At 41.4% G+C, this 139,576-nt stretch overlaps 12 protein-coding genes across 26 annotated transcripts in view; 3 read left to right on the top strand and 9 right to left on the bottom strand.

The window, feature by feature from the left end:
• LOC147249725 (profilin-2-like) overlaps positions 1 to 3,648 on the bottom strand; it is a 7,129-nt gene extending 3,481 nt beyond the window's left edge. Inside the window, exons 1-2 of one of the 2 annotated variants that reach the window (XM_086223222.1) lie at positions 3,271 to 3,648; positions 559 to 751 (exon numbers count right to left, since the gene is read on the bottom strand). In XM_086223222.1, coding sequence (XP_086079348.1) covers positions 559 to 751; positions 3,271 to 3,399 — 322 coding nt within the window. In that variant the 5' untranslated portion in view covers positions 3,400 to 3,648. The remainder of the gene's footprint in view (positions 1 to 558; positions 752 to 3,270) is intronic. The other variant, XM_086223221.1, reaches the window with a different exon arrangement.
• Positions 3,649 to 24,672: 21,024 nt separating this feature from the next.
• Positions 24,673 to 55,760, top strand: tsc22d2 (TSC22 domain family 2). The gene is made up of 3 exons (XM_086224266.1): positions 24,673 to 26,978; positions 52,925 to 52,976; positions 53,411 to 55,760. Exons 1-3 carry the CDS (start codon positions 25,372 to 25,374, stop codon positions 53,699 to 53,701), a joined length of 1,950 nt encoding a protein of 649 aa, XP_086080392.1. The 5' UTR covers positions 24,673 to 25,371; the 3' UTR covers positions 53,702 to 55,760.
• A 267-nt stretch (positions 55,761 to 56,027) lies between these two features.
• On the bottom strand, positions 56,028 to 59,210 carry LOC147249723 (serine/threonine-protein kinase pim-3-like). 2 transcript variants are annotated; one of them, XM_086223847.1, is made up of 7 exons: positions 59,145 to 59,210; positions 58,633 to 58,727; positions 58,507 to 58,554; positions 58,187 to 58,393; positions 56,941 to 57,118; positions 56,678 to 56,848; positions 56,028 to 56,321 (listed from the first exon to the last, which is right to left on the bottom strand). In XM_086223847.1, exons 1-7 carry the CDS (start codon positions 59,170 to 59,172, stop codon positions 56,221 to 56,223), a joined length of 828 nt encoding a protein of 275 aa, XP_086079973.1. In that variant the 5' UTR covers positions 59,173 to 59,210; the 3' UTR covers positions 56,028 to 56,220. The 2 variants fall into 2 exon arrangements, with proteins under 2 accessions (XP_086079973.1, XP_086079972.1); XM_086223846.1 differs by lacking the exon at positions 59,145 to 59,210 and adding an exon at positions 58,878 to 59,101.
• A 4,068-nt stretch (positions 59,211 to 63,278) lies between these two features.
• rubcn (rubicon autophagy regulator) lies at positions 63,279 to 84,562 on the top strand. Of its 4 annotated transcripts, XM_086224042.1 has the most exons (23): positions 63,279 to 63,485; positions 63,687 to 63,797; positions 66,119 to 66,272; positions 66,794 to 66,877; positions 68,250 to 68,409; positions 68,574 to 68,680; positions 68,993 to 69,215; positions 70,075 to 70,497; positions 71,071 to 71,118; positions 71,771 to 71,866; positions 72,671 to 72,786; positions 72,925 to 73,120; positions 73,492 to 73,599; positions 74,472 to 74,546; positions 76,460 to 76,520; positions 76,675 to 76,807; positions 76,939 to 77,084; positions 77,262 to 77,326; positions 77,488 to 77,726; positions 77,941 to 78,002; positions 78,242 to 78,395; positions 78,512 to 78,605; positions 81,289 to 84,562. In XM_086224042.1, exons 2-23 carry the CDS (start codon positions 63,760 to 63,762, stop codon positions 81,423 to 81,425), a joined length of 2,919 nt encoding a protein of 972 aa, XP_086080168.1. In that variant the 5' UTR covers positions 63,279 to 63,485; positions 63,687 to 63,759; the 3' UTR covers positions 81,426 to 84,562. The 4 variants fall into 4 exon arrangements, with proteins under 4 accessions (XP_086080168.1, XP_086080167.1, XP_086080170.1 ...); XM_086224041.1 differs by lacking the exon at positions 63,279 to 63,485 and having other exon boundaries at positions 63,499 to 63,797; XM_086224044.1 differs by lacking the exons at positions 63,279 to 63,485; positions 74,472 to 74,546 and having other exon boundaries at positions 63,499 to 63,797.
• A 148-nt stretch (positions 84,563 to 84,710) lies between these two features.
• On the bottom strand, positions 84,711 to 95,159 carry LOC147249721 (uncharacterized). Its single transcript, XM_086225140.1, has 19 exons — positions 95,105 to 95,159; positions 94,515 to 94,678; positions 94,297 to 94,341; positions 94,002 to 94,111; positions 93,364 to 93,533; positions 93,098 to 93,258; positions 92,802 to 93,012; positions 92,003 to 92,278; positions 91,067 to 91,266; positions 89,936 to 90,031; positions 89,096 to 89,315; positions 88,832 to 88,992; positions 88,700 to 88,744; positions 87,973 to 88,079; positions 87,648 to 87,817; positions 86,897 to 87,057; positions 86,289 to 86,499; positions 85,637 to 85,837; positions 84,711 to 85,107 (listed from the first exon to the last, which is right to left on the bottom strand). The coding sequence occupies exons 1-19, from the start codon at positions 95,157 to 95,159 to the stop codon at positions 84,806 to 84,808; spliced, it is 3,066 nt and encodes a 1,021-aa protein (XP_086081266.1). The 3' UTR covers positions 84,711 to 84,805.
• Positions 95,160 to 96,569: 1,410 nt separating this feature from the next.
• On the bottom strand, positions 96,570 to 99,888 carry LOC147249720 (5-hydroxytryptamine receptor 3A-like). Its single transcript, XM_086224096.1, has 9 exons — positions 99,829 to 99,888; positions 99,223 to 99,386; positions 99,110 to 99,154; positions 98,889 to 98,995; positions 98,604 to 98,773; positions 98,327 to 98,490; positions 98,045 to 98,255; positions 97,268 to 97,474; positions 96,570 to 97,187 (listed from the first exon to the last, which is right to left on the bottom strand). The coding sequence occupies exons 2-9, from the start codon at positions 99,367 to 99,369 to the stop codon at positions 96,904 to 96,906; spliced, it is 1,335 nt and encodes a 444-aa protein (XP_086080222.1). The 5' UTR covers positions 99,370 to 99,386; positions 99,829 to 99,888; the 3' UTR covers positions 96,570 to 96,903.
• A 999-nt stretch (positions 99,889 to 100,887) lies between these two features.
• LOC147249719 (5-hydroxytryptamine receptor 3A-like) lies at positions 100,888 to 106,636 on the bottom strand. Of its 5 annotated transcripts, none has more exons than XM_086224087.1 (13): positions 105,537 to 106,636; positions 105,268 to 105,322; positions 105,071 to 105,169; positions 104,910 to 105,003; positions 104,749 to 104,806; positions 103,917 to 104,080; positions 103,439 to 103,483; positions 103,251 to 103,357; positions 102,830 to 102,999; positions 102,519 to 102,682; positions 102,164 to 102,374; positions 101,562 to 101,747; positions 100,888 to 101,429 (listed from the first exon to the last, which is right to left on the bottom strand). In XM_086224087.1, exons 2-13 carry the CDS (start codon positions 105,309 to 105,311, stop codon positions 101,128 to 101,130), a joined length of 1,644 nt encoding a protein of 547 aa, XP_086080213.1. In that variant the 5' UTR covers positions 105,312 to 105,322; positions 105,537 to 106,636; the 3' UTR covers positions 100,888 to 101,127. The 5 variants fall into 5 exon arrangements, with proteins under 5 accessions (XP_086080213.1, XP_086080214.1, XP_086080211.1 ...); XM_086224088.1 differs by having other exon boundaries at positions 104,910 to 104,982; positions 105,537 to 106,634; XM_086224085.1 differs by having other exon boundaries at positions 104,910 to 104,993; positions 105,072 to 105,322; positions 105,537 to 106,630.
• On the top strand, positions 105,640 to 115,313 carry LOC147249717 (uncharacterized). Of its 6 annotated transcripts, none has more exons than XM_086224091.1 (7): positions 105,640 to 106,942; positions 109,560 to 109,687; positions 110,301 to 110,429; positions 110,639 to 110,785; positions 111,144 to 111,615; positions 114,292 to 114,414; positions 115,080 to 115,313. In XM_086224091.1, the coding sequence occupies exons 1-7, from the start codon at positions 106,312 to 106,314 to the stop codon at positions 115,121 to 115,123; spliced, it is 1,674 nt and encodes a 557-aa protein (XP_086080217.1). In that variant the 5' UTR covers positions 105,640 to 106,311; the 3' UTR covers positions 115,124 to 115,313. The 6 variants fall into 6 exon arrangements, with proteins under 6 accessions (XP_086080217.1, XP_086080219.1, XP_086080218.1 ...); XM_086224093.1 differs by having other exon boundaries at positions 115,011 to 115,313; XM_086224092.1 differs by having other exon boundaries at positions 114,988 to 115,313.
• LOC147249718 (receptor-transporting protein 3-like) lies at positions 108,278 to 109,516 on the bottom strand. The gene is made up of 3 exons (XM_086225062.1): positions 109,506 to 109,516; positions 109,214 to 109,396; positions 108,278 to 108,608 (listed from the first exon to the last, which is right to left on the bottom strand). The coding sequence occupies exons 1-3, from the start codon at positions 109,514 to 109,516 to the stop codon at positions 108,278 to 108,280; spliced, it is 525 nt and encodes a 174-aa protein (XP_086081188.1).
• A 310-nt stretch (positions 115,314 to 115,623) lies between the features above and the next one.
• dynlt2b (dynein light chain Tctex-type 2B) lies at positions 115,624 to 117,336 on the bottom strand. The gene is made up of 5 exons (XM_086224097.1): positions 117,178 to 117,336; positions 116,532 to 116,665; positions 116,321 to 116,390; positions 115,980 to 116,043; positions 115,624 to 115,882 (listed from the first exon to the last, which is right to left on the bottom strand). Exons 1-5 carry the CDS (start codon positions 117,222 to 117,224, stop codon positions 115,835 to 115,837), a joined length of 363 nt encoding a protein of 120 aa, XP_086080223.1. The 5' UTR covers positions 117,225 to 117,336; the 3' UTR covers positions 115,624 to 115,834.
• Positions 117,337 to 117,681: 345 nt separating this feature from the next.
• ftsj3 (FtsJ RNA 2'-O-methyltransferase 3) lies at positions 117,682 to 125,070 on the bottom strand. The gene is made up of 21 exons (XM_086223582.1): positions 124,785 to 125,070; positions 124,537 to 124,642; positions 123,604 to 123,650; positions 123,355 to 123,434; positions 123,169 to 123,268; positions 122,817 to 123,011; positions 122,595 to 122,710; positions 122,262 to 122,366; positions 121,836 to 121,936; positions 121,598 to 121,684; positions 121,366 to 121,503; positions 120,918 to 121,053; positions 120,613 to 120,806; positions 120,337 to 120,451; positions 120,089 to 120,170; positions 119,834 to 119,963; positions 119,625 to 119,722; positions 119,267 to 119,369; positions 118,687 to 118,870; positions 118,492 to 118,586; positions 117,682 to 118,368 (listed from the first exon to the last, which is right to left on the bottom strand). Exons 1-21 carry the CDS (start codon positions 124,849 to 124,851, stop codon positions 118,050 to 118,052), a joined length of 2,598 nt encoding a protein of 865 aa, XP_086079708.1. The 5' UTR covers positions 124,852 to 125,070; the 3' UTR covers positions 117,682 to 118,049.
• Positions 125,071 to 135,202: 10,132 nt separating this feature from the next.
• The window catches only part of nmur1a (neuromedin U receptor 1a), a 6,779-nt gene continuing 2,405 nt past the window's right edge, over positions 135,203 to 139,576 (bottom strand). Inside the window, exon 2 of the mRNA XM_086223759.1 lies at positions 135,203 to 138,556. Coding sequence (XP_086079885.1) covers positions 138,171 to 138,556 — 386 coding nt within the window. The 3' untranslated portion in view covers positions 135,203 to 138,170. The remainder of the gene's footprint in view (positions 138,557 to 139,576) is intronic.

Below are 139,576 nucleotides of genomic sequence, written 5' to 3'. Positions count from 1 at the left end.
GGATAATAACACATTGAGACTGAAAAATTCAGGAGTGAATATTTATATTGAATGCTCTCCGTGTCTGAGCAGCCAGTACATGAAAATGCTTTAGAGATGAGCAATACAGAACGTAAGAACTGCTGGATACACTGACTCCATTTTCTTAAGATGACTTGATCTGCTAAACATTCATTTCCCCTCCCAAGGCTAATGTTACATTGATACATACTCCAACCAATGGCATTGAAGTGACCCTGGATTTGGTTTTAAGAGGACATTTCCATAACAAAAGGACTTCCTGACATGAACTTGCCGCTAAACTTTAAGATTGTATTCATGCACTTGTTCTCCTTAACTAACATTCAATGTAATCTAATTTGATGGACAAACATTTGAACACCTTTGAGTATCATATATTGAGGAAAGGCGCATTCAAGATCTATCCCACATGCATGGACAACACAGATGTTCATCAAGTAATTCAATACTAATGGCACTATATCAAAGCAGACTACGGTGTAACTGTAACGCTACTAAATGTATAGGGTGAACACCTAGACAGAGCAGGACACTTACCTTTGCTGGCTCTGCCTACAGAAACGTTGTATGTTGGCTCTCCTCCTTGACTCTTTGTCCGTATGTCCATTGTCCAGTCACCGTCAACATGGAGGCTGTCTCTGATTACGGAGCACTTTTTATTGCCTAAGGTCAGCCCACTGGTGAAGAATCCCTCGCGGTCCTTTTCTATTAACACGTCAATTTCTTCAGCCTAACAGGAAACAGCGACAACGAGTTAAGACATGCAAATCTCTGCTGGCCCCCTCTTGATGTAAGGCGCATGGTGAAATACAGACTCTAGGTTTCAGTGAATGTGAAATACGGATCAATGAGAAATCATAAACAGAATTTCAGCTCCGATATAAATCTGTGACACTGGAGATGAAATCCAGCATGTGAATATCTATTCGGTCTTCACTCCTCCCATGAACTTTTGTCCTGCATCTGACCTGTTTGGATGGGCTCACAACGACTGACTAAAGTGAAATATTAGTCAAAACTTACTGATTCAGCATGTGTGGTTAAGACCGATAAGATGTAGCAAATAGCTTAGGTGAACTTGACTGATTAAAACAAAAGAGGTGGCATAAAAAAGCTGATTAAAAACTGAGGGATGGTGTGAAAAACGACTTGAGTTTTCTTAACAGGTACAGTCGGTTCCTTAAAACTGGAAGAAGACAGCAGCACTTCACTCCTACATAACATGAACAAAATCATCTGCAGCATTCCAGTGGGGCTTTTAAAGATTTCAATCTTTGATGGTATCAGCTAAATACAGATGCTACTGACTTGCATGTATGCTACCACTGGAAACTCACTTAAAGGGAAATCAGACTACTGAAAAGCTGACCAAATTGTAGTGATACCCGTTTAGATGGATGAAAGGATAGACCATCATTTTAACAAAATTAGCTAAACCTACCCAGATGCATGTATTAAATCAATGCAATTTACCTTAATAGTATGACGTTTTAAAGTCTGCCAAAAAAAAGTTGGAGAGCCTATTCGTAACCAATTAGGTTTCAACTACAGCAGGTGAAAACCTGTCGAGGCCTAGCTAGTGAATAATGTGCATCAACTGTTGAGCAGCTGTCTCCATTCTACCATCACTGGCAGTCCCTAAATCTCAGAGGCCCACTGCAGCTAATTCAAACCTAACGCTGAGTCTGGCTGCTGCTAATATACCACATAGTCAAAGCTACTGCTTTTTATTGGTAGCGTGTCCAAAAATGCATATTACTGCACTTTCGGAAATATACATCCACAGAAACAAAACAAAAAAACCCGCTATGTGACCCAGTCTGCAGAACAAAGGGCGTCGTCCCTCAACTCCAGAAGTGCACAGTCATAGCAAGCACCAAACCCTTCGGGTAAAGGAAACTACTAAGGATCTCTACTAACGGTAGCATAGCGACGGGCTTTATATAGGGCCCTTAGATCTACTTACATTAATATCTGTGACACGTTGGGCCTTAAATTCGCAATTCTCGCGTGAAATGCATGTCAAAATTTCCCACATGTTCAACTTGAGCTAGCCACCGATATCATTCGGCGTAACTTCACCCTGGCTAAAGCTGATAGCAAGCTAAAGGACAGATAGACGTGGCTTCACGTTGTCCTTTTCACGTGAGAAATGATTTCGCTTAATTATTGATTCAATTTGCGTCTTTAAATAACTTAAACCAGCACATGCCCGAGTGGACACTCCTATTCCCTTGAACAGGAGACAGTCGTTCATAATTCATCCGCCTGTAGCTCCATCGTAGCAAACAAGCCCGTTAACACGCGTATAAAAGCGAATATTAACACTTCATCCGCACACAACTATTCTTATACGAGTAAAATATGACAAAATGGAGGCTCGTGGAAGCGAAGGAAATGTCCAGCTACTGCTACAAATTAGTTGCACACGTGCCATTCGATAATAATTATCACGTCAACTGCAGATAAATAGAGTCGCGTACGTTATTTTTGTACCGTTATTTGTGACCAAACATCTCGATCAGCCTCCGTGAAGCACATGAATAAAACTGGGTGTATCCGCCATCTTGGAAGATAAGGGCCTAGACGCATGCCGGCACGCCGAAAGCGCGTGTAAGTACCATTAACTTTGCGCTAATAGCGTTAGCTCGCGATGATTCTCCGCTGAGAATGACCGGCCTGATTTCAGCTAACGCGAGCTGGACATTGCTAATCAACGCTGCCCGCTTAACACTACCGCAAAATCTCATGGACTCTATTGTCTCCTTATATAAGACAATGGGAGTTTCGAATCAAAATCCACATATTACACTCAATCGGATGCCGATTTCTGTTACATAAAGTCAGTGCAGATTTTTTTCCCCCGACTTCCTCTTCACATACAGACAAGGCTAGTTTACGCCTGCTAACTTAGCAACCCCTACCTCGGCTTCGCGGCAAGTTACCCTGTCCATATTGGGTGGGCTCCGACTTTCCTTGCGGCTGTTTCTCAAAAACCAGAAAATGCTCTAAGCCGTAAACGGTCAACGTTACGGGACGAAAACGTACAAGACCTAGGGCGGATGCAAAAGGAAGGTTTCATACGTTCAATGCATCAGTGTGTGTCAGACGACCAAATACCATGTGTACCACACAGCTCGCCTTATCCTCATTCAACAAGGCCTGGCTATGCAGACAAGCGCACCGACATACATAATACAGAAATGGCTCACAGATTAGCCATGATAGCGTTGTACAAATCATACTAACCGTAATGTTGGCAAAGGTACCGCCGACAAACGATGCCCAGACGTATTTGGCGTTCGTGTACCCAACAATGGCCGCGTCCTGGCAGCTGCCATCAGCCATCAGGTTGTCCACGTAGCTTTGCCAGGACATATTTGTGGAATTAGTTCTACGATGAAAAGTACGCTGGTCAAGTTAAGTCACAGACGTCTCTCGAGCGACGAAGAAAGTGTGCGGAAGCTGTAATTGTCGGTGTTTTAACGGGCCTCTAGCAAGCAAAACCCCCCCCGGCTCCGTCACGTCCCGGCTTTCTTCTAGTCTAGGCAACGAAGAAAAGCCACTGCAATCACACAAGCGCTTGGGTGTAGTCCCCACAAAATCACTCCGCAAGGGTTGTTGTTCGTCCAGCTGCTTCATTGCATAATATAGTACTCGGCGGAGGAATATATTCGCTGTGGAAAGAGGGGGCAACAAGCTAACAGCCTATTTTTTTTCCAGTAATTTGTTTCAGTTGGTATTCTTATCCATGAGTTTTATTTGGAGGTCAAACCAGTCAAAATAATCATTTGAATGCCCTTAAAATCATAAACCAAGCCATTGTTTCGGAGTCATGTAAATATCAGTCAGTCAGTGCACGTGTAAAAAGGTTTGGCATGCACTGCAATCTTTAACGATTATTTAATTAATGCCGACGAGTTTAACTCATCAACATTCTCAATATATTACCATACTAAACCCAACTTGAATTGGGAGATTCCGAAATGATGAAGATGTCCTGAAATGACAGCTATAATAGCAAAGGAGCCTCTTAAAGCCTGCTATCTTAGAATTAAATTTGCAGGAGAAGCTGCATTACCATTTAAGTGTACATTTTAGGAATAGTTTAAATTTCATCATGTCTAACAGTGAGCCAACTGCATGGAGGTTGTGAAGTGTATTCATAAGTACTTGTTTTGAATAAATTACCCACATTATTAGCCTGGGGGGCATCTTCATGATGTCAGATTTTCCAAATTAAAATTCCAAATTCAAATTTGTCGATTGGCATTTGACTAAACCTGAGCTGACAGAACAGATACTCCTTGATGTCACATGGGGTAACACCTACAACCAGAGATAAAAATATAAAGTAACCTAATTCAAACAATAAAATAATGCATAAAATACAAAAAGAGTAGCATTATGAATTTAAGAAATTGATGCCATTGGCTCCATGAACTAACTTTAAGCACAAACTATTGACTTGTGACTCTTTATAGGCCTCATTTGAATTTCACAGGAGTTGTTTGTGTATCCGCAAGTTTTGTGATTGATTAAAACTGTAGGACTAAAAGATTATCAAACTATGTTTGTGTCTGCTCCAGGTACAACATTAATAACACATGAAAATATATGATCTTAATATCATCCCTCCTACTTTATTGTACCGTCTATGAAATAAAAAAGACAAATGACAGTTTATGAATGTTAAAAAAGAACTGTCATGTTAGTCACTTAAAAAGCAGCGCCGCTTTACTCACTGGGATTTCATGATGGTGACGTTCATCCAAGGAACGCCCTCCCACCCGATGGGCACTTTTTGAGTTTAATGCAGCTGAATCACATTCATGTAGCACCCAGAGTTCTCACCAGGGAGTTTCTATTGAGCTGACAATAAAACGAAAATCAGACAAAATATCAAAGAGGTGGTGTGTTTGAGAGAAATAACGGTCAAGTGTTTCAAAAATATGAAAAGTAAATTTACATCAAAATGGCTACAACCCAGAAAGAATAAATCCCTCCCAGACCAATGAAAAAAAAATCAATATAGTCTAAGTGAGAGACTAGATATTAAAACATTTACAAGTGAAATTGTCCTTTAAAAACTTCTTTGTGCTCCTTCAGAAATGGTCATCAATCTCTTCTTTTTAAAAGAGCCACATTCACAGCTTCCCTCATTTGAGCCTTTAGGAAGTCCCACAACACGTGACAGATTTATTTTTGTCTAGAAACTTCCAGAGAAATATTTGTCTCTCTCCATCTCTTCGGCAGCTGTAGTGCAGAAAAAAAAGTTAATAATTGACAAGACTAAAGGAAGTGTGCGGCACCAAAAAAAAAAAAAGAAGAAGAAAATCCCTTTCAATCAGCCAACCACACCCATATCCTATTCTCTCATTGGATACTGTTAGTTTCCATGGTCACCTCTGTTTTGCACTTGTGCTCTGTCAAAATAGTACATAGCCACACCACTCTGACTGTGAATGAGTCATGGAGATACAGAAAAGAGCAAACTGTTTGCTTTAGAAAAGGCTTGGACGGGCTGTGAGAACCCTGCAGTGTCTTCATAACGACTGGAGACCAGTGAAATATATGAGTGTTTCCAGAATTTCTGGCAAGCTCAGCATTTTTGGCAGACACGTGGTTTTCTTTCTCCTCTACGTGCAGCAGTGATCTGAATGTGTGACTTCAAGGTAGAGTGCTTAGTAATCAATGTGTGTTGAGAGGTTTTACAAGCTGAGAAGGAAAGCAAGTGCAGGTGGAGCACGAGCGGCTGCAGTTTTCAAATTTTAACATCTGCTAGATCTGAACAATGGATTCAAACAACTCTTGTAGTTTTTATTTTGAACAGTCGTTGTAATGATTTCCATGTTGCTTTGAAACACATTGTCCTTTCTCCCAGTCCCATAAATCTAGAATTAGAAAACCCTGTGACCAAAATGTGTAAAGTCAAAGCAATAGCAGTCCTTTTTGCAATGAGGCTGCTGACAGCCAGCATTGTGAGCCTTTATGGCCCGTGACAACATATAACAAGGCCACGCATACTCGAGATCCCCGGGCTGCATAGGCAGGTTGACAGACAGTTAAGCAAACAAATACTTCCCCCTTCTCACGCTGGTTCATTTGAGAAATGATTGAGGAACAACTACCTTCTGAGAACTTTTCAACAAATCCCTGAATATTAAAATCTAACCTAAGTGGTTTGCAGAAGGCACAAAAATCATCACCTATTTTCTTTTGGGTTCATGAAGTCCCCTGTGCTTTGGTTATCTACATCCATTCATCCTTAACCTCTCATCTGCAGTCAGAGCAGCGATGGCAGTTTCAGCAGGGGACCCAGAACTTCCCCAGTCCCTCTGCAGGCTCACACCGAGGGACCCTGAGACCAGAGTGGAGATATAATTCCTCCAGCTGGTCCTGGGTCTGCCCAATGGTCCCCTCCCATTCTGAACATGCCTGGAAACTGATGACATAAAACATTCACAATATAATACTAACAATATACTGCATAAAGAGCAGGGGTTCTCAAAATAAGAAAAAAAAACTTCATTTCTCATTTTTTTTGGATGCTTAGCTGCATTCAGAAGGCTTATTGAGAACTTGTGCATTATTCAGTCACAAAACTTCTTTGTTTTTCTTTTAATTTTTTTCGGGGCTAATTTCCTGACAGGCTTCTTGTAATTTTTTAACATAATTTCAGGTAATTTCTTGCAAACTCTGATCCTGCATTTTGTTCATTTTGCTTTATGTAAAGAAATCAAGTTAATTTGCTGAAAGAAAAAGGCGTGTTGAAAAAAAAGTGAACGGGTACTGAATGTAGGAAAAAAGCTCTCTCTTTCCTTGTATTCCGTGATTGTAAAAGAAAACTTTGCAAAACAAGTATACACTTATGAACGAATAATCAGATTTATTGTGTTTAAGTGCTTGTGAAAGGCGTCTTTCATACGGTTCAAAAAGATTTGATTCTTAGATTAACACTATAATGAGTGACTAGCAGGAAAGAGGTCAAGGGTCAAATCTTGTCTCGATCAAAGGTGAGCTGCTCCTCATCTTATCTGAGTTTTAATGTAACTTCAACTCTGCAAGAAGATTCTACTTTCAGGCCCCTTTTTTTTTTTTTTTCCTTAACCCCAGCTGGACTAAGTCACTTATTTATGAGCCCAGTTCACTCTTTATCTTGCAAGAGTATAAGTATTTCTATTTTTAACTCACACACGAAGGCTGTCAAAGGGTTATAATACTAATATGAGTATCACTAAATAGATCATGTTTCCAGTCCATGGCACATGATAATCTATACTCGTTCATTCATCACTCATCAGATCATTTCTGCACTTATATTTTCCATTCTTATCAATTATTAAATCAATTCAGTTGATCTGATTTTATTAAAGCGAGGTGAGTTGAAGATAAGCTGATAAACAGGAATTCTGTGTATTTCTCCATAAAAGTTTCATGAGTTTGATTGGGTTTAACGACACAAATCTCAATGTATTGACCATATATAATATATATGTATTGTGTGTGTGTGTGTGTGTGTGTGTGTATATATATATATATATATATATATATATATATATATAAAAATTTATTTAGTTATTTTTTTAAGCCGAAGCTGTCTTTTGTCATTCCTTCCCATTCCTTCCAGTTCAGATGTAGTGCATTAAATATTTAGCCGCTGGCGGGGAAGATGGAGTGCTCTGTTTCTAGAAAATGTCTCCTGTCTGCTCACCAGGTCCAGGTCTGTCACACAAAGAGGAAGTCAATAGTGGTCGAGGTGGCGGGTGTGAGTGAGGATTGTGGGATGTGCATGACTTCTTCATTTTAGAGAAGCAGTGGAGGGCATGAACTTTGACAAATGGTTTGTGAGAAAACAGCTCCGGTTGTTCTTTGTAAAAGTGTCCCTGCATGAGAAAACTTGTACTCACCATTATCACTGATAACCTATCTGTTGTTCAGCTTGGGATATAACATGTTATAATCAGCTTCTGCTAACCTTTGCACGGAGGCCTCAACACTGATTTATAGTTAAAAAGCCAACCTCACTTTGGTATTTATTTCTTTGAACTTGACTCAAGAAGGAGGGCTTTTTTTTTTTTTTTTTTAATATTTGCATTTTGCTAAATACTTCCATTTCCTCATTCAAAAATCATAGGCAGATCTCAGCACAAAACCACCACAACATTCAACTTCCTCCCTCACTCCAAAATGCTCAAGGTATAATCTGTCTTTATAGTTTCCTCATTTGCTGTTGGAACGTTATCTAGAAAGCTAATGTTACATTACAAGTAAGTATTTTTAGAATTGGCATTCACTCAATTATAAATTTGATCAAAATGATACTTAACTGAAAAAGTGTATTTTGCTTTTCAGGTTCTTTAATAATTGTCTTGAGTTCAGTTTTTTTTTTCCCTCTGCATGTCTTTTTTTTGTGACTCCAGAATAAAGGAGGAGTTAGCCACATTTAGCTTGAAGCTAATGGCGACTGATGGCTAACAACAAGTAAAACTTTCCAATAAGTGTTTGGAGATCACTGAGCAGTATGGCTTGACCAAGAAGACGTGGATCACATCAGATAATGCGCTTAAAAATTTGTAAAGGCACATTTTTGGATAGTTTTGCTGTTGTTAGCCACCAGTCAGGATTAGCGTCAAGCCAAATATGCAGTATGTGGTTGGATCTTTCTGAATCATGGGGTCACAAAGGAGTAATGCAGGGGAAAAACAGCATTGTAAGCTCAAGACACCTTTTTGTGAGTACTTGAAAGGTATAAAACTTTAACTGCTTTAAAAATATGTGATGTGGTATGACTTCACTTGCTTGACCTGAGCAATGACTTCACTTGCTTGACTCTTACCACAGTAACTTGGGAGTTGCTTGCGACTTAGGCTTGAGACTTGCTGATGACTTGTTGATGACTTGCACATGTGTGATTTACTCCCAGTTCAGCCTTTGCCCTCTGAGAAAGGTCAGCCTGGGAGATCAAAGGTGGTCCGTCTGCACGGCCATCAGAATTAGTCTGCATGTGTGCGATGCAGTGGGTCATACAATGAGGCAGTCTTTTCAGAGGCCTGCATCCCCCCCATCTGTGAAATGGATCAACACCACCATTGATCACAACAGCAACGCATGGATGTCACACTCACGCATGCAAATTTTTCCCCGAATAGCACGTAATATTAGGGTATGTAAATGTATCTGACGCATACTCAAACTCACACACGAGTTGAGCTGGATCCCAGAGGTAAGTTTAGCGTAGTGTGGATTTGAATAGTGATGATGTAAGAGAAGGCCACATCCGTAATGGGCAAGAGAGGAAGAGCTCGGCCCTGGACTGAAACCCTTCCCGCCATGTTGTTCCCTGCTCCTCCTCTGGTTTGTAAACCTTCTACTTCTGTCATTTTCTCTCTCTCTAATGAATAAAACTCACAAAAATTGTATTGGTATTTATGCTTGAGAGACCTGTAGGGATTTTAAATAACACCAAAGCGAAAAGCGCATTTTTTTTTTCGAGCCAGTCAGGAAAGACATCGCTGTAGTCCTGCAGGGCAACAACCCACTTTACATCCAGTCCTTCTCTGGCAGCGTGGTATGATAATGTACAGGCTGGAAATAAAGCCCCACTGTTCTGCTCAGATGAATAGTCATGATTCATCGAGAAGGATGAAGTGAGTTTTCCTGGTCTGGTATTTTCAGTATAGTATCACTGTTCCACTTCATTTTTCTTCCTGTAGGGTGACTTCATGATGTTGTTGTTTTTTTAAATTTAAACTTAATCCTTTTCATGGCTGTTTTGGTAAAAGACTAATATGAATTACATATTGTATCTCTCCCTGACAACAAATGAGGTGAGCAGCTATATTTGTCTTGGTTTGTCTCCATCTTTTGTGCTCTGGTGCATCTGCGCTACACAAGCCAGATCTCACCTGTCTGGTTGCCAGACTCTGAGAGGTATTCTGTGTTCCTGTGTTTGAAATTCAGTTTTGAGTCTGTAGATGGTGGTATTTCTCCTTAATTCTTGGTTACTGTGTCCTATTTCCATTTTTTCACTCCTGGGTGTCATGAAGATCGGATGTGAAACCCATGTGTCAATCATATTGTTTCTGTCACTGGATTTAAAGGCAAGTCAACGCCATATGACAACTCAGGAGTTTTGCACCATTTTATACTGCTGTGTTTGCGTGCACATGGAAACCTCAAGTTTCCTTTTTAACAGACGAAGAAAAAATGGCATTTAAAAAAAATGCATTTTATTTGTATTTATTTGTTATTATTATTGACATTTTTGCTACATCCCAACTCAACCACTGTCATTTTCTTTCACCTGCCTCAGCATTTGATTCCTGAACCGGTGGCCCAGAATGCTGCTGCTGGACTGCTAACATGGTCCAGCTGGTGGTCTCACATTACTCTTTTCACATGTAGAGCCATGCACGATCCTGCAGGTGACCTCCATCCCCACATACCTAGTAGGTCACCGAGGTCTTCAAAAACAAAAGATGATTGTGTCTTTACAGCTATTTCTTCAAAACTATGGAACTGTCTTCCTTTACGGTCTGCAGTCCCTGTAGAAATGTTTGCACTGTTTAAAGGATGCATTCCTTTCCTTGTTCTCTTACCTTTTTACAGTCTTTTAAGTCTTAAAGTAGCTTGGTTCTATTGTACTTATTGCCATTGCAGTATTACTTGTATGGTTTTTTTATTGCTTCTGTTTTATTGTTTTTTAATGGTCCTTTATGTTTTATTATCGTGCAGCAATTTGTGAAGTTTATTTCCGTGAAAGGTGATATACTAAATAAACTTATTGTTATCTTTTGATGCAGGTACTTTTAGTGAAAATTTCTCTGCAGAAAAATGTCTTATTTATTTATTTATTTATTGGCGTCATTAATAAGCACCAAATACAAGCAAACAAACATCACTTGCTTGTCTTGTGAATTCAGATGACTACCCAAATCAGAATTTTGGTGTATTCCAATTGTATCCAAATTGATGTACATGGCCGTCCAAGACGTGGCTGTTTTTTTGTATTGCAGATAGTTTAGTATAGTAGTAGTATTGTATCCAATCGTCTTGTATCCAATCGTATTGTATCCTATTGTATCCAATCGTATTGTATCCAATCGTATTGTATCCTATTGTATCCAATCGTATTGTATCCAATCGTATTGTATCCTATTGTATCCAATCGTATTGTATCCAATCGTATTGTATCCTATCGTATCCAATCGTATTGTATCCTATCGTGTCCAATCGTATCATATCCAATCGTATTGTATCCTATCGTATTATATCATATTGTATCCTATATTATCCTTTTGTATCCAATCGTATCCAATCGTATCGTATCCTATCGTATTGTATCCAATCGTATCGTATCCAATTGTATTGTATCCTATATTATCCTTTTGTATCCAATCGTATTGTATCCAATCGTATCGTATCCAATCGTATTGTATCCTATCGTATCCAATTGTATTGTATCCTATATTATCCTTTTGTATCCAATCGTATTGTATCCAATCGTATCGTATCCAATCGTTTTGTATCCTATCGTATCCAATCATATTTTATCCTATATTATCCTTTTGTATCCAATCGTATCCAATTGTATTGTATCCTATATTATCCTTTTGTATCCAATCGTATTGTATCCTATCGTATCCAATTGTATTGTAACCTATATTATCCTTTTGTATCCAATCGTATTGTATCCTATCGTATCCAATCATATTTTATCCTATATTATCCTTTTGTATCCAATCGTATTGTATCCTATCGTATCCTATCGTATCCAATCATATTTTATCCTATATTATCCTTTTGTATCCTATCGTATCCAATCGTATTGTAACCTATATTATCCTTTTGTATCCAATCGTATTGTATCCTATCGTATCCAATCATATTTTATCCTATATTATCCTTTTGTATCCAATCGTATTGTATCCTATCGTATCCAATTGTATTGTATCCTATATTATCCTTTTGTATCCAATCGTATTGTAACCTATATTATCCTTTTGTATCCAATCGTATTGTAACCTATATTATCCTTTTGTATCCAATCGTATTGTATCCTATCGTATCCAATTGTATTGTATCCTATATTATCCTTTTGTATCCAATCGTATTGTAACCTATATTATCCTTTTGTATCCAATCGTATCCAATTGTATTGTATCCTATATTATCCTTTTGTATCCAATCGTATTGTATCCTATCGTATCCAATCGTATTGTATCCTATATTATCCTTTTGTATCCAATCGTATTGTATCCTATCGTATCCAATCATATTTTATCCTATATTATCCTTTTGTATCCAATCGTATTGTATCCTATCGTATCCAATTGTATTGTAACCTATATTATCCTTTTGTATCCAATCGTATTGTAACCTATATTATCCTTTTGTATCCAATCGTATTGTAACCTATATTATCCTTTTGTATCCAATCGTATTGTATCCAATCGTATTGTATCCTATATTATCCTTTTGTATCCAATCGTATCGTATCCAATCGTATTGTATCCTATCGTATCCAATTGTATTGTATCCTATATTATCCTTTTGTATCCAATCGTATCGTATCCAATCGTATTGTATCCTATCGTATCCAATTGTATTGTATCCTATATTATCCTTTTGTATCCAATTGTATTGTAACCTATATTATCCTTTTGTATCCATTCGTATTGTAACCTATATTATCCTTTTGTATCCAATCGTATTGTAACCTATATTATCCTTTTGTATCCAATCGTATTGTAACCTATATTATCCTTTTGTATCCAATCGTATTGTATCCTATCGTATCCAATCATATTTTATCCTATATTATCCTTTTGTATCCAATCGTATCCAATTGTATTGTATCCTATATTATCCTTTTGTATCCAATCGTATTGTATCCTATCGTATCCAATCGTATTGTATCCTATATTATCCTTTCGTATCCTTTCGTATCCAATCCTATTGTATCCTATCCTATCCTATCCTATCCTATCCTATCATAGTATCATATCCTATCGTATCATAATGGGTCAATTCCATTAAATTCTATTCAAGCTTATTCCAGACTCACAGGATGATTGATGATGTTTGTTACACTCTTTCCTTCAGTAAAGTGAAATTCCTTGTCACAGTCGTGCATTCGGGGGGAAAAAAAATAACATGAACGTGAAATGGTCTTGAAGTGTCCCTCTCTTACTCTCCAGCACCTAAATTCAAAGGTGCTTTGACAGTAAACTTTCATCTCAGACAAACACACATCAACAGCTAAACGGATTTTCCAAACGATGAATCAGGTAAATTCATTGAAAAACCAAAGCTGAGAGGCACTGCTGTGGTGTATGTTTATTTTGTTTATACTTTAACTTATGTAACACCCCCCCCCCCGCCCCATGATGGCTACTGTTTGTTGCTCCTCACAAAACCACACTTATTTTCCTTCACGTGCTACATTAGTCGCGAACTTTCTTTTGTAGGTGTGCACCAATATTTCGACACCTGGTTAGTCCTTGATACAGACACATACTCACAAGCCTATACACACCCACGTGTTGCTAACCACCAGCATCAACACACTCCCAAACACTTCTCAGTCACAACGTAAGACTCCTTAAAAGTTTGTGTGACATTTGCAAGTCAAATAAATAATACACAGGAAGTGCCACTGAAATATACAGTGTGTTATTTGTCCCACAAACAATCTGAAACTTGAGGAGGCTCAAATAATATAAATGTCATGTCTCTGTTGAAATTTGTTTCATAAAGCCAATTCTCATACCGAAGAGGGAAAAAAAAGCACAAAATTTCTTCTTATACCAACACATGTTTCACAGTTTATCTTGTGACACAGACTGAAAAGAGGTTTCAAATGTGGGACTGAAACTGCAAGACAAAGAGTGTACTATGAAGAAGTTTGTTGAACTGAGGTGAATCAATGGCTTGGAGAACTGTTTTCCTGCTCAGTAATGACACCTTGTGGTCATCAGTTTTTACTACATCTATAGTGATGTGCCAGAGATGAACTGAGTGGAGTCATGAGCTCAGTGAGGACCAGATGGCACAGTAGAGCCCCTGGTAAGAAAGACCATGGCAGGTCAACACAAGAAAACCTCAGGCAAGACATAAGTAGAATTATCACCTTGTGGTTGTGTGTTTCCACCAATCAGCCCAGTTGCATTTATAGCTGTGTTCCTCCAGTGTGTATTGCAGTTTTTTGAGTGTCTTTTTGCTGAACGGAACTCATTATTTTGACATTACATGATTCCAGTAAATTCTTTAGAATGAGAAACATTCTGTTTCCTCCCTTTTTATGCAGCACGCAGTAGAATGATGGAGAGCTTTGTCACACACAGCAACGTGAATCGCTCAATAAAACCAGCCAGCCTGTGGTGGACGAGAAGAGAAACACGAAACGGCCTGACTGTGGTTGTTTAGGGAAAGGAAGTGAAAATGGTGAACTCCTTCAAGTCTAGTTAATAAAACAAATAAATAAACTGGACTCAATGCTGAATGCCTCTTCAAGAAACTGGCAGCCGTCGACGGGCTCCCACACATCTTCTACTAGTCACAACTAACTGTTGGCATTCTTTTAATCTATAAAATAATTTAAAAGAAAGATTCTTTTCAATGATTACAGCAACAACAAGGGAAAAAAAACTACAATTGTTTGGTGAGGTCACAGTGATTTGACAGCCAAATCGGTTCATCATTGTGTCTCAGTGAATATGAAGAGGTAAATACAGGAAATACCTTTTTGGCATCACTGAGGTATAATGCTCATGAGAGTGAGACAGATGACGGGGCAGACGCCGTGAAAACATGCCGCCTGTCGCCACAAAGCTACTGATCCTGACACATGAAAGTTTCCTTGAGAAGTCGGTACACCTGGCAGGCAGGGTGGGAAGGTTTGGGAAAGATGTCAAAACTGTGTAGTTCCCAACACACATGCCACCGCACGCCTGTCAGAGCGTGCACAAAGACACGAACCACGACTTGAGCTCTACGTGTGATTTATAGTCTTGAATGGGTTTGAATGTACAATGATTAAAGCTTTGATATACAAGAAATATCCTGCAGGAAAGTTAATGATAATAAAACTGTGTGTCACCATGGTTTTGTTTGTTTTGTGTGTTTCCGCTGATGCACCTGTCTCTTACTACCGATGCGCGTGGTGGTCCTTTGTTGTACTGTTAACACGAACATCCAGATGCCATCATTACGGTGCTTTTTCACATTTCTCTGTTTTCTCTCTGTGTGTCTTTGTATTTTTCTTCATAAAACCATAACTCTTTGTGATGCAACATTCTGTGAATACATTATCTCCTTCACTCTTGGCCTGTTTAAAGACAGTGCCAGAGTTTTAATGATCTTCCTCTTTCCGTGAGTCCATCTCACGCTACACGCCAGCCATATGGACCGGCAGGATTTGTCACCCACCTCTCACCCGAGCTTCCGATGAATCACTAAACATCCCAATGGCTCTGCTGGCCTCTTAGACTCCTTTAAGACAGCATAATCCCTCCTGAGCCTGGCAATTAAGAAAATAAATCGCTGAGGATTTGGAATACGATGAGAAGATTAAACAATGGAAGCACACCTGCTATTGTAAACAGTGCAGGATATGATGGTTTGTCAGGTCAAAGGTCATGATGAGCAGTTAAGCTTGTAACACTGAAAGGAAGGGGAAGAGGAAAAGAGATCGATGATACACTGAGGATATCCGACTGTATTTAGGGCATTTATTTCATTGCACTTAGTCTCCCGTGTGTGTGACCTTACACACTCAGAAAACAGAGGTATTTGCTTAAAAAGGCAACAAATGTTTGTTGCTGTAGCTCTGCTATTCATCAAAACATACCTTTCTGCTCTCTTTAAGACCAATACTGCACATTTGAAGTAGCAAATGTACCTTTGTACACAGATATCAGTCACTTTTACTACAGTGTCTATTTCAATAAATCATCTTGATGGCACTTAGCAGTATATTTTCCTTTTTTCACACAGCAGGCTATTTGAAAGCAGACGCAGAGCTCTACTTGGAATTCAAGTTTGAAACAATATCATGTACCTTTCACTCTAGGCACAACTTGTCATTGTCACATCATGTTTTGACACTTTCATTAGCTGCTTAACGAGCTGACATGAGCATGGATACTGCTTTGGCTTGACTTTTATTTGCATCAACATTGTTTCTAAGGCTGCCGATGAGCATAAAAAAAATAACGACACAAAAAAACCCTCATTAAACTCAGACAGCAACGAGACTCCAGCGTTCCACGACACAAATGAAAGAAACTTACCTGCTTTTTAAAAATTTCCTCTTAAAGTGTAATATCAATTCTGATCTTTACAAAGAAATTTTTGTTCATAATCTCGCTGCATGTTTTATTTGAAAGCTTGCTTCTTTAAACCGATTAATGTTTTTTGGTGAATGTATACACTCAGTTTATCTTTAATCATTTTATAAAATACATTTATATTTTTTTTGTCGGTCTTTATTCTAAATACCCATTCGACTTGTTGGAGGAGCCAAGGATCATTCAACAAATTGTCATGAAAAAAAAAAAAATCTCTGCAAGAGTGAACACACACCTCCAGCAGGTTGCATGCGAGCACGACAGCGCTTTTGCATGAAGGCTAAGATTGCATTTACTTTGTTAACAGGCTGGTGTTAAATGTATAATGTTGACTATGTTCATCTTAGCCTGGAGCGTCAGGATGCTAACATTTGCTAAAAATACCTGAGACTGTATCACAGTCCTAGACTGTATAAAACAGTGGATGTGGCCTCAGTGGGATCACCAGACTGACCGTAAATTCACCGAGAAAGTTAATTCTCTGTGTGAATCAGCAAAAGTTTGATGGCTCCTGTATTTCAGTATAGATTAGCCAAGGCTAAAGCTTGTCAAGTCTCAGCAGGGGGGGCTAGATGAGCCCTAAAAATCTGGAAAAATTTGCATTGATGAATGTTTTAAAACAAGCCAGCGAGAACTGCCGGGTTATAGCAGTCAACAAGGCTGATTCCTCACTGACCAGTTGCTCACCTCTTGAAACAAGCCACTGCGATGTTTTCAGCATCAGTGAGATTTTGCGCACAAAATGCTGTAACCTCACGATGTACTGGCACTGACATACTTGTCACAGCTGCTTCCGGATCTTTGAGTTGATAATGAATAAATGACAATCTAATGCACATTTCCCACGCAGACTTGCATGTCAAGTCAGCATCCATTAAGCTATTATGGATTTTCAAAAGCAGGCTGTACAGAGGATTCTGTTGATAAAGAACTGAGGTAATTAGTGGTGATGCATGAAAGTCATGTAATTTTTCTGCAGGTAGAGTGAATTATAGTCTTGACACTATTAGATTAGTGGCAGAGGAGTGTGTGAGTCATACAGGTGAATCCCATGAACCACAGCGAGAGTTTGTGGGTGCAGTGGTGTGTCATTTTGTGTTTTGATTGTTACACGGAGCTACATGGATGTAAGAACAGGACTTTCCTCCCCCCGTTGCAGCTCTTAGACTGATCCCACGTCTTGAGTCCATAAACTGTGGCATTCTGGGAAAAATAAGGTCAAAATTTAACCTGCGATTATAATGCTTTGTTTGTTCTGACAGAATCAAACAAGTATGGTGGAACTTAAAGTGTTAATCTTTAGGCTGCAGCATTTTAGTTTCCACGCAACAGTTTTGTGACACATAAATTCAGCAGCCGTCTTTTGTTTGAATGTGCCGTTCTGCTCCATGACATGAAAAGGCTGTGTACACAAGGCTTATGTCCCTGACGATGAATATCATAAAACTGACTAACTCGTTTCGAATTATGACGTTGTGTCATTTTGCGGTGCACCTTTATTCACTTTTTGTTCTTTTTACAGGTCAAACTCTGATGATGAGCTCTGCTTAAGTAACGAACGAACATCACAGCGTATCCAAGAAGAATTGAAATATTTTTTTTAGATATAAACTCTTTTGTAAAATGGTTCCTCGTGCAAAAACTCAAATGGGAGGTGAACGTCATTTTCTCCTCTCAACCGGAAGAGTCTCCCCTTGCTGGCCATGAAAGAGACTCCGCATAAAACCTCTCCTTACAGGGGCACCATTCTTCAAATCTGGAGGATGTGTTCATGTTTTTAACTGTTTCGTCTGCTATTTATTGAATTCAGTAAGAATTTGACTGTCACCACAACTCTAAGAATTGACTGGGCTGCCACATCTTTCATTATTTCCTGAAATTTTATTTATCAGTATTGTTGAACAAAACAACAACAACAAAAATTGATGGCGCAGCATTGACTTTGGTGAGTTCAGCTGTGGGTTAGAGGCAGATAAAAGCTGGCATGTAAGGTTTGTGCTAATCATGAACTGATGCTACGCTGAGCTGCAGCAGTTAGTTACTGAGTTCTTTGGTACCTGGGGAGGTGAGATGATTAGTTTGTGTTTCTACTGTCGTGAGTTGACCTGGGCGACTTAAACCTACCTGTTTAACTAGAGAGAAAGAAATGCTGAAATGTTGGGTACAAACACACGCTGACAGGTGATCACACACACATTAACCTACGCAGGTGCAGTCTTTCTCCATTTTTTTTCAACAACTACTGCTGCTATTTCAGTGAATTTCCCAGGAGAGATAAAAAAAACCCAACAACCACATATTGGCAACATTTCTCTCATTTTATGATGAACTTTAACATTTTAAGATGAGTTCAGCCGATATATTCTGGTGAACAATCGAGGGTCATCTGATAAACAGCACGGAAATTGAATTGATACGTACAAATTTTCCACTTAAAACATTTCTCCTCTTCCTCTCTAAAGCTCCTCTCTTCTGGCATCGTGACCTCCGGAGTTCCATCATCATGCAGCAGCTTCAATCAAAAACAAAGAGGAAACGGATCAAAAAGATTTCTGATTTACTCAATTATTATTTCACTCTGAACTTTTCACATTCCACCCAGTTAGGGTGTGGGAGATTTCTGTAGGCCTATTGTTTCCATGCTTAGTTAAACAAATCCATCTCTCTCTCTCTCTCTCTCTCTCTCTTTCTCTCTCTCTCACACACACACACACACACACACACACACACACACACACACACACACACACACACACACACACATGATGTAGCCCCGAACTGTTTGAAGAAAAATAATCCTGTGAGCCAATTTTTTTTTAAATAGCATCCCTATCTGTCATTTTCTTTAATTTTTTTTCATTTTTGAGCCACACTCCACTGTTAGTAATACTCACCTGCTCGATGTGTCCCCTTGACATCTTTTCACCTTTTTCAATTTTCTTAATGAAACTCTGAGCAAATGAGAAGATCAGATGCTTGATTTTTTATGACCATAAAAATGATTTGAACCTTTCATGCTATAATATATTCTAATAACACATCTCCATGATAATTTCTGTATTTAGCTTTTTTTTTAATGACAATTTACCTATGAAAAGTGTCTTTAAATGTGCTTTATTAAAGCAGTAAAGCTTTTGAAGATGCTAGTAATAGACAGACATGTAACTAAATTTCTCTAAATTTTTCACGTTTTTTTTTTTTCTGGGGGGGGGGGGTTCCATTCCATCAAGTTTTTTTGTTTATAATTCTGGTGAAATTAAGGAGATATGAACAAAAAGGTATACATGTACATGTGTTATATAATAGATCATTTGTTCTGAGATTGTTAGTAAAAGGTGTCTCATATTTGCATCATACAGGCAGAAAAGCTGCATATTACATCAGTTATCATAGCTCACACCCAGTTTTACATAATCTCTGGATATTGTTGCAAAAGCCCCTCAAAAGACCAATTCTTAAAGAAGTCATGAAGTAGCTGAAAAATATCAGAGGGAATGTGCAAGCCTCAGCGCTAAACAGAAAAATACACCCACTGATCTCCCAAAATACGCCAGACTTTCACTGAGCCTGTTCTGGGAAGGGAGTATATTTGGAGTTTAATGGGCAGCTTATACGGAAAAAAGTGGGACAGCGATGCACCTTGAACACACACATGTGATGGTGATTTGTTCGTATTAATAGTCAGACATGGACAAATAAACAGACGAGCAGAGGTATGTTTCTCTGTAAAGGAACCTAATAAATTCACATCAACTTTTCATTATTTCAGTTTCAGGCTGGCCTCATTGCCTGGAACCAACACCCTTGTATCCTTCTCTCTGGGGAAACTCTTTTTATAGCAAGTGCCGAATGGTGTTTAGTCAGCCTGTTTGTTGAATGTTCACTCGCACTCAAAGTGCTTTGGACAAGGCCAAAGGTCTCTCAGGTTGGACTGCTGAAAGTGACCACTGGCCAGGGCCCCAGGCCCCAAAATACAGACAGTACAAGGCTTGTCTTGTTCCTGCGGTGGCACACTGAAAGTGGCCGGCGTGCCGGGCTGTGACGTACTGCAACATAGCCTGGTAGTCTTCGGCTTTGGACCAGTGTAAATAAACACAACCAGCTACACAAACACTTCAACCAGTGCTGGGAAGGTCTGGACTCAGATCACCAATAAGGGTGTGTAAAGGTGTCGTTTCCATTCGGAGAGGAGGTGTATTTGAGTAATATAAAAATATCTAATCTTTAAACTGGGCTAACTGACCTATTTATACCGATTAAACCCTCCATAAATACAACTTCGTAATCATAAAGTCATTTCGGACCTTCAAAGTGACCAAGCAGTCTTATGGTGTCTCGTATAACGTTCAAAGTCATCATCGTCACATGTATGACGTTTTATCAGCTTCCCCAGCCCTTTCTGAAATACAGCAGAAATAAGAGTCCACTTTTAATTACTGACTTTTAACCCATATATTAGGTTGTTTTCCATCTCCAGTGTCTCATCTGAGGACTGCATGAAATTGTTTTTGTCAGACAGACCTTGTGAGCTGGCACCCGGACATTATGTAACCATGTAATTCAGTGATTAGTCAGTCATGTCAGGGGAATAATACAGCATAGCTATTTCCATCCTCAGTTTTTATCACCCGTGTCAAAGATCTAATGAAAACACAACGGTTGTTTGTATCATACCAACAACAAAAGTGCAGTAGAAGAGGAAAAGTTACTTTGTGGGTTAAAGACTTGAGGTTGAAAATTCTCGTTTGATCGCTGGAGTGCCAGACAAAGTGTGATTGAGCAACACAGTGACGCTACGCCACCTCCTCCTAAGCAAAGGGTTCACAGGTTTTACTCACAACGTCTGTATGTAATCTGTGACAAGATTACCAGATCATATTTCTAACAATATTGACTTTGCAAAAAAACAAAACAAAACAAAAAAAACTTCGATTGTGTGTACAGCCCTCTCAATCATCATTTTAATCATTTGAAAACCTAGGGAGACCCTCGATGGCGGATGTGAAAAATTTCTTGCACGATACAGAAATTAGGTCATATCTGCTATTGAGATGGAGGTCATGATAAAAGAATTTCACCAAATTGACAGATTTCAAAGTATCCAACCATCATTCACAAATATAAACGTGTGACCAAAAAAAAAAAAAAAAAAAGTGGATTCTTATTTGTAGGTCAACAGTATGACCTGCTTCCTTGTGTTTTTATCATGTGTTTTTCTCGAGAAAAAATGTCTGGTTGTCAGGTGTCTTGACTGACACGATGACCAATAACAATTAGGTCGCTGCTGAAGAGTCAGTATCAGAGTAAATTCAACGCCGGACGTGACAAAAACCGTCAGATCCGGGATTGTGGTTCAACACTTCTCTTATTCAAAAGGACTCTGTCTTTTCCATGAGGAGGGTCATTCCCTCCTTGATGTTACATGAGAATTGCTGAGGTCACGTATGAGTCACATGGTCATGTGAATTAAGACGTGAATTGTGAAATCACCTGAGCAGCGTGCTGAAGTGATGTTTTGGTCTCTTGATACAAATTGCATCACAGATCCATGTCCAAACCTTCTCACTTCTCTCCATGTCCCAATTGTTAACATTTCTGCCCTCACAAGAGGAACCGGGGTCCTCTCCATGTAGCTGCACAGCTCAGACTAAGAAGGATCACGCTTTTAGTTAGTGTGGATCCTGTGATACAGCAATTACCATTCATTGGAAATCCTATTGAACAATACAATCTTAATGAGTTCTAATCTGGCAATGTGAGGTTTTGTTCATTAGGATTTGTGTGTCACATTATCACATTCAGTTGAACAAAGAGGTAGTGATCATACAGTCTCAGTCTTTGGACCTGTGATGTGAGAGGACGCCAGCTAGATCTGTGTGGCTGTATGCAGGGGAACGTGTAAGGGTGTGCCTGTTTCTCAATGTGTTTGTTTGGGACATATTTCATATTTGCGTCATGAACACTGGCTTCATAAAGTCAAAACACATGCAATATTAAATATTAAAGCTGGAGGAGAACGCAGTCCAAATACCAAAACATAGCAAGAGTGTATTTCTCTTAATGGATGAATGTGTTTTGTTTTGAGCTGTACCCTTAGGGGTCACCATAGTCATGGGCCATATGTATGAAGAATTTCCTGCTTCCTGGGCTGGACGTGAACGCTGGCCATCAGCCAAATACCACTGCTGCAAATTCTGTCTATATTATCATGTGGTTTGGCAGATGGCAAAGCCTGTGTTGTTAAACTTGACAGCAAAAGTTGGGATTTTAGGGATTTTGGCCAATGAATCTTGAATTAACCCTCCTTAGGGATCAAAAACTTCTGTGTCTCTCTGCCCCACAGTGAAGGTGCTGGTGATATAATCTACAGACAATTTAATTTCACGCACAAGAAGTAAGTTGAGTGATTTATCATTGCGAACTTATGTAATACATCAGGAAAAGTAATTTGTGGTAGCTTTAGTGTGCACGCATTTTCAATGACTCTTACTTGCAAAGACAACATAAAACCTGGCAACGCGCACGTAAAGACATAACAGTCACACATAAAGCTGTAAATACACAGAAGTGGAATTCATAACAGTCTGAGTCATGGCTGCACTCTTAAAAAATAAAGATTTCCAGATTAAAATCTGATTCAAACATGATTTATTGTACAAAAGTCAACGCTGAACACTCAAGTGCTACCTATCAATAATAAAGTGGACAAGATAAACAAAACAAGAAGCAAAGGGATGGGATTCAGTCTTAAGATTTCATTGAAAGGAGCTTTGATGATAGGATTTCTATCTTTTGATTGAGAGTATAGAGTTTATGAAATGTTAGGTTGAGAGTTATTAAATATTGATTTGTGGATGTGACATTTTGCGCAAAGAACTGACATCACACTGACTAAAACCAAACATTCTCCAGGCCTTAAGAAAGTCAGTCACGACCCGAGAATAGGTGGAGAGCACATACTTCCACCGAATGACATCATCAATAGAGTTGCGACAAGTTATCAAATAGTCATCATCAAAGAATCAGCAGACTATTGATGATGAAAAGAATTCTCAGTTACAGCCATAATCATCGGCTTTTGATCCAGTTCTTGTTCAGTTTCAAAGTCTGAAGGATTATCCCTCAAAATATGATTTATACAAAATTGAATCAAAATCCATTGGCAAGTTCTACTTATCCTGACAGGCAGACAAGCCAGCGTTGATGGTCACATGATCTCCTTCTGGGAGATAAGTATAAATATCAAATGTACTACTTATTTATAGTGCCAAAACAAGTGAAGAAGTGTTTCAAGGATTATGGAATGAATAGTTTACACTGATGTCCCTTTTTAACTTGGCAAGATAATGGCTGGCTGAAAAAGACCTGTGTATGAATTTAAAGGACATGTCTGCACATTCCAAGAAGTTTTTCAATCAAGGTCTTTTGAAAAATTGGTCCCAGATACTACTGATGTTATTTTTGGTGCACAAGACAGATGTCTTGATCATAAACTGGACTTCTTGTACTTGGGTATCTTTAAAGCTAATTATAATCCCCTGAAGGAAACCCAGGTATACCAAGGCCCCCATCATGAAGAAATAACTGCCTGTGAGGCATTTTTCAATCATTGGTTTAGGTTTATAAAAGCGGGAGCAAGTGATCAGCATTTGTCCATACGCTCCCAACAATTTTGGAAGGATATTTCCAATCTTTAAAAAATAAAATAAGGTCAGATTAATTTAGGGGTACCAAATTTGGGACATGTACAATGTTGTATGTAGTTCCAAAATGGTGAGTGGTTAGTCATAAATTTTTTTTCACACATTTTTAAAGTAAAAGAGATGAAGTTGTAAAACTTCGTCTTCTTTGTGCATCATTTTACTAATTTGGTTAATGTGGTAGATTTGGTTACACTGGAAATACTGTCTGCATTTGTCAAAGGATCCATGGTAGAAAAGAAAATAAACCCTTCAATAAACAGATCTCCTGTTTCCACAGGTTTCTTATGGAGTTTGGAGCATGAGCCTACAGATTTGTCATATTATTTCTAATTTCACACTAAGAGAGAGAGAGAAGGGCAACTGTTCATTCGTCGCAACTCTGATGTGTTACGTCTTATTCCATCAAGTGGGAGCTTACCGGACGTGACGTATAGGTTTGTAACGCGGTATTAATTTTGATATAAAAATATATACATTTATATGCACCTTCGACAATTCAGTAGAGCCGGGATAAGAAATAGAATTTAGGTTCTGCTTGCATTCTAGAAATAAAAGAAAATTATTTCGACCTCCTTTCCCAGAATGCACCTGGCTCTTGCCATCTTGTCGAGTGGTAGAGAGGAAGGCAGCAGCTAGCTGCCCGTTAGCTTCCTACCCCTGAGTTATATAGTGGCGGATGTCTGTCAGCTAGCTGCTAGTAGCAGCTGCCAGAAGTGAGCTGTCCACACCGCAAGAGGCTAAACTTCAACGACTTAGAGACGTTTTCTCTGAGTACTGCTGGATTATATATTCTTTTTGAAGCGCTGATGGAACTGTTTACATCATGATATTGCACTTGCTGTTACTAAGACAGGGAAAACTAGCTAACAGTGGCTAACTCGGCTAGTCGGCGAATAATACAAGGAGAGACAGGATAGTGGGCTCAGCGACCGGGCCCGCCTCAGACTAAAGTACTAGTGGCAGCTGCTGAACAAGAACTTTGACAAGGGCCTGTTTTCCACTCCGCTGCCGGGACATAAGGAAGGCCGACCGGGTATCAGTGAGGACGGAGGGGGAACGCAGCGTTTGCCGGAGAGCTGTGACCGGACACAGCGCAAAGTCTCAGGAGTTTCTGATTGTCTGGCTTCGGCTTGTGACACTTTTATTGAGCAAGAGAGAGGACCAGGAACGGCATTGAAATGTCCTGTGATGGTACGTGCCTGTGTCATATCATTCAGCTGTGAATTTCCTATTAAGACATTAGTTCAACACTTCGTTTCATCTGGAAATAGACAGGCTTGACGTAGACAGTCAACATGTCGAAAATGCCAGCGAAAAAGAAAAGTTGTTTCCAGATCACGAGTGTTACACAGGCTCAGGTGGCGGCCAGTAGCATCACCGACGACACCGAGAGCCTGGACGATCCAGACGAGTCCCGGACAGAGGACGTGTCGTCGGAAATATTTGACGTTTCACGGGCGGACCTCGGGGTGTGTGACAGGAGTTCATCCGAGGAAACTTTAAACAACGTTGGAGAGTCACAGGAGGGCCAGCCGTCTCTGACAGCTCCTGTCAATGGGGGACTCTCCTATAAAAGTATAGGCACTGGTCGTGTCACCCCACATAATGTAGGAGGAAGTGTGCCAGCTGTAACTCAACCCTTTGTTCCAAGCTCAGCCACCCATCCGTTAACAGGCATCAATACGGCCCCTGCTGCCACTGTCCCTACTAGTGTGGCTCATGCAGCCCCTGTGAGCACCAGCTGTAGTTCCCGTTTCAGGGTCATTAAACTTGACCATGGTACTGGAGAGCCCTTCAGACGGGGCAGATGGACTTGCACTGAGTTCTATGAGAAAGACTCTGATTCAAATGTTAATCGGACTGTTGACAGCATAAAGCCTACTGTAACCCTTGACAGTATAGACAGGGACAGTGGGTTAGGGGCCACAAGCAACTCTGTGGTCACCACTAGTACTTTTTCCTCACAGGCTTTGGAGAATTCTGCAGATAGTGGCTATTCAGTTGCACATCCTGCCCACCCCACTGAGCAAGGCTATAGCTTGGTCCCCCAGATTGGGAGTGGATCAAGTGCCTTTCAGCCCACAGGGTATACGACTACAGCATCACATCAACCACAGCCAGCTCAGGCCAATGCACAGCCTGTTGCTCCCCAAACCTTCCAACCTAACAGCCTAAATGGTATGCACCAAGTTGCCATGCAGCAGAAGTCCCCCATTATGCCTCCTGCCACACCGGCTCAGCAGATGGCCTATTCTAACCATCCCGCTGGTGCCTTGGCTGGCCAGCTGGACTATCATCATCAGCGTTTTGGCTCAAACATCCAGAACCTTCCCATGGCGTCCCTCTCAATGGGCGTGTCAGCCAGCCAAGGCTCCTCACCTGTAATCAAGCCTGCAGGTTCAGTAGCCCAGGGACTAGGTGGTGAGGCATCCTCAGCCCAGGGCCCCATACTTCACATGGGCAATACACCAGCCATGGCTCCCATCCTTCCAGGAAGTGGCCAACAGCAGCCTGTCAACCAGACTCAGCCTTCAGGAGGGTTAGGCCTTGCACCCACCCCTTCCGTCACCACCACCTCCCACGGTGGTGTCCAGAATGTGCCTGCCGCAGTGCCCAGTACCACCAGCACTCCTCCTGGTGTGCCAAGTCAGGTACCTGGCACTGTAGGAAATCTCCAGCCCCAAGGAGCCCATGGAGGTGTCACCGCAATCCTTCCTTCTGGCTTCAGTAACCAGGCAGAAGATAGTAGGCAGAAGTCTGATGCCCTACCTCAGCCCAGCGTCAGCATGGTGCCAGGGAAAGATGGTGTGAAGCCTTTCATCACTGAGGGCCTCAGCCTGCAGAGTCCTGCTGTCAACACCCTCTTTGGCATCCATATTACCATGGATGGGGATGAGGACAGGTAAGAGAGAATTTATTGTGAAGAAACCTGTGAAAATAGTTCATCTATACATACATAATTACTTTTCTGTTCAGCTGTGGGCAGGTGGTAGAGCCATAATACATCATAGACGTCTGTTTGCATATGTCTTTGAGGAAATTAAATCAGAAGTGTTGAAATGGATCGGAGGAGGTAATAAATGTGTATCTAGAACTTTACCCTCATATTAAACATTCTTGTTGCATTCTGCAGCAGTGTGGTCATGCTTCACACACACCATAAGAATGCCTCTCCTTTCACCACTGCCAAAATTAGGTACACTATAACTGGAAGTATTTGTTCATACTTAAAGACCAATAAAACAAAACATATTTCTCTTTGTGCTGTTGAAAAGTGGTACATTGCGAGTTCTGTTGAGCCAGTTTTAGCTGGCAGAGACTGAAGGAATTTTTTTTGTCTTTATCATTAACAGGCACTAAACCCTGGATAGTAACTTGCCTCTGTAGAGCCACTGAGCCCCCTCCCTTAAGCTTCTATTCAGCCTTCCAGGGTGTTTGGGTTTAGGGGAGCATTAACAAGCTCTTGGATAAGTTACAACACACTCAGTAGCTGTGTTTTGTAGCTGAGAAGGGACTCCCCACATGTAAGGGGCTGGTTTCTTATTCTCCTGCCTGTCTAGGAGAGACAGTTATTACACTCGCCTTGGGCAGTGGTCCCAGCCCATCCTCCCACATGTAAAACCTTGTAAAGACTGACTCTTACTTGCCTACAGTACTCTTCTAATATATACACACCAGCTATTTTTAGGGTCGCACAGCTTGAGCTGAAGCGTTGCCATTCCAAGCAAGTAGAAGAGAGTTGAAGAGGTGATGTCTGAGCCAAGAATGACCTAGTTGAGAGTTTTAGTCGACTCACACGTGCATACGGTCCTGTATTTATGAAGGCCTCAGTGTTTGTCAGCGTGCTCTGCTCGTCAGTGCTTATTAATGGTACATCCTGAGGAGGAGGAGGGGTGTGTGTGTTTTAGGAGGTAGATGCCTGATTTATATAGCTCGTAGTCCTGATATCTAGGAAGCAAATCATTGTTTACTAAGTGACGTTCTCCCAGCAGCATCTCAAACAGTTTGATAATGTGCGGAAGGCAGACGGCGTGTGTGTTCTCCCTGCATTCATGAGAGGAACAGCCGGTGCCTGTTTCCTAATTAGAGAGAGGGAATGAGAGACGGAAAGTGGACTGACAACACTGGATGTCTGTGTAGCTATGGTAATACTGGCAACAAGACAGGACATGTCAGGAAGGTGGAGAGGACAGACGGGCACACAGACGCATGTCTACATTACACACACACACACACACCTGTGGCATTGATGGCAGGTGAGCTGCTGTGTGTGTGTGTGGCATCGATGTCATTGCCAGACTGAATCAGCAGGACTATATCTGCTTCATTTGCTGGCACTCATACTCAAGTTCTCATTAAGCCCATTCATGTCCATGGGGACAAGGCAGCTTAACTAACTTGTTACTGAGATGTGAGGGTTTTTTAGATGCCGCTGCTTGTTCTCTACATATTCAAATATTAGTTATTTGTTAATTAACATGACATGTTAATTAACAAAGAAGACACAGCTTGAGTTAAAAGCATCTCACTGTGACTTGATGAATCTGCTGCACTTGTACAGTGTGTTCTTTTGTCAGATTTGACTGGCAGATGATTGATTGATTGATACAAATGTTTTAAAATCAGGATTGGTGCACAGGAGTATGTACTTTTGTCTCCCTAAGCCCCATCTGCCTCACAAATTTCTCATGTGAAATATTATTATCACCTAAGCAGAAATTCATATATGACACAGTAGCTCATTTTAAAAAGCAGACTGGGGAGGACTTTTCAGAGCTGTTCAGATTGTTGACACTCAAAACTTTGCACTTGACTGTTACTGTTTATGTGCAGTGTCAAATTTGCTACAAAATAGCCACTTGGCTTGTGTTTCTTCGAGTATATTTCACAAGGTACCTGATATTAACACAGAACTGACCTGAATCCAAATAAACCACAGCTCTTCAGACTGTTCAGGACAGATTGGCTTGCTGTGATTATATGTATTGTTTTGCCACAATGTACAGTATTACTTGCTGATTAGCCACTTGACAAGCTGAAGCTTTGGGCTGGCGGAACATTTTGTGCTCACTATGCTAAGTAAACAGGTGTTATGTACAAGTGGGTTTTCATTCAGTTCAGTTCAGTTGTATTTATTTAAAGCTCAACAGTGTGGTTCTGGAAGTGAAAATCCCATTCATACTGTCCATAGACAAGTTGATTATTAGCTATAATGTTGTAACACACTACACTCACCACAAGCAAGCAGGTTAGGAATCGAGAGTATCTGCTCCTGTAGAAGCCTAAGTTCCTATGATATCAGCCTTGTTTAAGGAAAACTGGTTCCTACTTGTAATCTCAGGGAGAAATAGTACATTAACCATAACGCTAAAATGTATCAGCAAGTCTCTTAATGGTGGAGCCCACTGTCACTATTGAAATGTTTAAAGGACTCGTCACTGTTGGCCATATTTAGATTCATTAGCTACAACGGAACATGGCTGCACAAACATGGTCTTCCTTCCTGAGAAGACATGCTAAATATCGTCATCATTTATAAGTTAATTACCAGAACTGAAATGGTTACAGATTTTCATTTTCCACAGTAGCAATACGACTTATACCAACTGCACTCATTTGCTTGTTTTTTTCCTTTGAGGCATCAGGTTAAAAAACCAAACTATTGCATGCCATACTGATTCTTGATGGCTATAGTGCTATATTCTGTAATGCTCAACGGACACACAGACAGCTGTGGAACCCCCCCCCCCCCCCAAACTACTAATGTTTTCTTTCTGGAGTCCGCTTGGAGTCTGTGTTCCACATGCGTGTTGGAAGTAGATCTGCTTCTAAAGGGAACGGCTGTTGTTTGAAAACGCATGCAATGCATTGCATTTGAAAAGTGTTTGCAAATAGCCTCTTCAGTTTCAGCCTCCAAATTCAACTCAACAGAGGATCTTTTTAATGACGGAGCAAAATTGGTTGGATACAACAACACAGGCCCTATGACAGATCCATTGTGATCAACTGTGATGACATATGTTTGAATAGTGTCAAACAGCTGCTGGCACAAATCCCTCAGTAGGCAGCTTCTCTGGTGACTGACATGCTTGTCCGGTTTCATTGTGATAGTAGTTTAGTTGGACTTTGTGAATACCCGTATTAGTGGGTAGTTATTTACTTTGGCAGGCTTGTTGGACTTGAGTTTGCCATTTGACTCTTTGAGGATATGTGTCTTGCACTAAAAGCTTTTAAGGACAATATTCATCATTTTGCCTTGGTCATTGATTTAATATTGCTTATTTCCATACAGCAATCATTTGTCAATTTCCACGTTAAACACTTGAAAAATGTGCCCTTGAGGTAAATTTTTAAAAGATGAATACAAATGTGTGCAATTGATTTGTAAATTGAAGTTAATTATGGACAATCATGGAATTAACTTCACAAAATGTTTTTTGAATTGAATTGAATTCAATATTTCATGGAGCATTTTTCTTCTTGCCATTGATAAGTCACCAGTATTCATCACCCAGGTTTGAACTGCTTTATTTGCCGTTTCATATGATTGTTGCTTTTTACATAAAGATCTATGTGGACTGTGTCAGATCCAAGTCGACAGACACACACACACACACACATACACACACACGCACTTGTATGATGGCACACACACCTTTCATCACCTGTTATAACAAAGTCTTGTTTTATTTGGCTCTTCCTCTGTTATTTTTTTAAATTGTACACACTCTGTTGCAACAGCTCGACTCAGTTGGTTGCAATTTTTTCTGGAGGCAGTTCAACAAAAAAAGGACTTTAAGAGATAAATTACACTTTTTTGTGTCTCTTGACATTGTCACTTGTGTAACAAAGAAGAATCTTGGTGAAGTGATACACCCATTGTTTGCACAGAGATTGGATGCACTTTCAAAGTGACCCTCCTGCACCTTTTGTGAAAGAGTATGAAATGCAACAACCTTTGTATAGGTTGTATAGATTTAACAACCCCCCCCCCCCCCCCCCCCATTCAGTCCCCTGCACGATTTTACAAACCACTGGTCTCGGCTAGGTTCAAAGACTGCCGCTGATATAAAGCAAATAAGGCAATGAACTTGGGCCATTAACCCCCTCGGCTTGTGTGATAGCTGACAGTTGATGTCACTGTGTAATCATGCGGCCCCCCCCCACTTCCCCCATCACACACGCTGGCTGAATGTCACGAAAATGTGTAATCTGATCAGTAGCTTTTTGAATGGTCAGAATTGGTGGACATTGTCCACTTGTACAGCCACCCGAAGCAGTTGTGAAAACAGTGATGCAGCAAGAGATGAGGTCTAGTGTGGGTCATATTATATAAAATTGAAATCCTTCCTGTCTGCTGTCTTTAAAGAGACTGTTATTAAATAACCCTGGATTAATTTGATGTAAGTAGGAGTTTGGTAAGTGTTGTTATGTAGTAGATACTTCAAGAGTATAAAAAAAATCTTGTTTTGCTTTGATTAGTGTTTGCATTCTGAGTACAGTGAAGAAGTGCAGGGATAAACTATTGTAACAGTATCAATCACTTAAGCATTGCTGTCCAGTTTTAAATGTGAAGTCAATCTTGGCACATAGTATTTTGTCCTGATCCCTTGAGGGTGCGTTATTTTCCTCATAGGGTCTACAAATAAATATTCCACCTTATTTTATTGTTCAAAAGCTTGCCACCATTGTTCCTTCTCTGAATGTGCGCGTGCTCAGTGTTTGTAGTGTTGCGCCTCCCACTCTCCATTTTACCTTTTGGCAGTTGGACAAGTCTGAGGGGGAGGGAGTGAGGACAGTGTGGGATGGAGAGTCAAGTTTGGGACAGGGCGTTTGTGTGTGTTAGGGGTTTTGGTTGGGTTGCCGCAGTGCCTGGAAACAAGGGGGCAACTTATTTTCCGCAGATAACTGACCTACCTGAATATCTAAGGGAGAAATTTCTGGATGCCTGTGTGGCCGTGACATTTGGACGCCCCGGGGGTTCAGCCAGGAGAATACAGTGTCTTCACCTGCTCTGTTTTTAGGCTGGACTGCTGGCCTGTCTATAGCTACTCTTAGTTTTCTCCCTACCTTACCTGTTAACATACAGCTGCTTGACAGTAGCAGATGCACTCTGTCATTTTTCAGTCATATCATTGTGTTTGTAGGTTTAATCAATAAGAACTTCTTTGTTTTCATCAGAACCTTTTACTATATTCAGACTTCTCTTGTTTCCCCTTTTTAAATGAGGTGAAAGATTTGGTGTTGAGCAATCAGCAGCATTGGTGTACAAGCAAAATACCCCCCACTGACAGAGACTATCACGCCTGACTACCACAGTCCTACACATAGTCACAACAAAAGTAATTACCTTTTTTGTGGTGGCAGAGTGAATTTTGTTGGACTGATTTCAAAATTAATTTACTTTTAACATGATTTTGCATGAATTTATGTTTTCATTTTCAAAGCTCTGAAGAGGCAAAGTGGTTGAATAAGTTACCAGAGCAGGACCCACCCTGTTATCACAGCGAGATGTGGTCAGGGGATCACTTCCAATTAGAGTGGACCTGCCAAAGCAAGTAAACAACTACGCTTCTGGCGGCCGACCACAACTAACTTGGTTTGTGCTGAAGCAAGGCCATTGAATCAGCCACAGAGTATGTTGCATGCTGTTCCAGGAATGAGCACAGTGTGTAAACTGCTGGTGTTTATTGGCTTTTCCAAAATGGTCTGAAAACAGAACAGGTTCGACCCCTCTTTTAAGTGGTTACAGTATGTTAAGTATGCACCAACTCATTTGAAAGGAAGCCCTCTGACTAAAGGGAAAACCTGTTGACAGGTCCTTGTTACCAGTTCGTGCTTGCAACAGTGGGGATGGGGGTGGGGGTGGGGGTGGGTGGTCAGAGATGATAAGAGATGTGTGATGTTCCAGCCTACACATCCCACCTTATGCCAGGAATGTTGGTGATATTAGTGGTCAGTTGATCACTGATGAAAAACATTTATCAAGGTTGAAATGTCATTTGTGGGTAAGTGTACTCCAAAGCACAATAGGGAAGGAAGAAGAATGAAAATGCAAATCAGTTGGGGTTCAGTGCTGCAATCCTGCCATTCTCGGACTGCATTTCTGTTGAGGAAGGCTTTTAGGCTGGACCACAGATCAGAACTTCGTCACTGACGCACAGGAAGAGATGTGACTGTTGGGGACTAAAGGTCTTGAGCTCTAAATTAATTTATCAGTTGCTTAAAAAATGTGGAGCTGTGTGTCACCCACCATACATCCTCCCAGAATGGGGAAACAAGGGTTCAACAAGAAGGTTTCAGTGCCTCAGCCCCCCTCTGGAGCAAGAGATGTCTGTATGGTTAGTAATGAGGATGTGTGGAAAGCATGGCAGCCAGCTGCATTTGAGTCATCATTCTTCATTCTGTGTTCTTTTGCTTTCAGTGGGTTTAGAGGACTGATCTGGCTCACTGGTGCCTGTGACGGTTCATCTGTTCTCTAGTTCTGATGGAGTTTCTTTATGCGACCATGTGGGATCAGCTACATCCACAATAGAGTACTTTTTCATTTCAAGTGTCCACACTTAAGTGTTTCATCATCATTGCAGAATTATGTGTCCTTTTCATGTCAGTGGCATTTTTCAGTTTAAGGTATTTTAAAACAATGCAGAAGTGTGAGCATTACGAGATGAAAACTATATCCAGGTTAAAAGATAAAAGAGTACAGCTGTAACCAAAGAGAGGCTCCACAGTGACGATAGGAAGAATTTGAGATTATAGTGGGTGCTTATGTTTGGCTTCAACTCTGCATCTCTGTGGTGAAGCAGCTTTTTTCAGCCTCTTTCAAAACTTCTTGTAACCGCCAAATCCCTTAGTCCCCTTCCCAAAGGGGTGTTAACTCTGTTTTGTGGACATGAGTCCACACACAATGAAACTAGAATAAACCAATAAATCTTTTATGGACTCATATTGACAAATATATTAGACCACATGATGGAATCTAGTTAAGCTCGTAAGCTAAGACACAAAAACAACCTGCTGTGAAAGCCAACGGAGGTCATATGTATCTACGATGAAAATTCTTTAGGATGCATTTTTGTTTCTCTCTTTACCCCAGAAAGTCTCAACTTATTGTAAGAACCTCAGTTTCCTGCTTTGCTTTGATGTCTGTTTTTGTATTCAGGCAAATGCTTCCTCCAGTGACTTCTTCCTCTTTGGTTCTTAAGTCAACTTGGTCACAAGTGTCTGCACTCATCAACATTTACAGATTTCTTAAAACAAGCAGGCATTGGCACGGAAGCGGACATGAGTCATTGTGGTTGGGGAGACTGGTAACGGTTTATTCACTCATTTGAAAACTCAACCATTAAACAGACGGTGCCCTCTGCTTCTTTACTGGATTTGCCCCAACATGTCTGTTCAGATGATATCATTTACTTTCGCGTCATATCGCAGATATCTTCCTTCAATTATCTTTTTAAGTTTACGTTTGTGCTTGTAATTATTACCCAATAATGCATCAGCACCTCTTTGAACCTATTGTAGTTCAGAAGGAACCTCAGTTGTGAATCCGACTGCCACTCGATTTCCATTGTGAAAGTGCTGAAACAGATAAAAGTGCTGTTGATGAGTACACTTCTGCTGACAGTCAACATCTGCAACCAGCGAGAGCACTGGGTGTGTCATCAATGACGTCTATTTTCACTGAACGTTGTTGTCAGTATCACAGTTCCAGAAAATAGTAATTTCATAGTCACAGTTGCGGTCAAATACACTAAAAAATGAGATGTAATGGATAAAATGTGATATTTGTAAATCAAGTAACTTTCTCCATAAATGAGTGTCACATTACTGTCCACATGCTGCCAGCATGCTGTGACCTTTAGAGGTGGATGATCACAGTGTGTTTCTTGTAAAAGAGAAAGCTTAAGCTCAGGAAAAGTTAACCTTCAGGCATTCAATGTAATGTTTAAAAGACACACCCAGTGTACGGTATGTAAAAGGAGTTGGTTGTGATTTGTCACAGGAATCTGCTAGACTTTGTCTGACCCAGCAATATGGATGCCCAGGCAACCAGTAATGCAAATGCCAGGAAGATCCTGGCTCAAAACCAGAGGAGTCTTTTGTACATACACATTTGCTGTGTTAAAAAAACGTACTTCTGAAATCTGAATATTTCAAAGTACAATATCCAAATTGCAGGAGGTTTAACTTGTTGCCACAGGTCAGATTAAGGCCATTCCCCCAGCCATTCTCTGGCTATATAAATATATACATATATGTAGGCTGTGACTGCAACTAAAATACGTCTTCCATTATTAATTGACCTGCAGTTTTATTTTCTTATTTATTCTAAAGAATGATAGAAGTTGTGCCTGTACACGGCATCAATAGGACGTTTCATATCGGGTTGCTAGGCCTCCTATCCTCATGCATGTCCTTCTGCTTCTTGTCAGTTGCATTGCCTCAACTGTGGGCAAAGTGTCTGGTGAATGATGAGCCACTGTTATTACATTGCACCTGACAAGCTGAGACAGAAACAGACCCCTGGCCTGATATTGCAGAGTTCACTTGGCTGACAGCACACTTCTGGAACCAGTTCTACATTTTATTTAACAAAGTGAGCCAATGAACTTGAGCCCTGCTAAGTGAAATTGAGCAGATAGTGTGGCTTTGTCGCTTTGGGCTGATGCTATCAGGCGCCATCTACCTGAATGAGACATCCCAGATTCTGAATCTTACCCACTCATCATTACTCACGGTAACAATTATGTGAAAGCAAGCAAGCTGAGATGACAAGCCTCTTCTTATGAGAATGCTCAGATTAGTGCGACATATTTTCACTCATCTTCCACTGAGTTCATGTTAAGTACTTGCTGAGCTGTTGCCTGCCTTTAACTTTACTGAGATATGAACTCTTGACTGATATTTTTTCAATGCCTTGTTCCGACTGCATGGCCACAGCCCAAGGCAGTTATTGACAAAAGCCCCAGATGATCTAATCTGTGTTTAATCACTATCTTTGACTGAAAAATGCTCGTCATGATGTCGTGCTGACATCTCAGATATCTTGATTGATAAATGTCTGGATCTCAGGACAATGATGAGAGTGCAACACAGGGCATGGGGGGGGGGGGGGGGGGGAGCAATTTTGCAGATAAAAGGCACCAGCCGTTAATAGGATCACCTTTAATACAAGCCAAACGCTATGAACACATAGATGGTTGTGTCCCCATTGATTTATTTTCCGAGGCTTATTATTATACGTCGCTTTGGACAAAAGCGTCTGCTAAATGAAATTGTAGAATTGTAAATTGTAGAATTATTTTTTTCTGTTTTGGTGACTGAGTGGAAATTAGCACAGACACATTTTGAATCTAGAAGTCTTTAATTATAGATTCAATGAAATTTGTCCTCTGCATTTAACCCGTCTTCTTCAGAGGCCCACTCAAGATCTTTCTGCCAGTACCTTGGTCAGGAGCACTGACGGGACTATGGAGGGAAAAGTGGAACACCCGAATGAAACCCACATAACCACAGGGCGGGTGAACAAGCAAGCTACACATAGAAATGACCTGACGGCCAGAGCTCGAACCTGGGACACTCTCGCTTAGTCCTTTACGCCTGTAATCTCTTGTTTCTCCCGGAAATCCATTTTTGGAACAAATGATCCTGTCTTATGCATGAGATCACGTCATTTTCTGCATCTGTTCTTGCATTTGTTTTCATGACATGAAACATGATGAGACCATTCCACACAGTCTCATCTGGGACCCCACTTGGTGAATGATCTTGTTATGCGTCATCTCCTGTAGCGGCTCAGTCACATAGGATGTTAACCACAACAAATTAAAGATTTATAATTCAAGATGGCAAGCTGTGTTGTGTGAACACTACAGCAATTTGATGACTTTTGGAAGAAGTCTTGTGTGATTTGGCAGACATTGAGTCATAAATGTCCCAAACAAAGCTCTTTTTGCTTTTCTACATGCTGTAGCCTCCCATAGGAAAATGGGCGGGTGTTGTTGTCAGCGGTAATTGGCTGCATAGCAGGGACTTTCTACACGGGTATGGCTTGAGGCTTGGCCCCATGCAGAGGGTCAGGTCCCTTTTAGCTATTGAGCCTTTTCTCTCTGTCCCACGGCATCTCTTAATCACTGTATTATGAGAAGATCTCCCACTGAAGGGTCACATCTCATTCCTCCATCAAGATGATTGGCCTTTCCCTCATGTCAAGCTCCTGATATAAACTGCTTCTCAAATTAAACAGGTTTTGTCCAGCATATGCAGTAATTGTGTTGTCGTAAGTATTTGGTCTGCTTAATTCTGCCTGTTTGCAAGAGCTGGCTGTTGGTAAAACAACTTGGAGACTGTAAGGGTTCTGCAGTCGTTCACATTTATCTGGCTATAACTCTCTTTACAGCAGCATGTTAGACAAAATGTTTTTCAAACTCACTCTCTACTGAAACATGTTTCTATCCGCAGTTTTCCATTGTGCTGTTCACAACATAATTATTACGATATTACTGTGGACTGAAATTAAACAATTTCAGCCACATAACTCAGCCCCTATCTTTTGCCACTTGCTTATGCTTATGCCTGCTTCTTGGTCTCAAGACTCTGTTTTTAATTTCAAGAGAGAAAGTTTTTGTGCGTTCATTAGCAACTGCAGATTTCCTCAAGTGACCCGAGGGAGCATGTGTTCATTCACGCCCAGTCATTCCTTTAGCAGCCTTATTCTGAGGGAGGGTTTGGAGGAAAAATCCCACTTGATTCTCTATTCTTAACCCTGTTTGCCATGATCTTTAACCTATCAGCGCATGGGGACTTCAGAAGACATGCTTGTTTTTATAAGTTCCTGTTGCCTGTCAGGGATTTGGAACGTCACAATGGTTATATCACAGTACTTATATCACCTGTAAATTTTTTGTTTTTAACTTGACATTTTTATTTTCCAGGTGTATTGTCATTACTAACCAAACTATGTAATATCCTAACTCTTGGATACCAGCGGCAATAGTTGCTCATGTTACAGTTGACAGGCTCTGTCTGTGTGACAGAGGCTTTTGACACTAATATAGCTTCTTTATTGACAGAGGTTTTCATCTCTAAATCCCTTGTCAAGCACACATCATGAGACCAGGGAACAGCCTTTCAGATCTGACAGAATGGTGTGACTTTGCTTCTGGCATCTTTCCTAACATTAGACCCTTTTTTTTTTTTTGGCACTCAGTTTAAGCATTGATGCAGAGTTTTCTTAGTTAGCATATTGTTTGCTGGTGCTTTTGTCAAAAATATCTCTCAGCACAATGACTACATTCATGATCTGTGTGGGTTTAGTTAAACAGTTAACACCTTCTAATACGCAGTGATCTGCTGTAAGCTTGCAAGGTCTACAGCAAGTAAAATCATGTTAGTAAATTTCCCAAGTCTAAAGATAATGTGTGAAACTAACTGAATTGTCTATATGAACTTGCACATTTACCAGCTACATTTTTACAGCATGTATTTGTTCAATATTTGGATTTCTTCGACCCCCAAACTTTATCAAGATCTAACAAATATTTTAGCCCAACCATTTAAAATTGCACTTAAAGTTATTGAAGTACGTCTTCAGGTGAACAGTCCCAGGCAACTTATAATTCTATGATTAGGATCAGAAATGAGTGCTGTGCTGAACTGGAGGTACTGTCGGGTCTTTTTAGACAGCTAATGCTTAAAAAAATAGTAAATCCTTAATATGATCCTCAGAAACTCACCTTAAAGTGAAGTTCAGTCATGTGCACATCGGTCAAATTGAAGAAAATAACCTTCTCAATGAATGCCTCAGGGTTGCTCAAGACTTCACGTCACGTTTTTAGCATGTCTCTCCTGGGGCTGTAGGTCGACCAGATGAGAAGCCGTGTTAATGAACTTGCAACCTGACCTAACAACATTCTGCCATTTACCTTTTAACACTATAAGGTGATAATTTGAGTGTAGTAGTTCAAGCATTTGCCCCGAGCAACAATTCTAGTTCCAACTCATTGGACTTAATGACTGCCCTGTGTATCAGCCTATGTCTTAACTTGCACTAGAGTAATCAGATTACTGATTTAAAAATTCTGGATTACACCAGTAATTGAAAAGAGTTTGGTACTGTAGATGCACATGTTTGTGCACTAGGTCAGGAATCATCCCGACCCTCAGCCTCACTTGGGAAGTGTGGTTTGCTTAAATTGAATTACTTCTACTTATGTGTGTGGCATCGGACTGTTGGGTTACAGCTTTTCTTTATGTCACTGTTGTTTTTGCTCTGACTTAAATTAGTCTGAATAAACTTTCTCTCCATTTTATCATTGCCGTTCTTCCACCAGCACTACTCTCACCAACACTGCAGGGTTTGTCATACACATTATCAAGATGCAGGTGGTCATGGAAAACCAGGAAAAAGTATTGTAAAAACTAGTTTTCCGTACCTGGTTGGGTGGCAGCGCCGACCTTGTAGTCTGGCTGCAGGCCTCACTCTCACTTGCCTCCATTGGGACAACGGACTGTTCAAGTTTAGTGTACATACACAACAAATGTATATGTGCTGTTGTTAATTCTGAAGTGTACCATTATTATGATCAACCTGTAATAGTTGTGACTATTTGTGTTAGCTGTATCTGGCATTTGAGTGTGGAATGGAATTTCCCCTTTGGGATTAATAAAGTATCTATCTATCTGGTAAGTTTATGAAAGTAGATAAAATAAGTTTCTTAAAAGCTGTGGAATTCAATTTTGTGATCTGTCTTGAAATAAATGAGGCTACATGACAGTTAGGATGGACAATTCTATTGCAGTTTTTATTGAAATCGCAACATGGGCTAGTTGTGGTGCAACTTTCACCAAAGGCAAAATATGTGTCAAAATACCCTTTTAAATAAAGTATTGTGGTGGTGTAAAGATATTCTAGCCTGCAAATTGTATTTTACAGCTACAGATCCCTGCAAAAATCACACCATGATTATATAAACTTTTGCAAGTGCTTAGCGCTGTGTTAGGTGGAGACTTGGCCACCAGTGCACCTGACTGCACCTCATTTTGCATGCTAGGTATACGTTTGCTATTTAAACAGATGCTGGCAGAAAAAAATGCAACTGCATTGTTTGAAAATTAAGAATGAAACCTGAGCTCGGCTTTAGCTGTATTTCTGTATTAAAATGATGGCTTCACAATTAGACACCTCTGCATGCCTTTTCTTAAGACGGTGATCCCATCATGCATTCAGAATTCTCCCTTTGTCCTCATAAAACAGGGTAGTTTGGCTTTTTTGGGGAAGTGAGCTCACAGCTGCTGATTGGAAGTATGTTGTTTGGGAGCGCTTAAAAAAATCTAGCATCTACATACCTCACCAGTGCATGAGGACACTCAGAGGTCCTGAGCTAGTCTTTGAGGGGTGTGGCAAAGATAAATCTATCATGGGCTCAGATATGGAAACTGCTGTAAATCTTTCCTGACAGCCACCAATACAGTAGTGCATAGTTAATGCTGCTTTTCTATCTTCATAAAGGAATTCCTTTCTTTAGCCTGCTTTTGTATTTTGTTCCCCTAGGCTCTCGGCTGTAGTGAATTCTCAAGTTTACGATTTTGTAGACCACCCTTGCTCTTATTGTAGGGCAAGCCTCCCCTTTTTACGTTTTGTATAAAGACAGCAAAGTGATTGACACGAACTTGAACCCAGTTGAGCTGAGAACCGTACAAAGAGCATCCATTCCATTGGAATTGTAAGCCTCCAGGCTTATCAGGTCCCTTTGACGAAGAGTGTTCGTCATTTTTGAGATTACAGCTAATCGTATCCTCTACATTTAACACCATAAGATTCTTGCACTGATGCTGCAAGACATGGGCTTAAATCTGGACTTTATGACATTCAAGTTTGATTGCCTCCCAGCCAAGGCTTTTCAGCTACATTAAAGGATAAGGAAGAGATGTCTTCCCTCTATTTGTTTTCTAAGACGGTATTCACACACAGGTATCAAAAATACAGTTGTGTTGACACCTTCTTTTGTCCACAGAGAAAATTAATCTGGAATTGGTATCAATAAAATGTTAACAATTCCTGTCACTAAATGATACAAATCATGCATTTAACTATTACAGTATCCCACACCATTTAGGGAAACATTTCACATATCATTCAAGCAACTTCATTCAAATACAGTCTGAGATGAAACTTGGTTGGTTTCGTGAACATGGTCCATGATTCATCGAGAGCAATTAGGGACTCAGAATCTTGCTCAAGGATTCTTCGACATCGAACCAGCGACCCTCCAGTTGCTAGACGGCCACTCTACTTCTGAGCCATGCTGCCCTTCCAGTTATCCAAATCCTGATCAATATTTGATGTGTAATTTAATCAGTGCTTTAACCACAGTGAAAGAAAAACTTCCTCTGCACTTTCTATTTTACTGACCTTGGTATTGACACAGGAACAGTTACTAAGAAATTGTAGTAGTTTGAAAGATGTAGCCTACATGTATTAATACTTGGTAAATGTGCCCGTAATGGCTTTGGTCTCTCTACATGATGTCATCTCTGAGTAGAGCTGGCCAACCTGGATTGTGTCACAATTTCCTCTGACCTCTTTGTGAGGTTCAATTTCTTTCTCCACCCTCTAATTCACATTCTCTTCCTTCCCAAAGCATCTCTCTCTATTCCTCTCTGTCCCTCTCTCTACTAGCTTAGATGTTTCTCTTCTTTTACAAACGTTTCTCCTGTCTGTTTCCGCTCCCATTAAAATGCAGGAACCCATACTCTTCTTTCTTACAAGGCTTTCCAGCCTAGCAGATTACGAGGGTCAAAGCCTGTCAGTGACAGGTATAAGTATGAAGTGTGTTAACATGTCAGAGCGTGTGTGTGTGTGTGTGTGTGTGTGTGTGTGTGTGTGTTAGAGAGAGACGTGCTGAAAAAGCATGGCAGTGTCAGAAACGTCAGGTACAATTTTGGACACTGAACTGGCCAGTGTTTGAGGACTCCGTTACGTACAGTATGTTGTCAGTCACAAGGCGCAGGTGTTCAGGTTTCTCTCCCTTATAATGTGTGCAGTGTAGTGCCAGGAAGTTTTTTTTTTTTGGCTCTGCAAACAGCATATCACATTGCAATAACACCACAGCAGTTGAATTATATGACATCATATCCTCTTAAGTTTATCTTTTGTGTGCTCAGATGAGAAGGTGATGATTACTGACACCTTGATTCCATCGTGTTTGTCCTCCAGCTTTTATAGCCTTGCTGATATAGTCAACTTGATTTATTAGTGTCTCCAGGTGTTGATGGACTCTTTTTTTCTTTTTGTTTTGTTCTCTTATTGTTCTTACATACTTGTTGCTCTGTGGCCAACAGACAAAATGTATACGGTAAAATCCAGTCGTGAATGATATTAAATATTTGTGGCTATTTTTTTGTACATCCCGTGGTTGTTAACTTTTGGCCTATATTTTTTTTATAGTCGGGCAGAGTCATGAAATTGCAGTCACTTCTCTGGATTGGCTGGCGGCTGTGATCAGCGCCACCAAAACAGCTGGAAAGCTGTAAAGTTAAGGGTGTCACTCTTTAGGAACTCTTTGGAGAAATCATTGAAATTGGGAATTTCATTTTAAAACTTTAAAGCTGTTTATCATATAGTTCCTTGCACTAATAACTAACCTTGAGATGTTGGCTTTTTGTCTGAAATGCATCTTGCAAAATCGTGTTCCTTCTATTCATGGTGTTCAGAAAAAGAATCCATTGTTGCAATAGAAGGAAGAGCAGGCGTGAATCAAATCATGATTTATTTGCAGTTTGCCTTGGTTCCTCTTTCGCTATTTAATCTGCCCTTTTAAATGTCATCATGGCTTTTGACATTTTAACTGCAGGTATGAACACTAACCTTCTAATTAAGCTGCTAAGTTCTATCAGTGAACTTGACTCAGCTAAACTGAATACAGCCATTACAGATGTTGTCAATTCTATCTGTGCTGTTTGGGGTTTGACCAGTCAAAATGTTGCTCATTAGATGTCAGCAGGTATCGATAGATAAAGAGGTGGCACATATTTCATTCATGGGCTCGCTCATTGCTCCTTCCAACCTTGATTAGGGCCCGAGCATTACTGTACCAGGGGCTTGAAGTTCTCTTTGGTGGAGGTATGTGCTCCCTGAGTGCTTTTTGGTTATACCTAAAAGCAACAGCAGCAGCGGTTGATTTAGGGGCGTTGTGGCTGGCAAAGGATTTCTAGCTTCTGTTTGTTCCCCATCCAGCTCATGTTTGCCTGTAGGCTCTGTGACTAACAGTGCTGCTCCATTCAAAACGTTTCAACTAACCGCAGGTAAAAGAAGCTGCCAAATTCCCCCTCCCTTTGTCCTGAGATAACTTACCAGCAAGGTTGGACTTGTATGGGGGTAAAGCGGGAGTAGTCACCAACTGTTCTAGGGCAAACAGGGAGCATTTGTTTGCGCAACCTGAGGTGGTATTTCTGCGCACGTCTGCTATGTTATGCACATCAAAATTTTCCTGGCTGCTGCTTATCTTTATAGTGCCATCTCTGTTGCAGCTCAGCTGACTTTTACTTGTAGACAGCGTGACTTTCAACAGCAACAAGTTAGAGAATAATTTGTTGTATCTAAATTGCAAGTTACACTCTTCATTTATCAACATAGCAGAAAAATGAATGAAATACTTGTGAGGCTATAATTTGTAGAAAAGCAGCGGCCCTCATTTCACAGTAATCAACCTCACAATTGTGAGCGATGAATAAAAGTCAGATTTACATTAAGACTAGCCATTGAGACTAGGCTCAGGCATAGAGAGTTATTTGACAAAGACTCTGACTGTTTAATAACATAAAAAAACTATTGGAATGAGGGTAAATAATGGAAAGTAACAGTTTAACTGATGACGTTCGGATATGTAAGAGCCATTCCTCTGAATGATATTCTTTTTTTGAATGGCATTCTTTTATTGAATTGTTTCTTTTTATAATATCATTGGTTTACGCAACATCTGATAAAACTTGGAATATTTTCAACTACTCCTCTTGGCTTCACCTTCGTTGGTATCACATTGTTTCCATGTAACAATCCAAAAAAACCCAATCAAAACAAGTTGTAGCATGCTGATAGACATAGTTTTGAAACGCAGCCCTTTTCCATTGCAGGGTCCTGTAAGGCCCACATGACAGTAGGTACATAATATAGAGTGGATTATGCAGCGTTTTTGGAGGAGTTGAGCTAAACCCCCCCCATGGAAATCATAGAAGGCTATGACATGACATTGTATAGAGCTTTGATGTTCAACTTAAAAAGACTTCTCACATCCAGGGAGGATTTGATGGATGGAGATCATAAGCATCCACCATTAAAACTGCTTATATAACAGACCCCATGTTTCAAAGACGCTACTGTAGGGAGGCGACATTTTTGCCCTGTCAACTTTATCTTTGGAAACTTTGCCGACATTTGACCTTTATTTATCCAGTAAAGGTTTGCTTAGAACACATGTTCCTTTTCAGTATCGTGTTGCTTCACACTTGGCCATTCACACTTGGGAGATACCAAATATAACCATTGATGTTTCACCATTTAAAAAAAATCCCTCTGGACTAGCAGAAGGTCAGACACTTTGCTTGTAAACAGATGAAGAATTGTTGAAGAGGAAGGGTTGAAAGTTATTAATTCCATACTAAGGTCCATGGATTCACGTATTTGCACATCTGGTCATAATGGTTTTCCCGATGCTTACTACTTTGGTGTAATGCCACATCAGGAAGCCAGAGCTAAGAACAGTGGCTGAGACGAGTGGGAAAGCCTTTTTGTTTTTGTAGAGTAAGGCTTAATGATACTAGTCCAACCCAAACCCTTTTCAAAGAGGAAGCCCAAATTAGGAGAAGTCCTTGATCCTGTGATAAATGCACTGTGAAATATGGAGGCTTGTTAACACTGATGTGCCTGGGTTTTCTGTAGAACTTCAGGAATAACATAAACACATTCTAGTGGGGTCCTAATCCACATGAAGATAAGCCAGTGGGACAGGCACAAATCATTTGTTGAGGCCGAGGAAACACGACACAGAGGTGCATGAATTATGCTTAAGATCTTGTTTTACTTGAAAGCCGTTTGACAGTGATAAGTTAAGGCTCCTCTGGACCACTGCTGTGGTTACCTGTGGAGTTTGACGGTCACACAACACCGTTGCTCTTCATCATCTCAAGTCATAAAAATCCCAAGTGGTGGGTCTGTAACCATTAAACATAGATTCTTGGCAGCAGTTAATTTATCCCCCAGACAGACTAAAAATAACAAGACCTTCCATAGTCCATTTAACCGCAATGGCTGAAGCTCATCCGCTGTCTCCAGAATTCAGATTTTATCATGTTATAACTTCTTCAGGGTTTTGACTCCTTCTCATGCTCCCCGTCGTCCGGTTCATCCACCAAGCTGTCTACTAGGGTCCTATAAGAAGTTTGCTGGTGGGGTTTTTGAGCATGTCACATAGGGACAAATGTAGTACGGGGGATTGTTTGTGCAGTAGTCTGGCGATTATGTAACAGGCCAGGGTGTGAGTGGGACAGTTCCTTCGCTCTGTTTTCGAGGAAGCAAGGGGGCAGCAGACACACCCATTTACGACTCCCAATTTAGTTCTGGAAAAATAAAACCTCTGTGTCCAGATAAAGTGTCCCTGAAGTCTCTCTTATTTTGTTTTGTCTCCATTGTGTCAACTTGGACCACCCCATATGTTGACAACACGTCCTCCTTGTTCAGATCATTGACATACTTCCAGCATCCTGCAATTGTCAGCATTACTTAACTTTATGGTTCAATAAGGACAGATAATTCTTTGTTTTGTAACTGTTTTAGGTCAAAATGAAAATTTAAGTTATTATGGGGAATTTTACACGTGCATCAACAAACACCAAGTGTACCTTTTGGTATTGCGCAACCAATTTCCTCTTGCTATCAACATGTTGAAGGCTTGAAGGTATCAGCATCAATTCTCAGTATTCTCAGATTACACAACACAAATTTGATGTGGTAAAAATCTCACCAATGTTTCCTCTGCTAATCTTTATGAAAATGCTCGTGGACACAACATTCTGAATAAAATGTTCAGTCTGAACCATCTGTTATTAATGAATTTATCCTCTGATTTGATGTAATTAGACTTGCAGCTGAAATGATGACTTGATTAGTCCGTAGCAATTTTAATAATAAAAAAAAGACAAATTATGTATGTAATTTCTTAATTCAAAATGGTGAGTTTCAGCTTATTTGATATGTTCTGTGTCCTTTTGTCTTCAATGATTGTACACTTTTAACAAAATATTAGAAATTGTCATTGTCAGGAGCAACTTCATCAAGGAGATTTTTCAACTTTTTCTGACATTTCATTGAATTCCTAACTAATAAATTAATATTATGGATATAAATTGATGACAAAGATTATAATTGTTTGCGAGGTTCAATTTACTGGTGTTTCACAGTAAAAAAATAATCTTCCGTTTCTTGCTGATATCCAAACTTTATGTCACAGAAACTGATTGAAAACTGGCTGCAGCCTCTGCCACCATCCAATTTATCTAATGAGATGGGTAAACATGAAGGCTCATAGGTCCCCTGTTGAGAACGCCCCTTTGCAAAAATACTGGTCCCTTTGTATTCGGAGAGGGTGATTAGAGGAGCAGCATGCGGAGTAGCCCGTTTGCAGGGTCATACGGTTATCTTGACCTTTCCAGAAAACAAGATAGAAAAGCCGCTTTCAGTTCTCTAAATACCATGTTCCAGTTTGTATTCCCGTCAGTTTTTCATTTTTCTGTCTACGTGGTTTATTTTGTATCAATTACAATCCTTCTTCTATTTTTTGTATAGACTTAAAGTTATTTTTAAGGTAGTTAACACACTTAGCGAACTAAGGTAATGTAAGGTAAATGTAATAGCGCTGACACCAACATCTCAGCTCATTTGTTAAAAGGGTTGTTGCACAAGTGTCAGCTGTAGTGGTTATTCTTGAGACGTTGTGATGTCATGTTTTTGCGTGCATTAACAAAAATAATGAAGTTTTTTTTTTTTTTTACTGACATGCTCATTTTCCATCCATTTAAATAAAAAAGGTCATAAAGTGGATTCCTCTGGATTTAATTCAGGTCTTGACAATGAACTCTTTGTGATGTTACGGGAAGACGTACTTCATGCTCTTCCCTGAGGCTCTTTTTCTTAAGTTTTGTGTTAACCAATTGGACTCATAAGTGACCTCATCTGGTGTGGCAGCTGAACTGCATGTTTCCGGACAAACGACAGACTCAGCCAGTGTGTGCATATGAAAGAGTTGACAGTGAGTGTTCTCCTCTGTTGTTGCAGCCCCCACCCTCCAGCTATTGTTTTGACAATTGCGGGGGAGTCATCACTGAACAACTGAGGTCTAATTTATTCAGCTGCCTCCCCCCTTGGCGAGTGTTTGTATGCTTTGGGACAGGGACGTGTGCCGGTACATCTGTGCCCTAATGGGGATCTCATTGGATTTTTTTTTTTCTCTGACACCGTAAAGTATCATGTGATGGAGACGGTGGAGAACACACTTAAGTCCTGCACGTGTCGCCGTTTGTCATGTAAATCTCCTATGAAGTTTTTTGACAGCACTGTCAGGGCATCCGGCCGAACCCGTTCTGTCCTACAGTGGGTAAGAAGGTTGGAGCTAAAAACATGTTGAGGGTTGGTAAACTAGCTATAGTTTGCACTGAAGCTAAAATCTTAGTGGTTACAGGACTGTTTTGATTATCAGTCCTCGATAAAGGACTTGACTGTGTGGCGTCACAGCAGGATGGTGGCTCTGACACAGATGTCTGAGTTGAGAAGTGCTGGCCTTGGGGCCGGAGGTGTCCACAGCTGGAATGTGCTGCCTTGTGGTGCTGGAGAATTGTTTTTGTTTGGGGGGGTGTATGAGTGTGCTGCTGCAGTCTGCAGGGAAGGCCCATGTTGAGGTTGACCCAGCAAGTGGTCCTTATATAAACCACCACATGCCTTCCTCCTTGAATAAAATGTACAATTTGGTTTGTTTGTCTTGGACACTGAATGGCAACAGATTACTCGAGGGAGATTTTGTCTCCTTCAAATGTCCTGTAACTCCTTCAGGATGAATCTGGCATTTGATAAAATATTTAAATCCAACCCTCCTTTCTCTCGCTTTTGTTATGGAAGAAAAACCCATTTTGCCTTAAGCCCTTGGACATTCTTTTCCCCTTGTGTCAGATGTGTAAAAGCTCAGAAAAAGGAGGAATGTCTTTCCCTCACGTTGTTTATCCACCATCAGATCACACAACCAAGCCAGTCGCTCATCGTGGAATTCAACGCATTTACCCTGTGGTCATCGCATCAGTGTGGACCTGCCATGCTGAGCTTATCTCCAAACTGCTGTGTAAAAACTATTTTATCTGTTTGGTAAGACAACAGCCAGTCAAATGAGTAGGAAAATGAGCAGACATTGGTCAGATATTACTTGTGTCACATGTGTCGCAGAGAGAGACAGGAGAAAGACTATAACTAATCAGATTTGTAAAGCAATGTTCCACATTTTTACAAAACACAGGAATTCAGCCGGCCGATCTGGCATGCTATTTCATTAACTGATACCAGTGTGACCAATAAAAACCTATTTTCATCTGGAGATGGCTTTGATCAAGATTTATTAGCACACTTAACGTTATCAAATTGGTTGAAAAAATAAAGACATTAGATTAAAATGTTACATCATCTCTTATTGTTATATGCTAGAAGCTAACATGAATAAGTTGCTAAAGATGTATTTAAATAACAACAACAAAACAAATACAAATAGATGGATATGTAAAGAGGAACACAAAGAGGGGGGATTTTGGCATAAGTCCCGTATTAATTGGCCCACCCAGAACTCCATCTATGGAAGTCCTGTGGTCTGACACCCAATGACGAGCTGTGGCTGCTGCTGCTGGGCTGTAGGATCATTGAGGAAATTGGTGCCGTTGATGAACACATCCTTTCATTTACGACATGAATGTGAATTCTATTCTAAGGAGATCCACCCCTGTTTCAGATGATCCAGCTCTGTAGCTGCAGACAGACAGAGAAATCAGCTGCTGGGTGAGCTGCATTCCGTCTTTTCAGGTCTTTTATGAGTTTGCTGGTGTGTCCCTCTTTGCATGCATTAATAATAACTTTTGGCAGCTTCACTAGGGGACAATTGATTATTAGAGAACAGATTAAAGCCTGTTCATGTCTCCTACATGTTTACAGTCAGTATGTGGAGATGTATTCATTAAGTTCCTGGTGCTTGGAAAATATTGTGAACTTGACAGATGAATAACTTTATTTAATAGAGAAACCTTAAGAATGTAATTGATGTAATTAACCCTTGAAGTCGTCCTATGTCCCTGGAGTGTCCGAGTGTCCTATATTTAACGGGAGGTGGCAGCCAGAGAACAATCCAACATGTTCAAGAGTCTTTCCGAGCCCGGCAGTAAATTAGGTGAAGGAGGGACATGCTGAACTCCGCCCCTTTGTCTCTCTCCATGTGACGGAGCGGTGTTTTAAGACACACACCCACAAACTGCTCCCAGTTAAAGAACAGTCATTGATGTTTTAACGCACGGCGGACTAGTTTATTGTGAAACTTTGAGCAAACTTTTTGAGGAAGCATGCGCTGCAAAATGAGCTACAGTCTTCCTTGCTCGCCAGGAACCTCACCGACGCACTCGGGACGCTTGATGACCTACAGGGCCAGATGCGTCAGGTAAAGCTGATGTTAAACACACTCGGGTTTGCTCCCGTACTACCACTTTATTAAATCGTATTGTATAATTTGAAGAAACCTATTATTTGATGGTGTAGTTGCGCGTCATTCATGTGCTGATTGAAAACTTTGTGGCGCAGTCTCACTTGAAACTCTAGCTGCTCCATGACCATTTGCGCTTTTGAAGTATTTTGCCATCATTTTTAAGGTATGCAGGCCACCGACTCCTGTTGCTGCTATGGCACCCCAGCGTGTCTCACACGAGTGTGTGGTGGTGGTGGTGGTGGTGTGTGTGTGCGCGCGCGCGCGCTCCTGCACGTAGTTGGACGCTCATGGCAACAGGTCCTCCGAAAGATGCTGGACAGAGCTCATACTTAGAAAGTTGATCTGGAGTTGTTGAGGTGCTTCTCTACACTTCCCAATAACACAGTTTTAACCTCATATATATGGAGTACGCGTTTAAATATTTTGTTGTGTTTTTATTTGCACTTAAAGAGTGTATTTCTGCACACGTCGGAGCTGTGGGCTGGTTTCTCTCTCCTTTTGTGGCAGGTCTCTGCAGTCCGCGGTCATATGGGTATAAAGTCATTAAGTCTAATTGCGGCGTCTGGACATTATGTTCCCTCATGCCAGAGCACCTTCTAGCGGTCTGCACACGCCTCGGTCTTTTGTTAGTGTTTGCATCCACAGCGGAGCTGCAGGGCGGTGGACTGAACAAAGAGACTCTTTCAGCAGAAGACCAATGCGCTTATTTTTTGGAACCTCCGACTTAAAACTTCCTAACTTTGTCTGTTGTTCGAGGAGTAAAAGCGAGGTGAAGTAAGTCTGTCAGTCTTTGTGTTGTTCCTTTTATCCGGACGGGAGTGTTTTCAATTGCTTTTTTCTTGTAAAGCGTGACGCACCAGTTAGATGCATGTTTCGCCAGAACATGATCATATGTGTTGGAACCGAGAAATGCAGGCGAGTCAGATGGACTAAATAATGCTATCTGATCGCTGAGGGCGACATCAGCCGCGCCCGGACCGCGACTCATCGGTGCTGCGAAGATAACAGCTGACATTATCGCTATTAAAGCAACACCAGAAGCAGCAGGAGGACGGATTTTAGTTAAACGTGATGCTAAAAAAAAACAAAACAACTTTTAAGGGACTTAAAATGTATTGAGCTCCCTCAGTAGTTCATACGCGTGTGTGATCAGCGCTTCATCATCACCATCCCATGAAAGACGGCAGGAGGCTGCTGCTGATGTTGAGTATTTCCAGTCAGCCAGGCTCCAAATATCCTTCTGGAGCCATAAAAGTTCCCTGAAAGCAAAACAAACCATGTAGCTGCAGTTCGCCCGGGACTGTCGGTGACAGCAAGATCAGGGCTGATGATGTTGGTGGGTCCTCAGTGCCTCAGCATATGGAAAGTAGATTTTGTTTCCTCATGTTGAAATTTAAAGACTTAAGACTTAGGCAGGCAACATATGAGCTGTGAGACAGCTTTATTTGTATTTTTTTCCTACACACACACACACACACACATATATAAGTTTAAACTTGTTCCCACTAAAATGAAATCGCAGATCTCTCACAAAAACAATCTGTAAGTTTCCGTTTGAAGTTCACCTGAATGATTTCAAAGACTTTCCATTTGGTTTTTGGTACGTTTTTGCCACAGCGGCCACTGACTCAGACGCTGGGGGGCGCTAAAACAAGTGTAGGTCACATTGATTGTAATTAGATTACATCTTGTGTTCAGAGTAAGTGAGAATTCTGATGTCATCCACTCAGATCATGTCTTTGTCTGTGAGCCAGGATTCTGGATCTCTGGGCTGACAATGAAAGTCAGTATGTTCACTTGAAAAAGAGGAATTATTGTGCTTGTCTGACTAAAATTTGATTGCAACTTAATCTGTACTTTTCATAGTCACTCTATCATCCGTTTAGAATCATTTATTCTGTCAGCCTGGCATTCTGTCCAAGTTGTGGTACTTCACCCAGAAGTGGAACAGCTAACAGTCAAAAGGGTGGCATCATCACGGCAGGGAAAACTACAGCCAGTACAACATGTTTCTGGACAAAGACATAGACTTTACACCAGAAGGAGTTGTTGGGTTTTCCTCAACAGTCTGAATTTAGAAAAGTTCCCTGCTGGTTAACTTGTTTTCCTGTGGGGAACTGAAAGAAAGTCTTACCAGCTGTAAGGGGGGAGACATGCTTGGATTCTTCCTCATTCACGTGTACTGGAACAATGATTAATATTCCAACTTTAATGACTAATAGTGCTGTAACAATAGCTGGACTGCACCTAAGCCTGTAAACCCACTGACTAAGGATGCTGCCCGGATTGCTCTGATGCTATGTGACATCAGAGATGATACAAAGATTAAAGTCACATCTCTGAGAAAAAAAAGTCAGTGGTTTTGTGATATCATTACAAGCAACAGCTCATCAAATTCCAATGAACCTGGAATAAACTGCCATCAGCTGGTGGCCTTGGTCTGTTTTTCTAGCATCGGCCATTGTGTGCAGGAGCCTGCGATTGTCACTAGGGTTTGATTTTTTTGTTTTTTTTTCTGCGACTGAAAACAAAGTCAGACTTTTGACATCAGTGACGATGACAGCCATCCAGTTGATGTCTCAGTCGGACAGCCAGGATTCTGAGTCTGGTTTGTTGGACTGCTGGAGACTATCGGAAAAATGTCAAGATCTTTTCTATTTGCTTGAATAAACCCACTCTCCTCTTGTCTGCTCACTCTGGTACATTGTTGAAATGGTTCTTAACATCGCCTGCAGCAGTTGACAACAGCACTTGACTGTAACATTCCATTAATATCATACAGCAGAATCTGGGGATCGTGTGCCACACTGCAGAGTCAATGTCACTGCAAGTTCACTTAAAATAGATTGTCGTTTATCAACCCGTGTGTCGGAAAATGTTTCCTGCCATCTCATTGTGGGGAAACTGATAGGACTGTGAACCTACTCCTTCAGGAAAGTTGTTCCTGTGTGTAAGACCTTTAAGGGACAGCTGTAGTGAATAAGGAAACCTTGATATCCATCTACAGCACGTGGTAGGCAGATGGTTCTCGTGTTGTAACCCTGGTTCTCTCTCTATCTCTCCACAGTGCATCCGGTGTCAGTGTCGTGGCCATTGATAACAAGATTGAGCAGGCCATGGTGAGTTTTCCACGCTCCAAGTGGTTACAACAGATGTGGGTCTGGTGATGCACATGGCTTGCAGTGTACAATGATTTGTCTCATAATGAGGCCAGCTGATAAGGTGACGTAATCGTCTCAGATGCTGAAGTGAGCATAAATTAGTCTTTGAGGAACATTTGACATGATAATTCAGAATAAAGAACCCAGTTTATAAAACCTCTGACTAACCAGTGCTGTACTAAAGCACAGGTTAAACGTTCATTGTTTGCCAATGCATTTTGATTGACAGGTGATTTCTTGAAAAGTCAGGCTCAAAACCCTTCAAGACATAGCATGTCAGCACTCATGGTGTTTCCTAAAAACAATCACAAGCTTCCACTTTAAGCTCTTTTGAAGGGCTACTTTGTATTCGAACAGGTGCTAACTTCCCTGTCATTTCTCTCCCTCCTCAGGACTTGGTGAAGAGCCACCTTATGTACGCTGTCCGTGAAGAGGTGGAAGTGTTGAAGGAGCAGATTAAGGAGTTGTACGAGAGGAACTCGGTGTTGGAGCGTGAGAACGCCGTGCTGAAGTCGCTGGCCAACTCTGAACAGCTCAACCAGCTGTCCAGCCAGCTCAGCCAGGGCAGCAGCACATCGCCGCCACTGCAGCAACACCCGGCGGTCACAAACAGCATCACGCCTTCAGCTCACAACGAGGGGGGGCAGAGTGTCCCTCATCAGCCCAACATCACCTCGGCGTGATCCCCTTCCCCCCTGATACACACGCTCTAATACACACCTCCCATTGAGGGGGGGGAGTTCCTGTTAGTAAAGACTACCACCGCCCCCTCAGATCCATAAAGCGGCTCTGCGCTCAGTATGCTCCATTTGAGTAAATCCAACATCAGTGACTTGTTTGTTAGCCGCAGAGAGCCATGCTTCAATGTGTGCATGCTGCTGTCACCGGGCCTTTGCATTTTTAAGACATTTTCCACCCCTGAGAAGTCTTACTCTGGCCGTGGTTGGCTGCAGGAAAGCAGTTGGAGGACAGAGAGGAGCTGGAGCACACCACATCACTGCATGCAGTTCTTGTGCCGCAGATGGGGGTCAAAGGGTTTGTTGGGTGGTCAAAGAAGGCAATGTAACTATGTGGGGGGTAGGGGGTGGGGGGTGGGGGCAGTGTGGCGACAAAAGGTCCCATAACATCCAGCATGGATGTCACACTGTCCTCCCAGTACCCCCATGACACATCACTCCAGGGCTGGAAGTGACCAGAGGGCCGAGGGGGACGTCGGGGAGAGGATCGATGCTCCCTGGGCAGGCGAGGAGCCGAGGGGGCGCCTCCAGCTGAGCAAGTCGAGTGCCTCGGTTTGTTATATGCTGCAACGAAAGCTTTTGTTGTTTTCTCAGAGCCACCATATTTTGACATGTATCATAATACTTTTCATTAGTTCAGTTTTAGTATTTGCATTTATTTATTTCAGGGCTGCTATTTTCATAATGTAAATGAACAATGTCATGGAGATACCTATTAAAAACAACAAAAAGAAAACTCTCTTTGGTCTTTTGGTATTTTAGAATCTGTCAGGTATTAAATTTGGTAGTTTTTGCAACATGTAACTCAATAATTAGGCAATAATAGAAATGTTTCTTCTCATGAACTTGTGCTAACACTAAAGCCGAGCTTACATTAGGTGAAATCCAGGATGAATGTATATTTTGTAAAGTGTAAAGTATTAAGAGTGAGGAAGGTATGCACAGGAGAAAATCTGTTAAGATATGAATTATGTGCTGGGATGTTTCAATAAAGAAAACTTAATTCACTTTCTCTAGACTTTGTCTAAATGAGGAAAAACAGATTTGGGGTTTAGACGGCGGGATGAAAAGCTGTGAAAAAATTGTTGGACCTACTTTATAACCAAAGAAGCAAAGCTGTGCAAGTCTGTTTTTTTTCTTTTTCCATTTTTAAATGCACACTATATTTTCTCCTAGTCTCCTCCCTATATTTGTTTTGTTGCTGTTTTGCATGTTCTGCATGATCTATAATCCAACCACTTTCTTACCTCATGTTTTTAAATTCGCACTCTTATCTTTCTTGCCTATGAATGATTGTGAAGGGGTTTCTGAAGAGAAAGGGAACAAGGGGTGGAGGGCGGAGTTAAGTGGTTGAAGGTGGGGAAAAAAGAAAAGTGTGTCATTTGAGGGGAAGAGCCTTGTGCACAAAGTATAAGTCGGAGGAGTCATGTTTGTTTTTCTCGTTAATACGTAAATGCTGCATCAAATTTAAGGTTTCGTTACATTGGTTTTTAATGTATTAAATGAAAGCAGCATTTAGATTCCGAATGTAAACACACTTGCTCACAGAGAAAAAAGTAATGCAAAAGGATGAAAATATGAAACCGTTCAAAACGCAAAGCTGGCACCCGGTCGTGTGTGAGAATATTATGGGGATGTCTTGTTCGTGTCGCGTCTTTTTGTGCCTCCTGTGCCATCGCCTGCTGTCGTCAGGCGATCCTGTCTCTGTCTTTGTGGCTTAAACCAAACCAAAATGCTTGGTAATTGTACAATCAGTCACCTCTCTGGAGGATGGACTTTCATTTCCTTCCTGTCTTTTTTCTTTTTCTTTTTCTAAATGGGCTTATTTCTCTCTTTAGAGTTTTTTTTTTCTGTTTATCTTTCATTTGAAGGAGGTGCCGTGTACATGCCAAGTGTAATGTATGGAAGTGATCACTGAGCCTTGGAGAAAATATCTTAACAATGCCCTTGTAATGTGCTGTTCAGACGATTTTAGTTTTCAGTCAAAAATAAATTACTGTTTTATTAAGAATGTCCTTGTGTGTTTTTCTTGGGACTGGAAACTGGTAAAATTACACAACTGCTGAACAATTGTACGTATGCATCTGTGCTGCTGATATGCTGACACCATAAACATATAAATAGAGGGTGTAACAAGCAGTATCATGCTGGTAAAACATGAGTGACCAAAACAAAAGCCATGTAACCAGTTAGTTAAAGATTTGGTTTGGTCTAGTACTTGGAGGGTCAATATTCAAGCATTTACAGGGTTGATTAACAATGCAGCATTTTTAATTTCAAATATAACATTTATTTTTGTCAGGTCCTTGCACCACATTTTAAGTCCAGTTTGGTCACGCAGCTTCGGCGGAGTGGCCAGCCGCTCTCCGTCTTTAGCTGGACTGCAGAGACGATAAGAAAAAAATCCCCAAAAAAGGAGGAGGGTCTGATACTGGATGAGAACGTCCATATTGAATCACTCGGTGTCACAGGGATTTTTTGAGCCAGGGATGGTTCTTCAGCTGTGGTAAGGTAGCACGCTCTTCAGGGTCCTTTGCTAGACTGTGCTGCAAAAACTTTCGGCAGTCTGCAATGGAAAAATGTTAATTAAAACCTCTGAAATCTGGGTTTCATGATATGTTTCTAACAATAAGTATGAATTATTACATTTTTGGTGTTTTTCCCCCGCAGGCCACAAAGCCACACAAAAACAAACTCAGACAAGTTGCACAAAGACAAGTGGATTATGACGAACATTTCCTCAACCCTCATATGAAAGGGCTGCGCCCCTTGCCACTGCAACGAGGGTGTGGTCTAATCTGCAATGATAACTTTCTCATGCATTTCCTCCATTTGAATTATTCATGAAAACCCCCTCCATTTAGTAAAGGGATTTTTAATGAGTGCTCATCAAACGAACAGAGCGTAACTGCTTTTTAATACCTCGGGAGAGTTTCCTGCTGAGGCCAATCCTGCCTTTCATGAAGAGAATGGTGTTAAAACTGCAGCCATGCAGCATCTGGAAAAGCACCGCGCCCAGCTGCCACACTGTTGTGGGACCGCCTCTGTATTTCCTCTGTGTGAACCACTCAGGGGGGGTGTATTCCAGGGTGCCTGGAACACGCAGACAGAAAGAAGAGGAAGTTTCATTTCAGCATTCAATGTATTATGGAACTTATTAAAGAAATGAGAACAAGAGATCATACCAGAGAGGTGGTGATAAGGTTCCGTCTGCAAGAAACTGCCACAGCCAAAATCAATCACCCTGACACGTAGGACACCAGAACCTTTGTCCATAAGGATGTTGGAACATTTGATGTCCTGGTGAAACACTCCTTTATGATACATGTCAATGGCCGCGTCCACCAGCTGGCTCATGATTAACTGAGATGAAGAGAAACAGATGAGCTGCCTCATATCTTTCTCCATGACACAATCCATAAAACATCCCATTTCACAACCATATATTGTGTAAATAGGATTTTAATTTGCTGTCCATGGGTCTGCTTTGATTCTTGGTTCTACTGTGCTGCACGTAGTGGAACAAATATTGTATGCTTATACTTGGCGAATAAAAGATTGAGATTGAGAGTGTATAGTTTATAATTGCAAGAAATCAGTGTGTCTGTCTGTGACTCAGTTGTATCAACTTGCATTATGCATTGCTGGGACCACAAGGAAGTGTAGTGCCAAATTACGAGTCTGGGGTTGAAAGGAGGCTGGAATCCAGGAGTCCAGATCTGAGATAACCGTCGAATGACCAAGAATACAGAGTGCACTTGTGGCACTAAGTCAGTACCGTGGAATTTAAACTGCTGTGAAACCTTTTGGTAGACAAACTGAGATGAAGGACAGAGATGGCCGACTAGATTCCAGAGATGTTTGATGCTGTCTGTGAGTATGTATGTTGCGGTAAAAAAAGGTCAGAGGTCAAAGAACAGGATAAAAGACAGATTTTGAGCACTGGAATAATTGAGATGATAGGCAGAATGACTGAGATCAAAGTCAGAGATCTAAGTCAGAGATTGTCAGGGAGGCTTTGTGACTCATAGAACCCTTAAACAACTCATTGCCCCTCAAACAACAAGCACAGCAAAGGATAAAGGGGCGGGGCATGAACTTATAATGTACTTAGTAAGTCAGAGATCAAAAGTTGAGATTAAAGTCAGAGCCCTGAGATCAAAGTGAGAACTTTGAGGCTCAAGTCAGGTATTTTGTCTGAGAGGTTTATTACTGCCAAAAAACCCATGGTCCTCAAACAACAAGCACTGCACTGGAGTGTTAAAATGTCAACACACAGCTAATTGTGAGCCCCGATGAAAGGGAGGGCTTTAAAAAGGCATTGAAACCTTGATGCGGGATGAAATTGACAGAAAATATACTTCAGCAGTTACATCTATTTAATACTGTGGAAACACTGAAACACATGAAACCATGTCCCAGCCTCAGTACCTTCGCCTCGTCCTCCTTCAAGTAGTCTCCTCTGGACTGAAGGTACTCAGACAGATCGTCACTGAGGACTGGTCTTTCCATGACAAGAATAAGATCTGGGTCAATGTAATACCAGTCCAGTAAGGTCACAGCAGCTGACTTCCCTACTGATTCTGGTCCGCCTGCAGCCCTCCGCATGAGAGCCACTTCCAGAGGAAATTTATACGTCTATAATAAAAAACAGTAAAAACAAAGGTTGAATTGTAGTCCTCATCCACATTAGATTAATCTTAACATTCAGGTTATGGTGCTGATGAGGGGACAGACGTCATTGTACTCACCTGTATTTCATTTAAAACATTGTCCCCTCGAATGTATTTGATTGCTACCTGTTTGACAAAAACACAAGTTGATAAAAGCTGAAACGTGAGAGTATGTGTGAAAGAGGGAAAGTGTGTCATCCTTACCGGTAAAAGATCGGATTTGCGGTAGCCAGCATAGACTGACCCAAACCCTCCTTCTCCAAGGATACCAAACTGGAGATATTTCTTCTTAAAGTCATCTACGCAAACACACACCAGAACTGATTTTAATTTAGCCGTTAGAAACGTCACACTCCTACTTCAATAACTGGATTTGCAGACACACACGTACACACAGGCTACATGGACAAGACAAGCAGAATCTGGCCTATTTTCCGTGTCCGCTCTACCTTTATGACAGAGGGGATTACATCTTTTTTCTGTGTCCTCCCCTGGAGTTTGTCCAAGGGCCAGATTATTGTGGCTCTGCATAAATTGAAGTCTTTACAGTGTCAACAAGTGAAAATATGTTGAGGGATTCACTATCGCTTTGATGTTGAGGTGTTGGTAGAATAAAATGGTCACAGTTTGAGGTGGATGTGGAAAAAATAAGGTTAACGTCAATCAAAATCCTTTTGTCGTGTTTTATCGTCTTCTGGCCACCCAGATGACATCACCTGCAGTGCCAGCCATCATCGGTGACATCAGAAATCTTGCTTTGTTCTCAAGCGGAATCCCATACCCTTGACCACAGCCACCTAAACTTCTTCCCTTTATGTACTGTCGATAAGAGAAAACCTCATACTGCATATTTCAGTGGATTAGCATCAAGTTGTTGTATCATGTAACCATGAAACAACCAGAACCAAGAGAACACAAATATGCTGGAACATAAAAATGTGCTTAACCTCTGCTATTCAAGACTATTTTTTTATGACTCCAACAGCATAACAAATAGTTTTACAGTATGAGCTCTTAAAAATGTTAAAAATATCTTTTTACGTGGTTTAATATTCTTAGCCATGTCTTCATTCATTTCAAATCACCTGAAACCTAAAATAGGGTGCTGGTCAGCATAGAATGTGGCATCAACTTAGGGAGCGGGTCCCCTTTTATGGAGCCTGCCACACCTACAGCAGCCCAGGGAGGTCAAAATAAGATTTTTTTTTTGTGTTTTAGGAGCTTTTACTGTTCATTCTGGACCGAGCAAGTATAACATCGAGGCACTTTTTTTTTCTAATTTCTTTATTATAGAAATTAAAATAAGAAAAACTACAATAACATAAACATAGACTTCTGTGTCAATGAAAAAGAGAGAACAGGAATAAATGAGAGCTGAATAGCACCGATTTACACATGGGTGTAACATGTATGGGCTAATGGGGGCTATCCAACTACACAGGGTAACACACTGGCAACCTGGTTGATTTTTAGCAAAATCTGACACTTTCATCAAAGTTTGATAGTCATTCATGTGAGTCCTGTGGCTGTGTTATGTTCTTAAAAAACACAGGAGGTCATCAATCCCATCGCTTGGAGGGTCATAAGCAAAATATTGCAGAATATTAGTGTTGTTTTTTGCGTGTATTTGATCTACTTTTCCAAGTGGACTTAAGAAGCACCTGTAGATCCACTCAGCAGAAAAAAAACTTTTTTTTCTTCCTGAAGCAGGAAGGAAGGATGAAACCTGCATGCGAGGCATGTGTGAAATCCTAAATGATGACATCCTTAGTCACTCAACACCTGTCCGTCACTTCAGACATCGCTGGAGCCACCATTATTTCTCATACAGGAACTTATACACAAAATAGCGTTATGAAACATAGCGTCAGCCAGGTCGAGGTAAAATATTTCATTCAGTGGGTTCTTGACTGGTTATATTTCCCATTTTTAACGGACGACTTGCTACTCACAACTCTTGAGGTCAACTACCCCTTTTCTCTCTTATCAGATGTGACTCTGTTGCTGTTTTTCTTCTTTGCCTGCATAATAAATGAATCTCTGACTGAAGCCGAAGGTGTGTGACGTCATATGTGAATGAACGAGTAAATTAAGTTTGAAGCACTTTAGCTATTTGCTCTTTGGTCTTCGGGAAACACCTTCCTGCTGCTCGAATCAATGACACTGTTTCCTTGTTAGAACTTGTTTTTCCCTCTCTGTGTAGCTTCTTTTCTGCTCCCTCGCCAGTGATTCTCACTCGTGTTTGGTAAAGTCTCTGACATATTTGTCATGTCCTAAATCAAACTTAGAGAGTCCTGCTTGTTCAACTATAGACGCTCTCCTAGGTCTGCAATGAAAGCAGAGATTCATGTCACCATGAATGTTCTTCTTTTCTTCTTTAAGATCTGGTATCTCTGTGTGATGGCTAACTCATAATAATCATATCCCTTTTGCGCACGCAAAAACTGACACACCGTGTCTTTAAAATAAGCCATCTTTCTATCTAAAAGCTCATGTGGTTGTACCTCACTATATCTAAACGGTCTTCATTCATATGGTGGTGTCTCATTCATACACTGATGGCGAAAGCTGCCACGCAAGCTGCAAACCAGCTCATCAGGAGCGTTTTAGTGGTTCATTGTCTTGCTCAAGGACATGACATCAGCAACCACGCTACTTCCTGAGCATTGTCATCACATGTTTAGGCTGTCTGTCCCGTTCTCGTGAACGCCATTTCTCAGGAACCCCTGGAATGAATTTCTCAACGCTTCCTACAAGGATGACTTGAAAACACTTTGGTGGTCAAAGGTTAAGGTCACTGTAGAGGGCGCATACAACTCTGATGGGGTATTTCTAGTCACGCTAAACTTGAACGCATGAGTTGCTGGTCAATACAACATAAGCCGTTTCCTTTCCTTGGAATGTTTCAGACATTTGTTCGGCAGGGTGTTGTACTTATTTGCACTTCGCTGGAGTAAACATGGGTGGCCACCATGAGCTGGACACTGTTTTTGGTGGTGCCACCATGTGAATTTGATTTCCCTTTTAGAATTGTACAAAATAAATGTAATTTGATCAACTATCATTTAGATCCAAACAAACCAAGGCTGACTTTTGGACAGCCTTGATCTAATTTGTATTTTCAAGCTGTCCAAAATTATGTAAGCAGGGCTTGTTTTCCCCCGTCCTTTGAATATTCCTACTCATCTGGGCATGATGACACACTTTCTTTTACATAACATGAACAATTCAGACATTGTGGCTCCAGTTGATGGATTTTGCATGACATGAATTCCTTCAAAATGAACTCAACTTTCATAATGTGGAAGCTTTCCTGTTGTTGTTAGTGCTGAAAATTAAATGAAAAAGTCTCCTTTGACTGCCAGACTCCTCTGTGAATCTACAACCATATAACCACGCTCTTCAAAAGAACAAACTGATGTAAAAAAAAAAAAAAAAGGCTGAACCGAGTTTTGCGTCACTCTGATAGCACGTCATGGTCACCTCACCGCTCGTCATATCTGTCCTCATTGCAGCTCTGACTCACTGTGGCTTAGTCAGCTCAGGAAATGCAACACTGAAAGCTGAAATGAACATTTACTTTCCTTGTAATTTTATTGTCAACTTGTCCAGACATGTCCCGAATCCTGACATATCTGGGCCTTGACACGTAGTACTTTTAAGGAGTTAGGAGGACACACAGTGTTCATGTTTCACAGATTTTATTGGGTGTATTTTGCCGCTGGAATCAGTTAAAGCATCAAAATAAAAACTGAAAATGCTCCGTAGACTATTTTCACTGAATGATTTTAAGTGAACATTAATGATTATAATCTGATAGAATACAGCAAAAATAGCTCAGCGCAACTGACAAGAGAAATACAACTACTAATATACCCCTGCAAATTCAGCTGAACTTATTTTGTTTTCCCTTTAAACAAAAAGTGTTTTATTGAAAACATTTCGAGAGAGTAAAGAAATATGCGCAGATTTCCTGCTTACAGCGTAACATTCCATGAAATGATCGCCAACATCGTAGTATTAGTGGATCTCAAATATCATCAGTGTCACAAAGCAAAGGGGAAGGAAGTGTAATGCAATCCCTTGTGCAGTAACTGCCTGTGTTTGTGCGTTATGAAAGGACAATTGCTCACCATTCAGTCATCCACAACCACGCCTAACAATTACGGGGGTTGATTTTTGCTGTTCCTCTCGTTGCATTCTACTGACTCACCAAAGTGTACAGCATTCACTTTTTCACATTAAACATCTTTTCGAGGGCGCCGGCGCCATCATGTGGGTAATATATAAAAGTACCTTCTAAAAAGCAAAGGATGAGCAGACTGGTGGTTTCTCTGTGGATTGCCTCAGAGTTGCCTCTACTAATGTGAGAGTTTCTCTGATCCGTATCTTCAGGACAGTCTTTACAATCAAACCATACAACAGAGCACCAAAGGTCATCAGTCATTACAAGTCTTAAATTAGAGAACATGGAGCCTAGCCTTATGTTGATGTTTCACATCACTTCGGAGTACTTCAAATTCAAGTCAAAATAGAGCCTTTACCAAGGCTTCTGTCCAAAGATTCTCTGGCAGACAGCCTTCAAGGCAGACTTCTTCCTGTGCGGTTGAACCCTTGCTGCGTAAAGTTTTGTGTTGTAATTTTTCAAATTCTAACCCCATATTTATCCTTTAGTTACTTTAAAAATTGGCAAATTATTAAACGTGCAGTCTCATATTCCTCCATAGTTCTTCATGGTTATAACAGGATTTAAAATGGTTGAAGGTAGGGTCTGAATTATAAATTGAGTAGATAATATAATATCATGATCCAACCATAATCCAACTGTAATATTTGAATGAAGGTACACTAATATGAGTTCATACTGCGGTCAGCGGCAATATCACATCTGGACACCAGGGGGCATAATTCATCGAAGTTCAAAGAACAGTCGAAAATCTAGAAAGATCTCAAGCAACCACTGTATGTCAGACGTACGGATCTGCAAAACTGGCCGCAGCTGCTTAGACACGGCCAAACTACAACAACAGAGGGAGCAGACATATTTTTACTCCAAGGTAAAGCGGTATTATGATAGCTGAAAGGTGGGCTGAGCAGAGCGCAAGACCTCCGCCCACTTGCTGATGCTAGCGGTCATGCGGCCTCCGCTAGTGTTTTGATTTACGGCTCGAACAGGCGGGGCAGAGATGGCGGAGAGGTGGAAGTCCGGATAACACTTTAGAAACCTTTCTTTTCTTTTTTTTTTTTTACTTAAGTAGAACTACCCATCTTCAAGAGGACGTACTGGCGAAGCCGGTAGCTTTGCACGGTGCTCCACTCCGCTGGGAAGATATGGAAATAACGGTGGAGGGAGAGGCGGAAGAGCGCAGGTGAGTGACAGCCAGGGATGGGCTGACTATGTCCCGAACCGGCTGGCTGCAATAAGACTAAAAATGCAACTAAAGTAGAAACACAGTCATTGATAACCCACCGGCCAGTTTATTTGGGGCAACCAGTGTAGATTTCCAAGCAACGCCTCCGTAGCGGCGACAGCTATCTGAAATGCAAGCGCATCAGTGACAGTAGCATTTGAAGCTAACCTAGCTGTTTGGATAGGCTAAGTTTGACTTATTAGGGTTAGCTTCACCGCTGTACAACGCCTCACAATCGTATCTTTTCTGCTACATCCCGTAAACGACAACGGAATGTTGTGGAAACAGCCAGTATTTCTAAAAGCTTGGTTAGGTCAAAGGTAGCTGTGATGTTAATCTCTATTAATCGCTAACGTCATGGCTAATAGCTAGCTGTTTCTGTCTAGCTAGGTTGTGCAAACAGCTAGCGTTAGCTGTCAAGTAGAGTTGGTCGTTGCCTGGTTGACAGGCGCTGCTGCCAGATTACTACAATTAAATGATATTTTGAAACAAATTAATATTGAATGAAGTATAATTAATAGGTCGGCGTTGCAGGTTGGCGTCCCATAGACATGATTATATCATGACATTAGCATGACTTTTTGGGGAACAGTGCGTGCTCAAATGTTTGATGATATAAAGCAGTTTTATAGCTTAATATATAGCTGCAGCCAGACTACTTGAAGACAGTTCAATACAATACAATCTCCTATCAGTTTGGGGAGTTTTCTGTGGAAGTGTGTCTAATGGGCAGCTTGAACACGTATGATTAGAAAGTGAATTGCTCTTTGTGAAAGATCAAAGGTTTGGTCAGACTCTCCCAATAGTAAATCGTTTTTTTTAGGCTTCTTTTCGGAGATCAATTACTCAGACACGCAAGCAGTGAAACAGAGAGTTGTCATGTTAATGTTTTACCACAACGGTCACTCCAGTCCTTGAGGAATTTTGCGCATACACATAAACACAACACACTCGTGGGTTACATCAATGCTAAATCATGTAATTTGATTAGTTAGCTCCGAGGTTAACTTGTGATACCACTGCTCTGCCGTTTTCCATAAATCCAGTGCTGTTTTGTTCATACATTTGTAGCTTTTACCTTTTTAAGCAGCCTTTCACCTCTCTGCATTAGCAAACTATGCACCATTGGGTGCTTAGATCCCACTGACAACAGATTTTATTGTTCTTTTACTGTTGTTTAACGAACACTTCTCAACCATGTTCAGTGTGACTGCTGACTTAAAGTGAAAGAGAGGAAGTCCTGGATATGAGCCAGCCCTTAATGCCTGTGAGAGAATTTGACCCAATACTGTTTTGTCGTGTCCTACACTTTCGGGATGACAGCTTTCCACTGCTGTGTCCTCAAGATAACATGGCACATTTTGTGCACACAGGCCTTTTTAGTATTTCCTGAGAGCAAGTGGGTCACCCATTGTTTATAATTTTGGAATTCATGATATTTGGCTCTTCATTTTCCAAAACTGAAAACGATGAAAGGTTAAATTAACCCACATGAAGATGTTCTGCTTTTGTTTTACTGCAAATGACAAAAAGGCATGAATTATTTATAACTGTTATAAAATGTGATCAGGAACCATCCACTGATAAGGCAGTATATGAGGATGACCTGCTGTTGGCCAGTTGCTGATGATGAGACAGGAGAGGAAAATCCTGATCTAAAGGTCGACCAACAAATCTACTGGTTTAAGCCTCAAGTGTATCAACACACATAAATCATGGTTGAAGAGGTTAATAGTGCACCATAATGTGACAACACTGGACAGTGTGTCTAGGGATTCTGCTCTAGTGGCTGCTAGCCCTGGTGTGTCAACTGGTGCCATACCCAAGTAGACGAATGCTCTGCAGCCAAGAACTGTGTCAGCTGATTTAGACATCGGTGGAGAATCAGCAGCTGTTAATCTCGCCTGAAATTAATGTGCCAGTTTCGCAGAGTTCACATCCTTTAGAAGCGCCACAATTCATACACAAACTGACACACAATTCATTACAGGACTGGAGTGGAACAGTGCCTTTTTATGGAACTGTCTATTATTCATGTTCATGTAATGTGACAAGGCTAACATTTACAGTCTAAGCTGTCAGGCCTTCCAGTTAAAAATTGATTTCTAGTTCAAGTAAAGTTACAGTAACTAAGTTGTTAAAATTTCCAGTACTCAGGAAAGTTCCCCCCCCCCCAAGTTAATAATGATTTCAAACCGCAACACTGCTAATGCCAGCACTTTTTCCACTTCCTTTTTTGTCTCCCTCCAAACTTCCTCACTGCCTTGTTTTCATTCCAGGCGAGAGCAGTGGAAGCTGTTGTCCAGTTTGAAAACTACAGTGGAGGGCCTATTGTCCACAAATAACCCCAATGTGTGGTCACGCTATGGTGGCCTGCAGCGGCTACACAAGGACATGAATAACATCCTCAGCCATGGACTGAAGAATGAGCAGGTCAGCTCTGACCCTCATCTCTCTCTCTCTCTCTCTCTCTCTCTCTCTCTCTCTCTCTCTCTCTCTCTCTCTCTCTCTCACTCTCACTCTCTCTGTTGTACTTATGTTGTTCAAATAGAAAGGATGATAAATCAGTTCAGCTCCAGCATTGGCAGGTTTGCTGGTAAATCTTGTTAAACTTTGGCCTGTGACTTTAACTCAGTCCACCAGTAGGTATGTTTTCTTGATGAGTCGTATGTTTGAACATGGAGATTATTGATTCTTGTGGAATATCTTGATGTCTCCAGCAAACTGCAAGTATCAGTCAGCTCAATATCCTGTGTCTTTGACCTGTGACATTTCAGTGGGCTCTTACGTGTAGTGAGCTTGAACACGTAAATGCCACACACAAAAAAAGTACACCCTAAAAGCTTGAAAACACGGAAATATCGACTATTTACTACTGTGTATTCATGTTTGCTACAAGGTTGAACAGCTTATTGCCTGTTTTGCTTTCTGAATTCTCTGTTTTTGACATGTAGGTGTTCTACAAGCAGAGAGACTACTGGCCGTTTGTCTGGTGTGTTCGTTTCATCAGCCCGCACCTTGCCTCGCATGTTGAACAGGTATGGACACTGACCCCTGTAGAAATATTTTGATCCTTATTTACTATGTAAATCCAAATTGTACTCCTAAATTACTGTTAACTACAATAACCATATTTATAGATTAACATCAATTATTGTTCAAATACATAAGAGGTAGGAAAATAGTGAAGCATTCCTGGTGTTACTGCCTAAATGGTAAGTTTGTTATAAGCTATTGCGTTTGTAAAAAAATAAAAGGAGAGCAGTTCTTATCAAAGGCTTGGCCATGATGTAATCATCATGTGACAACTGGTTGGTATTCATCTTGTTTGCCCTCCTCTAATTGTGTGCTGACCAGTTTTTTTTATTTTACATTCCACTCATTACTCACCACTCTGTCAAAATTATCACCTTCATCAAGCCCTGTAGGTCTGCATGTGAACCTCTCCCGTCGCTTTTTTAGGCACAAGTACGCCAGCTATGAAGCTAATTGCTATGCCAAATTCATATTTAGGACAATAGGTCAATAACAGAATTAAAGCCAATTATGCATTAATGTGTCACATAAAGAAATACTGTTGTTGTCTAATCAGCCTGTACTTTGATGATGCCAGGTTTGCATTGTCGTCATGGTGTTTTTTGTTTTTTTCCTTTTAATTTAAACAATGCAAAGAAAGATCCTCTTTCACATGCCAAGTGATGTGTTCAAAGGAAATTTTGCTCTGGTAGCAGATTTGCAGTTTTCACCAGACTGTTGCACGCTTGTTTCAACTACAGATTTACTTCTACAGGGTTTCCCGCTGCACTTTACAGCTTAGGCATATAGTGTTGATTAAATAATTGTTCAATGTAGTGCAGAGTCTGTAGTCTACATTGCACAACATCACCCCTGCACAACAACCCCCCCTCGTGGGAAACCCTGGACTTATCTGTACGTACCAATGCTTTACTCTTATGTGTCCAAGTCTATAGATATAATGAGAGTTGTTCATTTACGTTCATTTTCATTTAATTTACAAGTGCTCCATCAGTGGCCTCGGAAGGCAACAAGCCTCATTCATTCTTGTTTTTTTACAGTTTCTGCCTTTTGAGCTAAAGAGAATACCCCTGCCCATTTTCTCTGGTCTTCCAGCACTAAGCTCAGCCCAGTTTTACAAACAAACCATCTTTACTGAGGTGAAATACCTCTTTATTTTTGTAGAAACCGCAATGTGTTTGGAATAAATTGATGAGTTGTATGTAGCACTTACAGTTGCATCCCTGGTATCAAGATCACATGTTGCACTTTTGAAGCTTTTTTTATTTTATTTTTTTTAAATTCTTACTTTTAGTACCTTTTTAAACTATTTTTTTCCTCTTCCAGTTACAAAATGTCAGTTTGACATCTCTCATGATCTCTCTTCATCCTCAGTTCAGCCACCTGGAGCCGGTACTGAGCAGTGGGATGCAGAGTTCTGGTGAAAGCTACAAGGCCGAACGCTGGTTGCTTCACAGCTTACAGGTTCACATGCTGTCAGCTCAGCTCAGACCTCTGCTCAGGCATCAGGGACACACCAAAAAATTCTACAACGGTAAGTCTGACATTTAAATACAGGGATTTTTTTGATATATCTCTTTCTGTTCCTCAAATCCTTCCTGTGCATCTGTATGATGTTCTTTCCTCTCACTTTTATTTGTTTTTTTCGCTTTAGCCTCACTCTCTACGTACTTATGTCTGTCTGTCTCTGCCTTCTAGATGATGCCTTTCTGCTCAGCGAGCCCCATGTCACAGCCATGTTCCAGTGTCTGGAGGCTGTAGAGCAGAATAATCCCAAACTGCTGGCCCAAATAGACACTGTCGCGGTGGGTGTCTCCGAAACAATCACGTACATGTTAGAATAGGCTTGTCAAGTAGGTGGCAGATTTCCTTGAGGATTGTGTTGAAATATTGTGTTTCACACAACAAAAATATGTTTTAACTTCTGATTTGTGTTTCTTTCATGTTTCATTATTGTGATACTTTGGATCTGAAAAATCATTTTGAGTCAAGAGATATAAAATCGGTGTTCTCTTCAATGATGTCATTTTAAAACAAGGGGAGATTAATTAAGCATTTAGGAAGACCACTTGGAAAAGGCCTGAACATCTTTAACTCTTGACCTTTCACTCCTCCAGTTGTCCCCACTGAAGGGCTCACCATTGCTGGGCCTGTTGAAGAGCCAGAGCCTGTGTGTGTTGCCGGGGGCTGGTGGAGCCTGGAGGCGCGCTGACTCAGCTCCCAGAGGAAAATCTCTAAACCACAGGCTCACTATCTCCAACTGCTCCCTCCAAGATGTCGCCACCAGCCACAGCAATGAGAACACAACAAGAGTCGGATCTCAAAACAGCGACAGTACAAGTAAGGAGAGGGTGACTCTCTCTCTCAGGCAGCTAATATAACCCTTGTAACCATTATGTTTTCAATTAAGTTTTCAGGAATATGTTGATATCTTTGATTCTCAATGTAAATCTTAAGTTTCACAATCATGAACAAAAACCAAACATCTTTGTCATGTCATTCCTACTGACCCCAACATGAGAAATGAGGAAATTCTAACTTCCTTCCCATGAGACAGAATATGAAGCTCTCAATTTATTAGTCGATTCACATTCCAGTACTCACTTGTGGCCAAAACCGAGAATGAGTCTTTATTCTGTAATCAGTTTATACATCATTGGGGAATGACACCATGAATACACTCCAGTCTGTATGTGAAAGGACTTCAGGACCTAAATACACAGAGGCCTGATTGTTACAGGACAAGGTCAGTGAGTGAAGAATGTGTGGATGTATCCTCCAAAATTTGATGTCCTGAACGGAATGTGCCCAGTCAAATTGACAAAATTGATATGATGTTTAAAGTCACTGAAAAATCTTCTGCTTCTTTTTTGGAACAAAATCTTTATTACCTACCTTAGGAGAGAACTTTATTAAATTTAAGTAGTCAGGGTTAAATACATCACTTAAAAAAAAAACACACACAAAACAGTACAATAAAGAGCAGATCAAGTGGTAGCAGCAGATGGGTCATAGAGATCTTTATGGAGGGCAAATCTCATAAACTCACAAGGATCCAGGATGCAATCATTCTGTTTTCAATGCCTTTATGGCACAGTGACAAAAAGTCTAAGACTTGGGACTCCTGCTCATATACACCAGCTGAAGACATGACCTTGGTATTATTTCTTCACCTTATACCTACTCTCTTGTGTTACAGACACTACCTCACCAGCCAGCAGCCTGGGAGCTCCCTGGGTGTGTTTGTCCAGGCAGGGGGAAAGTGAGCGGGGTGTGACACCACCCCCTGGACCCTTGTTAGTCCCTTCCATTGCTATTACAGATTCGCCGTCACCCTCCTCCCTTCAGCCTGAGACAGGGGATTCTGGTGACACTGAATATGATGATGGTCCAGAGTACCTGGCTATTGGTAACCTGGGGCAACGCAGTCGCTGTGACTCCCAAAGCTCAAACAGCAGCGAGCAGGGTGAGAATAAGGACCAGACCATGCAGCGAAGTTCCCTGGCTCCACCCCCGCCCAGGCGTTCATCTTTTTCAGAGGGGCAGAGAGGGCAGAGCCGGGGGTCCCGAGGGCACACTCGCTCATTTTCTGACACAGGGATTAACCAGAAACTCAGGAATGGTAAGTAAGCAGGAGGCACCTGACACAGCTGCTGACACCTGAGCTCCCATCCTGCTATTTTTATATTACTTTTCTATTTTCATTGGGAGAGCTAAACCAGACTCAAACCTTCAGCTGTTTGTTTATTTATGCACTTTTAGGAAGATTATAATTTTTGAAATATTTCTCATTAATTGGGTTTCCAATGTAGTTAAATAATATATATTATGGCTACTGACAATGGAAAAATGATTACTTCCCTTTACTTTTACATGGTTAATTTACAGTTGAAGATATAGAGAGTCTGTTTTCCATTTATAGTATTTAAAGGATGTTTTTGTGTGGAGTGGATTTGAGGTAGTATAATGTCTATACATTGCTCCCTAAGCTTTCTGCAGGTGATATAAAGGCTGGAGTAGGTTGTGGTATATGATATTTAAAATGCGGGCTAACCTTTCTGTTAATGTTTAAAATCTTGCCTAATTAAGATCTATTCTTTTTGCACACACTGTTTTTCCCTACTGGGTTGAGGTAACTTTCTCTCTTTCTGCTCTATCTCTTTCTTCTTTCTCTTTTTCTACCATTTGTGCAAAGGAGGGGGCCACCGGAAAATCACCATAATTATTGAAGATCCGGTAGCAGGTTGGCAGTGCAGTTGTACTGTGCTCCATCACTTGACCCCTCCCACCCGCTTATCTTTTTTTCTTCTGCATGTGGAAGACCTCTCACAGTCCCTCTCATTTCAAGTCTTCCATCTTTTTTATTCCATTTGGCTTCGTGATGTGGCAAGACTAGGACAAAATATTTGGTCATTTTCAAATTGTATCCTTGTGTTTACTGTGTTTGTGTCCATTTTTCATGATCTGAGGCTTATTTCATTGAGGGCATCATGTGGGGTATTAATGAGTTCCTGTCATTACAGCTGTGTTACTGTTTTCCTGACAGCAGTAGTATCGTCATTGAAGATAGAGATTAGTGAAAATGTCAAAAGCTTTTTTCCCCTCTTTATTTGTTGTAATAGATGGATTTTTTTAAAAGATATACTGTGTAATGTGTAAACTAAAAGTGGTGAAAGAACGTTTGTCATGTTTGTTCTTGCATGTGATCTAATGAACAGTTTCCATAGATGTTTTTTTTATTTGTGTCACGTTAAAAAAAAATGACAAAACCAAAGTCAGTTAATGTCTTACTTCTTCTTCTATGATGGAAGATATGTAGTCACATCAGTATCAACGATTCAGTACTGATACTATTGATAGGTGATAACACACCATTGATTGTTTGTTATTTCCAGAATCAGTTGGTGATGACTGTTGTATGAAGGACTACAGCCCTTTCTCACATCAGCACAGTGACATCAGAACCCCCAGTTCCCTCTACATGGAGTCTCGTGAGTTTTCTATTCGTGATGCTCCTGAATTGCCTGGTCGTCACCTTGTAGCCATCATTCCAGAATGTTAGACAAAACCCGAACAAATCCTCTTTTTCACATTAAAAAAGGTCTGCTGTGAGGTCCAAAGCTGTGGAAAGAGCTGCAAAAAGAAAAAGAAATACATCCTGAAAAATAGTTTTCAGTTCTTGAATGTAAATGTCGGAAGTGAGTCAGCCACACCAAAAATGTGACACTCTGGACAGGGGGAGAGTGTTCATGGGGCAAGTTCAACATATTTTTAAGACCAAACAACTGCAATAGTGCACAAGCAGTGTTACAGTGATTGCAAACAACCCAGAGTTTTCCAATATGCAATTATGGTGAGGTCTAGAGCCGCATACTTAAGAATATTTAATCCCTAATCCCTTAATAACATCATAAGGGACCTATAAACAAACCTTAAATGAATCCAGGTAAACTGGTGGTGTGAAACACCCTGTGTACTGAAAACACTTGAAGTTAACCTGCTAATCCTGCTCAATAGAGCTGACCCCTGATCCGCTATAGTCTTTGAAGTGAAGTTAAGCTTATCTGAAGCAGATAGGAGTAGTACATGGAATAAATGAGATATTCTGATATTATTGGGCTTTGGAACAGTTAAAGCATTTTGATTTAAATTCTACTAATTTGAAAGGCCAATACTTTTTTTTGGAAAAGTGAAACTATAATATAACTAAAATGCAACACCAAAATTCTTGCACTTTTCTTTTCTGTTTTCTGTATTGTTGTCATGTTTTGCAATGTATGTTCTGGCTGTTTCAGATGGGCCCCAGTGCAGCAGGGCTTCAGATGGGATGTTCAGGAAGCCGTCAGAGGGCCAGAGCCTCATTAGCTACCTGTCAGAGCAGGACTTCGGCAGCTGTGCTGACCTGGAGAAGGTGAGGGAGTGGACAGAGATGGCACAGATCAGATGCTGTAATGTACATCTTTCATGCAAAGTGGTGGTGTTCAGGGTGCTGAAATGTTTGCAGAGAAACTCTTTTTCAATTACTTCCAATGTCTTCCGTTTTCTGCAGGAGAATGCTCATTTCAGCATTTCAGAGTCTCTTATTGCAGCCATCGAGCTGATGAAATACAACCTTCGGCATCAGGAGGAGGGTGAGGAGGAAGGAGACAGCGACTGTGAGATTCAGCAGCTCAAGCAAAAGATCCGACTGCGAAGGCAGCAGATCCGCCGCAGCCGCCTGCCTCCTTGCACATCCTCCCAGCACAGTAAGTCACGAGTTATATTGAGAGACTCTAGCTGCATGGTCAGCAAAGTCTTTTTATAGAGATAATTTCCTACTTTATGATGGCCAAGTGACACAAATGTCAGATTTTAAGAGATCTTGCACGTGGCTGCTTTCACATGTAGAGACATAAAGGTCCTTGAAAAACAGACAAGTTTGAATTGCACACAGGTACCACAGGCCAAAGAGCTCATCACATGTTTATATTCTTCAGGCCTGTATGCTATCCGTCATCTCTATGGCTTTATTCTCCCAGTCTTTCCCAACCAGGATCACTACACCTTAGTACCATTTATCCCCTGTGGATTCCTGTCATTCACTCCTGTCTCATTTTTTTCCCTACCATTTGTGCAGTTTTCCATTCCACTGATAGTGGAGGCTCCAGGAGGAGCTCCCAGGACTCCTACCAGGGTCTGTCTGACTCCGACTCAGTGGAGGAGGTGGAGGAGTGTGAACTACGAGGTAGAACGAGGGAATGAGAGGGTGCTGAAAAAATTGGTTGAAAGTCACACAAATTGAATTAGTTGTATTTCTCAGTGTCACAATGAGATTAATATTTCAGCTCAGCTAGTGTACTTGATGAGGAGCAGGTTCCAGTCACAGTTAGATGCTGTTAGTGTAAAAGGTCAAAAAATAACATGAAATGCACAGAAAGCCTGCTTAACTCATCACGTGTCACTGTGAAGATGTTTCTGTTACTTCCTAATTCATAACCTCATTACCACTCTGGCTTCATGGCGCTCACAATGCATGTCATGTTTTACCATGGACCATTATCATGGATGACGCTGTACAAAGGGCCAAGAATAGTTGTATGAAGTATTCATGACTTTACTGTCTTTTATTGTTTGTTTGTTTGTTTTTTACAGTCTTGTGAGCTGGTGTATGTCGTTTTTATATGGCAACGGTTTGATAGGGTGTGTTCAGTCTGGGAAAGCTCCCAAGCACCATATATCAGGGCATTTTATGATATTTTGTACTGAATTTCTAAAATAAGTCATCGGTTGTGTTTCACATTCTAACCAGAGGAGGATAAGCTCTGACATGTGGACTGCTTCATTAATATTAACTTGGGTTGTGGGACTTTACATGTGCATGCACTTTCTAACACAACACATTTAAACACGAACAAGCCGACTCTACACGACCCAACTGTGTTTAAATGCAGTTCAGCTGTAGATACATTCAGAATTGGTTTATCCTGGTGGCTCTATGACTGCATGACTCCCACATGCACTGCATCAGTACAGTATACTGACACACAGCATTGATTGTGTTTGAAATATCCGTGCCTGTGGTGACGGTTGTGCTGAGTGTTAGTTTCTGTCCCTCAGATGGCTGTGAGGGTCAGTCCCTGCTGGCGGTGTCTCAGAACGGCCTCTCCCTGTCACTCGCCTCCCTCTTCTCAGGTATCTGCAGGCTGTGGGCGAGGCTCCGCACCTTTGTTATAGACGGTGCTCCTCTTAGAGGAAGCTGATTGCTTCACTCCAAACTGAGTTTCTTCTTTCAGTCCTTTGTGCATTACTGGGTAGTGCTTAGGTCGTGACTTGACATTCAGTTCATCGCTTAGTATCTTATCTTTGTGGAATAAGTGAGGGTTTCCATCCAAATCCGCCAATAAAACTACTGACACTAAAGGTCAACCACAATCTTAAGTATCCTGCGATGTTTTTAATAGTATTAAATTATCCTTTTATTGTCACAGTGAATCAAATATGAAAAATTGAACAAAAATATCCAGTATGATGTGAATACTCAGTGGTATCCTGGCTAATCTATAAATTACAAGTTGAACAGCAGAATCCTGCTTAGCTTAAACATCCAGACATCCCTAGATGAGCATAATGACTGGCAGTTGGCAGCATGTACTTCCTTCATGCAGCACATGATCATATTTAGGGGGCAGCCAATTTGCTCTCAACAGGAAATAATTTCTCTTTCAACAGATAACCAGCTGGTGAAAGAGTTTTAATGGTTGTGGTATTCAGATGCAGTCTCTCTCCTGTGTTTTTTCTCCAAGAGAGGGAGGGGACTTGAGGTTTTCAGTTTGGAGTGGAGCCGGCTATCTCCTCCCAGCTGAATTGTGCTCTTGGATGTTGGTGCTTGTTGCTCAGTGCTCTGTTGTGTTGGAGGTGTGCGAGGATAAATGTGTCGGTGCCTTTTAGAGTTTTAGGGAGGTTCACGAGTGGAGTTCGTATCTGGCAGTCGGTGGCAACTGTAGCAATTAGTTGAGTCCATTATTCATCCATTCATCTTTACTCTTACTGACCCTCTCCAGCCTCCAGTGAGCATGATTGCTGTCATATTTACATCAGTGATGCCAACTCAAGCTGCTTTTTCATTTCCTGTTCTCAGAGCATTACACTCACCTTACCAACCTGAATTGTTGATACAGGATAAAATAAATGCTTTGATGTTGTCAAAATGCAGCTGGTTCTAAAATTCTCAAACCAGCCTGTCTGATGATTGGTTTCAACTTAAGAAGATCCTCCCAAATGCACAGAGACGCTGCCATTTTATTAGACATACTCTTTAAAGTTGAACTGGTGTCCATAATGAAGTTGTGGTGAGAGGATATTGCTTGTTTTTCCCTATAACTGCTGCAGTTATACCTCACTTCTCTGGAAGGAGATGCTAAAAATCCATCACCATCCCTTGTATTCACAGTTGCTTCCTAAACAATCTGTAAAATCATGGCAAGAGGATGATCAGAAAAAACTCTGATTAGAAAAATCCTACAAGTGTTTGTGATTTGGGCAGCAGTCTCAACCAGAGCTGAAACTTCACATTAGCAATTTACTGCTGACTAACTTCCTCATTCAGGTTGTTGCTACTCTGCTGTTGCTATGATTGATTCAATCCAGTAGAGCTTTAAATCCTCAAAATGGAATATTTGCTCACATAAAATATAACATAATTCTAAAAAATGAAGCACTAATAATCCGAAAATGATGAGTGTGAGCCATCTCCTTATCTGCTAAACCTGTTCTACGTAATTTTTTGATTTTTTTCTTGCACGTATAGAGAGTTTTTGCATGCTGCTTTTTGAAATTATTTTTAAAAACATGATTTGGGTTTCTCACAGAGACACGTTAGACTCTCCTTTTTTGATCGCAGCTGTCTTAAATATAATTATATATATTGATCTTATAACAGAGAAGTCAACTAAGCATTAGGCTGGATATCCCATCAGCCAAATAAAACAAAATAAGTAAATGATCAAACAAAATTAGAATCTCTGTGGCAGGTGATTGATTGGTATACCAGTCTTTCCCTTTTGGCCTTGACTTCTCTGTAATTGTTTTGTTGCTCTGTGTTCCAGAAGCAGACATAAAGCGTAGCGTAAGCTCCAGCAGCAAGTCTTTTCTCAGCTCTGAGTCCATGTAAGTCACACAACCTTTTCCTGTTTGCCTCCGTCCTTTGTGACAGAGTTTTATAGGAATAAAATCATTTGATATTCAGTCACTTCAGTGTGGGATAATCAAGCACCCATGAACTACAGTAGAAACCCTCTATCTCCTGCTTGTGTGTCTTCAGTTCGCCCTCCTTCCTTCAGTCCAACTCAGCTGAGTCGGTCGCCATGGGTTTGCTCAGGCAGTTTGAGGGGATGCAGCTTCCAGCAGCCTCAGAGCTCGACTGGCTGGTTCCAGAACACGACGCTCCACAGAAGGTGCACAACACCTCTTCTCCACACGTACCAGAGAATAAGACATAATACACAGCACTGAACATAATAAACGAACTAAACTCATGCACAGGAAGAAGAGAGCCATTCTCAACACATTGTTTTCTATTTCTCAGCTGCTTCCCATTCCTGACTCTCTGCCAATCTCACCCGATGACGGAGAGCACGCGGACATCTATAAACTGAGGATTCGAGTTCGAGGGAACCTGGAGTGGGCGCCACCCCGACCACAGATCATTTTCAACATTCACTCTGCACCTAAGTAGGTCTAAATCAGACTTAAGCTTCATTCACAGGTCTAACCTAACAGTATGACTTTAGAACCAACCGGAAATGTAAAAATGATTTAATATAAGTGGCAGTAATTGTAACATTACTTTTCTCTTTGTGTTGACAGTTTCTTTTGAACAAAGTGCATTTTTTCTTATTTCTCTGCTAGGAGGAAAATAGTTGTGGCTAAACAGAACTACCGCTGTGCTGGCTGCGGCACACGCATCGACCCAGGTACAACAAAAAACTTTAGCCACTTTGAACGGTTTATTTTAACTTTATAATCACAATAAGTAAGTGTTTTGTGCCTTTTGTTTTTTCTTTTCATGCATGGTTATGTGGAGACATGCTGTACAGACTTTTACCTCACACGCTGTTGTTCTTCCTCACCTCAGACTATATCAAGAGGCTACGTTATTGTGAGTACCTCGGCCGTTACTTTTGCCAGTGCTGCCACGAGAACGCCCAAGTGGTGGTTCCTGGTCGAGTGCTGATGAAGTGGGACTTCAGCAAGTACTACGTCAGCAACTTCGCCCGGGACTTGCTGAGCAAGATTGCTGGAGATCCGCTGTTCAACCCAAATGACATCAACAGTGGCTTGTACAAGAAGATCAAATCTCTGGAGGCCGTCAGGGTGAGTACGGAGACACACAGGCAGTTTAGCTGGTGTAGAAGCTCTTCACGTGGTAAACCAAGCTGTACAAAACAGTTTCTAATACTGTGCCTATATGCAAATGGAAACCTCTGAGCTGAATACTGAAATAAAAAAAACACTTTTCCTGTGAAGATGCTGTGTCATTCTTGCATTTTGATGTACTTAATGAGATCTCCCCGCCCCAATTTTTTAGGTTTTGAGAATGCAGTTGTTCCATATGAAAAATCTCTTCAAGACCTGTCGCTTTGCAAAAGAGTAAGTCTTCTGTTTGTACTCATCTTTGAGCTGATAGCAGAGGTGGTCACGCTAGATCCGAAATCTTGTTTGATACCTAAAACCACACACTAGGGCAGACTTTGCTAGCTTGGTTCAGTATAAGCAAACTTAATCGCATAATCCAGCAGTCACAAGAAGCCTCTGTTTTTATGTGTAACATTCTGTTCCCTCTAGTTACTTACTTAATTATATTATGTCTGTGTTTGTGTGTCTCTCAGGGTTCTTGAGCAGTTTGACAGCCTACCAGGTCACCTGACCGAGGACCTTCACCTCTTTTCCCTCAATGACCTCACTTCTATTCGTAATGGGGAACTGGCCCCCCGAATGAAGGAGCTGCTGAAACTTGGCACCCTGCATGTAGCTGGCTGTGTGGTGAGAAAACTGTGGATTCAGTCACCATGTTATTGTGGCTGTGATGCTAATGTGGAGAACTTTCTAGAGCCTACCTGAAAGTTTTTTCTCAAACAATATTTTGGATTTTTCTCCAGCTGTGCCAGGCGAAGGGCTTCGTGTGTGAGTTCTGTGGCAACGACAAAGACATCATCTTCCCATTTCAGCTGAGCAAGTGCCAGCGCTGTGAAGGTGAGCCCTCACTGCTGGTTGCGGGCCTGGGCGACTCCAGAGTCCCCTCTCCCCGCCCCTCCATTCCATTTTTCTGGAAAGACTGGAAACCTCGTAGACTGGCAAGGGCTCTCTCCAGAGACAGGAGGGAGGGCGAGGGAGGGGAAGAGGATCCAGAGGATGTGCAGCCAGAGAAATCCAGGGACAACAAAGAAGTGAGACAGGAAAGGAGGGGGTTGTTTCAGGTGTTCTCTGCTGGAAAATGGGTCAAATCTTTATCCAAGCAGAAAGACAGTGAGGACGAGCAGGAGATGGTTGAACCAGAAAAGGAAGAGAGAGGGAGGGGTCAAACCCAGGAGGCTTGTATCAATGTCAGGAAGGGGGAAGGGCATTCAAGAAGGGAAAAGGTTAATTTACTTAAAATTCTTCATATAGAAAAACTAAAGAAGAACATTTCAAAAAGAGATGGAAGGGACAGTGGCAGTGAAACATGCAGCAGCATAGAAAGTTTAGAGGGTGTAGGAACGGGGCAAGAGAGGAAGGGACAATGGATGACATCAAGGTTGGTGAGCCTTGCCAAGGGTTTCTCGAAAAAAGAAGCAGAGGATGGAAGAAAAAGAGAAGTGAAAGAAATTGACAATGAAGAATCTGACCAAAGAATAGAGAAAGAAGGGGGTGCTGAGGAGGAAAGGGAAGCTGGAAAAGAGGCAGAGATGAGAGTTGAAACATCAGATCAAGACAAGGAGGAGGAAGGGGAATGTGGTGGGGAAAACATGGAGATATTTACAGTAAAGAAACCACTAAAACCTCATCAGCTGACAAAGGTTTTGTCCAGAGGCGAAGTCAGGGCGGGTGAGGACTGCAGAGGGGAGAATGATGGGAAAGGAGAGGTTGACAGTGAAGAGGAAGATCGACAGGTTCCAGTAGTTCAACCACAAACAAACTGGCGAGCTCGCAAAACTCGTAGAGCTCGGAGAGTAAGCAGAGACAGGCAGAAATGTGAAGGGACAGCAAAGCAGAGCAGGACAGACGAAGGAGAGGTAGAAAACTGAGGGAGGACGAGCGCAAGACACACAGGAGCTAATCCATATAAGTTTTTGAAAGGGTGGAGGATAGAGGTTGTTTCAGGAGCATTATAATCATTCAAGTTACTGTGCAGCACATGACTAAAGGGCTTAATACTGGTGGGCTCTACTGCATGCGTCCAAATACTCCAGTGATTGAGTACGTGTGATGAATTGATTTAGGATCAGTTGAGGGTTTTCTGTCTTTAATCCTTCAAGCGAAAAACTGCTGTAATCGGAGGTTTCTATTTGTCTGTAGTTTACTAGTATGTTATTTTCCAGGGTTTTAGTTGTGTCAATCCTGCATATTTGACAAATATTACAATTTCAGACTTTTTATTTCTTATGTTTGGGAAAGACTTGATTTATTAGTTTAGTTGTCATATTACAAAATCTGCAATTTTATTGATCACATGGTCACCTTTTTTTCAAGCAAAATTGCCAAACGTGGTGTAGGTCCAGCCTCCCGGTTGTGATGCTTGCTGCTTTTTAATTTCTCAATTATTTATTACTTTTAATTTATTTTTTGGATATATTTAATGTATGACCAGCAGGTTTCGTGAGGTACTGATTTGATGGAAGACATTGTTAGATTATTCGAGTGGTAAATTTACTCGCAGCGGTATTTTTAATGTAAAACATGTAGTACATCCTGTACTTCGTTTCCCTGCATCTCTTTTTATGCTTTCTGCTCCGCTGGAACTCTTCACACTCCTTCAGCTCTCTGGTGGTTTGACTCTGGTTTTATTTGCTCCTGAATTCCCAGCACTCTGCTGGTTCCGGTAGTTCCGTGTTTTGGTTCTTGTGGTTTGCACATTTGCACATTTGGTGGTGGCGGGTAGATGTGGCAGCTGTTTGGTGGCGGATGTGAAAAGCTTAAATTTCCTGTGTCTGACCCTCAGCTGCTCACTTGTGCTGTATCAGGGAGAGAGGGTTCACTGCTGAAAGTTACATTATAGAGAAGTTTCGTGTGTTTGTTTACACCTGGGTTTTCTGGTCCTGAATTTCAGTGTTCAAGGTTGGTGTGTCACATGTCTCCTTGAGCCAGTGAGGACTTTTATTTCATTACTTGGGTTGGTTTCGTTCGTTGACTCGCTAACCGGCACCGCACCGCCTCATTTTGTTGTATGACATTTGTTTTTATTCAGATTTGCTAGATTATTTGTGTGATTACATGGTTCACATCTGCCTGCTGTCATTTAAGCTTCATATCATTTGAATGTGAAATAAACATAATTTTTGACTTTTTGAGTTTGCTGTCATTTCATCAATCATTCATAAAAACCCGGAGAGAAAATAATTCATGTAGTTGTAGGAGTCTCGGTGTGAGCTCTGCTGGAGGAACTGGATGCGTCTGAACTGGTTGAGGGTGCGGCCAATTTTTCCTGGGATCAGCCGTCTCACATACCTGCTGCCTTTTGCTTTGGCACCTTTTATACTCCTCTGCTCCCCCCTCCCCACCCTCGGGATTGATTTTGATTGGCTGACATCACATTCAAGTCATGTCAAACTGGTTAAACTGGTTTCTGCTTGTGAGCATTGTTTGGTTTAGCAGATGAGAACTACTTTTCTCTTATCTTCCCTTGCTCTTTTGCAGCACTCTTTCATTAATGTATTTTTTCATCTCCCTCCTGTTCCAGACTGTCATGCTTGTTACCACCGCACCTGCTTCCGGTCGGGTAAGGACTGTCCTCGATGTCAGCGGCGGGCAGAGCGAAGAGAGAGAATGGCGCGCAGAAACATGGAGGAGCAAGAAGATGAAGGAGGCGGGACTTAGTGCTGGCAAAAACTAACACACACACACAAAAAAAAAACCAAATCAAACTCAGATGAAGAGCACAATGCGACCATGATTGTACTGAATGACCCCCAACATCTTTCTCTCTCTCTCTCTCTCTCTCTCTCTCTCTCTCTGTCTTTGTCTCTCTCTCTCTCTCTCTCTCTCTCTCTCTCCCTCTCCCCCCTTGCTCTCCATTTCCTTCCTTCCTCCGTTCCTGGTGACTAAGACTCACAGTTCTGATCTGTCAGACGTTCAGGTTCTACTGCATCACTGCAGGTTGATTTCCAGACGTTTTTACTGCAGGCACCTTTGGCACGTGCACTTAACGCTGAGTTGCGTCCGGCGTGAGAAGGACTCACTCACGAAGCTCCAGGAGGAGCTTGAGAAATACTCTTACTCCTCCTTTTCAGCCACGTGTTTGCTTTTTGATAACAATGAAATACCTGAGGTGATTATTTCCTCTTATAATAAGTATCAATATTAGCAGCTACGTTTCAGTTCCTCGTGTGAAAAAGGGGGCCATGGATTGTCCGACTTCATTGGCACTTTTCCATGTTGTACAAAACAAATCCGTGTCCAGGTTTTCTCTACCCAGGTGTGACTTTTTCTCCTGCCTGTCGTTGCAGCTTCTGGTGAACTTATTAGCTACTGGCTTAGCTGAATTTTTTTTGACTTAAAATATATTTTTTAAGAAATTAAAGGAAAAGAAAAAAAAAAGCGAGACCTCTTTTATGGTTTGACAGATTTTCAGTGCACATTCCTGCCCTTTCTATGGAGGCGTTTGTTTTATTGGAGAGCAGTGGAGATATTTAACTTGTTTTGTTTTTTAACGCCCACTCCTCACTGTTGTGTTGGTTTTTAAGCTGTTTTAGCCGCAACACGTATGTGCCTCTGGGACCGGCAGAGCTGCCGGAGTCTCATTAGGATGTTTATGAATGGGGGTTAAAGGTCAGGGTTGCAAACATCTGAAATGAAATGTGTGTGCTGCTCTGTGTGTGTGCGTGCGTGTGTTTTAGTATGACTGCTTGTATGTTTATAGGAGCACACGTGTCTACCTGCTGTACATGTGGTCATGCACAAAGGTTTGCACCGGCCTTTATCAGCACGGTACTGTTTTCTAACCTCGTAGGATTTGGATTGTTAGAGGAAGTCCAGCTCATTGCACTGATCCTGTCTGTTTTTTTTGTCACAGCGGTGGGTGGGGGGTCACTCAGTTATCAGAACCTTCCTGTTTTTTTAATGAAGCTCTGTTCACCTGGGTCGCACACCTGTGTGAAGGCGTTCAAAGTCCATTCCCCGCTAACGGTCATACTCTCAACAAGTTCGCATCCTCGACTGAAATTGAAGGTTCCTCCTCATTATATCAACTCCTCACAGGCCTTAGATTTTTATTTGAAGTACTTTTAGGGTCTTATGAAGTATTTAAGCTCAGTACATTAAAAAAGTATAAAATCCAGAAAAACTAGTATTATGGAGTATCACCCCCACAGTCACTGGGTATCCTGCCAGTTTGATCTTGGAGCAGCTGGAATCACTCACTTAGTATTTGATAGAGCAACAATAGTCGAGATCATGTGCTGCTCATCTGGAGACCTGGAGTGGCTAAAAAAAAAAGGCAATATTTCAAGACAAGAAGACATAACTTAGTAAATGTTAATATTTTATATTTTTAACAAGTTATATCTTAGGGCATATGAATAGATAGAATAGAATAGATCTCTCTTTGGCCACTGGAGGACTCCCAGGTACAATCAGGTAGAGACCTTTAAATGGAGGTGACTCCAGGATAAACCACATCTCTCCACTTTATAATCAGGCCTTTTTTTCCTTCTTTTTTTGTAATGTCCAGTCTCATGACATGAAAACACTCTCATGAGACCTGAGTTAAAGCAATAAATGTGACCTTGGTGTCCCTGAACACGTCACGTTTTAGTTTTAAACCTTGTACTTTCCAGGAAGTGACTGCTCCACGACGCCACTGACAAGATAATTCATCAGATTATTTGTCCTGGACTGCCTTTAAGAGGGGTGAGGAGATTTGAAGTGCACTACAGATTAAAAGAGTCTATTATTAAAATGTTAATTATTGTTGCAAAGATTATTTGTATAAAGTTTTTGCTTTTGTTATGTGATGACGTTGACAATAAAAGATGGCGAGACTGTTGATGGAGGCTAACGGTTTTCTCTGCTTAAATTACTGGTTTGTCTTTGGTTCCTGTAATTAAACTAGAGCACCACTTAACCCACTAATTAGTAAGTAAATAAACTGACAACTATTTTGCAGTAACAGTAACATTTGAGTCACTTTGTAAACACAAATGGAACCGAAGGAGTAAGAAACCATGTTCCTCTATCTTTTCAGTAATATAATGATTCAAATGATGTTACACATGCTGCACATAGACCCCAAACTAAGTGGTTAATTTCTGGACTGGTTAAATTTTTTTTTTTGGAGGGGATGATTCATGAAAAATTATAAAGATTTCAATTATATGGCACCCACTCATGAACTCTTCAACATCAAGTACTCGTTTTGGTGCAAGGAAATATATTTGTGTGTAAATATATATGTGTATATATATATATTTTTTTTTTCACATATATGTATATTTTTGTAGAAAAACAATAATGCAAACAATGATTTGGAAGATTTTCTGTACCCTGAAGGGTCAGAGGAGGTAAAAATAAAAGGGAAATTTCAGTTCTATGTGTCGGTGTTGGTTTTGAGTCATTAAAAATTTCTCACACAGAGAGTTATGTGACAGCAGCTTGCAGATAACTGTTAATGCTTGGCCCAAATGTGGCCCACGTCAGAGCCAGAAGTGCTGATCCTGGACCAGGTGAGGCTTAAATGTGACTGCTGTCGGAGCTGGTAACCACTATAGAATCATCTAATCAAACTCATCCTTTAGCTAGTTGAGCAGTCGCCACAGTTCTGCATGGCTGGTATTCTGATATTCCCCTTAGAATCTTAGTCATTTGAATAGAAACTCTTAACGGTTGCAGCCACCGCAGATACGAGTAAAACTACGTACACTACTACCTTAAGAAGAGGACAGAGGAAGTGTAGTATTACTGGGATTATATCTGAATACCGTCAAATCACCATTAAAAATACTTCTGCAATCCTTTGTTTCGTTATTGTTGAAAATGATTTTTTTTAACCATATCTTTTATTGAATAAAATCAATTTTATTCATCAACAATATGTAACAGGAACTTTTTCAGAACAGCAACATGAAAATATCTTTGCTGTGAGAACGAAATCAAGGATGCCTGTGATGGAGAATTGACAAGTCTGTTTATTTCTTTACACACACACACACACACACACACACACGTATATACAGAGCTCACAAATACAGCATGTCAGTCTCTCACGCTACAAACTTGTCGTTCCAGATCCAGATACAAATGATGGTTACAAAGCTGATGAGGATGAAGATGATGTAAAGGCTGAAGAGCAGACGGTCGATGACGATCCCGATCATGTACCATTCCTGCGAGGAGCTGGTCCCCTGGAAGTGGTTATCCACGTGGAGGCGGATGGCTATCAGGTCTTTGCTCAGCTTCCTCAGCTCATCCAGGACGGCTTGCTGAGGGTGCGGAACAGTGGAGATTCCGTGAAGCTGCTTCACCGAGCTGTTGGTGATGTTGCTGCTGTTGTCGATCGCCAATTCTGTCAAAGATGGAAAAAAAAAAAGAATTACCCTGAAGCTGATTAGGAATGAACTGAAGGTCAGTTAATCACTGCTTTCACATTCAACTGTTCCAGAAAGTTTAAGATGTTTCCCTGAAGAAGAAAACACGCTTCCTCTCGGGTCAGTCGACCCCATACTGGTAGATAACACCAGTTCAGAAGTCAAACGGAGGAGGAGTTTAACTTTTATTCATTATCATATTAGAAATCTGACATAGCACCCATAAATATATCATTTAAATAAACAGAAATGTCATCTTATTCATTTAAAAACATGTAGACTCTTTTTAGATCTTTAGTTAGAACTAATTTGGAGGCTTCACTGATTTCTTTTCCATATTTGTGAAAGAAACAAAGTGAATTTCTAGGTGATTTGCTAATAAACAATTATTGATTATTGATGCTGGTTTATATCTATCTACACACACACACACACACACACACATATATATATATATATAATTTTTTTTTAACTGTCAAATCAAACTTTGGGTGTGTAACAATCTACCCTTATTGAGTGATAGGGTGACTCGGTTGTGTCTCTTCACCGGTGGGAGACAAACCAGAACCGCCAGGTACTGCAGCACCAGGACGCTGAGCCACTGGGGCACGGCACTGTAGTGGCTGGAGCTGAACTGGACGTTGGTGATGAAGATGGTCTCCAGCAGGCTCGCCACCATCAGGGCCAGGCTGATGGAGAAGAAAACATCTGCAGGAAACAGCCGGGGAGAGAAATTCTTCTTTCATCTGAGCTCAAAGTTTTCCAATGCTGATGTCTTGTTGGTGAGCTGATTTTGATTTCAGAGATATTTTTTTTTTAATGCACATTCACTTAATGCACATTATTCACTTCAGTATTGGTCATTGCACTCTCATTTTATTCACTTTGATCATTGTTATCTTTCGTCTGTGATAGCAGAAATAAAGGGGGTGTGGACAAACATTTTCAGCTGAACTGAGTTTATATCACATGCATTTGGCAGCCTTTTTTACAGTTCTGCAGTTATGAAGACATCAAAACCATTCATCTCATTTGTCCATGACTGTAATATTTTATCGCAATCACCATGGAGTTGTGTTTTTGTAGTCTTAATTTATAAACATACTAAACCCACCTCAGTAAAACCCAGTTTTAGAACACCTGAGAAGTGTGGACTCACTAATGAGAGGTGTGGTCTCGCCGGTGACGGGCAGCAGGTCGTTCATGATGAGCAGGAAGACGGTGTAGCCCAGGATGAGGGTCATCTTGAAGGAGGAGCGGTCCACACTCTGGGGAGGAAGCAGGAAGCTGAAGAGGTCGACGGTGATGAGGAAGCAGCTGGGGATCAACAGGTTGACCACGTAGAGCATCGGCCGGCGTCGGAGAGTAAACTAGGGAGCAAAACACACACACACACACACACGCACGTTTGTTCCACAAGCAAAGTATTAACCTGCTGTTGACCTTAATATCAACAAATGAGTACAGTAAAATGAAACGTTAAAAGGCTTTACACATAACATTACTTTACTCTTGGAAAATGATGTTTTAGGTCAGTAAAGTCAACACCTGGTTTGATTTAAGCATCAAAAACACCTGGTTGTTGTGAGGGGAACCTGCTTGGTTTGAGTTAAAGCGATTAAAAAAGGGCTCAATAGGGACTCCAACACCATAAGGTTTTATTTCCAGTATAGCATAAATAGTATATCACATGTTCTTGGATTTCATACAATAGCAGCACATGACACCATGAATAGATGTTTGAATTAAACAATGAAAGGTTCTTACGAAGTATTTGACCTCAGAGTAGTTTCCTTCTGCTAGTATTAGTACGTGTGGGGCCAGTTTGAAGTCGATGAGCTCCCACTCCCCGCTGGTCTCCATCACCTCTCTGGACTCCCGCAGGATGTCTTCAGCCATGGAGCCTGGAATCATCCTGATGTCTGAATCTTCAATGACATTTAGCAGCGGTGACATAGAAGACACACACTGTTATACTCCCAGAGCAGTCGTGCAGTCGCCTACGGAAATACACTCATCCATGAAATGCTGGAATTCATTTAACTCTTTCCCTGACAGTTTTTGAACGTTTTCACCAATCTTTCAAGATCCCCAGAATATTTTGTGCTGTTTATGAACAAATACTTTGTGCTAATCCAGTCAAGACCGAAAAGGAACACGGCGGAGTTTTGGGGGAAACAGGCAAGACCAGATGAGAAGATAGATACTTCTCTCGTTAAGGAGGTGAGACCCTTCTTATGCTAACACTTCCCATTCACTACCATTCGTGGTGCTAAGCTAACCAGCAGTCAGTCAGTCTCAGCTCCCTAACAGAGGACAGACGGGCACCCATCTTCTTGTCTGGTTCTGGGGGACCGTGAATAAGCACATTACCCAAAGGTTTGCGCGGTTTCCTTTGCAGCGATGCTCCATGTTTTTCTTCCATTTTCACTTGTGTTTATCTCAAAAACGATCAGACAGGAATTTCTCTTAAAGAAATCAGGTTTAAGAAATGTATTTGGGATTCCAGCAGCCTCACCATAGTGCAGATAGGATCCAAAGGTCAGGGTGCAGTTTTGAATATCGAAGGGGAACGTGTAGATGACCAGTCGACAGGAACTGGTCACCCTGACCGGCTTGTCGTCCAACACAAGACCTGAGTTATACAAGTAGACGTATGGAGTTTCGGGAGAGTCGTCTTCTTCCATACTGGAAGAGAAGAGAATAGATAACTTTAACCTGGCATACGTGTTTGACTTGAGGTGAGAGATTTTATTCTCAGATTTTTCTCATTTCTTTTTATGTTGATGAATAACGAAGAATTCCGACAAATTCCAGACGGACTCAACATCTTTGAAACGTACAACTCTGAGATGTAGATGTCTGGGATCCAAAGGTTTTCCCGAGGAATAGAAACCCTTTTGATTCCACATTCCTTCTCATCCCAGCTCAGGCCCGCGATATCCCACAACTGCAACAGATGAATAATATGAATGTACCGAGCATCAAAAACACCAACCTGTGTGTGTGTGTGTGTGTGTGTGTGTGGTTGTGTGGATGCGAGAGTTAAGGGTCAATTGGTGGTTGAGGGCTTGCTTATGTTATTGGTCTTATTTGATTGGTCTTTTTTTTTAAAATCTATTTGGCTCTTTAAACGTGTCAAATACAACAATAAAGATTAAAAACAACAGAAGAAGAAGACAAACTTTGCTGCAATTATTTTGCAAAAAAAAAAAAAATAGTGCCTTGACAATGACGACATCAAAATGCAAAACACGTCTTTGATCATCAGCTTTTCAGTCACGTTTTCACCGTTCAGTGTTTCAAATTAGTGATATAACAAGTATTTAATTTAGGATCAAATTCATTTACAATAATTAATAACAACAACAACAGTAATAATACTAAAATAGAAAAACATTTGACCAAACATTTGAGCAGTGATATGAATAAAACCGAAAACCTTTGATTTGATTCCACAGGGGAAACGTGTGCGATCATCCCAAACTGCCCAATACATTCTGACATCAATGATCCGCATGCAGTCCAGTCTTTGGTGAGATCGTTTTTTTCGTGGCAGTGATAACTCACCAGGTATTGCCATATGAAAGTTGTCATGGTTTGGGCTTTTTCATCCTATAGAAGATGACACACATTTCTTCATGAACTGGAGCAGGTACAACACCAGGGCTTGTGTGCAGACACGAGGTCATGGAGACTCACCAGTCCCAGAATTCCCAGCACGGTGATACTGACGGAAACGTTTACTGAATCCGAATGACTTTTTACAGGACGCACCAGTTTTTTAGGGAACAGTTCTTTCTCAAGCGCGCGAACCAGGGATTCAGGGCTGTGGTCTGTGCAGTTGAGCGCTGCCACCAAACCTGCGTTTAAGAAGAAAATGCAGACGTGATGGGAGGCAAACGTGACCATGAAACGAATGAGTGCAGATCTGTGTTTGTCCGCAGTAAACAATGAAGGCGTTACCTTGAGATAACGTGCTAAAACTGTGCGAGATACATTTTTTTATTGTTAAATACTCACATTTTTTAATTATTATCATTTTAATTTTGTTATTTTTATTATCTATCAGTTCGAAAAAGGGCCTCAACAAAACGCTAACAAACAAAAAAAAATCATCTTGACGAAATGAGACCGCAAGAGAAGCTGCAAATTGATTTTTTTGCATTTTGGTGTATTGAGGGAACTGTTGAGCTCAAAGGAAGTGACGTGTTTTCAGGAAGACGACACTAAAGCCTGGTAAAGCTTATGGAACGCAAAATGTTATTCATAAACTAAATGCAACAACAACAACAAAATAGACTTTAACAAGGAAAAGTTATTTCATGCTGCTTTCATTTGTTGTTGAGTTCATTTTTTTTCTCATCAGAACACAGTTATTTGAAAAAAGGGGAGAATTCCCAAAAATGTACTTAATTATAATTAACATTGTCAGTTTTACAGTCAAAAATACATTGAAGTTCATTCGATGATTTTGCATACATGTTCAACTCCACGCTGAGACCTTGTAGACCGCGTATGTATAAAAAGTTAAGCTTTCAGTTCATCATTCAAAAGTAAAAACTTGTAAAAAGAAAAAAGAAAGATTTCATCTCACCGTGAAGCAGCAGGAAACAGAGAAGGACGATCTCAGCTGGCTTCACGCCCACCATCTCCAGTCAGTCTGAGCTGCTTCTGTCACTTTACCAAACTAAAAACTCAACAGGGTGGCTGCTTTACAGGCTAATGTTGACTCGAGAACGCTGTGGAGACCGTAGCCTGAAGACTTGGGCGACCTGAGACATTTGCTTGCGGAGATGCACTTACCTGTTGTGTTGTCTGTGTAGGGCTTTGGCCTTTGCAAACACCTTGCTGGGGGGAATATAGGTCAACATTTTTACTTGTACTCGTGACAGCTGAGCTCTGAGTAAACATACACACGTACAGGTGCTGGGTTGATCGCTCAGTTTTGCTCCTAGGGGACCCTCATTAACTTTCAGAGGTGCTGGGTGTGTTTTTTTTTTTAGTTTGTTAATGTGGTTTGACCCGGGGCCTGCAACATTTAGGATATTAGCTGGCGATCACACAGAAAGAGGAGTTACAACACTGGTTGTCAAGTTGTGTGTCAGTGTCTAAGGGGAGGTGGGAACACCAGCCTCTCTGTGCTCATCAGATCTGCCGGTGACCAAGGTTAGTGCTTTTCTTTTTCCTCTGACAGGTGAAAATAGAAGTTTTGTCATAACCTGGCTTGAACTTAAGGTTGAGACTAACATTGCAACAAAAAAAGAGCATTTTATTTAAATGAATTAGAAATAAATAAAGAAACAATAAGGAACATAAAAGAAAAAACAAAACATAAGAAAGTGCATGCGAATCCTCCTCAGGTGTGTGTGTGTTTTTTTAGCCACGTCTTCAGGTGATGCCAATCAAGGCAATGAAGCTCGTGCAGCAGCCAGAGTCCTGACGCCGACGCTGCAGGTCGGTGGATGCAGAAAATGGTTTGTTTCTGTTGCAGCTGAATTATTTGATCTTGATTGTGTGAATCTAAAATACGAATCAAACAAGGGGAATCTGAAAATAGTAAATATATTAGAAATAAGAAAAAGAATTGCAGAACAATGACATTGCTGCTAAAGTGATGACTTATTAGTGTTTATATACGATTTACATTCACAAATAAATCACCCTGATAAAACTTCATCAATAACAGGAAACACTTGAGACATGAGGGCACATCTTTATCTCATTAGTTACATTACATATTTCTGAATGACAGGAGGTCTGATCACTCCTCAAAAGCAGCAGACCAAAAACACGTAAATAGCAAATATGACAACAAACTCTAAACAGAACGTTTACATATATTTCGATTAATCTTTATCCACGACCCCTCCGGTGAACGGACCCCTTTTCCAGTTAGGTCTGGCTGATCCAGATGCACCACATGGAGATGATGACCAGGGCGTAGCAGGAGATGAGCAGCAGGTAGATACGGAACAGCAGGAAATCGAGGACGTAACCCACGTGGCACCACTGGTCCTGCAGCTCGCTCTCCTTCTGCAGCGAGCTCAGGTGAGCGCGGAGGTCGCTCAGGTACTGACAGATCTGCTGCAGTTCAGGTGGGGCAGCTGCACCGGGCACGGGGATCATGCTGACATCTGTTCAGAGTGAAGAGGGGCATCAGACATGATAATAAATGACAAGGTCTAATAACTATTTCTTTTTCGGTACAAATTCTATGAAAACTGAAAGATGGGAAATCCTAAATAATGCAGTTGTAGCTACATTTAGGACTTCAGCAGTTCAATTACATGCTGTTTGTCCTCTTACACTGTTATTTTTTGATGTTACTGAATAGCTGATCTGTCTCAGATGAAGCTGCGGAAGTTACCTAGCAACTGTTTTACACATTATTTCCCAAGATATTCCTGTGTGACCAAATTGAATTGTTGTTATTATGAATTCTGCAATGGCAGCACGGTGGTGCAGTGGTCAGCACTGTGGCCTCACAGCAAGAAGGTTCTGGGTTTGAGCCCCAGTTCAAGCCTGTAATCTTTCCGTGTGGAGTCTCCATGTTCTCCCTGTTCCTGTGTGGGTTCTCTCTGGTACTCCAGCTTCCTCCACAGTCCAAAGACATCAAGAGGGGACGAGGCTGATTGATACTCTAAACTGACCGTAGGTGTGACTGTGAGTGTGAATGGTTGTCTGTCTCTATGTGTTGGCCCTGCCATGGACTGGTGACCCGTCCAGGGTGAACCCCGCCTCTCGACTGAAGGCCGCTGGGATAGGCTCCACCCCCCACGACCCTTAACAGGATCAGCAGTAGAAAATGGATGGATGTTTTGCAATCTCATCTTGTGTTGTAGAAGTACAAGCTGAGAACAATCGATTGACCTGCGTTGTGCTGGACCGGTGTGTGGCTGCTGGGTTGGGTGAACGAACCAGCGCCATCCAGACTTTCATTCTTAACCTTCGCAGTTTTGGACGGAGGCCTTCCGTCCTCCTGCCGGCGGTAACAGATGAGGTTGGCGATGTGTTTGAGGACAACCACCCTCACCCACTGTGGAACCGCTTGGTATTTCATGGAGTTGTGGTGCAGAACGTTAGTGATGATTACGGTCTCCAGTAGGCTGATTACCATGAGGGCCAGACAGACGGAGAAGTAGATACCTGCGTGGATAAAAACATTTCAGCAGGAAATTACCATAATATGTCTGCAAGACTCCACAGCGTTGGGGGGGCGGCAGCAATGTACCTCCTCCCCAATAAGGACCTCTCTCTTTAGATTTTGTGAAATTGTATCTCTTATTCCACAGAAAGGTCACCTGAGTTCAAGGAAACTCTAAACTTTTGAGTAACTGTAAAATAAATATGTAATATATCACGGCAGCAATCAAACATCTCAGCATGAGTTGAAATATTCAGTAAAGTAATGATGGTGGACTGCAGGCTGATTTTACAGAATATCATGAAGTCAACACAGTGATAAACCAGTGGGAAGTGAATGAAATTAGTTTTTAGTAACAATAAGTTGAGAACACAAGTATAAGAAACTCTTAACCAGCATTCTAACCTGACTTCCCCTTACCAACTGCGTCCATTTCTGAAAAGAGCTTTTTTTTTTTTTACTATTGTGCTACTTGTAATGTTGTAACTTTTTTTAATGCTATGTGTAGTTCAGTAATTGTCTGACCTATGATGGGCGTGCCGTTGGCTGTGCTGGGCAGCAGGTCGTTCATGATGAGCAGAAACACGGTGTAGCCCAGGATGAGGGTCATCTTGAAGGAGGCGCGGTCTACACTGTGGGGGGGCAGGTAGAAGGACAGGATGTCGATGAGCATGAGGAAGGAGCTCGGGATCAGCAGGTTGACCACGTAGAGCACCGGCCGCCGCTTTATTACCACCTGATGAACGAGGACGTGATGTGTGAGTGCAACTTCACAATTGAGTTTCTATCTTCAGACATGAGTTTAAATTGGTTTCTCTGACCCAGAAAGTGATGATGTCCCATTCATCAATCCCAAACTGGAGGATGGAGGTCTCTCCCAGTATGTCCACAAGCTCCCACTCACCACTGGCCTCCAGGTAACGCTTAGAGTTCCCAGACATCTCTTCAAAGGTGAGTGCTGGGCTCACCCTCACATCCCGAACTGGGAAAGAAACACAGCCGCAGGTTTTATATCGCAGCATCTGACCACCGTGAGGTCTGCAGCCTACAACTATTTTGACAACGTGAAGAAACCACTCGTCGTTACTGGTGTGCATGTAGGAGCCAAAAGTAAACGTGCAGTTCTGCACATCGAAAGGAAAACTGAAGATCTCCAGGTTGCAGGCCGAGACAAGCCGCAGCATCCTGTCCCAGCGGATGTGTCCCGTGTGGTTGACGTAGACGTAGGGACACGCTTGGGAGACGTCATCATCCACGCTGAAAAAGCAAGAAGCACATTTCCAGTAAAACACACTGAGCTGATAATGAGCTCCGTGGGGAAATGGAGAGATGCAGCTTTGAGTTTGCTGATTGTTTTCACCCATAATTTGTACTCTCTGAATATTTTGGATCATGTTGGATTGCAAATACCGTGGCGCAGGATTTACTCCAAAAACATGACAACGAGTAATCATTGTTCAAGTCGACACACATCGTTTTGTACTTTTAAAATCCCACTGGCTTTTGTTTGAGGGAACCTACGGTGATGCTAACGTTTAAGTTGGACTACAAAAATCCACTGTGATACTTCGACATTATGTACGATCAGGAGGTTTTGGTTCTTTGAGAATTTATCCCAAGGTATAAATGTGAACTAAAAGCAGACTGGACCTCACTGACCTTCACACACCAACTACTTAAACTTTAGTGTGTGTGACCTTCAGGGATCCACATAAAAACACTTACAACTCATAGACGATGATATCTGGAGACCAGAGCTGCCTCACAGGGAGAGAGATCCTGGTGACACCATCACACTCCTCTAGGTCCCAGATCAGGAATTCATTGTGCCAGTACTGCAGTGGATGAATCAGGAATAAAGCACCTTTAAGCTTGATGTGTGTATTTAATAAGGTGATTGTCTGTGAAAGTAGCAACTACTTTGGTTTAGTCTAAAAAAAAAATGCTCAAAAATCCTCAGTTTATTCATTTACTTGGATGTTTTCATGAATGATTATGAAATATTATTATGACACGTTACCAGTCTGAGCCACAGGAAAGTAGTGAGTATCTGGGTCTTCTCATTCTGAAATAACATTCATTCATGGATAAACCTGGAGGTAACCTGGGGCATCTTTTTTCATTAAACCTCATCAATATAATACAAACGATGCATGTTATCAAACTGACAGATTTAAACATCTCCAATTTTGTTTCTTCACTGGTTTTATTCAAAATCACTAAGTGCGTGTGGCTCACCACCCCGAGGACGGCGTAGAGTGTGAAGGAGATGTTAGTGATGGTGGGATTGCTGAGGTTCACCGCCGGCCTGAAGGGCTGCAGGTCAAACACGGCCTGCATGGACTCGTAGGTCGGACCGCTGTGGCCCCGTTTACAGGACAGCTTACCATAACTGAGGGACACTGAGATGCGTTTGGAGGAGAAACGCAACAGAAAAGACAGGAAGTAACAAACCGGTGTGTAACAAAGGTCTCAGGATGAAAATGTTGTCATCATAAAACAAACCTGTTTGCAAGATAATTACATGGTACTGACATTTATACTATAATATATTTCACTAACAGCCAAGTTCATACCTTTTGCACAAAAACTATCAACCAGTAAAAACCAGAAGACCAACATCTGCTTTAACTGCACATCAGAGAACTGTGTTGTGACGGTGGACAGAACACATGGCAGTTGTTGCTCGGTTTATTGTAATTTGGGAAGATAAATGTCAACAATTCAAGAAAGCCTGATTAAATTCGACGTAGAAAATAAATAGAAGTTGAGGAAATCAGAAGAGCGCACAGGTAGAACAACTGTGAACACGAAGGAGTTCGTATTACCTGACATGAAGAGCAGCGCTGAGATGAGGCTGATAGTCTGCTGTGACAAACACATGTTGGTTGTTTCTGATTGACCAAAAAACCCCTCCAGATTATTAATCCTCCACGACCAAAGCAAAGACTCCACACACACACACACACACACACACATACAAACGTGTGTGTTTTTGTGACTTAGGAGGGCGTCTCATTGTTAAGTCTCTGGAGAAACTATGATATCAACCACTGCATGCCGAACCCCGTCCCTTAACCCAGCCCTTCATGGAAAATAACCTTAAATGTATTTTAGCGTCAGCATCAGCATCAGCATGTGCGTTAAATGTACAACAAAAAATGTAGCGATTTTAAAGACAGGATGTGAAATAAAATGAATTTAAATAAACAGAGACGAGCTAAAACACCATGAATGAGAATTTAGACAAGTTTATATTACAAGTTAAATTAAAAACAGAAGTGTTTTTAATAATTCTATTTGTAAAAATGGGCCAAAGCCATGTTGGGGGGGGGGGGATTGTAGTAGTTTGCAGTAAAATGACTAAAAGTCATTGCACCATATTTGGTGTGATGTCAATGATGATATTGAACTGAAAGCCAGTTCAAAGGTCTTATAATCAGATGTCAACACTTCTCTTGGCGTATGGCAGTAATTCTTGCCGCAGTCGTTCAAATAAGCAATTGAATGAACACAACAAACCCCTACGATCCCTCTATCCTTGGTAGGTGGTTATTTATTGAATACGGTGAAATAAGTCGACATCAAAAACAGGAAACCTCTGGACTTGTTGTTCAACACCTCTGGTGACCGTTCACCCATTTTGTTTTTTAACACCTTCACCCGTGGGAGTTACTGTCTGCTGTTGTTGTTGTTTGTAAGGTGGAACCATGTGTGGATTTTTCAGTTTGATGTCTCGATCATCTGTTTAAGGCGCCGTGTGCACGCGACTTTTCAAAATAAAATATAAGTGAGAAGAAAAAAACTGGTATTTCAAATCTTATTTGATGTTAGAATGCTACGACAACTTCCTGTGCTAGTCTTTGCGTGGTCAGCCAATGTGTAGCTCATCATACAGGAAAAGTTTTCTGAAAAATGTAAAACAATTTAGTACCTGGACATTACTGTCTACAACGACCTTGACGGAGGTCTCTTTTTTAGCAAGTCCCATTTTAAGTAAATAAATAATTACTTCAGTCAGCTTTATTTGCTGAGTTTCCTGTTGTATTATTTGTTCTATATCTCCGCCAAATATGCTTCCACTGACTGTTAGAATGGTAGCAGGGTTATACAAAAACATTCAGGTTGATTGAGAAGAAAGTTAGAGGAAGAAGCGCTTGGAAACACAGAATTAGTTAGAAAGTCTAATCATGTGATCTGACACTTCCTCCTCGCTGGTACCAAGTCGGATGTTAACAATTTGAAGGAAAATATAAAGAAATTTTCACAAAGGATGTTGCTTTATTTCCCCAAATTTATTAAGATTTTTTTTAATTTTTTTTTACAATTGCAGTTATCATTGCATTACAATATTGTATGAAATTTACAAATTACAGGTCTTCTGGATAAAAGAATAAGAAAAACATGCACATAGAGGTAAATCATGAGCAGAGTCATACACCTTCAGTGTAGGATGATGATTGTAACTTTTATTATTTACATTCAAAACTGTTAGCGAAGAGCCCCGTATGCCTTAAAAATACCTAGACAACAAAAACAAAGATGAAGGGAAAAATGTCATATTAAAGTGCAACATCTTCACATTGTCCAATAATGTAAAAATCCCAAACAGACAAAAAAGTTCAAATTATGATGCATTGTAGGAGTTCACCCAGATAATGATGATGGTGATGAAGCTGATGGATATAAAGAGGACGTAGAGGCAGAAAAGCAGGCGGTCTATGATGAAGCCCACCTGACTCCACTCCTCTGAGCCCTGGCTCTCATTCAGGTACTGCTCCACCTGCAGGCGGATGACCTGGAGATCCTGTCCCAGGCTCCTCAGCTCCTGCAGAGCCTTGGCCTCCATCAGTGAGCCCTTTTGCACTGGAGCTTGAACCTCCTCTGAAACCAGAGCGCCGACTTTCATTTCTGTTGAGATGGGTGAGAGGGAAACGACGTATGTGACTTTCAGTTCAAAAGGTCAAAGACACTTTTCCTGAGTTTTCAACCTTGTGCTGCAGGATTTTGGATGATTGTATCTTCATCTTTGGGCTTTGGAGGAAGCCGCACCAGGCGGCCAAGCATTTGAATGACGAACAGTCGGACCCAGCCAGGAACTGGTGAGTAGTGAGCAGAGCCGTGTAGAAGGTTGGTGATCAGGATAGTCTCCAGTAGACTGGCCACCATCAGAGCCAGGCAGAGAGACAGGAACACATCTGGCATGAGAGTAAATCCCCCTTCATTATTAGGGTGCAATACAATTTATACTCAGACAAGAATTTGAAATAAAATGTGCATTGGCTTATATTTGGGTGCTTAAATTGCAGACATGATAGCAAACACATCCAGCAGACACAGAGAACATGAGCGCTCGTTCATCATGTGTCATCCTCCTAAGAATGCAAACAGTCTCCAACACAGGTTGTGAAAGGGACCAGAAAGACAGACTTCCAAGTTTCTACATTCAGGAGGATTTTAAATGTCCAAAATGGTGAAACCAGGACAATGAAACAGATAATCCTGTTTTATTTCTCAACATTTTGCTCTGCTCTGCAGTTTTGGTCAGATTTCGAATTCTGCTAGCAAGAACCAAAACATCAACCGAAGTTCAACGTCTTGGTCAAAGGAATAGATTTTGGTCAAGGCAGTCTAGGGGCAGGGCTGACCCCTCGAAGACGGGGAAGCAGGGTAAGAAACAGAAAAGAAGAAAGTGTGAGAGGGGATGGAGGCAGAAACAGAAGAGTAGGAGACGTTAAGGTGAGATGATCGACTGAAGATCAACGAACTTATGAGAGGGATGGTGTTTCCCGTGATTGGCAGCAGGTCGTTCATGATGAGCAGGAAGACGGTGTAGCCCAGGATGAGGGTCATCTTGAACAAGGAGCGGTCCACAGTCTTCGGGGGCAGCAGGAAGCTGAAGAGGTCGACGGTGATGAGGAAGCAGCTGGGGATCAGCAGGTTGACCACGTACGTGGTGGCTCTACGCCTCACTGAGATCTGCACGGGTGGACACTGACATGTAACACAGACAAAACCTGCTGCTTTTACACGCCACAGTCGCTGCTTACAAAGAAACGAAGCTCCTCGTAAATCTCAGTGTCCCCCGCTGGTAATATGTATTTTGTTGATGTCATTCCAATCAGTTCCCACTCGCCAATCGTCGCCATCGCTTCTTTAGACATTGAAAATATCTCCTCTGTTGATCTTGTTTGGAAGAGTTCCAATGCAGCCTCTGAAAGAAACAAAAGCATAACAGCAGAGGTAAATCTTTTCTTATAGATTTAGGGTTATAGAATTATAAACAGCTCACATCTGAAATGCTGATAGGGAAAAAAATGAACGTACTACGGTGCAAGTAGGAGTTGAAGCTTAAGCTGCAGTTCTGGATGTCGAATGGAAAGGTGTAGATGTCGAGGCTGCACGAGCTGACCACTCTGACCGGCTGCTTGTCCAGCACTAGGCCGTCGTGAAACAGGTATGTGTAGGGGACGAAGGGAGCAGAGTTCTTCTCCATACTACAGGACCAAAATGAGCTAAAATCAGCTGTATTGCTCATATTTACACATTTAGCCTGTTCAAGTCCAAATCAAACGATCAAGGAGCAGCAATTTTTTAGGTTTAACTACTTACAATTCATTAATGACCACATCTGGTACCCACAGCAGATTTCTTGGAACTGTAATCCAGGAAGAACCACACTCTTCTGGATCCCAGCTAACAAATTCATTTTTCCAATCCTACAACAACAAATCCAGCAGATACATCACAACACCATCAAAACCAAGCCGCAGCATACACACATACAACCACATAAAGGACCCATGGTTAAAAAAAAAGAAATCTTTTCTTACTAATGATCGCAAGATATAAGTAGTCAGAACCTGAGCCTTTTCATCCTGAGAACAGAAAGAAAAGATCATTTGACAAAGGGGACCAGTTTTGCCACTGTGATGGTGTCTCTTACCACTCCCAGAATGCCAAGTAAGATGAAGTCAATGTGGACGGGAGTTGGGGTTGATATGTTCATGACGGGTCGGATGGAGCTCAGGTTGAAGACGGGCCTCAGGGCCTCCAGCAGTGCAGGAGGATCGGGACGAGAACAGCTGAGCATGATGCAGCTGCCTGAAGCTACAGGGAGACGTAGAGGGTCACGAACATCATTAACACGACAGAGCTTCATGATTCATTTAAATAGACGTTGCTTGTGTCAACAGTCGTTGGTAATAATTCTCACTGCCAGAAGATGAAGACAGAGGTACAACTTCTGCTTGAGGCGACGCTTTGCTTTGTTTTCCCAATGAGGAATCCTGTTATAGTTCCTGGTGGTCACCCAATAATTATATGAACTATAAACTTACAGTTGATAGAATCAGTTCCTAAGTGATGGCCGGTAGGTTATTATGCTTTATTTGTTACATGATACCAAGCACAGTTATTTCCTTAAAATAGAAATGTGTTTCTTTGGACCTCCTTTTGATGTTTGACAGGCTCTAAGTGACATAAATCATCATCTCCTAGAGATGAATGACCAGCTGGACAATTATTTAAATATTGTAGTTACTGTACTCACCGGACAACAGCACACAGATGAAGATGAACAGAAGCTTAGAAGGCTTGACTGTCAGCAGGCAGCACTAAAAACATTAACACTGGGGTCAAAGGCAGTTGTTAGTTGGAGTGTGAGCTGCTGCTGGCGGCTTTCCTCTAAAGTCCTCGTGCTCAGGCGCTCTGAACTAAACTAGTGGAACGAGGCCACCATCAGGACAATGTGAGCTCATTAAAAAGGTCCAGGCCAGAAACAGCCTGGATAACACAAGAGTAGGACACCCGTTAAGTGAGAATTTCTTCAATCAAGATTAATAATAGCAGCCGTTTGGTTATCATTCTGCTTTAATTTGGATTTACTCTCCCACTCACATCTCAGCTTGTTCTCTATTTGGAGGCTTAAATGTTGGATAAGATGTTTTTATTCAGCCTAATTATGACCATTCCTCTATTTTAGAATCAAACACATATTGCAGGGGGGTGTTGTTGGATGTGCGCGGGATGATATTGTGAATTGGATACAAGCTCCACAGGATATTGCTGAAAAACAGGACAGGAATAATGTTCTGTACCCACATAACATCATATTTATTATTGTCATTCAGACACAGCGCACAATGATGTCATTCATTCTTTAATTTTTATTATAAAGAAGGGGAACACCTTGGGATCCCCCGTGAGGAGCTGGACAAAGTAGCCAGGGAGAGGGAAGTCTGGGTTCCCCTGCTTAGGCTGCTGCCCCGGCGTCCCGACCCGAGATAAGCAGAAGTTAATGGATGGATGGATGGATATAAAGAAGGATTTTCTACATAGAATTTTCTCCAAACTCTCAATGATCTATTCGATACAATGGAGTCCTGAAGTCTCTGGAATGACTTGAGTCTGTCAGGCTTAATGTATTTAAATATGTGTATTTCTTATAATGTAATGCTTGTATGGTTAATCTTATTATATTGTAAGTTTTCTTATAACTTTAGTACTATGTGATGTAAAACTGTGATTAAAATCCAATATTTACAATGTGACTAGTTTAAAATAAATATAAATCAAGAAGCAAATGAAGAATTTTCCAAGTAATTTTATTTTGTACACAACGGTTCTCGCCATAATCAAATGAAACAGTATAATTCAAGATCTGGTGAATTTAGCAGGGCGAGCTGCATGTTTTAGCATCATATAACAATATCATGTAACTTTGCATCAATGTCTTCATTCTTGCAATATCTGGTTAAACATGACAAAATGATGGTGCATCACTAAAATGAAACAAACATCTGAACCGCGATCTACAGAAACTGAGCTCCTTCCAGCTGACACGAGTTCTCTACTGACTGTAGGAGTTCACCCAGATGATGATGATGGTAATGAAGCTGACTGATATGAAGAGGATGTAGAGGCCAAACAGCAGGCGGTCTATGATGAAACCCACCTGGATCCAGTCCTCTGAGCTCTCCGCTCCACCTCGCTGCTTCTGCTCCACTTGGAGGCGGATGGCCTTGACATTCATGCCCAGGCTCTTGAGCTCCTCCAGGGTCCGGTCCTCCACCACTGGTCCCCTCTCCTCTGGATAAGCCTCACCAGATCGACTCTCTGCAGCTACAGTGCTGTGACGCATGTGTATTTCTACTTAAGAGGAAAAAGGTAAAAAAAAAATTGCTCAAATCAAGTACTACTACAACAACCATTGCAAAAAGTACTCCATCTACTCAGCTATTTACTTTAAATTTGCATGATATATTAATCCTTAATGGCAGATACCTGCATTTCTTTTTTCTTTGGTTTTCAGAGGCAAGCAGACAAGACAGCCCAGAACCTGCAGGACCAGGACTTGGATCCATCGAGGAACTACAGAGAAGCTGGCAGAGCTGTGCAGCATGTTGGTGATGAGAATAGTCTCTAGCAGACTGGCCACCATCAGAGCCAGGCACAAGGAGAAGAACACATCTTGCGTGAAGAGAAAAGGAAAGAGTGTGTTAACTGAGACATGGAAACAAAGAGTACACCAGCAAAGAAAGAGTGAAAATCTGTTGTTTCTTATGTCAGCACAGTTTAGTTGTATTGAAATTACATGTAAATCTGAATATTTGTGTCTGTCCACCTGAAGTCAGAGCATGCAAATGAAGAATGTAGAAGATTTTAACTCTTCGCCACACCACCTGCACCTTCATTTGTTTATAAAATCTTTGGAAACGTGGTAATCAGCAAGCGTGTATACTGTTTGTTTTCATGGTATATTTTCTTACTTTTGCCCTGTTTTGCATGTTTACCTTTATTTTCTATCCCTATTCTGCTTTATCACCTCTACAGAGGTTTACACCTCATCACATCTGTGCGGACACCATTTGCCTAGAGAACCTTACTTATGAGCGGCATGGTGTTTCCAGTGGCTGGCAGCAGGTCGTTCATGATGAGCATGAAGACGGTGTAGCCCAGGATGAGGGTCATCTTGAAGGAGGAGCGGTCCACACTCTGGGGAGGAAGCAGGAAGCTGAAAAGGTCGACGGTGATGAGGAAGCAGCTGGGGATCAGCAGGTTGACCACGTACGTGGTGGCCCGGCGACGGACTCTGATCTACGGATGAAGGAGAAGGAGGAGGTCACTTTATATAAACGCGTCGTCCTCACTTATAATAATCTGCTGAAATTCAACAGGGTCTGATCCCTCAACTGTGTGCTCAGGCTTGCTTGCTTTAATCCAACTAGTCAATAAACGTACATGGAACACAAGCTCATCAATGGAAGAACCCTCCGCAACTGCAATGACTTCCTTGTGGGCAGTGATATCAAGCAGCTCCCACTCGCCCATGGTGGTAATCACCATCTTGGAGAGCGCTGTGATTTTATCCGCAGGTAGCCCTAGAAATATTTTTATGTCCATTGCTGATGGAAGCAGAGAAAAAATGTTCTATTTTAATGTCAAAGCCAATAAAAGCACACGCTAACATATATTTCAGGAATTTTTCATCACACATAACTCCGTCATTGAGTCACTGCAAACTGTCAACAAGAGTTAAAAGAGCCGCTCACCCAAGTGGATGTAGGAGTTGAAGGTAAGAGTGCAGTTCTGTATGTCAAAGGGGAAGGTGTAGATGTCAAGGTTGCAGGAGCTGACAACTTTGGCTGGTTTAGCGTCGTGTACTTTCCCGTCACTATGCAGATAAACATACGGGACGTGGGGGGCAGTGTTTTCATCCATGCTGCGATGAAAGAACGCACAGATGAGTCAGGAAAGAAAAATGACAACATTGCTCAGTGGAGTTTTGCTATTTCTTCACAGGATTTATTATTTGTAATTGCAGATGTTACTCAGCATAAATGCTAGTTAATACCAGAGGTGACAAAGAAACTAATAGAGAAAATACAAAGAAATAGACTTTATTGGGTTTTTTTTTCTTCATGACAGCAAATAAACAATAAAATACATGTCAACTTGTATTATTAAACTCACAATTCATTGATCACAATATCTGGCACCCAAAACTTGTGTCTGGGCAGGGAAATCTTGTCTGTGCCACACTGGACAGGATCCCAACTCACAAACTCATTCTGCCACCACTGAAGTCAAAAAAAGTGGTGTTAATGCAAAGAGTAATTATTTAGTATTCTGGAAATATACTTAGGAATTTAAGTACTTACAAAATGTAGCCAGATATAAGTTGTCAAGAGCTGAGCCTTTTCATCCTGCAGGAGCAGAAGTGCATCTCTTAAGAATGTCACTGCTACCTAATATTTTCATTAATTGAAATATTAGTGCTCCAAAATGATCATGAATCACTGCTATGAACAGAACAACAAAAAAGTTAAACTAGCTTATAGACTTAGGAAAATATCTTGGTTTGGAATAGAACAAGGACTTTTTTTTGTTTGTTACTTTTCAACATTTTGGGGTTACATTTTTTTTTAACTAAATTAAATTAAATGACCACATTCTTGACCTGAATTGGTGTTAAAAATTATTCAAATTTCATTTTTTTGCGCAGTAGAACCAATACTATTTTCATAATCATCGATCATCTGTTGGTTGTCAAATATTAGCTCAGCGGTCAGGAAACGTAACCCCTTCTCATGTTAAATAACAACAATGATAAAAAGGAGTACTAGTGACTGAACGTACCACTCCTAACACTCCATACAAGATGAAGAAAATGGTGATGTTGGTTTGGGTTGACATGTTGGTGACGGGTCGAATGGCGCTCAGGTTGAAAATAGGATTCAGAGCCTCCAGCAGAGCCGGTTGGTTTGGTTGAGAGCAGTTCACCATGATGGCGCTGCACCCAACTGATACAAGACACAAAAGATTTTCAACTTTCTTTTCCCGTGCAGTTTCTGCAGTGGAAGTCATTCTAGTAAAATATAAAAGACGACAAAACATCAGATTGAAATTGTACATTGTGAAATATGTTACAGTTATTATCTAAGGAGCATTATGTTCTTAATTTTGTTTCTCTCTACAAGCCAACATTTACTTCTAGCCTCAAATCACACCCATCCATCCATCCATCCATCCATCCATTTTCTTCTACTTTTCCTGTTAAGGGTGGGGGGGGGGGGGGGCTGGAGCCTATCCCAGCAGCTTTCAGGTGAGAGACGGGGTTCACCCTGGACGGGTTGCCAGTCCATCGCAGGGCCAACACATATAGACAGACAACCATTCACACTCACACTCACACCTACGGTTAATTTACAGTATCAATTAGCAGAGCTCAAATCAAAGCCTATTTTAGAAATTAAAGACTTTGTCTCACTCACCAAAGGTTACGAATTTGAGATTTCCAAATTAACCTCGCAGCTGCTCGATGTCCCGGCAGATTTAGATGTGTGGTCACATGTAACGTCACATTTAGAGGCCTCTTATATTGCCACTTATGACCAAAACTCGTTTATATACTCCGAATGATCGAACAGCTCGATAATAAATAGAATTACATACTTCATAAAAATCCTACCTGGTATAAGAATGACAACCATAATCACTAGGGGCTTTAATGGAGGAAGGCCCCGATCCTAGAACAAAATTAAATTCAGTGGTAAATTCTTTAAGATAAGGTTTCTGTTAATCATTTAAACACTTCATGAATAAAGGCTGTGCACCTGGAAAATAATTTACCTTCAATGAGGTGTTCTTGGCTGCCATAATGAACGGAATCTTGCCGTCAGGGAGAAGCTGTTTCTTCAGTATCCTGTACAGCACCGAATAAACACTGACTTGTTGTTTTATAGCAACAGTCTCTTTTTATTTAAAGTCAAAATAACATTTGCCAGACTTACCTTGAAACTCCTGCGATGCTAACGTGAGTCTCCAGGCTACATATACATATATATGTGTAGTGGTAGCAGCGTAAACCAAGCGTGATGTGGACAACAACCCTACAAATGTTGCGGGAAATGGAAAATTCTGCACGGCAGCTTCTTCTTTGTAGGTGGTTTCAAACAAATCTGAATAAACCACATCTATTGTTTTATACCTCTGTGTGTGTGAGGGAGCTGACCACATTTGCAGCAGCGTCATACCTACTGGTCCTATGCAAAAAAAAAAAAAAAAAAAAAAATCTGTGGCTGGGTTTCAAGGAACAGATGTCAAACTATACATCATTGTATATCATAATTAAACCTAATCAAGTCCTCAAACATTTATTGTTCAAATCTTGTCATGGTCCTTTTCTTGATTTCCTGTTTTATTTTATAGTCCTGTCTTCCTGTGCGCTCCCTTCTGTGATTACCTCATTTGTCTCACCTGTGCGTGATTGCACCACCTGTGTCTCGTTTCCTTGTGTGTTTAACCTCTGTTTCCCATTGTCTCGTGTCGGCTCATTGTTTCTGGCTCTGCCGTTGTTGTCACGGTCCTCGTCGTGGTTACTCTCTCGTGTTCCCTGCTTCCCCGTGTTCTCCAGTAAGGCCTTAGTTTTCTGTCTTGTTTCGAACTTGGTTTCATTTGGTCTTTGTATCTGTCCAGGACTCAGGCCTGTTGACCCCTGTTGTTGTTACTTTGTTTTCTTCCCTGGAACTTTGAACCCCTGTGTTGTCTGGATTTTTGAAATGAATACTTTTTGTTGAGCTTCCTGCGGCTGCTGTCTGCATTTGGGTCCTGTTTCCCCCGCTAAACCCTGACAGAATGAGCCGACTAAGAAAGGATCCAGCAGTATTTTGCTTACTTAGCAAATAAAACAGCCAGACAGGAGTCACCTGTACTTGACTTTGCGAGTACCCGGCTGGCCTGGGGGGACCTCGCTCGATGTTCAAGGCAGCGCAGAAGCTCATATGCTGCTAGCAGAGGCCGGCTCGCCACCCCCTGCTCAGCTGCAACCACCTCCAATCCACTCTCCAGCTGAGCTGCAGCCATCCTCAGACGTCACTCCTGTTCCAGGGTCAGGGCCGCGGCTGGTGCCATCCCTACTCTGGCGCTATGTGATGGGGCACCCAGCTCTGCAGTGGCGGTCAGGACACAGAGGAGACAAAAGAGACGAGGATGCTGATCCTTAGTGCCTCCAAGCTCTGGGGTGTCAGAGCTCATGGTTCCGGGTCTCCAACCTGGTGGCAAGCAGTGTCCTGCTCTGGCGCCGAGGGTCCCGGTGGGTGTCACTTCTTCTCCAGCCGAGGGACGGGCTCCTGATCCCTGTGTCCAGGCGGCCAAGTGCCTGGCTACTGATTCTAACGTCCACCCTCTGTCAGGGAGACCACCTCTGTCCCTTGACTCCAGTCCTGTAAACGGCAGCGGCCCCCCCGCTCGGTCCCGGGCTGCCCTCGTTTTTCAGTTTTTATTTCTTTTTGTTTTCTTGTGTTGTCCTGCCTTGTCTCTCTTCCAGAACCCCACCACCCTCCCAAGTTTATCCTCGTATTCTTGTCTCCTGTGTCCATTCCCCCCCTCCACCCACCGTGGTCAATGCTCTGTTGGGCTGTCTCATGGTCCTTTTCTTGATTTCCTGTTTTATTTTATAGTCCTGTCTTCCTGTGTGCTCCCTTCTGTGATTACCTCATTTGTCTCACCTGTGCGTGATTGCACCACCTGTGTCTCGTTTCCTTGTGTGTTTAACCTCTGTTTCCCATTGTCTCGAGTCGGCTCACTGTTTCTGGCTCTGCCGTTGTTGTCACGGTCCTCGTCGTGGTTACTCTCTCGTGTTCCCTGCTTCCCCGTGTTCTCCAGTAAGGCCTTAGTTTTCTGTCTTGTTTCGAACTTGGTTTCATTTGGTCTTTGTATCTGTCCAGGACTCAGGCCTGTTGACCCCTGTTGTTGTTACTTTGTTTTCTTCCCTTGAACTTTGAACCCTTGTGTTGTTGTGGTGTATGTTTTTGTTTTTTTCTTTTAAATACTTTGTTGAGCTTCCTGTGGCTGCTGTCTGCATTTGGGTCCTGTTTCCCCTGCTACACCCTGACAAATTAAACTCATTGTCCACAGGGGGAAATTTGTCTTGGACACCGTGCTGTCACATTCAGTTGTGATCCAGAAAATAACAAAGGCTAAGACGGGCATAAGGAACAGCCCTCATATCATTCAACATACTGTATATCACACACAAGTAGCTTAGTCTGTATTTTAAGAGACCATGTAGTACACACATGTTCCCTCTGTATTACTCCATGGGTCCTGATGTTGTGTCTAACACACATTCTGTTTTTTGCCACCCCCCCCCCCAACCCCTCTACACGGACACACTCCCATTGCACTATTCGCACTGCCTCAGGAAATTCCATCAGTGCCTTGTATGTTGAATGTTTACATCAAATGTTGTCCATCCATTTTCTTCCTGTCGGGGGGTGGGGGGGCTGGAGCCTATCCCAGCAGCTTTTGGGCGAGAGGCGGGGTTCACCCTGGACAGGACACCTGTCAATCACAGGGCCAACACATAGAGACAGACAACCATTCACACTCACAGCCACACCTACAGTCAGTTTAGAGTATCAATCAGCCTCGTCCCCTCTTGATGTCTTTGGACTGTGGGAGGAAGCTGGAGTACCAGAGAGAACCCACGCAGGAACAGGGAGAACATGGAGACTCACACAGAAAGATCCTGTGCTGGAGCCAGGACTGGAACCCTGAACCTTCTTGCTGTGAGGGAACAGTGCTGACCACTGCACCACTGTGCCTTCAAATGTTGTTTTTTTGTTTGTTTTTTTTGCCTTCGTAGTATTCCTGCCTGTTTTGCACTCTGCCTGTTTTTGCACCGTGGGTCCGAGGGGGCTTTGACAAAGTTGACTTTTGAAAAGTGTGGTTGCTTTATTATCAGCAAGTTGTTTTACAGAAAATAGATGACAGCACGTTCTTCTTTTTTATTATTATTATTATTATTATTATATAATTTTTTATATATATATAATTTTTATATATATATATATATATATATATATATATTTTTTTTTTTTTTGGCATGCAAAAAGAAGTCCTACAGTTACTCCAGACTTCCAGGAAAAAAAAATACAAGGTGATCTGAGACAAACATCTAAAGAAGAACGAAGCACTGCCTTCAGTGTCGACACAGCTCAGGTCTCCGTACAGAGGCCAAGAGCGCAGGCCTCACAATGACCAGGCTCATGGGGATTTTTGACCTCTAGCTGTCTGAAAGGCCTGCTACTTTGACCCAGGTATTCATGGTAGCACTTAGATCTTATCTTTTGCACCAGGTTCTCCAGGAGGATGTCGATGTTCTCCGGTTGGATTTGGGGTTTCTCCATCGGACCTGAGGAGCAAATCTTGCAGTTCTGCCGTAAAGGTCTCACTTTGACAGTTCCTGTCCCATTCTCAAACCGCATGTGGAAGACCACCATCACTCGGTTGGAAGGCCAGGTTCTTCCGCACGGGGAGCATTTGAACCTTCAAATAGAGGGATTAGTTTGGTCAAATTATAACTCAAAATGTCCTATTATCAAAGCTCTAGTTCAGATGGAACTGTAAACCCAAACCCACAGGTGAAGCCCAGTAAACCAAAGTGGAAGGAAAAAAAACAACCTTAAATGACATCAAAATGAATTACAGCTTTAGTTAAAAAGCAATCCCACATTTGTGTGGAGTTTACAATTTTTTTTCTCCCCACTTTCTTACTGTCTAAATACAGTTCATTTTTTTTTGTCTTCAAATATACAAATGTTTAAACATCAGTGGGTTTTAAATAATTCAGCAATTACTGTATGTCTCATAAACAATGTGGTTGGGCTGAAATAAGAGCACAAGTCTAATCAGACAAAGACCTTGAGCTTCACCATGGCATCCATGACAGAATGAATTTGTTATACAGGAAAGGACACAGGAGGATTTCTTCCTTCAAAATATCACTTAACTCAACAATGGCAGCAACAATTGTTCCATCAACCTTAAATATTATTGAGTATGTTGCTGAGTGAGACATATAATATATTTTTTGAACATTAAATAGTAAAACTACCGTCCCTCCCTTTGACAAACCTAAGAACCGAACTAACCTTGCTGATGTGTTCCTGAAGTACGTCTCCCAGCCAGGTCTCGGACTCTTTGGAACAATTCTTTCATCAAACTTCAGGTGCCACATGTCACCCTGGTTTAATACAGCTGCTTCTCTCTGGAAGATGAGTGTCCATTCTTGCAGGGTCAAAAAGAGAGAGAGAGGGAGAGAAAGAAGAAGAAAACTAGATGATTTAACTTTGTTTATCTAAATGGTTATATTTTGTTGATACATGTTCTGTAACGAATTCATTTTATTTTATAAACGTAGTTCATTACTGTCTTTAAACTTACTTTGCTGACATGGTTTATAACAGCGCCTCCGCTTTCGTTTAACACCTTCAACAGGGACCAGAAAGGAACAGCGCCGGTCTTTCTCCAGCAGATGGCGCTACTACATCTGCGATGAAACTCTAAAGAAGAAGAAGAGGAGGAGGAGGACAGGTGTCAACGTCTGTCATGATAAAACGACAGTGGTGAGATCGAATAAGCTGTTTTGAACCCAGTGTTCAGTGTTATCGTTACTTTTACATGTCAAGGTGAGTTTAGAACCAGAGGTGAGTGGATTTCCTGATTGTTTTGTTAGCTCAGACCACTGCTCTATTTTGATATTATTATCGGGTTGCAATAAAAAAAAATGAACTGAGATTTGAAAATGCAAAAACTTTGTTCAGAAGATCAGCGAATAAAAATAATGAGACTAATGTTTTTTTTTTTCTCAACCTGTAACCAAGAAAAAAGTTCGGTTTGTTTAGGTTTTATGAACTTCATTTTTTTTTCCAAAAGTTAAATGTGAATTAAATCTAATCCTCAGATAATTTCACTATTTTCTATTATTATTATATTTTTACTTTATTTATTTTATTTTATTTTTCTATTACTATTATATTTCTAAAAGTTGCATTCTTGTATTTTATTATCACTGCATGTTTGTACGTGGGTGGGTGGGGGTTGATGGAAAGATTCCAGGAACAACTGACTTAGACAGCTAAATTTAACACTTGCTGGAGTTCTCCAGCTTATCTTCACTGGGTTTTACCCCTCTTACCAGGCAACTCACTGGACTGTATGGTTCTCCCGACCCTCCAGATGTTGCTGTTGGTCCTGGTCTGCTGGCCGTCTCTTGGTGCTGCAGAGAAGCAGGGGGATGACTGGTTAGACCCGTATGACATGCTCAGTTATGACCCAAGCGCCAAGACCATGAGGAAGCCTGAAGAGGTTGAGTGATGTTTGGAGATGTTAGCAATTCATAACAAAGTCAAACACTTAAATAAAATTTTAAAGTGTTTGAATTTATCATGAATTTGTGCCCATTCAGCAGTCACAGGACTGACTCGTGTGTTATTCTTGGATCTGTATTTTTTTGGATTGTCTTATTTTGTATGGCTATGGCATATAAATATTTAAATGCCTCCTTCTTTTTTCAGGAAGTGTCAGTTACTGTTACAACCTCCATCACAGAGCTCTTGCAGCACTTGGGCCAGGGGATCAGTGTGTTTTTTCGAGTCCTCCTCAGTGATGTACCAGTGACCCTGCAGACCCCGGTTCTTCTGACCGTTGTGCTCTCCATCGTGGTAAAGATCCCTGGTAACATTTGGCGGTCCGGGATCTGAATGAAAGTGACTAGAAAGGAACTGGCTATGAAAACTTAAGATCCTTTAAGATCTAAAAAAAAATAAAATTAAATCTCTTAATACAGAAAAAAAGCCCATTAGAGTCATTAAGCAAGTATGGATATCATGGTACTTTAATTGTCCAGTGTTATATTTCTCTGTGTAAAATAACCTGAATTCTTCTAGAAAGTGCTTTGATTTCTAAGGAGATACTTCGCTAAGACTTTTCAAATATTAGAGGGTTAACCAGAAGATTGTGGTTCTATGAGAACCAGAGCTCCGTTGATGCTGTATGAAGTGTCTTTGTAATCCTCCACAGGTTTGCACCTACGGAGGTGTGCGGGCAGCCCTCCGGTACGGCAACACTGTACCTCTACGCCGCAAGACTCAGGCTTCACCCCATCCACAGCTGAAGAGACCACAACCTCGTCATCAAATTATTGAGGATGAAGACCGCTCAGCAGGAAGGGAAGCTCCACGACAGAGAGCCGAGGATGGCAGATTACAGAGGAGCCAGCTTCATCGGAGGCGGCCAAAAGGAGCCGGGGAGGAGCCTGCCAAGGTGGAGACACTGAGCAGACAGGAGGGTGGTCCCAAGAAACAGGATGGTGGTCCTGAAATAGATGAAGGTGGTCCTGAGACAGATGAGGGTGGTCCTGAGACAGATGAGGGTGGTCCTGAGACAGATGAGGATGAGCAAAGGGAGCACCACAATTTCTCTTTCGCTGACTTTGACCCTCAAGCTGACTCTGACCCAGAAAACGACCGGGAGACACAAGAGGAGCTCGCAGGTACAACTGCCAAGGCTGCTGTTACAAATACGTAGAGGACCTTTATGTGATGAAGGAATTGGTCAGACACAAGAAACAGGCTGGAGACTCAGAGATGCCTTCCACTAGACACTTTACTGGGTATCCAGTACAGATGTACAAGGTTCGCTGTGAGATGAGCTCGAGTCAGCTCTGGCCTCTTCCCCCCGTCAACAGTCATACTAACAATACGGGCACTACCAGCAATACCTTATCGAAACATCCTGCACAGACGTGACCTTTCATGTTGTCGAAACACAGCCAGACATACAAACAACACTGGCACCATGAGTGTCAGATTTACTATCAGTACGTGTTCTAACTGTGGCGATCACTCCTACCAGAGATAAAACTGTTCCAGCGAACTACAATCCTCTTACAGGTAAATTTACACAGCTTACAAACAGGTGGGCTTGATTGCCGAATCTTTGATTGGGCGCATCAACATTTTGAAAATGTCAGTCTTTTCCAAGTATCTGTATCTTTTCCAATCTATTCCTCTGGCTCCCCCATCCTCTCTTAAAAAGCTCTTTTCTCCTCTTTTATTTGGAACAACAGGCGCGCCAGGCTCAGACTCATTGTTGTACCTACCGTACGATCGAGGTGGACTGCAGCTACCGTATGTTTTATGGTGCTACTGGGCAGCTCAAATCAGAGCAGCAATGTTTTATTTTTGAGAAGGAAAATTCTCCAGCTTGGATTTCAATAGAGTCCCGCTCAATTTACATTCCCCTGAATTTATATTTATGCTCAGCCAACAAGAATGAACTAATCAAACGGACTAAAAACCCCTTGCTACAGACACAATCATGACTTGGTGCAGAGCTTTGGAACACTTGGGAGAAACCACCAAGTTAACACAGTTTTCTTCTGTCTTTGGAAACGATGACTTTCAGCCTGGTCGAAGAGACACTGGCCTCCCTGGGTGTCGCTAAAATATCTGATCTCTTTAAAGACAATCACACCTTCACGTCCGAAAAACTTCAGGCAACATATGTTGTACCTTCAAAACATTTCTTTAATTATCTGCAGTTGAGAAGCTTCGTACTGTCCAGGCACTTTAAGAATTTGGACCCCCCCAGCATAACAGGTGATGCGCATTTGTGTAATGAGGAAGGGTGTGGCCTAGGAGATCAACACTCTATATAAGGTGTGCGCAATTATTTGGCAGCTTCTTTTCCTCTAGCAAAATGGGCCAGAAAAGATATCTAACAGACTCTGACAAGTCAAAAGTTGTAAAAAAAAAATCTTTCAGGGGGGTGCAGCACTCTTGAAACAGAACCATCAAATGTTTGTTACAAATACCAGACAGGGTTGCAAGAAACATGTTGAGAGAAGAAGACCCAAATTAACCGCCAAAGATTTGAGAAGAATCAAACGTGAAGCCACCAGGAACACATTATCTTCCAGTGCTGTCGTATTCCAGAGCCGCAACCTCCAGGAGTATAAGGTGGTCAGTGCTCAGAGACGTGGGCGAAGTAAGAGGCTGAAACCCAACCGCCACTGAACAAGACACTTAGTTGAAATGTCACGACTGGACCAGGAAATATCTGATGAACGGTTTTAAAGGGGCTGATGAGATGGGAGTGACTCTTGATGGACCAGATGGGTGGGCCCATGGCTGGATCAGTAACAGGCGTAGAGCTCCAGTCTGACTCACACACCAGCAAGGTGGAGGTGGGGTACTGGTGTGGGCTGGTATTATTCAAGGTGAGCTAGTTGGACCTTTTCGGGGTTGAAGATGGACTGAAACTCAACTCCCAAACCCACTGCCAATTTCTAGGAGACACTTTTTCTTCAAGCAGTGGGAGAGGAAAATGTCTGCGTCTTTCAAGAAGCCCATGATCTTTACGCAGGACAGTGCTCTGTTCTCATGCATCCAAATGCTCCACTGCGTGGCGAGCCAGTGAAGGCCTTAAAGATGAAAGAATCATGACATGGCCCCCTTCCTCACCTGACCTAAACCCTCTTGAGAGCTTGAGGGCCCTTCTTAAACGAGAGATTCACTGTAAAGGAAAACAGTACTCCTCTCTGAACAGCGTCCTGGAGGCTGTGGTTGCTGCTGCACAAGAAGTTGACAGACTCCACTGACGGAAGGCTTTGGAGTGTTGTTGAAAGGAGGGGTGGCAATATTGGTCACTGATTTTTTTTGTTTGTTTGTTTGTTGGTGAAACGTTACAAATTTTTATTTATAAATTTGAAGTTTTTTTTTTTTTTTAATATTCTCACTTTAACAGATGAAAATAAGTGAGATTAGAATATTTTTTTCATTGAGTTGCCTATTAATGCTCACTACCAGTTACATAATAACAGTGCACACACAGATATTCTCCTGACAAAGCCACAACCTCACCTTTACTTCCTTTAATATTCAGGTTTGAGGACTATGTGACTGTATGAGAGTGCATATTGGCTGACAGGTAGGCAGTTGGAGACAAAGGCCTTCAGCCAAACATGATGATAAAAAAAAAAAATCACGATGCTAAGCAGATCCATCCTGATTGTGCCTTTACCCATGCCACACCTGGTCATCAAACTTGAGGAAGAGTTTTCGCATGGTAGATCTTTTTTTGTAGGTTAAAAATCTCTAAATACGCGTAAAACTTGAGTGTATCGCTAAATGCAGTTACACCTTTCTGATTTGAACCCTCACTACAGGACCTGGGGGCATCGCTTGTGACCTGACTTCTTCCGTCTTCCTGCTGGATGTTGAAATGGTCGGCGTTCCTGTTCAGGAGACGTCTCCAGCATCCCTGGTGCACGCTAGCGGAACACAGCAAGGTGAGCATCATCAGTGATTGGTGCTTTTGCAGGACACAGGACTGGGTTGTCAAAAATGATCACGTCGTTGGTGAATGAGCTCTTTGTGTGCAGACTGAGCTGAACATTCTGTCGACTGCACAGCAGCTGAGGGAAACGGGAATCTTATTAATTAAAAACTGTATTAACCAGCTAACCGAGCGTAACATGGCAGTAAGAGACCATTTATAGACCATGACTTGAAAAATTAAAATAAATTACAACAAAACATTAAAGAATCAAATTCATAAAAAAAAATACCAAGTGCTTTTACAATAATGTAGTCGGTTTGAGATGAAAGCATGAATCAGTTTTCCAGCATGTTTTTGGCTAATAAGAGGTTGCACTTTAGCTTTATTACTTAGGATGGGAAAAATTATACTGTTGTGACCTTGTTAGTGTGGAAATTAACACTCAGATCTGAATTTTAAAGTAACACTAAAACCTCAGCTTTAATCCAGGGACTCAGTTTACCCAGATTATTAAACAGCATTTCTCTGGTTTGTTTGGGGGCTGGTAAAATGAACTCTTGTCTGTCAAGGATGTCTTACACAGAGTCCGCCTAAATACCTAACCAGGATAGGACCATCACTCTAGTCCCCTACATTGTGGTCCCTTTGTTTTTTCCTGGACCTGCTGTCCTCCAGAAGAAGAGACCAACAGAAAGAGGAAGAGAAGGAAGCCTCTGTGACGATATCCACTACTTGCCCTGACCTCATCTTAAAAACTTGAGTATGTTTGATATTAAAAATTACGAAAATCATGTTTTGCTTTTTTTTTTTTTTAAATCTCCTTTGAAAAAGAGAGTTCCAATTAACTGTATTTCACCAACTGGCAAAACTGACTGAAACGAGACTGAAATTCACTCTAGTGACTCCCACTTAGCCTGTTATTTCTACAGCTTTTACTTCTACAAGAATTGGCTGATTTTATAATGTTCTCCACTGACAAAAAGGAAAGTTATCTGTGACCCATAGGTAACTTTTACTCTTATATAATGAACATCTGAGTTCTATGTTTCAAACCACACCACAACATCTCAGTGTGAAATGATGTCTATAATAAAATAACCAAGAATAACTGACAAAAATCAGGGTTAACATTGTCTACGTTTGTTTGCCACAGTATATTCTTTCCAAAAAATACCAGAGCTATGTAGTTTTATAGAAAAAAACACATATTTCTCCATGACTTTTACAAAACCTTCCGGCTTTATTTACGTTTCCAGAACTAGCAGTGTCAGTGTCTGTGTGTTTAGCGTGTTTGATGAGGAGAATCAGCTGCTGGTCATGTGGGATATCACAGGAGGGTCTGGGAGATCCCTGCTCTCCACTAGATCTGAAAGTTCATTTCACATCTTTTCACGTGAACCTCCGTCATCTGCCCCTTCCGCCTGTCCTCCTCAGTAGAAATAGCTTCCAAAAACAGCCACCATACAGAACAAGTTCCCCTGGCAAGGTAAAACACAGGTAAATGAGAACTCCATGAACAAGTAAACTAAAAAAATAAATAAATGTCTAAAGCCCAAAGAGAATAAAGGCACCTACATTCATGAAAACATCTTCAGCGTAGTTGTCGGTGTCAGCATCCCACAAACACTTTGAGGAAATCCTGTTGAAAAAAACAAAGAGTCTGGACATCCTTGTACAATGTAATTTGATAAATATTAACGTTGCAGTTCTTGCAGTGCAACTCTTGAGGTTTGCAGCTTGAGCTGAGAAAAAGAGACAATCTGATCATTGACATGAGCACACATTTGGAGTAAATCATGATTAAAATACAGATGGGATGTTGACAGAGGGAAGTCTAAAAAAATAGTTTTAAATAGCACAATAACACAGTACATTATCCACTGAAACTGCAATACCAGTACCAGCTAATCACTCACTTGACTCCCTGTCCTCGCTGCTCTCCGATGACCACCTGCACGACGAGCTTGTATCTGTCAAACCCTGCGTCTGTTCAGGCAGATCAATGAGGGTTACTGGTGTACATCGCAAGGCTTGTTAAGAGCTGCCTGACTGACCAGGGCAGTATCTGTGTCCCTTGGAAAAGCAACCTTAAATCAAATGAAAGGGACATGCAATGACATCACTTACTCTTCACTTTGTCCTTAATGCACTCTGCCAGTGTACGGGACAACTCTGAGACTTGGTCCGGGTCATACTCCAACCCAGACAAACGTTCCCTCACTATTTCACGTATAAACTCCTTCACAATGGCTGGTTTAAACCTGAAATGAAAAACAAAAACAAATAACTGATTGATTTCACGTGGTCAATAGAAGAGCAAATAGAATAGAGATCTTAATACGTCAATGGGACATCCTGGTAAAGTAAAAATACATACTATCCTAAATTGTTTTGTTTATGGTACAAACTACATGTGAGTTTTTAACTTTATATATTCCACGTTATTTAATTATTAAGGTTAGATGGCAGCGAAGATGCAGCTAGAGTCCTGTGGCTCTCATATATGCTCAGAAAAGACTTTCACATGTAGCAAATTTATGTAAATGACTTAAGGGTTTTTCGAAGTTGACTTTCGTCGCAATGACATGGTGACATGTTGTCGTTTCAAAGGGCGCAAAATAGTTACGTTTACTCCCACTAAGCTTAACTGTGCACGGGAAGTTCAGACGTAATCTTTTTACAAATAGCACTGCTATTGAACTAAGAAGCTAACGGCTGGCTAAACAAATGGCTACGCCAGCTTAAAAAAAAAAAGCTTTTTAAACAAACTCACTTGTGCTCATACTTGGGTCGTAGGAGATATGTATCTGACGCTTCCATTGCATGTTAATATGACCATAACTCCAGGAAAAACAACAGAATAGCTACAAAAGAAGAGAGCGAGGGAGATTGTCGCTAGCAAACATATCCTCGCAGTGTCACATCCGTAACCATGGCGACGTTTTGTAGCTACGATGTACCGCCACCTACCGGCCTGGAGTGTGGACAAGTATTAGATTAGTATTAAGAGGAGAGAGAAATTCTCCAGTGGATGAACTTCTTTTAACATCTTCATACATTAGTTTGTTGGACTATAACCATGATTATCAGTTTTGAAATGGCTGGACAGGGAACTTTATCACCACTGGGGGGTTCATGGTCTGACGATTTAAAATATGCAATAAATTTACTAGTCGTTGTTATACTCACCAGCAAGTACTGGGATGTCTTGATGTTATTCCACTGAGGTGTGTGGGGGAAAAATGAACTTAGCTTTTTTGAAAAAAGAGCCAGCAAATAATCTCAAAGCACATTTATTGCAAAGATATGTATGTAATATTTACAAAAATATCAGGACAATTCTGAGGAACAATTGCTCTTTACAAGACAGGATTTACAATAATTAACTCAGCAGAACCACTCAAAGAGTTCAAGGCAAACATCTTCAGAAAGATGTACAAGAGTCAATGGATGTTGAGTGAGGAAGCTCCAAGGGTGCAGGGAAAAAGGGATGGCTGAAGCCCGTTTTCCTCTTTATCCACCAGTCAGGAGCCAGAACCGTGGTGTCGTAGATCGCAAAGTTCAAGAAACCTTCTCATAGGACCTGAGGCCCAGTAATGTTGGATTGTAACATAAAGAAACTGGATAGTGGGAGTGATGCAAAGTTCATTTTCCTTTTCGCCCTTTGCCACCCTTCACCCCTCCTTTGCCGCCCTTTGCCCCTCCTTTGCCGCCCTTTGCCCCTCCTTTGCCGCCCTTCATCCCTCCTTTGCCGCCCTTTGACGGTCTTCTTTTTCCTTTGCCCCCTTTTGCGTTTTGCTCTTTTCTTTGCATTCCCCGCATGTCTTTCTTCATGCGACTGTCCACCACTTTGAAGACTCCCTTGAGGCCAGGAGGCCGTCTCACCTTCTTACCCGCTCCCTTTTTAGCCACGACATAAGTTACTTCCCTCTTCTCTTTGCCCAAGCCCGCCTTCTTGTAGATACTGACAACGGAATAGAAAAAAAACAATTATTAACATTCTATTGGACTATAATTTCCAAGTACGAAGAAAGAGACTGCGTTCAATGGAGTGGCAATTTTCAGGCCTATGGGTGTGATGTCATACCTCTTCAGCTGAGCCATCTTCTCCCTCTCTGAGATGTCCACTGTGTTGACAACTGCCTCTGCTTTCTTCTTAGCCTGCTCCATCTTTTTCAGCATCTAGTGGAAATTAGAAATACAAAACAGTTTGACCACTGCTGCACTCTGAAGCCAAACTTGTGTTTTGTATCATGAATCCAGCAGCCTTGTGTCATCGTACCCTCCTCTTCTTCCTGGCCTTGGCCTCAGCAACTCTCTTAATAGGTCGAGCATCGATCTCCTTCCACTTCTGTTTGTACTCCTCCACCATCTCCCTGGTGACTGGCACTGGCTTCTTTCGGTGTTTGCGTTCGTCATCCAGGAACCACTCAGGTACCTCCCATGGCTCGTCTGACGCAGCAAACCTGCAGGAGCATAGTATCAGCTTTCTGTCCAGCTACATGAGGTGTAACACTAGCACAGTTTGAGTGTATGTGAAAGACCAATATAAACTGGGAATAAGCTTCAGCTTCCAAATTATCTTGTAAATTGTGCACTGCCATCGTAAAAGGACTGCTTTTTAGTCTGTGGTCAACACTAGGTCACTGACCTCAAGCTGCTGTTTTTGATTTTAAATGTTTTACCCCACATGGGACGCACACACCTCAAAAAACATCAGCATAGTCAAGCAGGCTGTTTGGTAATAAAATAGAGCGAAAGTTAAAAATCACATTTCATGACAGAGTCAAGCTAGTGGTTTCTCTTCTGCTTCCAGCCTTTGCACTTATAGCTTAGAGTAATTTCAACCCCCCCACACACACCTGTGAAAGGAGCTGTCCACCAGGTCTCGGGCTCTCTTCTTGGACGTGGCGATCTGACAGCCCAAGGCAAGACCTTCTGCATCCAGGATCCTGGCTTTCTTACCTAAGCAGCAAGGACACAAACACAAAGTTGCACCCATCAGGAAACTAAAACATTTTAAAAGAGAGTTCAGTCAGTGAGTTTACTTTATCATCTCCTGATTACAACATTGAAACACGGGGCTGGGTACTGTCAAGAATCATCTGGGAGGCCTTCATCATCTGTTTGGGACCTCCTGACCCCGGCTTGACTTCAGGCGCCACAGCTAAAATAATATTTTCCATCCATCCGTCTGAAATACACATGTCTGATACTCACTGGTGCTTTCCACAGGAACAACCTGGAAGCCGTCGTCATCGTCTGCTTCTCCTGGCATCCCAGCAGCACCTCTGGCCTGCTTCATCTTTGTGATCTCCCTAAAAAAGCAGCACACTTGTTTGTTCGGTTCTGTACCATTTTTAATGACCTCATCATTGAACAGGACCTACGAGACACCCGCATGAGTCTATGAGGCAAACACGTTTTACTTCTCATCATCGCTGCTGTCGGTGTCACTGTCACTGTCCTCATCAGCTTGCTGTGAAGGTCCCGCCTCTTCCTCCGCTGCTTGAGTCGCCTCCTCTTCCTCCTCCTCCGCTTTCCTCTTTTTACCTTTTCCTAGAAAATATCCCAAATCGCTGTTACTTTGTCGGTCCTAAAAATTAGGGAAATTACTTTGGAGTGCAAGAAAAGACTTCATGAGAACGTAAGAACAAATGACATGTAAAGCAGAGATGTTTTACCTAATTGCTTGTTTTGGAGCCACTCAGATTGTCTGAGCTCACTCTCTGCGTCTCCTTCAAGGTTGATCTCAGAGAAAATATCCTACAAGCACAACATGGGCGAGGTCAAAGGTTACACTTAACTCATTTACAGGTGTCAGCAGATAAGTACAAAAACAGTTGTAAAAAAATAGAATCACTACTTAGTTGAGCAATAACCAGAGCATGAACTTTCAAGTGTTGCATCATGGGAGCAAGCATGGACAAACCTTGCTGAACCAGAGATTGGTCTCTCTCTCTCTCTTCTCATCCTTCCCTTCTAGTTCCACCAGCAAGCCACCCTCCTCTGCTTCATTCTCCTCCTTTTCCTCAGTGAACGTCACTCTGGGAAAACCACACACATGCATCAACACTGAGGGGTTGATTCTTGCCTTACTTCTACAAGTGTTACAAGTGTTTTTCTAATAACGGAGGTGCGGTAAAAGCATCATCATCATCATCGCTGCACTTGAGGCATCAGGAGCAAAGCAACAAATAACGCTTACTTCTTTTGACCGGTTTTCTTCTTCAGCGTCTTCTCTCTCTGCTCCACCTCTGCCAGGTCGTCTTCATCCAAATCCGAGGCCAGTGACATTTTATCGGCTTCATCATCCTCTTCCTCAGACAGGTGCAAATCATCCTCCCCATCACCCAGATCATCTGCAGCCTGCATGTCTCCCTTGGATATATCTGCCAGCGCCTGACAGGTAGAGGAGGTGGTTCATTGAAAGAAGTACAGAGTTCATGTGCATGGAAAGTTGAGGCGTGCCAGGATTAGAATCCATCGATGTCAGGAAAGTTTGGCTTTCACCTTTTTCTTCTTGATGGTGGTGAGGGAGAACAGGGAGGTGTCATTGGTGTCAGCGATGGAGACGCCTGGCAGATCCATCTTCAGCTCCACCCTCTCCCTCTGCTTCCTCCGCTCTTTCAGCAGCTTCTTCTTCTTGCTGAAAAATGAAATGAAGTCTGTAGCCTTCAGAAACGTCACACTAGAAATGATGCCTATTGTCACCACACACGCTGGCTTGCTGGTAAGAATCTGGGTGCTGCTGAAATAATAATTACTGCACAAGGAGGTTGTTTTTTTTTTTTTTTTAATACTTCTGAAATGAGGAGTGATGATGCAAGGAAAATTGCTGGTCTTTGGAAGTGGCACCATCACTCATCAGACACACAACAGCTACAGATATCACAAATAACAGGGCTAAATAAACATTGAAGGAAAACAACGATAGCGTTCTAAACCAAATGCGTCGTACCGTTTGAGCTCAGCCACCTCCTCAGCTTTCACCTCGGCCAGTGTCCTCTCCATTTCCTCCTCCTCTTTGTCCTCATCCTCCTCTTTCTTCTGATCTGCTTCTCCCTCTGAATCGCTCTCTTTTTCATCAGAGCTCAGGCTGAGATCAAAGCAGACAGCGTTGTTTTTTATTAACTTCGAGATAATCTGGCTACAAGTAACATGGATTTTTGTGAATATGCTCAGGGTTTTACTTGATCTCTTGGTCAAGCTGCTTGGCCTCCTCCTTCAGTTTCTTGGCCAGGTACCTCCTCAGCTTGGACCTCCAGTTCAGCAGCAGGCTGGGTTATAATGATGGATGAAGGAATACATAAAAACTTTTAATCTTAACCTAGTATTTTCTTTGTCTCTTCTTTAGCTCCTATTGCATTTTGTCACAGCAATATTAAGTCCTGCACCAAGCCGGTCAAGTAAGGGGACAAAAAGTCTTACCGGAGTTCTTTGCGGCCCAAGACTTTGATATCACGACAGCATTCTTTTATCTCGTCAGTGGTGCTTCTGTGACACTCCAGATCCGGGTTGTCGAAGGAAATCTAAAATGAACCGCAGTCATCGAGGTGCCAGAGGGAGAAGGCAAGACAGGAGAACATTGTATCACTGGATTAAAAAGGCAGGTGGAACATTAAGGCCATCACCCTCAGAATAAGTTTCATAAGTCATACTCAGACTGAAGTGAGTGTGAAGTGAGTAATTGGACTCCAAACTGCTTTCTACACCTACTTTTGTCTGATCTGTTTCAATTTCTTTTAAAAGTCCATTTTTAGTCAGACTTGCACAACAACTTGGCTTTTTCTAACAGCATGTAAATGTACTTATTGGTTGTTGAGAGGAAATTACAGAGTCGCACAAGGACCTCACCTCACTAGCTTTGCCCAGAAAGTCCACGGGGTTTTCAGCTTTGAGGAAGGCTGTGACTGTACAACTGTGGAACAATGTTAGATCACCATCTGCGTATCCCTCCGCCTGGTGGAAAAGAGCATCTTGGTCAGTAATGGATGCAGATTAGGAGACAACTATGGGCCGAGTCATGGAATGACAGCACATAAGCGGACAATCAAAAGTGACTTATACTACAATGTTTAAACGAGATTATCTGGTCAAATCGGCCCCTTTGTTGCACATTTCAAGTGTCACACCTATGTTCATAGGATGTAAAGCCATTCTAGGTTTACTGAATCAAACCACTCAAACCTTTGGCTTCTTGTCAGGAACCAGCTCCTTCACAGTCTTGGCCTGCACCTCCACCTCTTTGAATGCGTGTTTTGGGTCGAAGAACTTTGTGTCGATTTTGTCAGGGGCAACAAATCCTGGTCGGGAAAACATCAACTTGATTTAGAGGGAGGACAAGTTTCACTTTGCAAATGATGAAAATTCATTCAAAAAGCGCTTAAAGAATTGCGATCTGCCACTGACCCTGGCAGATGACAAATATCTCTGCAGACTCATTCCTAGAAGCCTGAGGCTTTGTGGCCTGCACCTTCTTGAAGAACTGCTGGAAGATCCAGAGAAGCGGTTGGTAGTCTTTGGAGCGGAAGACCTTGGTGACGAAAGTGCCCCCTTTGGTCAAAAACTCACAGGCCAACTTCAGGGCCATGAGGGTCAGATGAGCTGAGGGTGAGGAAAGAAAGGTCAAAGGTCATTATCACAGGGAAGCATTCAGGACACAAACAAAAAGATGGAACTACAGTTCACTTTCACTCTCAGTTGGTCAGTACTGAACACCGAGTCCTCTGTTGACACGTCAGTCTAATTTAGTGGCTCTTACCTTGTGAGAAAGCATCATGCTGCCAGTTGGCTCCCACATTCGGGGCTCCATCGTTCAGCACAACATCGACCTTCCATGTCTGCAGTTCCTTTTTCAGGGCCTTCGCATGGAACAGAAAATCCCTCACGTCAATCCCTCGGCATCCAGTTCCATACCTCTTACAAGACTATTCAGGTGGTCACTCACCTGTCTGCATTTCTCCGTGGTGATGTCTTCCTGCAGCGTCACCACATTGGGGATGGGCTTAATGGGCACCAGGTCAACACCTGACAGAGAGATACACTTATTCCAATAGTCTTCCCACTCGCAGTATTTCAGTGATGAACAAGTAAGACTGAAATTCAAAACCAGTGGGACTCACTCTTAGAACTGAGTTTAAAACTGTGAAAACTAAGCCAGATCAATAAATGTAGAATGAAATGAAAATCCACTCACCAATAACCAGACTTGAAACAGGCATAAATTTGGACGCCACCTGCAACCTGCATTGATATTGTCAGTCATCATTTGCTTCCTCTCATTCACAAAATAAAAGGTTACTAATCTGTTGCATTAAATCAAACAGAGACATAAATAGCACCATTTATGATGCCTTGACAATTGTCATGATTTTTTCCACAACCTTTTCCCTGGTACAAATATGAAATGGAAAATTTAAATAAAACAACTTTTCTTCACCTGTCTTTCAGTTATCATCTGCTCAGAACAGTCAACATTTTTGGGCCATGTTGACGCCCACATTGGTATCTATCTCATGTATTCATCTGCTGATAGTAGTTTAAACATGAAAATCATTACTATTTTTGACTTTTACTTGAATCAAAGAGTGACAGTGCATAAGGGACACATGAGGCCAACAGGATTATATTAAAGTAGTAGACAGAATGAAATGATGCTTGAGCTTTATATCCCTCGCTCAGTTTGAAAATACCTCTAGTGTTCCAGCTGCATTATTCTGTCGACCAGTAAGATTACAGAGGTGAGGACTTTTAGTGAAGCATCAAACCCATAAGCAAAATCCTCCTCATCATTATCCCAGATTAACGACGATGAAGCTGAATTAACCATATTCTTAGCAAGGCATTAAGGCAGGGGTGGGCAATCATGTGCCATGGAGGGCCACGTGTACGCAGGTTGTCCTTCCAACCAAACACTTAAAAACAGGTAATTCCATTGCTTAACACACCTTCAGCCACAGAAGAGTGTTCATCAGTGAAACCACCTGTTATAGATTGGGTTGGAAGGACAACCTGCATACAAATGGTCCACCATGGCACGTGATTGCCCACCCTTGCATTAAGGTAAAGGTTATTCACGTACTCCCAGCGTGCGATAATTAGTTTGATCCAGTGTTGACGAGCAACTCACCATCCGCCGGGAGCAGCACACAGGTCCACCAGAGCTCTAGCTTTCTGTAGGAACTGGAATTTACGATTAAGCTGAATAAGTTTGAACGATGAACGAGACCGATAACCTGAAACAGACAGCGCAAGGCGTTATCGGACATCGTCAAACTCTAGACTTGAAGACGTTCTAGGTAGCTAGCGAACCTGCTAATGCTAATGACCACTACAGCTTTCTTCAAGTTGTTTCTTTATAATTTGCCTGTACGTTACCTGTTTCTTTTGCCAGGTGGTAGAATTTATCTTTTCGGGTTTTTCCAACTTTAAGTTTCTTCCCCATGTTTGTGGCTGTGGTTTTATTCTCGTACTACACTTCAGTAAAGCTGTAAGCACGCAAAACGTCCATGTAAACTACACGTGCAGAGCTTGTACGTCATAGGTTTCTTCTTCGTCTGATTTGATTCCGGTGTTCCTGGGACAATGACGCCGCTTGCTGGCTGTAGTATTAACATCCATCCATCCATCCTGGAGCCTATCCCAGCAGCTTTCAGGCGTGAGGTGGGGTTCAGCCTGGACAGATTGCCAGTCCATCGCCAAAACATATAGACAGACAACCATTCACACTCACAGTCACACCTACGGTCAATTTAGAGTATCAATCAGCCTCGTCCCCTCTTGATGTCTTTGGACTGTGGGAGGAAGACAGAGTACCAGAGAGAACCCACACAGGAACAGGGAGAACATGGAGACTCCACACAGAAAGATCCCGTGCTGGAGCCAGGGCTCGAACCCTCTTGTTGAGAGTGCTGAACCACCGTGTCTCTAATCTAATTATTATAATAATGTTACTACTACTACTCCTCCAAAGAATAATAATAACTAACTCAGTTCTGAGGTGTGTGTTGGGGGTTACAGCTATTCTAACAACACGCAGTGTGTGAACCTGTTTATCGTTGATTGTTACATTATTGTTGGATATTAAAACCCACATCGTCAAGTTTAGTCTGTCACTTTATCCCAAAAAACAGGTTAAAAACACACAAATGTTCCTTTAACCAAACACAACCTATTTCAAAACAACCTTTTAATTTCAAAAGCTTTCTTAGATAAATGAAAACTGAACTGAGCTGTGAAACCAAGCAATTCACATGTTTCAAAGCACAGTGCTTCTGACACAGTGGACAGAGACATCACGCATTTCTCACCTCCTTTGCTGCACCGGGTCTACATTTAAGTAGGTTCAAGATTTTGACCAGTGGTGCCTCACGTCAGTCAGTCAGTGAAATAGCCATTCACAAGTGAAGTAGCCAATGACACGGCCCATCAGACCCAGTCAGTCGTCGCTGCGCTGATCTCTGACAGCTAACCGATAAAAACAAGGGGCAAAAATCACACAGATGAAAACCAGAGTTTAAAAACAAGAACTAATGAAATTCTACGGGAAGAAGAATGTAATAATCATGGTAATGGTGATAACTTAAGAATGATTTTGTGAATAAGTAACTACATGCACAACTTTTAGGTTTATTTCATCATTGTGTGTTGTAGCAATTCTGTGAAAATTTGTTCCATGAAAAAGATCTTGATGTACTGAGTTTAGCAACTTTCCCTCCCCATATATAATAAGCCGGTGACATTGAGATGTCAGCTATTATGGTGTTCTGCTAATTACTTGTAGGCATTTTTAAAAACTCACTTGTGTAGCCACCCACTGGGAAACCTGCTTTTCAGGAGACTAATGAGGCAGAAGTGAGCCACTGAAGCGATAACGTTAAGCTGAATCAATGACTGCAATGACTCGCTCTCTAATTATATATACATGTCAAAGCAGGGTTTTCTCTGTTTCTGTTGGCAAAGCACATCTGAGATGTCAAACTCAAGGACATAAATATCACTTGGGCTCACAAAACTTGCTTAGAGTTGAACTTGATTACTCTTCAGGTGTACCCCTCAGTTCATTTTGAATATTTTATCATTGTCAGAAGGTGAACGTCTGGTCTACTGAGGCCAATATTGTACTTTCAGTGTAATAAATATACCTCTGAGGGAGCAAAAAGTGTAAATAAACAAAGTCTGTTGTGAGTGGGGGTTTTTTTTCTGCAAGAAAAAGAAAAAAAAAAGTTTCCCTGTGACATTTGAAGACAATAGAGGAATTTAAGTTGAAAGTCAGCCCTTTGTCTCTTTAATCCCCATGTCCACTCATACACGGCCTCAGTAAAATAGCATTTAGCATCAATAGACGTAATAACTTGTCAGACCAGTAAACAAACGGGCATATTGCACAGTGGCATGGGCCAACTGATTCTGCTCTATTGTGCATGTGAAGTCTGTCTGCAACAGATACACAGGTCTGTCTAGAGCATGCATGGTGCAGTTACTGACCTGTGAGCTCCACAGAGGCATCAGAACGCAGCTGTTCTGCCTCATTTCAGCAAGGATGGACATTAAGAGGCAGCTTAGGAGCAGCGTGAACACAGTACAGACAGCTGGTGGATCACGGGGAGATATTTGCTGAATCTGAATTTGAAGTGCACCGTATAATAATCCAATAATCCTGCACATTACCAAAATTGCAGGTTTGTACTTCTAACTGTAAAACACAAGAAATATCTGCAACTGTTTCAACAAGCATTCAGCTAATCAACATCAAACTTGCCGTACATGTTGTACCTTAATTAGTGGAAAGGGTTTTAAATCAAACTACCCAATGCTCTCCCCCTATAATGGGCATTGTGCTAGATAAAGAGGCAGGCATAGAGGTTGTGATGGCATCACATTATAATTGCATGGTTCCGTTGTTTTGGTACATTACACAACCCGTGACCCCGTCCCTAAAACAACGGGGGAATATCCTGGTATTATTCTCCTATACTGAGATTAATATTGTTAAGATAACCTAAATGAACTCTGTTCTGACAACTGAGACCATTTAGTTGAAGAATGGTATTATGATTTTATTTACATGTCTCTGGTGATCACTAGAAAATCCCCTCTGGGCTTTTGGAATCGTAAGGTCGTTTTGACACACAGCTCCAGGTGCAACCTCCAAAAAGCATGAAAAATAAAAAACTAGAAATCCTTTCTCTACAGGCAGTTTGTTTCACATCAGGCTGTTCTGAGACCTGCTCATAATATTGCACACGTGATATGACTGCACATAGTTTAATTTAGCCGTATTTAGTGGGGCAATGGTAGATGCATTCACCATCCAGATTAGAGTGAAAGAAGAGGTACACATCATGGGGTTGTATTAAATGTAATGTAACCTGGATCACTGGTCTTTCCTTCATTCATGCTAACCATCATCCAACTCGTTAAACACAGCGGGCATCAAATAAAACACTTTTTTTTCTGATTTTCTACATCCGTGAGTTCTTACAAGTTTCATTGATGAAAAAAAAACCGTGTTCTGTTATAAAAGTAAAGAAACATAATAGGGTCTTCGCCAGGGACTGGCTCAGGCCCTAAAAAGGGCCAACGTGAGGGAAGTAAAAACACAGTCACAGAGGTGTGTTCACTGGTAGTTGGCATTTCTCAAAGCTTGTTCAGTATTACCTGTGCATTTCCTCTCTAATCCTTGTCAGCGGTCTTAACTCTTTAATCTGTTTGTTTCCTGACTGGTGCAATTTTTGTCACTCAGGGGGCAGCAACCACAGCAATCTCTCTCCTATTTATGGTCTTGTTTTTGAAGGATTAGCCTGGTGTGTGAGATCCAGAGGGATTGGCTTCTTCGTGCTGTTGTCGGTGAGCATGTTTTCTACCCCATGGAGCCAGATATCAGACCAGGGTGAGGTGTGACTCTCTAACTTTGCCACTCCAGCTGTAAAATATTTAAGGCACTTTTGAGTTTGCTTTCAATATGAATTTAAATGTGATTTAGGTCTACTTTTACGTGGATGTAGGATGAATATTGTTTGGACTAACCTATTTAATTTGGTAAACTGACCACGCATAAGGGTCCCTATCTGCAGCCCATGGGGGCAGACATTTTAACCTCTGCCTCTGCAAATGAAAGGAAGTCAGCAAGGGGTTAGGGGAAAACAGCTGTCTTGATGACGTCCGTGCCTCATCCCATGACTGGGCAGTTGCTGGGGCACCAAAGCCAATGCACTGATCAATGCACAATACCCCCAGTTCCACTGTCCCTTTCCCTGAAGAGGAAACAAAATTAAAACTGTCTTGAGCAAGCCCCACTAAGATGGGATTCAAACATGACCTGAGAGTGCTCTATGACCATGGAAAAAGCAAAAAACAATCAACCTGGTGTGGAAGCCCGCCATACGAAGAGCAGATGGCAAAAATAATAAAAATGAAAATGAAAAGGGAAAAAAAAACAACTTGGAAAAAATAAAAAAGCAAAAATTAAAGATTTAAAAAAGCCAAAAGGATCCACCACCTGAGTTACCTTGAATTCCCACCAACCGTGTCCAGTCAGGGCTCAGGGAACCAGCCTCGAGCTTAGCACGTATAAGGACCCCTGGGTAGCTGGTACAGGTTAGGACTCTGGGTCAGGATTTAGGAAACCAGCACACCATCTTCAGCGTTTCGGCACCCAACCTCCTGTGAGCCTAGGTTGATATCACATGACCTCCTGCCACCATGATTGGCAGCCTCCACCGTCAGTGTGTGTATGGAAAGGTGAACGAGGCAACATCATAAAGCACTTTGTTTCACACTAAGACGCAATGTTAAAAATGGGTCAATTTATCATTCAAAGATAATGAACGCGACTGGTACGATCCGTCTGCCCCGGAACATGAAAGTAATTCACTCGCCGTCACTCACACTGAAGGGAGTTTTCATCTCTTAAAACTGCATTCATTTAATGGCCACTTACAAGCGAGGGGAGGTACATTTGTAGTACTTTGTAAGAAATGCAGTATGTGACAGGGAGCCAGAGAGGTTGCTGAAGGGTAGGTGAGATGTGCTCCCGGGATGACTTAAGGCAGAGAATTCTGACAGCAGCTGAGCTCTGAAATGGTGGTGGGAAGTCAATGAGGGGAGCTTCAAATATGTCCTGGTTGGGTTTGAGGTATTTGCAGGTCATTCAGGCGCTGATGTCGACGCGATTGGTCTCACCCATGAACTCATTCCTCAGGGTTCTTGTGTGTCATTTTCTATTTACATTTCAAAGAGGTATTACGATTCGTGGGCAGGTGCTTTATAATTCATAAACATGGATTATGTTCACAGCTACACAGTTGTCATGGATTTGGGTTTTACAGTACAAAGGTCCGGTACGTCATCTAAGCAGACAGCACAAGAAAAGAAATGTCACCAGCTTTGTTACTTTCGATCATTGTCTTATTTATAGCATCACATAACCAGATGGAGCCTCTTGTATGTTGGTACATTATTTTTCCATGTGATTTTGTCCAGGATTTCATGATATTTTAAGAATTTATGCAGGTGTAGCTTTTGATTTACATAATAGCAGTGACAAAACTAAACAGTTCAAGGGGCCGTTGCTTTGATATTAACCGTCGAGATTATTGGTGTGATTAACTTTTTGATTCCAGAACCAGAATATCACGATTTGATTCTGGGAAAATGAACACACAGTGGATAGTTCAGCGTGGTTTGCCAAGGACAAACGTAGGGATAAAGAGAAATATTGTGCCACAGCGAGCAGCTTTAATATAAAAAAATAAAATAAACATCTTAAAAATGCACCGATGCCTCCCACTCAGTACCACAGCCAACAGCCAACAGCACATTTAGCACACTGGGTACCACAGTGGAGCATTTCACAGCTAAAGATACCATAAATTTTCCTTGATATACCACAAACAGAGTTAAAGTTGAGTAAATAATTCACCATGTGGACCATGACAAAACTCCAGAAGACTAGCAGTTTCTTTATCTGACAAATATGCATGTACGCAGTGCAAGCAGAGTGAGAGACATTGGGAACACGGCCTTTCATTCTAGTCCTGACTGATAGGAATTTGTGGCACTTGGAACCGTCCTCCATTATTTTGCTGCACCTGAGCCTGGTGTCATGCAGAACTCACATTAATAAAAAGATTAAAAAAAATTTGCTTCATGACTGCTGAAATAAGCAAGAGTCAAATAGAATTACAACAAAAACCTGTACTTGAAGTACTCTCTGGTGGCCATGAAACTTACTGCGCAATAATAGCTGAACACATGAATAGACTGCATCTTAAAAGCCTGTCGGTCCTTTCAGATGGAGAATAATGAGTGAAAGCTGAAAACCTTCAATTGAAAAGTTCTTATTTTATTCACTTCTTTTACAATGCTTTTTAGGTGGGAGCTGATTTAGCCACGCTTCGAATGTCATCCAATAACGGCAATACTGCAACACCTTTTGCTATGTGTGATTGTAGTTTGTGTTTTCTCGCTCGCAGTTTTGGTCTGTTGTCAGTTTCTGTTTTATTTTGAAGCGTATTTCCCTCCATTGTTACCGACCATCTTCTTCTTCTTTTGTTTTCCCACCTTTTTAGCTTTCCACCTGTGTCTCATCAGTTAATTAGTCCTCATTTCTCAGCTCCTCCCCCGCCCTCATATTCTCCTACCTGTTTCCTGCTCTGTAATTAGTCTGTGTTTAAGTTCAGTTCCCCACGTCAGTCTTCGCTAGATCCTAACGGTCTCCCTGCCTAGATTAAAGTTAGGCTTATGCAAAACCACACATGCAGAATAAGGTGCACTCTTTCACTTAAATTCCCACTCTCATGTTATGTTCTACAACTTTTTCACAGGTTTACAGCTAAATACTCACTTGGTGGGTAGTAGTGGTGTACAAATTCCTACAGCATTTTTTTTTTTTAATGTTGCTGTTTGTGAGAACAACTGTGTTTATGCATCTGGCCCCACTACACGTTACTGTCCTGCCAGATTCTGGATCCTTATTAAACTAAATATTCTGTTGGCAGTGAGTGAGAGTGTATGGACGATGCACAATGAGACATTTCTTACCTCTCTTTGGTTTTGGAATTTACACAAATTGAAGCACCTGGTTGTTTTGTGACTGGCCTCACCATCGCACCATCACAGCCACGTTTCATTTTACTTCAGTGTTAAGCTTCTGTTTACACTCTCCCAGATGGGTCCAAGTGTTGTCTTTGTTTGCATTCGCAACTGATGGAGAGTTGTGCGTGTGCATTTATCAGGCCTTATTTTCCAATCTTCACTTCCACCTCTTGGGAGAGCTGACGGTGAGGTGAACACAGGCTGTTATTTTCAGCAGAAGTGTGACTTTCAGATCTTTTGCAATCGCTAATCTTTTTTGCCAACTTGCCCAGCATCTGTCACTGTTTCAATCATTATACAGAGAAGCATTAGGGAGTGAAGGATGTTTAGAAAGGAGTTTCACACGGGCAATGATTGTAAGACTGTAGCCGTCACATTGTGAAATGTGGGGATGTCTTTGTGCATAAAGAGTAAGCCGGCAGCCTCTCATTCAGTTGGCGATTAAAATACTCCTATGACAAAGATTCAAACGGGTGGACATTTTGTTTTCCTGCGTCAGTGTTTACAGCGTGTGTTGAATATAAGAATGTAATTTGTCAATTAAAGCAAAATGTTACATTGTAGAATATCCAGTACAACACCCACATTTGAAGTTAAAACCAAGGTCAGAAAGTCCATCCTTGTAGTCCTCCTATAGGCAGCTTTTCTTTGAATAATAAATGATTTTAATAAAGAATTACACTGGTAAAACCTGACACATTGCAGGGTCAGGAGCGACAGTTGTGAGCCATTAATGCCGTGAAGGAAAACAACAAACTACAAAGTTAAAATCTTGTTTCCAAATTAAATAGTATAACCCCCCCCCCCCCCAAAAAAAACCCCCAAACCTGAGGTACTCAACATTTCTGATAAATAAAATCCAAAACTGAAACACAAGTAAATCTCAGACAGGAAGTAAACTTAACAAGGGCAGAAGTTAAAAAAAAACAAAAACAGAAATAACAAAACTCTGCTGACAGAAAGTTGGCGATTAAAACAAGATGAATGAAACCTACATCAGCCAAGAGTTGTTGTGTTGAACCCAGTTTGATGCTATTTCCAGAGCAATTTCACTGTCTTGCCCTTTCACTTGGTCATGGTTGGAGCTGCAGGTGCTTCACCACCTTCACTTCGGCACATGCGTCAGTAGCGCGTTATGAGACTAAAAGAACAGAGATGATTAAGTGTTTCCTGTAATACTGAAAATGTACCTTGGAGATTTTCTGAGTGCTTTTTTTCTCAACGTCATACTGCATCTGTGTGTGTGTGTGTGTGTGTGTGTGTGTGTGTGTGTGTGTGTGTGTGTGTTTTATTTATCCTGGTGCAAAATTCCGATTGAAAGGAAGCTGGGACTTTTTTCGCCAAAAGATATGATTTAAAGACTTGATGGGCTTTTAAAGTAATCACACTGAGCAACAGCCTCCACTGAGGCACTCTAAATATTAATCTGATCCCGGACAGGAAGATAATGCTCAGTGCCTTCAAGATGGACATGTGTGCTATGCAAATGTGCTAGATCTACTATCATTTATTCTGAGGGTTTAGCATGTGCCATAGTGGGCTGGATTAAAAATTTATGAGGAAGGGAGACACGTACACTACAGTAGCTTTAGGTGTTGTTTCAGGATACGATTTGTCTAATGTGAGGATAAATAAGCTGAATATAACGGGAAATGTTCAGATTGATCACATGAAACATGATTTTATCGTCTGGAAGACTGGAAAGCTTAAATGTACCATACTTGCAGTGGTACACAAGGGAATGGCATGGAAAAAAAAACACTTCTGCCTATTTAACGGAAAGGAAAACATTTCTCACATTAACTACGGGCCGCTAACCCAGTGCAAAAACATCTCTTGGTTTTTCAGCCCCCCCCCCCACACACACACACTTGTGTGACCTTAAAGAGAGACACTGTTATTCAGTTTAGATCTGGTTTAATGACACTATATTCAATATTCATATCACTTCTCAACGCATTTTACCGTCACCAAATCGCAGCCTCTTCCTTTTCATTGTGCGACATGCTTACTTTCTCAAGAGTCACTTGCCGTTAACTTTTTAGACTCTTCCCTTTAATTTCTCCCACGATTTCTTAGTAAACTTAGAATTATGGTGGGTTCAGTTCCATTAGAGGAGGCACAGTAATCTGCATGACAAAGATAGCCGCAAGATTGTCTGGAGCAATTGTGTCTTCGGTGAACCACCTCTGGGATTCTTTCGCTTTGTGATTGATGAACATGATTAGTGGAAATGGGTCATTCACAATCCTCTGGTGAAGCTGTGATGATGATGATAAGGTTTGTTCTGAGGCACTGATATGAACATGCTGCGAGGGTTGCTTTTATGCACTCGGCTGATACACTGAGAGATATCTTTCTGTTCTGAGGAGGTCTGCAGATCGACAATTGCAATTTAGCGCAAATAAATTACACAATTCTGCAGATTAAAAAAAAAAAACGTACAGAGTTTACAGAGCCCAACATTAACAACGGTGGGGACTGTGCCAAGGCTGCCATTTTTATTTTGCCATGCTTCCATCTGTTGTCACTTCCCGAGGCTGATGGCTCTAAATCGGACTGTGGCAACCTCCGCCATCATGCATGACCTTATCACTCGCTGGCTGTTTACCAAGAGATCAATAATCCAGCATTTGACCTTATTCTAAACAAGAAAATACTTTGATTAAGTTATTTACATGATTTACATTTAGAATACTCTTTTGCGCAGTCCCATAATGTCAGAGATGCGCAGCGACCATGTTTTCTTCTAGTCTTTGACTCAAAACTATAACTGTCACGTTATGGTATATTTTGAGAGTTTTCCTGCCAAAAATAAACTTCTTAAGAGTTGAGTTTATAACACTTTAGTAGCAGTTTCAATGGTGCATGTACCACAGAATGTTGCAAAAACTCCAGTAGGTCCTCGTAGAGTGACTTAAGTTTTACTTATGTCATTGCACTTGAAAAATGTAACTAAGGTTAGGATACTCTACTTCTTAATCTGCTTATTTCTAATTTATTAACTTGAGCTGTTCACATGGCAACACTGTATTCAGACTATTGTTTTTAATCTGCTTAATATCAGAATATTAATGTGTATCTGCCACACACCTTCCTTGCTTCGATTTCCCCATGACAGACAGAAATTTAAATAGCCTTTTTTATTTCAGTTGTGCCCTCGCAAACAAATGTTGACTACATGAATAAAACCTAAGGACCACATGTTTTGAGAATATATTCTTGATGTATCGCACATGATTGCAACACAAGATGACCTTGTGGTGCATTTTACAAGAAAAACTGGTCGCCCACGATCAAAGAACAAAGGTTGTGAATGAATGTCACGCCTTTTCAATGTAATCTCAAGGACAAAACTACACGTCTTCTAGCTTATAATAAAACCATTATTTGGTAAGAAATGTTTTTTTCTCATCAGAATCAGAATACTTTATTCATCCCCGAATGAAATTCTGAACCTTTATGAATACCTTTTGTATTACGGGTTCAATTTCTTTCCTACAACTCCGGTCTAAGCCCACATCTTCTGCCGTACATTTGACAAGAAAAAAAGGCTTTTAGCAGGAAGTGAAGATAAAGCGATTCCACACAGTCCATAGGAGTTGTTGGACCTATCCTTGAAGTGGCTCACTGAGAGAATTTGCCCAAAGATCAAATTATATCAAGCTTAACCTTTGTTGACACCATGCAGCTGTGTGTGACCAGCAATAGACACGGAAGAGAAAAAAAACTATTAGCTGTGTTTTACAGGTCTCTGAACTTGACACCAGCAAATTACAGTTATTCAGTCCCAGCAGCAAACGCAACGCTTGGCCAAATACCAGCAGTCAAATGGACTTCAGCCATCATCTCATGTGTAGTAGACAGCGAGACTTGAGATGAACCAAAATAGATTTCAATCCTATTTGTGAGAGATACAACACAATAGTGTCTCCAACTCAAATAAAAAAAAAAACCCATAAATGTACATTTTAATTTCCTTTTCTCATTTTATGAGTCAAAGAAAACAACATGCATATTTATAACATCTGGGCACAAGTACACTTCAGTAGAGATGAACCTTAATAAGAGTTTACATACACAACTGATCATGTTTTGATGTGAACATAAGTATATTATTTAAGCATGTCTGTCATTTAGTGTCGACACAACATAAAAGTGGGACTCACGATAAAAGACTTTACCCATGACAACAATAGATAGCCCACGGTACTTTGATAACCAATATACTGCAAGACAACTACGATATAACGGTGAGAGTCAAGGAGACGAAAAAATACGCCCAAAATTCACAGCTGTATCTATTCATCACATGGTAGCATTAGCGTCACACATGTTAATGTAACAGATACAACAAGGTACATAAAAGTGCATCATCCAGGCTCAGGGCCTTTGAAACGTATGCATGCACAATCTCATAATGGAGAGTAAAATGCCATACTTTTTAAAATAAATGATCAACTTTTGGTGCCAGTGTATCAATCCTCACTTGAAAGATGTATTGCACTACACATATACAAAGCATCTTATATAAATAGAATCTGTACATACAGATAGGATGTGGTTCCTGATGTGTTTTCCAATTCTAACTGTGAATGATCAATTTAGACTTTTTACAGCTTTTAAAGACTGTAATTACTTTTGTGTAAATGTGTTACTAGGGTTTACTTCTTTTAAAAAGACTAGGAGATTCATAAACAATTCAACGTATTTGAAAACTGACATATATGATATATTTCCATGTAAATATGAGTTGAACATTACACACTACACGACAACCATATTTGGGACCAAAACTCGGTTCAAAATTTGAACAGATTTTGAAAAACCCAAGGTACAAGATGCCTGCAGTTTAAACACTGATTTCGAATTCCGCCCATCAGTTCCTGGACACAATTACTGTCATTAATTGCAAAGGGAGTCTCCATATTTCCCTGGAGCTTTCTATGTGGGTGCACATTGACACAATGTGCCCCTTTGTTTCAATAAGGTCTAGCATGGATGACTAATGCCTCAGCGTGGTCAAGGACCGCCCGCCCTACGTGGCCAACAGTGTGGCTCGACTCTACAAGAGAAAGAAAACAAAGCAAAGTGCGATGCATGTGAAGCTGATTAGCTTCAAGTCAAGTTGTCCAACATTAAGGCAGCATGGCGTCAACCTGACAACCTGCACAGTATTTGTTATTTTCCGACCTCCGGCTGCTGCACTCAGACAACATAAAGCACAGCTACTGTGCAGCGGTCCGGGCTGAACTCGCTTTTGGTTCTAGCAACGCACTTTGATGTCCACTCTGATGGTTGTCATGCTGGATTGGAATTACTTCTGATCACACCTTAATGTCTGTCCAAGCCAGCTCCTGCTGCCCTTTTATGTTTTTGATCACTGTGTAATCAACAGTATAATCGCTTTAATGTTTTCTCATTCTGAAGGTAATATTGCCTCTGGATGGAATGGTCTACTTTTTGATATGGAGTGATGTGTTTTGAATCGTTAAAAGATGTATGTTTGTCACCTGAAAACTAAAATTGTCTCTGTAAAGCAAACAGTACTTACAAGAACTATTTTATATCTATATCATATTAGATATGATTTTTAATGCATGTTTCTGGTTCCTGGGAAATACTCTTTTTTTTTTTTTGCTGAGAAAGAGTTTTTTTTTTTAACCATAAACCAAAAGTTGAATCAATCAGCAGAATCAATCAGATTCAAATGATAGCCACTACAAGATGCATTAGGTACAGTATTAAAGCAATATTTTACCTAAAAAATGTACATTTCAAATACTAAGAAAAAGGTGTCTTGAGCTCAGAATTTTTTTTTTTCACTGCTGCGTCACTTTTTTGTAACGCCGGTTTCCAGAGCGAGTCAGCCATGTGCTTCAAGCAAATGGTGACTTCCAGCCAACAACAGCTACAGAACCAATACCAATAATGAGTTTGTTTTTATCTCATATCAAATTGTTTGTGGATCACTGAGAATATGGCTGGATAATGAAGATGTGGATTATACTGGCAGATGCGCTCGATACGTTGTAAGTGGACGTTTATTTGCTGTTATTTGTACTTATTTGAAAGGGTCTCTATTAGTTTCAAGCTAAATATATATGGTTGGGCTCTTTTAGCATTCTAGAGTCACAAAGTAGTGATGCAGGAGGGGAAAAAACATCCCTGTGAGGTCCATCCATTTTCTACTGCTTATCCTGTTAAGGGTCACAGGGGGGTGGAGCCTATCCCAGCAGCCTTTGGGCATTAGGTGGGGTTCACCCTGGACGGGTCACCAGTCCATCGCAGGGCCAACACATAGAGACAGACAACCATTCACACTCACAGTCACACCTACGGTCAATTTAGAGTATCAATCAGCCTCGTCCCGTCTTGATGTCTTTGGACTGTGGGAGGAAGCTGGAGTACCAGAGAGAACCCACACAGGAACAGGGAGAACATGCAGACTCCACACAGAAAGATTACAGGCTTGAGCTGGGGCTCAAACCCAGAACCTTCTTATTGCACCACTGCACCGCTGTGCTGCCCCCATGAGCTCAAGACACCTATTTCTGAGTACTTGAAAAGCAAAGAACACTTTGGGTAAAGTATCACCTGAAGCGCTCCACTATTAACTTATGACAGGGTGCACTGGCTCATTATTTCACCCAAATTGTTTCTTTTTTAACAAGAGAAACTGGTCTCCTCTTTCACCTTCGCTTCTCCATCATCTGCCTGTGCTTCAGCAACCGGGGGTCCATAGCTGAGCGGAGCATCACTTAGAGTGCTGCGAAGCGTCACCCTGGTAACACTGAGAGAGTGTTTTCTGGGAGTAATATGGAGCGGCCGAGGACACATGACCTCCTTGAACATTTCTCTAAAACGTGTAGACATGAGGTTGTAGAGGATGGGGTTGACTGCCGAGCTGAGGTAGAAAAACACTCCGGAGATGATATGAACGTACTGGAAGATTTCCAGATGATTGACAGTCCAGTTGTTGATAAAACTCCACATGAGGCGGTCCGTGTGAAAGGGGGCCCAGCAGATCCCGAAAACCACCACCAAAACAACTGTAAAAGACGACAATAAGAAAGCCATGGTTGAGGGGATCTTGATAGCAGTACGCTGATGGATGTTACCAACATGCTCTCTCTGCCCTCAATTAAATGGTAGCTCATGGGGCTTGTGGCACTGCTGCAGAGAATATTTGTCCCGGGGCTCACCACTTTTGATTTATTGTACATTATACTTCATATTAATGATGAGCATCTTTTGCATTTGTAAGATTTAAGGTATATTTTCACATCCTAGAAGATTGCAATTGATCATCTCCTATGAGCAGACTCACCTCACCACTCATCTCTCAGTGCCTGGAGTTGTTGACAGCGCCAGCTACAAAGGGTGCTAATAACTGTTCTTGTCTGTATTTGAACTGCCTGCTTTCTCTGACCTTTAGCTGTGTTGGTGGAAATCTCTCAAGAATTCCTATTGTAAAAGGAAAAAAAAAAAAAATCCAAAGCTTGCCTGAAATCAGGTTATTTTTATCCCCAGAAGTTGTGAGACAATTATGAATAGACCCCTGACATACGACTTACACATTCTTCCAAATAAATTTTCAATATTCAGAATGCAGTGAGAGGACAGATGAGTCTCATTTAGGTATTTTCATTTATCTAATGTCATCAAAGTGGTTGTTCCCTTCATTATATACTCATCTGCCTGCCGGTGGAAGGTCAGGCGCTGTTTCTATTTTAGTCTTTTAAAAACTGTTGGAGTTTCACCGGGAAAGGTATTGCAGTAATCTCCCAACGATTGAAGTGAATGGTGGCCAATTTTCAAAAATAAAAGCAAGAGAAAAAAACAATGTAGTATAACAATACACTGCCTTCATACAGCTTGTCCAAAGTAACTTGAGTGCCCTGAAGCTTTGGTATGTGATGTTTCAATAAACATTACTAACTTGACATTATTAGCTTCACTGAAAACATAGAGTTAGCGAGGCTCCAAGATTACTTCACAACTTCTTCTTACTTATTTTATTATGTATTTTCCACAGTTGTTTGGGAAGTTACTCCATCCATCCATTGTCT

Source organism: Aulostomus chinensis, chromosome 14 (genome assembly GCF_037954235.1).
Source record: "Aulostomus chinensis isolate RoL2024-O1b breed Wild chromosome 14, RoL_Achi_v1.0, whole genome shotgun sequence".
Lineage (NCBI taxonomy): Eukaryota > Metazoa > Chordata > Actinopteri > Syngnathiformes > Aulostomidae > Aulostomus > Aulostomus chinensis.
The sequence above is the reverse complement of the archived record's forward strand: the minus strand, read 5'-3'. Positions and strand labels throughout refer to the sequence as shown.

What these genes read in the sequence shown, in the direction of transcription:
- LOC147249720 (XM_086224096.1), bottom strand. Translation starts at nt 99,369, where the DNA reads ATGCTCAGCTGTTCTCGTCCCGATCCTCCTGCACTGCTGGAGGCCCTG. An exon ending in TACTTGGCATTCTGGGAGTG is followed by an intron (nt 99,155 to 99,222) that starts GTAAGAGACACC and finishes TTCTGTTCTCAG; the next exon opens with GATGAAAAGGCTCAGGTTCT. An exon ending in CCAAAATCCTGCAGCACAAG is followed by an intron (nt 97,188 to 97,267) that starts GTTGAAAACTCA and finishes CCATCTCAACAG; the next exon opens with AAATGAAAGTCGGCGCTCTG.
- LOC147249717 (XM_086224090.1), top strand. Translation starts at nt 106,312, where the DNA reads ATGGTTCCGGGTCTCCAACCTGGTGGCAAGCAGTGTCCTGCTCTGGCG. An exon ending in GACACAAGAGGAGCTCGCAG is followed by an intron (nt 111,616 to 114,291) that starts GTACAACTGCCA and finishes CCCTCACTACAG; the next exon opens with GACCTGGGGGCATCGCTTGT. An exon ending in CGCTAGCGGAACACAGCAAG is followed by an intron (nt 114,415 to 114,973) that starts GTGAGCATCATC and finishes TTGTCTGTCAAG; the next exon opens with GATGTCTTACACAGAGTCCG.
- LOC147249719 (XM_086224085.1), bottom strand. Translation starts at nt 105,311, where the DNA reads ATGACGCTGCTGCAAATGTGGTCAGCTCCCTCACACACACAGAGGTAT. An exon ending in CCAAGAACACCTCATTGAAG is followed by an intron (nt 104,807 to 104,909) that starts GTAAATTATTTT and finishes ATTTTGTTCTAG; the next exon opens with GATCGGGGCCTTCCTCCATT. An exon ending in TGTATGGAGTGTTAGGAGTG is followed by an intron (nt 103,484 to 103,916) that starts GTACGTTCAGTC and finishes CTGCTCCTGCAG; the next exon opens with GATGAAAAGGCTCAGCTCTT.
- rubcn (XM_086224042.1), top strand. Translation starts at nt 63,760, where the DNA reads ATGGAAATAACGGTGGAGGGAGAGGCGGAAGAGCGCAG. An exon ending in GGAGGAGTGTGAACTACGAG is followed by an intron (nt 73,600 to 74,471) that starts GTAGAACGAGGG and finishes TCTGTCCCTCAG; the next exon opens with ATGGCTGTGAGGGTCAGTCC. An exon ending in TTTCTCAGCTCTGAGTCCAT is followed by an intron (nt 76,521 to 76,674) that starts GTAAGTCACACA and finishes GTGTGTCTTCAG; the next exon opens with TTCGCCCTCCTTCCTTCAGT.
- tsc22d2 (XM_086224266.1), top strand. Translation starts at nt 25,372, where the DNA reads ATGTCGAAAATGCCAGCGAAAAAGAAAAGTTGTTTCCAGATCACGAGT. An exon ending in ATGGATGGGGATGAGGACAG is followed by an intron (nt 26,979 to 52,924) that starts GTAAGAGAGAAT and finishes ATCTCTCCACAG; the next exon opens with TGCATCCGGTGTCAGTGTCG. An exon ending in ACAAGATTGAGCAGGCCATG is followed by an intron (nt 52,977 to 53,410) that starts GTGAGTTTTCCA and finishes CTCCCTCCTCAG; the next exon opens with GACTTGGTGAAGAGCCACCT.
- ftsj3 (XM_086223582.1), bottom strand. Translation starts at nt 124,851, where the DNA reads ATGGGGAAGAAACTTAAAGTTGGAAAAACCCGAAAAGATAAATTCTAC. An exon ending in TGTGCTGCTCCCGGCGGATG is followed by an intron (nt 123,651 to 124,536) that starts GTGAGTTGCTCG and finishes ATATCAATGCAG; the next exon opens with GTTGCAGGTGGCGTCCAAAT. An exon ending in TGTTTCAAGTCTGGTTATTG is followed by an intron (nt 123,435 to 123,603) that starts GTGAGTGGATTT and finishes TCTCTCTGTCAG; the next exon opens with GTGTTGACCTGGTGCCCATT.
- dynlt2b (XM_086224097.1), bottom strand. Translation starts at nt 117,224, where the DNA reads ATGGAAGCGTCAGATACATATCTCCTACGACCCAAGTATGAGCACAA. An exon ending in CATTAAGGACAAAGTGAAGA is followed by an intron (nt 116,391 to 116,531) that starts GTAAGTGATGTC and finishes CTGCCTGAACAG; the next exon opens with ACGCAGGGTTTGACAGATAC. An exon ending in CTGAAGATGTTTTCATGAAT is followed by an intron (nt 115,883 to 115,979) that starts GTAGGTGCCTTT and finishes TTACCTTGCCAG; the next exon opens with GGGAACTTGTTCTGTATGGT.
- LOC147249721 (XM_086225140.1), bottom strand. Translation starts at nt 95,159, where the DNA reads ATGTGTTTGTCACAGCAGACTATCAGCCTCATCTCAGCGCTGCTCTTC. An exon ending in GACATCTACATCTCAGAGTT is followed by an intron (nt 87,818 to 87,972) that starts GTACGTTTCAAA and finishes CTTCTCTTCCAG; the next exon opens with TATGGAAGAAGACGACTCTC. An exon ending in CACCCTATCACTCAATAAGG is followed by an intron (nt 85,108 to 85,636) that starts GTAGATTGTTAC and finishes CATCTTTGACAG; the next exon opens with AATTGGCGATCGACAACAGC.
- LOC147249718 (XM_086225062.1), bottom strand. An exon ending in TTCAGGAACACATCAGCAAG is followed by an intron (nt 108,609 to 109,213) that starts GTTAGTTCGGTT and finishes CTCTATTTGAAG; the next exon opens with GTTCAAATGCTCCCCGTGCG.
- LOC147249723 (XM_086223846.1), bottom strand. Translation starts at nt 58,959, where the DNA reads ATGCAGAGCCACAATAATCTGGCCCTTGGACAAACTCCAGGGGAGGAC. An exon ending in ACCTTATCACCACCTCTCTG is followed by an intron (nt 56,849 to 56,940) that starts GTATGATCTCTT and finishes TGCGTGTTCCAG; the next exon opens with GCACCCTGGAATACACCCCC. An exon ending in CAGCAGGAAACTCTCCCGAG is followed by an intron (nt 56,322 to 56,677) that starts GTATTAAAAAGC and finishes TTTCCATTGCAG; the next exon opens with ACTGCCGAAAGTTTTTGCAG.